The sequence below is a fragment of the Archocentrus centrarchus genome, chromosome 19 (assembly GCF_007364275.1).
Source record: "Archocentrus centrarchus isolate MPI-CPG fArcCen1 chromosome 19, fArcCen1, whole genome shotgun sequence".
Classification (NCBI taxonomy): domain Eukaryota; kingdom Metazoa; phylum Chordata; class Actinopteri; order Cichliformes; family Cichlidae; genus Archocentrus; species Archocentrus centrarchus.
The window spans coordinates 9,402,536-9,543,661 of record NC_044364.1 but is presented as its reverse complement, the minus strand read 5'-3'; the positions used below and the strand labels follow the sequence as shown (position 1 = coordinate 9,543,661).

At 40.9% G+C, this 141,126-nt stretch overlaps 8 protein-coding genes across 20 annotated transcripts; 3 read left to right on the top strand and 5 right to left on the bottom strand.

Annotated features, from left to right (window-relative positions):
* Window positions 1-3,377: 3,377 nt before the first annotated feature.
* On the bottom strand, window positions 3,378-10,342 carry LOC115798390 (carbonic anhydrase 4-like). The gene is made up of 8 exons (XM_030755226.1): window positions 10,240-10,342; window positions 9,176-9,346; window positions 8,801-8,949; window positions 8,604-8,699; window positions 8,302-8,380; window positions 8,046-8,209; window positions 7,767-7,949; window positions 3,378-3,401 (listed from the first exon to the last, which is right to left on the bottom strand). The coding sequence occupies exons 1-8, from the start codon at window positions 10,340-10,342 to the stop codon at window positions 3,378-3,380; spliced, it is 969 nt and encodes a 322-aa protein (XP_030611086.1).
* A 22,342-nt stretch (window positions 10,343-32,684) lies between these two features.
* On the bottom strand, window positions 32,685-37,309 carry LOC115798724 (sarcoplasmic reticulum histidine-rich calcium-binding protein-like). Its single transcript, XM_030755672.1, has 6 exons — window positions 36,481-37,309; window positions 34,511-34,629; window positions 34,243-34,314; window positions 34,079-34,133; window positions 33,962-33,998; window positions 32,685-33,866 (listed from the first exon to the last, which is right to left on the bottom strand). The coding sequence occupies exons 1-6, from the start codon at window positions 37,085-37,087 to the stop codon at window positions 33,845-33,847; spliced, it is 912 nt and encodes a 303-aa protein (XP_030611532.1). The 5' UTR covers window positions 37,088-37,309; the 3' UTR covers window positions 32,685-33,844.
* A 2,494-nt stretch (window positions 37,310-39,803) lies between these two features.
* LOC115798647 (transient receptor potential cation channel subfamily M member 4-like) lies at window positions 39,804-55,848 on the bottom strand. The gene is made up of 28 exons (XM_030755566.1): window positions 55,534-55,848; window positions 54,634-54,695; window positions 54,349-54,526; window positions 52,642-52,822; window positions 51,437-51,606; window positions 49,656-49,839; window positions 49,151-49,215; window positions 48,810-49,043; window positions 48,170-48,272; window positions 47,956-48,077; window positions 47,479-47,778; window positions 47,255-47,356; window positions 45,793-45,921; window positions 44,727-44,856; window positions 44,424-44,569; window positions 44,233-44,345; window positions 44,011-44,112; window positions 43,839-43,879; window positions 43,516-43,754; window positions 42,987-43,099; window positions 42,650-42,782; window positions 42,383-42,557; window positions 42,053-42,218; window positions 41,785-41,966; window positions 41,334-41,466; window positions 41,168-41,240; window positions 40,375-40,468; window positions 39,804-40,186 (listed from the first exon to the last, which is right to left on the bottom strand). Exons 1-28 carry the CDS (start codon window positions 55,621-55,623, stop codon window positions 40,155-40,157), a joined length of 3,792 nt encoding a protein of 1,263 aa, XP_030611426.1. The 5' UTR covers window positions 55,624-55,848; the 3' UTR covers window positions 39,804-40,154.
* Window positions 55,849-65,512: 9,664 nt separating this feature from the next.
* LOC115797815 (synembryn-A) lies at window positions 65,513-73,375 on the top strand. Of its 3 annotated transcripts, none has more exons than XM_030754330.1 (14): window positions 65,513-65,753; window positions 66,105-66,199; window positions 66,290-66,337; window positions 66,830-66,920; window positions 67,013-67,102; window positions 67,210-67,817; window positions 68,099-68,234; window positions 68,314-68,502; window positions 68,724-68,818; window positions 69,567-69,717; window positions 69,896-69,991; window positions 71,379-71,523; window positions 71,985-72,264; window positions 72,885-73,375. In XM_030754330.1, exons 3-14 carry the CDS (start codon window positions 66,291-66,293, stop codon window positions 73,024-73,026), a joined length of 2,070 nt encoding a protein of 689 aa, XP_030610190.1. In that variant the 5' UTR covers window positions 65,513-65,753; window positions 66,105-66,199; window position 66,290; the 3' UTR covers window positions 73,027-73,375. The 3 variants fall into 3 exon arrangements, with proteins under 3 accessions (XP_030610190.1, XP_030610191.1, XP_030610189.1); XM_030754331.1 differs by having other exon boundaries at window positions 65,514-65,753; window positions 66,908-66,920; XM_030754329.1 differs by having other exon boundaries at window positions 65,515-65,753; window positions 66,903-66,920.
* Window positions 73,376-73,438: 63 nt separating this feature from the next.
* On the bottom strand, window positions 73,439-79,667 carry irf3 (interferon regulatory factor 3). Of its 2 annotated transcripts, none has more exons than XM_030754332.1 (11): window positions 79,469-79,667; window positions 77,789-77,955; window positions 77,470-77,641; window positions 77,003-77,076; window positions 76,831-76,891; window positions 76,645-76,713; window positions 76,285-76,530; window positions 75,992-76,082; window positions 74,939-75,228; window positions 74,729-74,853; window positions 73,439-74,227 (listed from the first exon to the last, which is right to left on the bottom strand). In XM_030754332.1, exons 2-11 carry the CDS (start codon window positions 77,951-77,953, stop codon window positions 74,114-74,116), a joined length of 1,407 nt encoding a protein of 468 aa, XP_030610192.1. In that variant the 5' UTR covers window positions 77,954-77,955; window positions 79,469-79,667; the 3' UTR covers window positions 73,439-74,113. The 2 variants fall into 2 exon arrangements, with proteins under 2 accessions (XP_030610192.1, XP_030610193.1); XM_030754333.1 differs by having other exon boundaries at window positions 76,645-76,710.
* Window positions 79,668-80,152: 485 nt separating this feature from the next.
* LOC115798547 (proline-rich protein 12-like) lies at window positions 80,153-104,182 on the bottom strand. 2 transcript variants are annotated; one of them, XM_030755424.1, is made up of 15 exons: window positions 104,098-104,182; window positions 93,167-93,324; window positions 92,595-92,756; window positions 87,538-92,306; window positions 86,763-86,990; window positions 85,891-86,593; window positions 85,220-85,737; window positions 84,893-85,009; window positions 84,567-84,700; window positions 83,852-84,315; window positions 83,625-83,744; window positions 83,031-83,128; window positions 82,140-82,271; window positions 81,679-81,774; window positions 80,153-81,563 (listed from the first exon to the last, which is right to left on the bottom strand). In XM_030755424.1, exons 3-15 carry the CDS (start codon window positions 92,689-92,691, stop codon window positions 81,429-81,431), a joined length of 7,611 nt encoding a protein of 2,536 aa, XP_030611284.1. In that variant the 5' UTR covers window positions 92,692-92,756; window positions 93,167-93,324; window positions 104,098-104,182; the 3' UTR covers window positions 80,153-81,428. The 2 variants fall into 2 exon arrangements, with proteins under 2 accessions (XP_030611284.1, XP_030611283.1); XM_030755423.1 differs by lacking the exon at window positions 104,098-104,182 and adding an exon at window positions 95,181-96,213.
* Window positions 103,257-115,718, top strand: brsk1a (BR serine/threonine kinase 1a). Of its 8 annotated transcripts, none has more exons than XM_030755432.1 (19): window positions 103,257-104,593; window positions 104,717-104,811; window positions 105,053-105,138; window positions 105,870-106,010; window positions 106,271-106,387; window positions 106,596-106,629; window positions 107,054-107,122; window positions 107,289-107,435; window positions 107,990-108,021; window positions 108,129-108,293; window positions 108,569-108,666; window positions 109,248-109,398; window positions 109,531-109,591; window positions 110,952-111,228; window positions 111,462-111,510; window positions 111,631-111,754; window positions 112,072-112,282; window positions 112,778-112,867; window positions 113,166-115,718. In XM_030755432.1, exons 1-19 carry the CDS (start codon window positions 104,509-104,511, stop codon window positions 113,363-113,365), a joined length of 2,232 nt encoding a protein of 743 aa, XP_030611292.1. In that variant the 5' UTR covers window positions 103,257-104,508; the 3' UTR covers window positions 113,366-115,718. The 8 variants fall into 8 exon arrangements, with proteins under 8 accessions (XP_030611292.1, XP_030611291.1, XP_030611286.1 ...); XM_030755431.1 differs by having other exon boundaries at window positions 113,154-115,718; XM_030755426.1 differs by having other exon boundaries at window positions 110,598-111,228; window positions 113,154-115,718.
* An 821-nt stretch (window positions 115,719-116,539) lies between these two features.
* On the top strand, window positions 116,540-133,259 carry LOC115797927 (carnitine O-palmitoyltransferase 1, liver isoform). 2 transcript variants are annotated; one of them, XM_030754510.1, is made up of 19 exons: window positions 116,540-116,667; window positions 121,314-121,474; window positions 122,233-122,372; window positions 123,461-123,632; window positions 123,881-123,982; window positions 124,256-124,393; window positions 124,555-124,632; window positions 126,091-126,198; window positions 127,327-127,411; window positions 128,359-128,554; window positions 128,629-128,817; window positions 128,927-129,032; window positions 129,113-129,229; window positions 129,863-130,027; window positions 130,931-131,059; window positions 131,164-131,319; window positions 131,407-131,520; window positions 131,759-131,851; window positions 132,038-133,259. In XM_030754510.1, exons 2-19 carry the CDS (start codon window positions 121,334-121,336, stop codon window positions 132,161-132,163), a joined length of 2,355 nt encoding a protein of 784 aa, XP_030610370.1. In that variant the 5' UTR covers window positions 116,540-116,667; window positions 121,314-121,333; the 3' UTR covers window positions 132,164-133,259. The 2 variants fall into 2 exon arrangements, with proteins under 2 accessions (XP_030610370.1, XP_030610369.1); XM_030754509.1 differs by lacking the exon at window positions 127,327-127,411 and adding an exon at window positions 126,705-126,792.
* The last annotated feature ends 7,867 nt before the right edge of the window (window positions 133,260-141,126 follow it).

Here is a 141,126-nt window from a genome sequence, read left to right as displayed (position 1 = left end):
CAGGAAACTGCAAGTTGACAGAGCAAGTCTCTGTTGGCAGCACTGGTCAGCTGGTGAAGTTGCTGCTGGATCTCCCACCGTAGGTCGTGTAGAGTCGCCATCGGTGGATTGCTGGAGTCAGTTGCTTTGGTTGCTAGCTCTGTTAATCAGAGGGATGTGACTCCCACAGTTCTTGGCTGATTAGCACCCGTCCACCAGGGGGCGCTAATCCCGGACGAGCCCCCAAATTTGTTGCCTCCCTAGGTTTGTCGTCTGAGGGGCAACTGGCTTCCTGTGCCAACGTGTGGTGCTGTGGTAGAGAATAGCAAAAGGCACACACGTTGAGCTATCGTAGCTTCATAACAGGAAGTTTTATTCTTCACCAGAAAATCTATAAACATACCTCAAGTGTTACTAAACTGAATATAAACCAATGGCCTTTCACTTTAGTCTCTTTTACAAAACATGGCCATTGTGCTCCTGAGTCAAGACAATATGAATCACAAAACATTTCCACAACTTCATAAAACTATTCAGTAGAGTCTCTTTGAGTCCATCAACAAATTATAATCACAATGTACAACAAGAACTCATTCATTTTAAAGATAAACACATAACACACTCATACTGCTGTTCTTAACTCGATCCTTTTAACTACATGTGTAACAGACAGTAACACATTTGCTTTTAACCATTGAAACACCTATTACAGCATTAAGTGCCTGAATGAACTATATTTTTACATACCTTTAGCTGTTGTTCCATTTTGTTTACACAATTAATTAGCTTTGTTCATAAAACAAACACATCTAATGCTATAATGCAAACTATCAGCTATATAAAATGCAATGCTCCTTTAATGGCGCTTCTCTCTCATCAAGAGTCATTCATCGACAGTCGCCATTACTCACTAAGTCACCTTACCAAATTACATTAATGGTTTCGGTATTAAACCACCAAAACTGTACTTTAACTAAACATCATAACCAGAAGAATAACATATGACTGTTCATAGAGTGCACATGAGTAAAAGTTCACATGTGAGTCCAGCAGTTTCTCATTTAGTTTTGGTTAGCTTCCCCACTCTACTCCACATTAGCCAAGTCCGCTAGCATTAGCATCGCTTAGCATACATCAATAAGCCACGATTTACACACCAATCGCTTCACAAACGGCTTCTTTTGCCGGCCTGTACAAGTCTCTCATAACAACCTTCTCTACACATATGGTCTGTATTGCACAGTCATTGTAAGGTGTTTTTACTGACCTGTGGTAGAGAATAGCAAAAGGCACACACGTTGAGCTATCGTAGCTTCATAACAGGAAGTTTTATTCTTCCTCTGTGCCCCAAAGCTACTCCATACCCCGAGCGCGATACGCCCTCTAGCGTCTTGCTGTGGGATGGCACCATATTACGTGAAACTGCACAGGACTCACAACAGTGCTTAAATGACAGTCAAATTTACAAATGTAACAAAACAAAAAAACTTTAGGGGTGACTGTTTTTATCTTTATCACCGTTTGATACTTAATCTCAGAAGTGAGATCATTTCAACCCTCTACACATAAATCCTTTTATAACCTTGGCCAGATCTGTGCCTTGTCACAATTCTGTCTCTGAGCTCCTTGGGCAGTTCCTTTGACCTCATGATTCTCATTTGCTCTGACATGCACTGTGAGCTGTGAGGTCTTACATAGACAGGTGTGTGCCTTTCCTAATCAAGTCCAATCAGTTTAATTAAACACAGCTGGACTCCAGTGAAGGAGTAGCACCATCTCAAGGAGGATCAGAAGAAATGGACAGCATGTGAGTTAAATATGAGAGTCACAGCAAAGGGTCTGAATACTTAAGACCATGTGATATTTCAGTTTTTCTTTTTTTAATACATTTGCAAAAATTTCTACATCTTCTGTTTTTTTCTGTCAAGATGGGGTGCTGAGTGTATTGTGACCCTCTTGTTCCAGTTAAAGCATGTGAAAGGTCCCCTACATCACCTACATCAGCTTTGAAAATTGTATTAATGAAGTTATGAGGGCTTGGAAAAATGCAAGGTGGCCCCTATTTTATCTGTTTTTAGCTCCTGTAACTCTGCCTTCATACTATGAAATTTTCCAAAGTTTTTCATAGGTTTATTAAATATACTAAAGCTATTGTAGCAAAAAAAAAAATCACTGATTCTGCGGAAGGTGGAAGGCATCCACTGATCTTCATCTAATCACCCACCTGTTAAGATAAGATAAAACTTTAATGATCCCACAATGGGGAAATTTGCGAAAATAAGTCGCATGAATTATTATTCCATGAAGTGTGTTTCATTGTACTACTACCGCTATTCATATGATGTAATGTAATGGATACGGTGTGGCGTTTTATTGTGCACAAACCTTTATTCATTCATCTGAGCTGAGTATCAGTGTAAAATGTTATGTAAAACTTCTTATCGCAACATTAGTCAGCTCTCCTTTCAGTGAGCCATTCGTACGAGTGTCTTGGGTGTACCATCTAATGAAAGTTATCACCCAAAATAACTTCTCTGTTGTTTTGTGTATTTATCTAATACAGAAGTACACAATGAATTTTGCCAAGGGCTTACATGAGAAACTGGAGCTGTTCTGGAGGGCGACGCCAACAAGAACATGAGTTCAATAAAGAGCCACATGAGAAGCTTCTTATGTGGTCCCTTGGGAAAATTAATTGCTCACCCCTGATGTAGAGCCAGAAGTCTTCACATATTTATGCATTTGAACACAATGTTACCGCCTCTCCAGCTTATGATACCCTCCATGCCTTCCCATAGACTGTTTTCCCGTGGGTATGGCTGGGTCTGGTTGCATGGTCACCTACCCATCCTTACTGTTTTCATCAAACCTCCAAAATTCCCCTCTGCTGAAGAGATACAGTACCAGTCAAAAGTCGAGCAAAAGTCGACCCTAAACACAATGGTCTGTGTACTTTTTTGTCATTCTTTTTTCATTTTAAAAGCAGATATTAATAAATGAAAAAATGGATGGTTATTTGATTTTTCATTTCATACTTCAAATCCATTTAATGTAAAACATTTTTTTTCTTTTTTCCTTTGAAATCAAAACTTAAATTAGCAAAGAATAAGAAACAGAAAAATGGCACATCTTTTATTTACTAGTTTGTTTAAATGTGTTGTATGCAATTAAACTGTTAAAAGCACCACTTTATAAAATTTAAAACTAATAAGCAGTTCATTTTAAAAGACCTGATTTTTCCTCTTTTGAATATTTATTATTGTTCATTAACAAGACAAAAGTTGTTTTTTCATATCTGAACAGTTGTTGGAATAGAATCAATAGAATATGTGATTACAAAATAATTAATAGCTGCAGTCCTACACTTATCACTGACCTATGAATTATTCAGCTCTAAGTCAAGGGTTGAACCAGTGCTGTGTCTACATGAATAACACAGCAAAGAACCAGTTTTAGACTGTATCTTTAGACGTTTCCCATTTTCCTAGCAAAATATAATGAAATGACTCAAGATTTTTGCACAATCTTTTATTTCACACATTGGTCACACAAGGTCTCATACTTCTTCCTTATTTTGTCACCATCTTACTTAAGTTCAGTATGCCATCCAGTATGTAACAATCTTCTCTTCCACACCTGGAAATACTCAAACTCATGTCTAAAACACAATGCTCTCCCTGACATTGTCACGATGAGGGGCTGTGTGTGGAGGGAGAGGACCCAATTGCAGGACTGACGCAGACTTAAACTAAATGTTTTATTTCCAAACTTGGATAATACTGAATACAAAATCTCAACCAAGGCCTAAAAACAACTGGAAGCCTGGGAGAAAAGAAAAACAAAACTGAGCAAACAAAACACACAGCTAATGGGAAAACTCGGGGAAACAATGACGACGACGCAACAATGAACAAAGGAAGACTCAGGGCTTAAATACACACAAGGGAATTAGGGCAAGTGGAAACAACAGGGGATGACAGGTGAACCAAATGAGACTAATGACAAAGGGGAAGCAAAACTAAACACAAAGCACAAGGAACACAAGACTGTCAAAATAAAACAGGAACTGACCTAACCAAAAACATGCTGACTTAACAGACTGACAAAGGGAGTGAGAACATGACCAACTAAACCAGACCTGGGACAAAGGAGAGACACTAAGAAACAGAACTAAACCAAAGGGAACCTAAATACAAGAGGGTCATGACTTACACACACACACACGGGAGTATAGGGAAAACCAGAACATGAAAAACAGAAAACAAAGAAACTAAGATTCAAATACTAAACTATAACCAAAACTAGAAATAGAACAGAACTTCACAAATAGAAACCAAAACACTGGGCCACCGGCCCAGGACCATGACCAGCCCTGTATCCCCTATCACTACCAGCAAATAAAAAGCTGAACTTTAGTCATACCTGCTTCCGAGTCCTGCATTTTGGGTCAATGTTACACAGAGCTCCTTGACAGAGTGAGGCAAAGTACCACATTAGCTTCACCCAAAACCACTGATTGGATGTGATTATGTACATGACCAATAGTGAGTCAATGAACACCTCCAGCTGACAACCGCCGCTGGGGTTCAAATACCTGGGACTCTACACCATTTGATTTTAGAACTGAAGAAGCCCTTCAGGTCACCATACATACCATACACATGTGCTTTAGTGGTTTTAGTAAAGTGGGGCTCTACAAGCTGCACATGTAAAATATATTCTCCCAGCAGAGAATCTAAACTGCACTTTAAACATGCTGTAAATAAAAGACTCAGTGAAAATGTGGCACTCCCTGCTGATTTTAAACTGACAGAACATAACCTTCTCCTGACAGTTTTAGTTTTTATTCTTTCAGCTTCAGACTCTGTGCTGTTTAAGGGCTTGAGTAGCAAGATTAAATACAAAAACAGGATTCAAGTACAGTGTAGGGGTCCTGTTTTAGGATCAGGGCATCCTAGTCAGATGCCCAAACTACCTCAACTGGCTTCTTTCGATGTGGAGGAGTAGTAGTTCCACTTTGAGCTCCTCCTGAATGGCTACACTCCTCACCCTATGTTTAAGGGAGAGGCCAGCCACCCTCATTTCTGCTCCTTGTATTCTCAATCTCATTCTTTAGGTCACAACCCAAAGCTCATGACCATAGGTGAGGGTATGGATGTAGATTGACCAGTAAATTGACAGCTTCACTTTCATACTCAGCTCAATCTTCATCACGACAGACCACTACAGCGTCCGCATCAATACAGACACAGCCCCAATCCGTCTGCCAATCTCCCCAAGATACTTAAACTTCTCCTCCTGGGGCAGCAACTTGTCCCTGACCCAGAGTGGGCACACCACCCTTTTCCAACTGAGGACTTAGAGGTAATAATTCTCATGCCAGCCGCTTTACACTCAGCTGTGAAATATTCCACTGTGAGCTGGAGGCCACCACCTGATGAAGCCACCAGGACTGCATTATTCACAAAAAGCAGAGATGAGATTCTGAGGCCACCAAGGCGGAAGCCTTCTGCCACTTGGCTACGCCAAGAAATTCTGTCCATAATAATTATGAACAGAATCACTGACAAAGGGCAGCCCTCACAAAGTCCAACACACACAGGAAACGAGTCCGTTTTATTCCTGGCAATATCTATGTTTTTTAGGGTCCTGATCTTGTTGGCATGTAAATATTTACATTTGTGCATAGCTCATGTACTTAAACTGTGGTGGTTAGGATACTGGGCTGCACCATCTCCTGTCAGGGTGTCTCAAACAGTTACCCCATGCATATGGAATATGTAACAAAGTGGAGCGATAAAGAATAATTCGTTAAATTGTTCAGTTCAGTTCCTTTTTTTGTATGAACATTGTCCTGATGTCCACTACAGTGCACATGCTGAAAAATTTTATTTAAAAATAAATTTGAAAAAGTCTAAACTGTGAGATGTTTCTTTGACCCCAAGGATGTGAGAAATTAGAAAGAAGTGCAAATTTGATGACACTTATTTTTCTCTGTTCCCAGGAGGATATAGACCAAGCACTCACCGTGGTTGTAAAGGGACACTCCATACTCCTGCAGGTGGTGGGCCTACAGGAGGCTGCAGTATACATTTTGTAAAATCTATATGAAAAAAATCTCAGGTGAGACCCTTTCTAAAAGATGAGAAAATATTAAAGTATCCTAATGTTGAATTTCTTTGCCACAAAGATTATATTTTGGGTGGCATTTGCATGTATGTGTCTATCTGTTATTCTCTCTCTAAAAATGATAGCTCAAAAAGTTTGGAGTGAAATCTGATAAAACATTATTGGTGTGTAAAGTGGGTGGCAACATTTAGGAAACATTTAAGAAATGATACCGGTAAATGGGAATTCTAAATGTCACATTATAATTTGCATCCATATATCACGCCACATGATACAGTGGCTTTATAGGGAACACCTCACCTCATTTTGCGGTGGCCTGTTCATCTCAGTGACATCAAATATGGGTGTTACAAAAGAACAAAATGATAATGATGTCAGTCTTTTGTGTTTGCCCCCTCTGATGGCTTCAAATGAGGAAATGTAGCTCCAATTTTGGCTTTTTAAAAAAAGTGATGGCTGAGAGAAAATTCTCTTGAAAGTATTTAAAATGCTTCATGTAGTTAAAATCAAATTAACTGAAACCCTGACATTAAACATTGTGCATGTTTCTGTCAAATAAATGTCAAATAATGTCAAATGTCAAAGCTTTGTAAGTAACTGATTTGGGTCATGTAGGGTTAAAACCATTGTGGAGAAAAACTGGCAGCTTCATGGGTTTTAGTTATAAAGAAACTGGGGAATTTTGTTATAAAGTACATTGTTTAAGCACATTTTCTGAACTATAAAAGCAAGTTATCAAAAGCTCAGCTTAACCACATTAAGTATAAGAAATACAGTTACATAACACCCCAGACAAGCTCAATATCATTTCAAAATTTCCCATATCCTCCAATAGAAATCTTTAAAAAATAAAAATAAAAAAGTGTAAGACTGCAGAAACAGTGAAAAGTAATTTTAATTACTATTTTATAAGCTCAGGAGGTCATCGTTGTTAGATGTTCAAGCAGTACAATACAGTATTAAATGCAATGTGCATCACTATTAAACGATTTGTTCATTTGAAAAAGTAACAGCAAAGCATTCATAATACCAATTTAAAGACACAGCGTGCTTTTTCATTTTGTAGGTTTAGCTCCCAGCGCATTTCACCTGCTGCAGTAGCTGCTCTAACAAAAGCAAAATAAGTTACAAAACCTTATTTACTTTTAAGTACAAAAAAATTACCATATCCTTCAATCATATATTGGTAAACTAAACTGGACACACATCCCAACATCAATCAATCTTAATGGCACCAGATAGTGATACATTCTTACAATGCTGGATTAAAAACTACCAGAACTACACTGTAAATGGTGCAAGTGCATCCCTTTCTCATTCATGCATAGCTTTGGTGGCTTAGTACAAATGTGCCTCACTTGTTCATACATAGCTTCGCAAAATCAAAACTTGTGCGTGTCATGCAAAAGATAAATAAAAATGAATGTATGCAAAAAGAAGTGCAAGCATGTCTAAAGACTAACATCTGACAACAGACAAGTGCTTAGTAACTGCCAGGCATAATCATGAGATATCCAGTTTCACATTAGAGCAGAGGTAGCCTTCACCATAATAGCATTTTTTTCACACTTTCCATGATTATATCAAATACGAAGAACTACATTAGAAAGCAGCAGAGGTAAGTTTTATTTAGATGGGAAAAAACTGTATGTGCATACTAAACTTCCCAGTGCAAGACTGAGTAGCAGGCCCAGTGAGAAACATGCTGTGGAGGCGGAGTTGGTGGTGACGCTGTTATTCTGTGTTGAGACTGGCTGCGCTGGCTGCAGATTTCTGTAGACATTTGTCATGTGTTTTGATGCACTGCCATTGATGCGCACTGTGGTGCTGAAGAGGTCAATCTGGTGATATGTTTCCAGTTAGTTGCATGAACCATTAACAGTACATAAATGCTTGCTGCGAGGGCAATTAACACAAGAAAGAAAGAACGAACTTACCAGATCTCTGCTGACTTTAATCGGTTCCTTAAAAACAGTCCAGACCACTGCCTCATTACAAGACGGGGTGGTCAAGGACCCAAGGTAGCGGTAATACTTAGAGCGATCCACCCCAACGAGCAGATCGTTCAGTGAAAACCCAGCTGCAATTGGAACTGACTGGCCTGAGGGCAGAAACAAGACTTATGAAAAGACTGTAGATGACATAACTGAGTCACAAACAGGAGAGGAAATTTTCCACACACAAAAAAAGTACCTTTTGTTGTGATGTTGGCCAAGTAAGAGGTCAAATTGTACCAGCTTTCAGGCTTGCCAGATGAGTTGCCTGGCATTACCTGAAAAAAAGAAAGAAAAAATGTTTTTTTTTTAAGTCAGTGCATTGTTTTTACCATCCCAGAGGAGGAAACAAACCAACAAGGGAAGATACCGGCAAGCTGCAGTGAGGTTGCACAGAGGAAAAGAAAATCTGAAAGCCTTTGAAAAAAGCACCAAATACCATTGTCTGATACATGAAGTATACAGCAGGCATCACAAAAGCTCGTTTGCTGCTTCTCTCACCTCAATGAAGAAACCAAGAGCAGCAAGTCCGGTGGAGTCTTTAATGGCTTGAGTTGTATTCCCTTTGTAGGATGACTTGCTGTTCACAATATGCAGCTGGGAAAATTAAGTCATTATTTTTTTCAGTTTTAGTATGAATACACTGAAGAGATACAACAAAATCTATCCATTATTTCATCCATCCACAAAATCTGTACCTCCATAGGATAGCGCACTCCATCCACTGTATGCTCTGAGCCAGGGACAGAGGAGCCGTTGCCCCAGTGCAAGTGGAACTGCAGACTGTCGTAGTTCTCGGATAGGTCCCCTCCTGAAATCTGGACTCCACTGTTAAAGGTCACTTTAACTGGAACAAAAAACAAACAAACAAGATGCATCATTTAGTTACACCTACCTGCTGAGGAGTGAGAGAAAATGCTCAGATGTCAGAAAATTCCACTGAGATCATTTTTTAGTTGGTAAAGTAAGTCCATATCTTGCTAGGCTGCCTTGTTTGGCAAAGAAAAAACAATTGAGGGAAGAACACTTTTGTAACCAGTACTTCCTTATAAAGCCATAAAAGTATTTCTCACCTGTGTTGCCAGTATTTTGTATGGATTTCATCGCAGATTTGCTGTCATAATTTACAAAAGTGAATTCAGTCAGGTTGGCGTTCAGTGTGGCAGACGCTGAGACTATGTTAATGGGTGATTGTCGGGTGCCGTTGCAATACTGGGGAGAAATTTTTGGCCAGGTGGAGTCATCTATAAACAGAAAGGAGACTCATGTCACTAAAGAGGATTAGCCCAGTGGGTAGTATATATAACAGATAATGGATAATGGTTCTTCTCAGTGGTAGAGTTCTGTTCCTTTTTTGGCTCATTTACTTCCCTTTTCTGTCGATCTGATATCAAGGCAAGCACACTTTACACCTGAAATTCTCAACCTGCAGAATGTTGTGTTGACATGGGGTATTGTTTTTTTTTGTTTTCTTGGCTTGGCTCCTTTGTGCATCACATTTAGTGATCAGATGGACCAAACTGTTGCCTGCAGTTTTGTGTACCATTTTAATGCATCCCCACCACCACTGTTTTCTAACCATGCTGTTACCTGTTGTAATGTTATAAAAATACAAATGTGGTACGCACAGTTTCCATATCAGCGTCCGGATCCACTTGATACAGCACAGACTCTTGATTTTTTTTCACCATTCCGAGCAGTAACAGTGTTTCAAAGGTTGCATCTTTGTTTGCATTTGACCCATCAGTAACTTGAAGACTGTTGAATTGCCAGTAACTTGTCTCTTCATTTACAACCCTTTCACACTTGTGACTTCAGCTTTAAACCTAGAAAATTACAGGGGGCAATTGCCCATTAACTAATGAAGAGCTGTAATATTTTACTTTTAGCCTGGTCATGGACTAGAGGGTATGCCAGTTCAACAAGACATTTGTTTTTGCTGATTTCACACAGATTTGTGATATAATTTTGTGTAATGTGTATACATAAACATGTAGGTGCTGTTATATGTGGTACATATTGTAAAAAACAGTGCAAATCCATTGGGATGTCGATGAACAATAATGATTCTGACATTAAAGGTAAAAGTAAAATGTTTTTTAAAAAAAAACAGATAATGGAAATATTGGGTACTTACTGCAGGATGGGAGGTTATAACACCAGACTGAAGAAGAGGAGGCACAGTGCGCAGTGGGTGTGAGGACACACATAGCAAAGGCAGCTGCTACAAACCACTTCATCTGAAACAAGCAAAAAGCCACATAATGCTTATATGATTATGATTATATGGATAAGTGGAAGAAAAAAATATAGGCTAGTGCATGAAATCAATTTGCCTATATAAAAACTTTGAACATTACCTTAACCAATAACTAATGCCAGATTTTTAAATGTTACAATCAGCTGTTAAAATGTCAAAAAGTTATGTTTCAGAGTATAACCTAATTCTTGCTTCTGTCCAGTTCACCCGAGCAGCAGAATATCTTACCTTTGAAGCACCTGTGCCTGATAATAGATGCAGTTCACTCCACCCTCTCTTTTTATTCCCTCAGCCCATCCTGCAGTTGGCCTGAAACTGCCTCCACGTGACATGATTGGACCTGTGTTTCCCTTTTTTTGGAATAAACTTCAGTCCTTTTCAGCCGTTCCTGGTCGCATTCCTCCACAAGCATCTATTGTTGGTCTCCTGCCTAATATTTAGGTCTGATTCTCTGATTTTATTTCTACCAACAGGACAACATCACAGATTCACAAATAATTCTGATAAAATGCTAAAACCTAGAATATAGACTACTTTTGGCTACCAGGTACAAAGGATGCAAGCTGACACGACACTGAGTTTATCACTTTTTAAGTTAATTTTCTTCCCAACAGTTTATTTATATTTCCAGCCATTTGCAGCACTTTTTGCAACAAGTCATCTAGCCTTCATGAGCATTTACTCTTTCCTATCTTGCTCTGGATGAAATGAGGAATGCTGTTGTTTAACTTGTGCTGACGTACAGTATATTGGTGTGTGTGTGGGTATGGCAAGGTGCGGCAAGGTGAATGTGACCTGAGGACACTGATCCAGCCACTGTCCTGTGCTTTTATTGTCACCCTCATTAACTTCGTCTCATTACTCCGATTAATTCTTGCTGATTATTGGTTCATTGCTGCATGATTATAAACCCAGAGAGGGCAGAGCATGGAGTTTCAGGAACATTGGTTCTTCTCTCCTCCTACCTGTTCTCCATCAGCATCAGCATACTCATCATAATGAGCACCATGGCCCCAGACTCACCACCCAGACCCCAGAAGAGAAGTAGTTTCAAGTCTCTAAGGCCCATTTGGAACATCGTTTGTCCTCTATAGTGTGTTCTATTTTACCTAAAAGCAGCCTGTCATTTTTTAAATATGTAAACTGCTTAAATAGGCAAGCAACTTCTTGTGGATTTACAAGAAAGAGATAATTCTCTCTTAGCAGCAAATGCTTGAATAATCCTAGGAAGTAGATTTAGCATACATAGCTTTGACAGTTATTTCATATGATTTGTACATAGACAGGTGATAAACACAATGATAGACCTAGTGCACTGTCATCTAACCAAGTCAATGATCATCAGTGTCTCATAAAGCATGACAGCAGCTCATAAAGAATTGCTGTCATTCAAATGGCATGTTCTTTCTGTTTTTCAAGTTTTCCAAAACCAGTTTCAATGAACACAATCCTTGTGTGTGTGTTTCTTTGGGCTAGGACCCACAGTAGGCTGCAAGTAAAAGCTTCATCCTTCTGTAAACGTCACATAACACTTGACATTAGAGGTGGGAAGTTGTCAGAAAAAGAAAATAAAGTACAGATACTTGAAAATTCTACTTAAGCACAGAAATGGAATATTTAGACTTAGGGTTCCCCCACCGGCTGAATCCCACTTTAACCCCTGACTCTATTTTTTTCTATGTTTAGCTGTGGAGGCAAAGAAAAAGGAGTTTGTATTCTCATGCTTTAATATTATTTTATCATTATATGAAAACAGCATGCAAAGTAGCTGAAAGAAATGCTCGCAAAGCAATTTACTCCATGACCTCTGAAGGTGGCCTAGTGTATTGGACAGTAATTTTCTAGCAGCAGATGTTTTAAGTCCTTTCAGCTATAAGGTATATTCTCCATGGATTGGGCTTGAATGGATATGGGGAGAATTTGAAGGTCAAATCAACAGCTTGAAATGCTGTAACGTAGGTAGTGCGTGTCAAAGTATCATTCAGAAGTGTTACTCCCTATATGAACAAATGCAATGTCATCTTCAATGGTTATCCCAACTAAAGCCTGACGTTTCTGGAACATCTTGTTTCTGGGTGTGTTTCTTTGTGATATAATGACTTTTTGTGTGACTTTTTGTGTGTGCCAAGTTTGCTGGGATAAAACACTGTGTAGCTTTGCCAAGTTTCATCCAGGGCCTGACATCATCCCCTGTCACCAGAAAGAAGGGAGGCATCATGAGTACACTATCAGACACTAAGTTCCACACTATCAGACACTAAGATGCTAGCAGCATAGCCTCTTAGCTGTGTGCTGTGATCTCCATAGATTCTACTTGGTCAGATCTCAGGAATTTAAATATGAAGGCCAAATCAACACTTATAACACTTACAAATGATTGCTTTTATTACTTTTTAAGTCCAACTGGGAGGAATATCCTGCAGAAAGATACCACTGCCACTAGAGAATACCATTTCCATACTATTGCCATACATGGTCTGCAGCAACCCAGGTGGTATGTGTCAAAGTAACAATGACTAGAGAACATTGATCAAAACATCACCCTGCCTCCATCTTACCATCTTCCTATCATGCATCCTGATGCTATCTCTCCCCAGATGAATGACCAACATGGCTGGCTGTGGGCAGGATATAAAGGGAAACCTGATTCTTTAGATCAACAATTCTTCCATTGTGCTATGGTCCAGACCAGACACTCGTATCAACCAGCTTTTCATGGAGGCATGTAGCCAGCACATTAGATTAAGAATTAATGCAAATGGGTTAGCAACTCTGATGTCATCTGTAATGGGTTATTCCAAGGCTTATTGTGACTTGTTTCTGGTACATCTGCTTTCTGGGTGTGTTTTTTTTAAATATTATAACATTTTCCATCCAAGCTGTCCACTTTAATGGCATGAAACACAGTGTGGCTTCTCTCTGCTTTTGTGGGATTAAACATGTTTCTTTTTTTTTTTTTATTTTTTTTTAGCCTGTCATGTCTGGCAGTTTTCGCAATCGGAATATGATCCGAATGCGCTGGTGTTCCAAACATATTTGCTTTCCCAAGAATAGCTCTGTAAGTTTTACAATAGGCTACTCTTGTTAGTATGTATTTAGTTAGTTTGTATTTTAATTTAATTTAATTTATTTACACCAGGCCTGACAGGCAGAAAGGAAAGGGTAGGAAAAGGAGTAAGAAAGAGAAAAGAAAAAAAAAAGGAAAAGAAAAAAAAAATACAAAAAAAAAAAAAAAAAAAAAAAAAAAAAAAGGAGAAAAAAAAAAAAAAAAACAAAAAAAAACAAACAAAACAAAGGTGAGAAAAGAATAATCAAAGAATGATATCCACACATATACATACACATCCACATATCTACACATGCACATACGTACACACACATGCGCACACACACACACACACACACACACACACACACACACACACACACACACACACACAAAATCCTGCTGTTGCTTGCATACAAATGTGTATGTGCCTCTGTCATGGAACGTACTCACCAATGGGGGCAAGAAACTGCAATCGCCCCCCGTGATCCAAAGGCGAACAGGGAAGGACCCAGGGGACGCGGCCTATCCACGGCCCACCAGGACATCAGAAGACGAGAGGCCACACATCCTGATGGTAACTGCGCACACACCCCAGAGGAGGAAGGAGGGAGACCCCAGATGGACCCCCTCACGGCCAAACGGCAGGAGTCCAGACAGCCAGAGGCAATGAGCAGCCAAGGTTACCGGCATCCCCAGCACGAGCCGCGAATGCGGCCCCAAGGCCCCAGGTGCCCGAGAACAGCCCGACACCCAGCAGAGCCCCCCCCACGCCAAAGAGGTCCGAGCCACCCCCAGGCCACAACGCCAAGGGAGCGGGTCAAGAGCCACGCCAAGACATCCGGCCATGAACCCCGGGGACCCACGGGCACCCGACACCCCAGGGGCGGCAGTGGCAACCAGCAGGAAGCAGCAGGAAGCGGTAGGGAGTGATAGGGAGGGGTGACTCCCACCCTCCGCAACCATGTCCCACAGGTGCCAAGGGTCAGCAAGCCACAGGCCCAGGCCCTGCTGTCCACACACACACACGCACACACCCATACACAAGCACACACACGCACACACAAATCATATACTCATACTCACACATATGACTGTCACACATTCATGCGCACAGACACAGAACTTACATGGACACCAAGTGTGGGCGAGCGGGTACCAGCACAGAGCCAGCGGCACCCAGACGAAGCAGCTGACCAGGCCCCAAACCACTAGCCAGTCCCTACCCCAGGCAGGGTGCATGAAACTGGGGTGTGGAAGACCCGCCCTCCCCCTCCTTCCACTCAACGTGTTTGGAGTGATATGTTGGGTGTATGTGAGTGTATGGAGTGGGAAGAATATGTATATGTGTGTGAAAGCTACAGTGCTATTAAAATTGGAGGGACAGATGTAATGAGCACTGAGCAACAGCGCCCATCCACACCACCCCCCAAGGCCCTCACTGTCTAAGATGTAAATAAAATTGAGGAGCAGGCAGCAGTGAACAGAAGTGGGGCCACCTCAGCGGCTCCACACACTGACCACTGTGTGACACACCTGCCCCCCAAGGCCCTGACGTGTTGTGAGCTGTATAATGTAATTAAAAAGGGAGAGTGGGACATCACGCAACATAGTGAGCAGAGCAGATTAAACATGTTTCAACCTGGGCTGGAAATCATGATCTGTTACATATGTACTGAAGAACCAAATACATGCGTGCACTTATTAAACCTACTTTTTCTGACTATTTGAAGTCTCTAGTATATTCAGTATTTTTAAATGAAGCAGCAGCTGTCGATGGTACAGCAACTTATGGCAGCATATCATGAATGCTGACTCCTCAAATGCTTGACAGATTAATTCACTGTAATCTATTAACCCCTCAATTTTAATAACTCAGAGGTTTTTCAGGACTATTTCTGCTTACATTCAAAACTTTTTATGCATGCCAAATATATCATGTTTCTGTTTCAGGATGCCTTTGAGGATCTTACACATCTGTTATGTAAATAAATTGATTGTCACACAAACAGGTTGTCTTTGTGAGGTTTTAATTTGACTTTGCTAAGAGATCAAACAACAACAAAGAGCACAACAGTTGGTTGGTTGTCAGGTTAAGGTGATGTTAACCAGATCATGAATTTGGGACAACAGAGTATAAAAGGTTTAGCAATATCTCAAAGTGTTCCTTTCACATTGTGAATAGTAGATTTTCGTACATCAAAATGTTCTGTACAAGTGTGATTATAGTCTGTGTGCTATCATGTGTGTGCTGTAGGTGTGGTACTCTCCACTTCAAGCGTCAACTCAATGGTAGCGCTGTACAACGGCTGCATGACCGCAGACACCTGTCTCAAGATTTTGGATGGGTGTTCTTTAACGGCAATTTTTGTTGTATACTTGTGTACAATGACAATAAAGTTCAATCAGTCAATCAAAACATCGGAATAGGTGCACGCTTCTGTGCTTCCCCCACAGCCTTAGTCTTCTACTTCTTGTTAACCATCACTATGACTGGTTGGTTGGCCAGCAGCTGTCTGTCGTCCTGGCAGCTGCTGACCCTTAGTCTTGTTGTTTTCAACCACTTTCAACTGGTGTTTCTCATTGGGAATTGAGGACTTCTAATCCATACACAGTACAAATGTTCTTGTACAGTGGCAACAGGTTGGGGTTTGAATCCCAGTCGGGGCATAACCAGAAAGGGTACCCAGGCTAGACCCCAGTGCTGCCTAAAGTCCACCTTTAGGCAGAGGCATGAAACTAAAGCCATACCAGTTCAGATGCCTTCTAGCTCAACATGGCCTGCATCAGTTGTTGGGGGAACCAGGATATATTGATGAGAAATGGGCTACTGGAATATGGCAAAACTGGACAAGGACTGAGAACATACACTGCTCAAAAAGATGTAAAGAACAATTTTTAATCAGAGTCTAGCATCAAGTCAATTCAACTTGGATATTAATCTGGTCAGTTAAGTAGCAGAGGGGGTTGTTAATTGGTTTCAGCTACTTTGGTGTTAATGAAATTAACAACAGATACACTAAAGCGGGACAACAATGAGACAACTCCTGTGCTGTCCTCACAACATGTGAGCCAGTATGCTGCTAGACAGCCAGCGAACAAAATGAAGATAGCTCCACACAAGGCTTGCTTTTCTTGTAACTAATGGAGGTTCTCTTTTAATATCTTTCTTTTTTCTTTCTTTCTTTCTTCATGTTTTTGTAACTAAAAATACAGAAATAAGAAGAACAATGAATTACAAACTGTTACAAATATATACTGTGCTACATTCGGAAACACTTCATAAACTAAAAACACACATAGAAATTCCATTTTATAATTATTTTGGCATATAAACTTAAATTGATGTGCTAAAACATTCACGAATACTCACAAAGACAAACGTTTTCCAAGGAACAAGCGTAAAGAGCACATTTAACACAAAGTCAGAGATTTGCCATTTCTCAGCCAAGAAAGCTGGCTTGACTTTTTACCGTTGGAGAAAAGACGTTAAAGATGTACTATTGTAATGAGAGCACCACTCCTACTCCAACAGTCACCACAAAGAAAAAGCAACATACAGATATCTCACTCTGATAATTTCTCAGAACACTTCTTAAAACTGATTTACAATGAATTAAACCTATTTATTAATTAACTATGAACTGATTTCTTAACTTAATAATGTCTTTACATTAAAGACATCACAACTCCCAAAATAGGAATGGTTTTACAGGGGGAGGCAAATGACATCATCTTTTTTGACTTTTTTTTTCACTAGTGTTGCATTTGGCCAGGGTCAGTGTCACTACTGGTACTTTGAGGTGATACCTGGACACTGCAAAGGCTGCACAGGTAGTCCAACTCCTCCAGGATGTCACATCAATACGTGCCATTGACAAAAGGTTAGCTATGTCTCCCAGCACAGTCTCAAAAGTATGGAGGGATTCGAGGAGATTTGCTGTCCTGATGGCTCATGATTGCCTAACACTTCTGTGTCTTCATCCAGATAAACCACAAATATTCAGTCTAAGAAATACACCAAGAAGTCTTCCTCCATTACCACACCTGGCATACCTGACTGTCTACTCCACCTACCACTCACCTTTCGCCCTAAGAAGCGCTCGAAAAGACAGGGGAAATGGGGCAACATCCAGGTACTCAGAAATCTGTAGGACTGACAAATCATCATACTGTTACAGATGTATTGCCATCTTTTCTTGTGCTCTGGCATTGGCCAAGATTCAGATCTCAGCACTGGATCCAGCCTGTTGTACCTTGTTTTCTTCTCAACCGGCCGGAGGGGCTTCCTCCTGTCTGGTAGTGAATCACGGTAACCTTCGCCTGCTGGGACGCACACCTGTTGAAACTTGGCTTCGACCCTCTGAGTGGTCTTCTTTCTCAGAACTCCTTCCCTCTAACTGCTCATTTTTAAGCTCTCCTAAGACCACTGACAAAGGTGATGGGTTAGCATCAGCATTTAAATCCAGTTTTCGCTGTCAGCAACTCTCACCCGTCTTCTACCCCAGCTTTGAGGTGCAGCTTTTGAAGCAAACTCCTTTCCCTCAGTCCCCTGTGCACTGTTGTATCATCCACCTAAATGCCTTAAGGAATTTATTCAGGACTTTGGTGACTTACTGGGGAATCTCATGTTAAAATAGACCATGTTTTAATCATTGGTGATTTTTTTTTCATGTTTCTTGTGAGTCTGGACCACTGGTAAAGGATTTCCTCACCCTTACTGATTCTTTTAATCTAACTCAGTGGGTGAGTGATCCAACTCATGAAAAAGGACACACATTTGATCTGGTGCTGTCATATGGTCTGGACGTCTCTATCATTGAAATCAAGGACTGTGGGACATCAGACCATTTTCCTGTAATTTTTAGTTTGTGCATGATAAACCCCGTGACTGCTGTTCACTTTTCCTCTGCTTTTACTAATTCTGTCCTTCGTGATGTCACCCTTTGTGCTGTCCTGCAAATTGATGAGTTAATTAGTCGTTTAAATCAACATGTTCAGGTAGCCTGGATTGTCTTGCTCCTGTCAGAGAAAACATACCAAATCAGCACATCAGCCCTGGCTGAATGAAACTACCCGTGTTCTCACACGCGAATGTCTGTGTGTTGAGAGAAGGTGGAAGGAAGACAAACTCCAGGTGTCTTTAGGGATCGTGTGTGATTGTTTATCAGAATTTCAGAGGACTGATAAAGCTGCCAAATTGGCTTTTCTGTCTAACCTGATTTCCAGGAAGAATCACAAACCTTTTTAATATTTTTAACTCTGTTATTGACTCCTGTGACACTGTACCTATGGAGGCTTCTTCCGCACTTTGTGAGCATTTCTTAAAACACTTTATTGATAAAATCTCCTCTTTACGGTCCCCACACTCACAGGCTGTTTTAGATCAAGATTCGTCTTTGAAATGCCCAGCTGTTTGAGACAGTATCTTTTTCAGTTTTAAAAAAGTGGTCTATAAAAAAAAAAAAAATAAAAAAAATAAATAAAATAAAATAAATTAAAATAAAAAAAAAAATTAAAAAAAATTAAAAAAAAAAAAAAAAAAAAAAGTGGTCTAGCATTCAAGACCTTCTAATTTCTCCCAAGATATCCTCCCACCTTGTTTGCTCAATGAAATTCTTCACATCACTGGGCCTAGTGTTTTGTTTATATTGAATGCCTCACTGTCATCAGGCTGTGTACCAGCTGCTGTTATGCAGCCTATTACTAAAAAGAAAAATCATGAGACAAATCTTTGTTTAGATACAGGTCGATTTCTAAACTACCTTTTATGTCCAAAATATTGGAAAAGTTTGTACCTAATCAACTTCAAACCTTTTTTTTTTACTACAAATGGTGTCTGTGAAGAGTCTCAGTGGCGTTGCCAGTGAGATATGTGACGAAGTTAAAATAAAGAGATGTAACTCCTGTCAGGATATACCAGTGGATTTATTAACAAACCAACAGACACAACAACTTAAACATGTTGTGGTTCTTAAAGGAACAGTCTTGTTGTGATTTAAGTCTTATTTGTTTGAGAGGTCTTCTTCAATAGCCCTGGGGAAAAACTACTCTTCCGCAGCACCTGTTTGTTGTGTTGTACCTCAGGGGTCCAGTTTGGGTCCTTACTGTTCCTCGAGTGTTAGAAATCTTGCAGTGTACATTGATAGTTCTTTTAAACTTGAGAAGCAAGTGAACACAGTTGTAAAGACCAGTTTTTTAGCTATTACTAATTGCCAAAGCAAAATCCTACCTTTCTCTAAAGAACTTTGAAAAACGTATTCATGCTTTGATCACCTCTAGATTGGACAACTGTAATCCTCTATTCAGGTGTGCAATTAGTTCAAAATGCTGCTGCACGTCTTTTGACAGGTACTAGAAAGCATGATCACACCACTCTAAGTTTAGCAGGTTTACATTGGCTCCCCATCCAGTTTTGCATTGATTTTAAGATTCTTTTACTTACTTTTAAAGTTTTAAATGGAATGGCACCCAGCTACCTAGCTAAACTGCTTAATCTATATAACCCTAAAGAGCACTGAGATCAGCTAGCCAGATGCTCTTAGTGCAGCCGATGTCTAGTTTTAAACATAGAGGGGATTGGACTTTTGCAGTCACAGCCCCTAGACTCTGTAATAATCTGCCATTATATATTCATACTGCAGAGTCTATACAGTCATTTAAATCCTCTCTAAAAACTTACCTTTTTACCTTGGCTTTTAACTCAAGCTCAGTTTGAGTCCCATCAGGTTTTATGTTGCATTGTTTATTTTGCTCTATTTATTTTATTGAGTTATAAGATGTCACAATCCTTGGCCATTGGCCCGGTGCCTTGTGTTCTTTTTGGTTATGTTTTGTTATCTCTGATTATGTTTAGTTTTCTTTCGCATAGGTCTTCAGTTTGTTATGGTTTTGAGTTTAGTCTGGGTTTTGTATCCTGTTGTCTTCCCACGTCTTGGTATTTCAGTGTCTGTTAGTTCCTGGTCTCTTGTCTATTTTCTTCCTCATGTTGTCTGCGTTTGTGTCTGGTTTGTTTACTTCCTGTTTTAGTTTGACAGTCCTGTGTTCCCTGTGTGTTGTGTTAAGTTTTGCTTCCTGTGTTTTCATTAGTAGGATTTAGACCACCTGTTCTCTCCAGCTGTCATATCCCTAGTCATTCCCTGTGTATATACCATCTGCCTTTCCCACTGTTCTCTGTTGTGTCCTCCCTTATGGAGGTGTGGGTTTTTGTTCCAGTTTTCCTGTTTGCTAATCAGTTTAGTTTTGTTAAAGTACTCCCTGCCTTTGTATTTATATTTTTTGGTTATTGAGTTATAAACCACAATCAACCTTCCATCCTGTTTTGGAGTCTGCTTTTGGGTCCACTCTGCTTGCCACACTGCTCATACATGACAATAGATCAGGGGTGTCAAACTCAGCCACAGGACGGATCAAATTTGAAGACAGTCTGAGTCACGAGTGGAACAGGCCAAATGAGAATATTTCAAGCTAATGGAAATTTGCAAATTTTTCAGGTTAAAACTGTCATGTGAATTTCTGCACTTCACAGTCAGAAAAACGTGCATAAACTGCACAGTGTATCCAGTGTATCAGCAACGAGCATGACTGCAAACACAGCGGTGGAGACACGTGTAATCATGCGGTCCTGTCCCCGAAGCTGCAGGGACTTATTAAGATGCTTCATGAGAGAAGCTGACTCACAAAGCCACCTTTCACCCCAGAACCCTGCTGAGTCTTTTACTTTACTTTTCATGAACTTGACAGATTTCCTCAGGTAGCTCATCACACTTGTATGATAAGTGTCACCAAATTTAGAAGCTATTTCCTCCAGAAAAGACTGAAATTGCTGGTGATTTAAATCTTTGTATGCTTTGAAAAATGTTGATAATTGTGAATGATCCCTAAAAGGTGTTCCTCCTTCCCGTCACTGTTATACAGTGACAAGTACACTACATTGCCAAAAGTATTCACTTTTCTGTCTTCACACACAAATGAACTTAAGTGCCATCCAATCCTTATTCAATAGATTTTAATATGATGTCAACCCATTCTTTCCCGCTCACTCTTTGCCACTTTGCATAGCTTCAACTCTTCTGTGAAGGCTTTCCACAAGGTTTAGGAGTGTGTTTATGGGAATTTTTGACCATTCTCCCAGATGAGCATTTATGAGGTCAGACACTGATGTTGGACAAGAAGAACTGGCTCACAGTCACTGCTCTAATTTATCCCAAAGATGTTCTGTCAGGTTGAAGTCAGGACTCTGTGCAGGTGCTGTGTCTTTCCTTGGTGTGGGTGTTCAGAAAGAATCCCTTGTGACAAAGTTTTAATTCATATATGAAGTCTACCGCAAAACAGACAGTGTCAAACAGACGCCTGTGGAGCCGTCTGGGAGAGGCAAAGTCGTTCTTACTCCCAGAGCATCAGAAAGTTTCAGCTAATATACCATCAAACATCCTGTTTTCTGTTCCCCATGTTCCTGACATGTGTTTCCTGATGCACATGATTTCCCCTATAGGACTGGCTGACGCCCCAACACACAGAAAAACTTATCTATACATATTATCCTTAGCTTTTGGAACTGGACATACAATCAGGAAACTTCTGGCCCTAGGCCTTGTGACCCAGGAGAGACTCCTTATACCTAAATGTCCTTTCTTAGCAAAAACACACAGAAATTACATACATATTGTGCACCAGATACCACACAGGCCAGTCAAGTTCTTGCACACCAAACTTGCTCATCCATGTCTTTATGGACCTTACTTGGTTAGCTGGTGTGAAGTCATGTTGGAACAGGAACTGGCCAAGCCCAAACTGTTAGGACAAAGTTGGGAGTATGAAATTGTCCAAAATGACTTGGTATGCTGAAGCATTAAGAGTTCCTTTCACTGGAACTAAGGAGGCAAGCCCAACTCCTGAAAGACAACCCCACACCATAAAGCCCCCTCCACCAGTCTCTGGACTAGGTACAGTGTAGTTAGACAAGTACAGGTATAGGGATACTGGCAATTGCCAAATCTAGACTCGTCCATCAGATTGCCAGATGAAGAAGCAGAATTTTTCACTCCAGAGAACATGTCTCCACTGCTTTAGACTCCAGTGGTGGCATGCTTTACACCACTGTATCCAAGGCTTTGCATTGCACTTGGTAATGTAAGGCTTGGATGTAGCTGCTCGACCATGGAACCCCATTCCACAAAGCTCTCTACACACTGTTCTTGAGCAAATCTGTGGCTATTGACTGTGCAGAAAGTTGGTGTCATTCCCAAATGCTTCCACTTTGTTATAATACCACTAACAGCTGATTGTGGACTATTTAGTTGCAAGGAAATTTTATGACTGGACCTTTTGCACAGGTGGCATTCTGGTGGTACCATGCTGGAATTCACTGAGCTCTTTAGAGTGACCCCATCATTCACAAATGTTTGTAGAAGCACTCTGCATGCCTAGGTGCTTGATTTTATTCACCTGTGGCCATGGAAGCAATTGGAACACCTAAATTCAATGATTTGGATGGGTGAGTAAATATCTTTGGCAATATTTCAGCTTCTCGCCATGTAACAAATGATTACATAAGCACACATTGTGCACGTGTACAGTGTGGCACACACTGTGTTTATTTCTACTTCAAAACTTACAGAGTTAAAAATAGGACATGTTGTTATTAGAGCAACCAATCGAGTGAAAGAATATGTCATACCATAGATAAACATTTTCATGCTTCTTTGCTCAGAGTTGCAGTCGGAATTTTTTTTTTTTTTGCCACTCCCAAGCTGGGACTCACTGCTAATATGTTCTCATGTCCAGGAGGTTGTTGTACTAGGAAGCTTTGTGAATACAGACCAAAATATGAAATCTGTATTTGATTTAAGGTGAACATTTGTAGGCACGCTGTCTACAGAATACCCATCCTGGGCTTTGGGGGGGGGTTATGAAGTTAAAATAGAACAAAACATAATTTTAATTTGGAAACATTTCAGGAAAAGAAAACTTCTCCAACTGGCAGATGTGTGTTTTAGGCTTGTATGGCTTATCCAGGGCTGGGTTGCGGAGGCAGAAGCCTAAGCAGAGAAGCCCAGACTTCCTTCTCCCCAGCCAACTCCACCAGCTCAACCAGAGGGATCCCAAGGTGTTCCCAGGCCAGCCAAGAGATATAATCTCTCCAGCGTGTCCTGCGTCTGCCCTGGGCACTCCTCCCGGCAGGACATGCTCGGAACACCTCGCCCAAGAGGCTCCCGGGAGGCTTTTGATGTCAAGGAGCAGCAGCACGACTCGGAGCCAATCCCAAATGGTGGCACTCCTCACCCTATCTCTAAGAGAGAGGCCAGCCACCCTTCAGTAGAAGCTCATTTCTGCCACTTGTATTCACGATCTTATTCTTTCGGTCACTACCCAAAGCTTGTGACCATAGGTGAGGGTAGGAATGTAAATTAACTGGAAAATAAACAGCTTTGCTTTTATGATCTGCTCCGTCTTCACCACAACAGACCAGTACAGCGTCTGCATCACTGCAGAAGGAGCCCCAATTTGTCTATTGATCTACCGCCCTCTTCTCCCAACACTCATGAACAAGACCCCTAGATATTTAAACACCTCCACCTGGGGCAGGAAGTCAACTAGCAATTACTCATGGAAGCAATCATCACACTGCACAAAAAGTTGAAAATGCCTTCTACAACAGGAAAACAGTTCTAAAGACACCTCAAAATCCATATAGACTAAAAGGAATATAATACTTCCCATCATACTCAATTTTAAAAGAAATGCAGTTGAATACATCTGTGCATACAGATTTTCTGTATGCACAGATGTTGATCAGCTGTGGTATTTTGTCCCCTTAGAATTATAAGGTTCTATCTGCATTCTGACCAGTTTTGAGATAATAAATAATAGAACCTTATAATACCAAGATAAAACTTGATTTTGCAGATAGAACCTTTTTGTTTTGTGAATGAAATGGTTAAGTTGTATATAACTGAAAAAAAAAACTCTTACATGTTGTTAATTAGCTGTCAACGAATATGACAATAAGTCAGTTTCTTCAAAAATGTCAGATAAAACCTTATAGTTCGAAAAGAGACAATTTCTTGACGTGAAACTCAAACAGACAATAAACACCACTCCCCTGTCAGTTCCTTTTGTCTGACATAGGCAACTTGCTGTTGCTAAAAGAAACATCAGCCTGAACTTTAGTAGCAGTCATGCAGGTATGTATTTACCCTTGATAGAAAAATGATTAATCATCATTGTTAACAGATACCTCCATGACAACATCTCATAATAAAGAACTTCTTCCTGTGTTTGTTCATCCTGAAAAAGCAGCTTAAGGTCAGTCAGATTTGCAGGATGATTCTGAAGCTATGAGCAAGAAACTGAGGTTGTCTGATCTGATGAGTCTTGATTTCTGCTGTGCCATTTGGATGGTACCAGAATTTGGCATGAACAACATGAAAGCATGGATACATCCTGCCTTGTATCAACACTTCAAGCTGATGGTGGTGTAATGGCGTGGAGTAATTTTTCTTGCCATGCTTTGGGCCCCTTAGTACCAACAGAGCATCATTTAAATGCCACAGCCTACCTGAGTATTCTTGCTGACCATGGCCATCCCTTTATGACCATAGTGTACCCACCTGCAGATACAGTAATTGGGAAACATTCTGGGGAAAACCTGGTCTTGTTAGCAGAGACAGCATTCATCCCACTTTGGATGGAGCAGCTCTTATTTCTAGAAATCTGGCCAAATTTACTAACCCTCTTAAAACCTGACTACCCAGGGTTGAGACCCAGGGTTGAGACCAGGAAGCAGAGCCTCTCTGCATGTCCTCCTGCCATCCCCCCAAAACCCCATCCCTATAGAGATGGTCCCTGCTCCCAGACCACCAAAAAACAAACCTAAAATCAGCAAAAAAAAAAATATTTAAGCATAAAAATTCAAAAACAATCAATAATATAGCTTCATCAACTGCACCAAAGAATAAAACAGTTATCCACAAATGTGGATTATTAAATATTAGGCCTCTCTCTTCCAAGTCCCTATTAGTAAATGATTTAATAATTGATCAACATATTGACTTATTCTGCCTACTCTGGATGGCATTACCTTGGCCTCCAGTGACACTGTGAGAAATCTTGGAGTCGTTTTTGACCAGGATGTCCTTCAATGCATGGATTAAACAAATATGTAGGACCGCTTTTTTGCATTTGCGCAATATTTCTAAAATTAAAAACATCCTGTCTCAGAGTGATGCTGAAAAGCTAATTCATGCATTTATTACTTCTAGACGGGACTATTGTAATTTGTTATTTTCAGGTTGTCCTAAAAGCTCCCTGAAAAGCCTTCAGCTGATTCAAAATGCTGCAGCTAGAGTTCTGACAGGGACTAGAAAGAGAGAGCAGATTTCTCCTATATTGGCTTCTCTTCATTGGCTCTTCATTAAATCTAGAATAAAATTTAAAATCCTTCTCCTCACATACAAGGTCCCATTTTATCATAAAGACCTCATAGTACCATATTGCTCTAATAGAGCACTTAGCTCTCTTACTTGTGGTTCCTAGATACTTAAGAGTAGGATGGGAGGCAGAGCCATCAGCTTTCAGGCCCCTCTGGAACCAGCTCCCAATTTGGATTTAGGAGACAGACACCCTTTCTATTTTTAAGATTAGGCTTAAAACTTTCCTTTTCAATCAAGCTTTTAGTTAGGGCTGGATCAGGTGACCCTGAACCATCCCTTGGTTATGCAGCTATAGGCTTAGTCTGCTAGGGGTTTCTTTTTATTCACCCTTTTTTTTACCCTGTTTATACTATCATTAGTTATTATTAATCTCTGTCTCTCTTCCCACAGAATGCGTTTTTTGTCCTGTCTCCCTCCCCTCAGCTCGGTCGTGGCAAATGACAGCTCCTCCCTGAGCCTGGTTCTGCTGGAGGTTTCTTCCTGTTAAAAGGGAGTTTTTCCTCCCCACTGTCAGCAAATTTCACTGTACTCAAATAGCCTCCACAGCCACCAGATCTTAATCCAAAAAAACTGCCATTGGGATTTGGTGGAATAGAAGATTCTTAGTGTCGATGTGAAGCAACTGTGTTCCATAAGTAGCATTTCAGGTCAACCTAAAGTGATTTAATGAAAGGAATTGTAAAATTATATACTAACATATCACCAATGATACATCACTTTCAAAGTTAACAGGTAAAGAAAATCATAAGTGCAATACAGTATATATTGTTCACAACATTTCTTCACAAATTACATAAAACAGGCTCAGGGGCATGCAGCAGCACGAACCAAAGGATGCATCCAGAGGCACTGGGTGTGGATTCGGTATTCCTGTGCTCACTGGATTCAGATCTGGTCAGCCCATGGGTGAACTGTAGACTGTTCTGTTATGACCAGGCTGGATGGGCCAATACACATTGGGATAGCCCGTGTGACTGGGAAACATATTCATCTGGTGGATTTAAAGAAAAAAATACTTTATGACATCTTTTCCATTCACTTGAAACAAACAAAAAAAAAAGGTCACATGTCTATTTGATGCCTTTTGTCCTGTCTCCTTCCCCTCTACACTGTAAAAAAAAATGCTATAAATTTTACAGAATTTTCTTGGTATCTTTAAATAAAAAAAGCGAATTAACATGTCTAATGTAAGAAAACATAAAAAACATGTATCTCTGAATAAACATGATTTTTTTTTTTAATGGAAAATACATCTTTTTTGCATACAAAAGAACTGTAAAAATGCAGTTATGAGTTTACATAATCTCAGAAAAATTTCATGTTTATTTAAAAGATAGTCTATTGCTATAAAGAAAATTCTAAAATCTGGTGCATTGAGTGAAAAATATTTAGGCCCGAGCCTCCCGAAGGGATCGGCGAGGAGCCTATTGTATTCGCTCGCGCGAAAAACGAAAAAGGGTCAAAGTCGAGCGCGAAGCGCTCGACGGACCCTCAAACAAGGTAGGTCAGGTCGAACGCTTCTCGAAAACGTATATATGGGGGTGAATGGAACAGCCCATAATTGAAATCGTTAGCGTCATCAGCTAGCTTGCGCGACAAAAGTGGGTCAATGACGAGCGCGTTGCGCTCGTCATTGACCATGGACCTCGCGACAACGTGGGTCGTGTCGAGACATTTCCGAAAACGTATATATGAAGGTGACTGGATTGGCGCATTATTGGAATCGTTGGCGACGTTCATTATTCTTCTTCTTATTATTATTATTATTATTCTTTCTGAGTAAACGATCGCTAATTTGACCCCCTGAACATATACGAAAAGTCACCAATTTTTGCATGGAAGCCAGGTCTGGTGAAACATTTTGTTTTTTATTGGCGCCATTAAAAAACTCAAAAAAGTGGCGAAACAGCGCCCCCTACAAATTTCAAATTTTGTATTCCTATGGGAGGGGCAAAAAAAAAGTTGCCCGTAGAACCACCAAATTCGAGTCAGAAAAACACCATATGAAGCCCGACAAAAAATTACATTATGGAGTTGCCGCCTGACAAACAGGAAGTCGGCCATCTTGGACTGAACTTTGACCTTTGCAGATTCAGCATTTTTGCACACCTCGTACTTTAATTAACTTGTCCTAGGGCGTTTAACCGACTGCACGAAAATCGCTCAGGATCATCTACACAAGTGGGGCATCAAAAGTTCTGCGAGGTTTTATAGAATATTTAACGGTGTTGCCATGACAACGCCATAAATTTGGCCTTCGTTTTTTTGTCTCGATGCAAATTTGTTTTGCCAATCGTTCACACAGTCTTTGGCCGATCAGCCTCAAAATTTTATCACTTATGTACTGAACCAGCCTGAACCCACAATTAGGGAATCAGGTTTCTAGGTGCAATAGCGCCCCCTACAGAAGCAAACAAAAATTTGTATGGAGGTCCAGAATTTTAGTTTCACTGAAATGCATGAAAATTTGTGTCAACATTCTTGACGTCATCCTGATCAAAAAAGCCAATCACACCCATAGTCTATTTTCTACCACGTTGCCATGGCGGAGCCCGAAATGCCCCATTTATTCTAATGGGAAAAAGCGAAAAATCCCCCATACTAAAGTTTCTGCTTAGTTTGCCCGAAATAAATGAAATTTGGTACACAGATTGCTGATGTCAGCCTGATCAAAAAAGTCAATCACACCTATGTCATAATTTGGACGCTGTTCCCATGACGATGCCAAAACTGCCCCATTTTATCCCTATGGGAAAAAATGCGAAATTTCTTCGATAGAAAAATGACCATATCTTTTTCAAAAATGCATAGACATGCCTGAAATTTGGTACACACATTCTTCACATCACCCTGAACAAAAAACCTACAGGTGAAAAAGATGTAATATGTAAGACGTTGCCATGGCAAAGTCCGGAAAATGGCATCTTTTTCCTTGAGTTAGCCAATTCATCCATTTCAAAATTTCACATGTAGCGTGCCAAAAAAACGGCTAAAACTGGCACGGCCGGAAAAGCACGGTTGGGCGGCGGCCGGCGAGGGCCTATTATCGCTGCTTGCAGCTTTAATTTTATTATAGAACTTATAATTTTCCTTTTTGATAAAGCTTGTAGTTGAATCAGGTGACCCTGACTTCCCCTAGTTATGCTGCAATAGGCCTAGGCTGCTGGGGGCTTCCCATGATCCACTGAGTGTTTCTTCTTCATTCACCTCTTTTCACTCTCTGTTTTTTTAACACCACTCTGAATTTAATCTACGGAGTTATTATTGATCTTTGGCTCTCTTCCAAAGCATGTCTTGTCCTGTCTCATGTCAAGTGCTTCTCAAAACAAAGAGGATAACTCACCTATGGTAGTTAGATTACATCATGACCATGGGTGAGACATTATAAAAGATTGTGTTAAAGACACTTGGTCACATGTTTTGCTCTTCCTGATTAGATCAGTTGATTTCACAGATAAATTAAGTTTCATTCAAAGCAGTGAAATTGAGCAGGCAATCATTTCCTATTTACAAGACCAGAACCAAAAGCGTATTGATCTTATTTGAGTGTTGTCTGTCATAGCTTGTTGTGCTGTGATGTAGATTTTTGTCATGTACCATTAATAAATATCATTGCACCTCCTCATTTTGCATTATTAAAACGAACATAGGGACACATTTCTAAGCTGATTACAAATACACTGGTGTTCAATTTAAAAAAAAAATGCATCTGTTTGGCAAACGCTGAAATATTCCACAGTTCTTAGGAATTATTCTGCTTTCAAGGCGGTATTGAGAGTTGTTTTGTTTTTGATTATAGAAATATAGACTGCTACAGAATATGCATTCATACTTTCTCATACAGCAAAAACAAAATATCTTAACATAGTGTGCAGTGTCTTTCAGGAAACTGGACAGTGAAGGACAAAAACGATGTGGCAGGCCTAAAAAAACTATCTACAGCAGATGAACAGAATTCATCTGCTGTCAACTAAACCTCATCAGAAATGGTCTCAATGGAAGGGTTTGTGTCAAGAAGACATTAAGAATGGGAAACAGGGAGAACTGGCTGCATTCTTAAGCTTGACACTCCAAGCGTGACTCATTTAACTATTAAAAAAAAAAATTATAGACTACATGTTTAGAAATGTCAGTTGAAATTTCATCAAACTGCCCATCTGTTTTATTTGCTTTACTGTGTCTTATCTGTGAAATCAACTGCTCTAATCATGAAGACAAAAAAACTTGTGACTGTCTTCCACAGTTCAACATAATCTTTCCCAATCTCACCGCCATGGCCATGATGTAACCTTTCTATGGTAGGTGATTTATTCTCTTTGTAAACCCTCATGAAAAGCACATGACCTATGTCAACATTAAGTAGGTTATGCAACAGGTTATAGTTGTGAGGGAATCATGCTGTTTAAAAAAAATCTGTTAAAAAAAAGAAAGAGAGAAATATTCAAGATGCTGGGGTGCCAAAAAAATACCATTTAAAAAAAAAGGAAAATTTTCTGTTCTGTTTTTAAAAAGTGATGAATCCAACAGAATGAAGAGGTACTAATCAACCTATTAACTTTGTAATCAGTAGGTGACCTGCTTTACCTCCTGAAATATAGCCAGCCCAAACGGGACCTGGTATTCCCAAGTGATCCCCCATCACGGCCCAAACCCTGCTTAGCTTCTGAGATAGAAGAGTGGCTGGCCTCTCCCCTAGAGATAGATATGGCTGGAGAGATGGAGACCTGGATGGATGCATCCATGGAATTTAATTGGAATTTAACTGCTTTATCTTTTACATAAACGTGACATACCCCATGTAGGACTAATAGGTATTCATTCATTCATACAGTGGGAAAAATAAAGTATTTGACACACTGCCAATCTTGCAAGTTTTCCCACCTACAAAGAATGGACAGGTCTGCAATTTTTATTGTAGGTACACTTCAACTGTGAGAGACAGAATCTAATATATATATATATATATATATATATATATATATATGTGTGTGTGTGTGTGTGTGTGTGTGTGTGTGTGTGTGTGTGTGTGTGTGATTTTAAAATAATTATTTTGCATTTTATTGCATGAAATAAGAATTCTGGCTCTCACAGACCTGTTAGTTTTTCTTTAAGAAGCCCTTCTATACTGCACTAATTACCTGTGTTAATTGCACCTGTTCGAAAACTTGTAAACTCTGCAGTGTATCAAATATTTATATTCTCCATTATATTCGTGAAATTGTGTTGAGATCTGTATACTTTTTGGTTTTCACAGATATTTGTTACTAGATTGCCTTCTTCAATAAATAAATTAACAAGTTTAATTGGATTCCTTCTACTTTTTGATTTGTGTGAAATTCGTGATCATTATCAGCCACTAGTATGAACTACACCGTAAATCAGATAATTCCAAGAATGGCATGTATGGTGGTTGTATTCAGTGACTGTGGTTACATAACTTTCTTTGCACGGCTGGTTGACATGGAAGCTGTTTTGTTTCACTTTAGAAAATGTAGCAAGGGCTGGCACCTGTTGGTCACTGAAAATTATGCTGACAGTTCAGTCTGAAACCAGATAAGTTATGCAAGTAGAAACTATTGTAACCTGTAAACACAAGCCAAACAAAAACAAACAAAAAAAAAAGTATTTCAGCAGCATCAAACTAGACCTGATGTAATTATCATTTTTAAAAAGCATCTTTTGGCATTTTAAACTGTAATAATTAATATATCATCTCCTTATTCTTGAAGTGGATACCACAGTAATTATAGGTATGTAAGACTAAACAAATGCATTTTAAAAATAAATTTAAAAAAATATATACTTTTGAAAAACAAAAACTGATTCATCAATATTGTGTACTTACATTTTTTTTTAATTCAAATAGAAATAAAATAACATTTTAGTCAACTATGTAACCACAAAGCCTAATGAGGCTTTGGTGCATCGGTTAGAGAATGAATTGCCTTATTTACATTGCGATACATACTTTGAACTTAACCCTAAATTATGCCCCTGACAAATACCCTTAATATTATGATCAGCACATCCATTCAGGAAATTTACTGAACTACATACAGTGAATCATTTCATTACACCTTTCAAATCCAGGCTCATTAGGTGCTTTGTAATTTTTCTATGTCTGTAAGTGTTCTTTTTTAAGAAACTTATAGAATGACTGTGCAGTTATCAGAGAGTCAGGCACCTTGTGAGCTGCAAGACGTGTATGAGTGCCATGCGCCTGACTGTCTGCAGAGAGCCGATTCCTATCAGGTAGATAAGATATAGAAAAAGCTGTCATTCTGCTACAATCAGATGATTCAAAATTATCTATTTACCTCACAAAGTCACATGCAGCTGCCCAGCATTTTTACTTGACAGTACAGTCAGCAAAAAATAAATGCATCTTTTGAAGGAAGAAAAAAGCCTGGTTATCAAACACAGTGATCAAAGCAGGCACCAGCATGTCCCATCAGTTGTCAGTGGTATCTCCTGATGCTTTGCTGCTTGTTTAAGAGTCTGCCTCTGCAGTTGTTTGTGATTCCAACACAGACAGGATAACAGAAGTCACGTTTACTTGTTGGGCTACTCTTTATGACTAAGTGATGAATTAACTGATATCTAATCCAGATTAAATAACAGACAAAGCTTTTTCTTCAGCATTTTTCCAAACAGCTTGATGTTAATTTGGTTAGATTTGTAATTGAGGTACAGTAAAATGCATCAAAGGCAGAGAGAGCGAATTTCACTTATATTATTAAACATATCCCACTCTGAAGAAGATTTACCAGATCTATTCAATTTTATTTATATAGCACCAAATTACAACAAATAGTCACCTCAAGGCGACTCAATTAGCACTCATTAAAATTGTCCACATGACTGCTTCATTGCAGCTTATCTTCATATTTTATATTTATTCCTGGATAAAATATTTCAGGTTTGAATTCTGGTTAAGAGAAAACATCAGTACAAGAGTGGGGAGATACATCTTCAAGGGGAACTGCTGAAAGTCTGACAGATCAAACCTTTACTCTCCAGAATTCAGGTCTCTAAGGCTTGAAAAGTGATGCATTGGTTTGAAGTGTCACATTAAAAACTTGTTTCCATTTAGTCCATCAGTGAGGAAAGGGCGACAAACTGCCTCAGTATGTTTCACGTTAGTAATATAGACTATGGTAAGCAATGGGAGGGGGCCTTCTGTGTATACAACAATAAACCAGCATGGGGGAGACACAGAACATGGGTTCAGGCCTTTTTTCAGAACATAGTAATCACTCAGGTGGATATACAGCACTGGTTTAATATAAGGGTGAAATAATTTAGCCTAATTTAACATCAATGCTTACAAGTTAAATAAAAAAGGAAAAACATTTCATAGATGGCTGCAACCTTGCACAGATTCAGTTCCTGTATCCAGATGGAGATCTGGATCCAGATTAGTTGGGATATTTTCTTGAAATCGGGTTAATGTTCTCATTTTTTTTTTTTTTTTTCCAATTTGAAATCTAATTGGAAATGTAAATATACAATTTTGCCCTACCTCACAATGGAAAATAATTCTTCAAAAAATATATTTCTTAGATCAAGATCCAGACCTACTCCAAAAGTGAATTACTTTTACCCACTTCTAAAATTTAAATACTAATCTGTTCATATTTTATTGAGTAATTTTGCTACCAAACAGACAGGCAAACACACAAACTTGAACCAATCACAGAATCTCTTTGGCAGAGGTAAAAATATCACCTTATGGAATTTTGGGGACTTTAGTAGAAATGCTAATACACATACACATACACACACACACACACACACACACACACACACTAAGAAACAAGACAACAAACAAATTATGAACGGAAAACCTGTGCAATCTAAGTTCTTCTTACAAGACTAGTTAAAGATTTATTTAAGTGAGATTTAAAAACATAAATACATTTCTGCTTTTGTTTGCATAATTCATGACAACCTCCTAGGAACCACATCCTGATTGACCAAATGGACACAGTTTGCAGGGAGCTTAGAGGAGTGAGGCAACAGTCCTGCAAAAACAAAAACCAGAGCTCGAGTAAACCCAGTAGTACAGCAAAACCATATCTATGAATGATACTGTGTTGTGAAATGTGAAGAGTCTTACTGAAAAAGGGACCCGGTTAGCTCATCAACAAGGCCACCTGAAGAAAAATACAAACCAAAGTTAATAAAATCTGGAAATACAAAGTAGTACACCCACATAATCATAACCAGCATTTACCAGGTGTGCACACTGTGTCACAAAGAATGGGACAAATGTAGCAGGATGAGCAGTCCTGGAAAATGAAGCAAACAAAAAAGAGAAAATAATGAACACAAAGAGGATAAATGAAGGGTTGTGTATTTTTACAGCAGTTATAATCTTTTTGAAATCAACATGCTTACTTGGCAGTGTGCACAGTGATCTGACTCATCTCCTTCTTCACAAGGGCACTTGGCACAATTATCAGAGCAATGCTACAAGATGGGAAGGGACCCACAACGTAGAGCTATTAGCCATGAATGCAGTATATTGTCAGGACATATGCCACAAAGCAGGACTTCCTAATATGTGTAGTAGGTTATTTAAATTATGTGAAACACAAGTGTAGCTTTCCTTTTGATTACAGGGCAGATACACAGATAAAGTGTGTTTCCCTCGTGTCGTTTTTACCTCACAGATGGAGCAGACACTACACAAAGACCCAGAGTGGAACTGTGGTGTGGCAGCAATGGCCTCCTTTTCGTCGGAGTCACCCTGGTTCTCATTTGTGTCTTTACTTTCAGACTCATCTATAAAAGGTCCACAGAATTAGGAAAGTATCTTTATCAGAGCAACATACACATATGTAGCTGATGTATCAATGCTTCAAGGCCAGCAAACTTTAAAATGTCTAAAGGATGGTCTCTTCTCTCACAGTGCTACAGCGCTCACGGTTTAAAACAGTGGACACTCACAGGTAAATATTTATAACGAAAGCAGGATGAAAGGTCAAAATGTCTATTACTCTTCATTTGGTCTCCCATGTAATCATATCCAAATTTAGCAAAGACACTCACCGGCCACTTCATGAGGTGCACCTGTTCAGCTGCTCTGCAAATATCTAATCAATCAGCCACATGGTGGCAACTGGATGGTCAAAATTGTTAGCTGTTGGAGTTCAAATTAAGCATTGGAACAGCAAAGAAAGGCGAGTTGTGACTTGGATGTAGCATGACTGTTGGTGCCAGAGGGGAGCACTGCTCGACTGAAATTTTCCCAAATAACCATCTCTAGGGTTTACAGATAATAATCCAAAAAAGAGAAAATATCCAGTGAGTGGCGGTTCTCTAAGCAAAATGCCTTGTTGATATCAGAGGTTAAAGGAGAATGGTCAGACTGCTTCAAGCTGATAGGAAAGCAACAGTAACTCAAATAACTGCTCATTACAAAAAAGGAATGCAGAAGAGCATCACTGAATGCACAGCAAATTGAACCTTGAAGCAAATAGCTACAGTAGCAGAAGACCACATTGGGTGCCGCGCTTGTCAGCTAAGAACAGGAAACTGTGGCTACAGTCCATGCACAATGACTAAATAATAATAATAAAAGAAAACATTCAGATGGTAGGCTCAGAATTTGGCATTAATAACATAAAAGTATGCTGCATATCAAAGCTTCAGGCTGGGAGTGGAGGAGTAATAGTGGGGGGATTTTTCTTGACACATTTTTGGGTCCTTTAATGGCCACAGTATACCTATCTTCTGATGGGTGCTTCCAGCAGGATCACACCCCATGTCACAAAGCTCAAATCATCTCAAACACTGTACATTGTACACACTGAGTCAGCAGATTTCAGGCTAATAGAGTACATTTAGATTGTGGTGGAGGGGGGAGATTGGCATCATGGATGTGCAGCTGACTGCGTGACAATATCACGTCAATATGGACCAAAATCTCTGTTGTTTTCGGCACCTTGCTAAAGCTATTCCACAAACAATTAAGGCAGCTCTGAAAGAAAAAGGGGATCCAACCCAGTAATAGCAAGGTGTATCTAATAAAGTGGCCTGTGAGTATAAGTTGAAACTTTTTATAACTTCAGTATTCAGAGAGGTATTTTAGCTACAGTGCTTGTGCTGGCATTAGTGAACTAATGTAATTGAACTAGTAGTTTAAATACATTTTGCAGTAATTTGCACACTTGTTGAACTACAGCATCATTTCCAAAGTATTTTAATTACCTTTTCCCTTTTATGTAGATAAATACTTAAACAAGAAGCAAATTTGGGCCATAAAAGTTTTTTGTATCCTAGATTTTTTATTTGCTGTAATTCTTTTTCTAGTATGAAGTAAGTCAATGTTTGGTGCTTGCTTATGGTCTCAAAAGCCACATTGATTCAACAAATGGAATAGATGGTTTATATACTGTTGGGTTCCAGCTACCACACAGATAAACCAGTCTATTTTAGGAGTGATATGTATGACAGTGTTCCTAAAGTAGCTCCAGTACACCTAACAATGTCAGCGAGCTACTGTAGAGCACAGATTCACTCAGAGGGTTATTTGTTGTAACTTGTATTTAAATACTGCACTGTTTGGTACATTGCTAAACCATAAATATGTTGCAAAATGTGTTTTGTTTTGTTTTTAAAAAGTGGATTCACCATCTTCATCCTCGGCGTCATCCTCAGGTGTATCCTCTTCAGCACCGTCAGCCTCCTCTTCCTCCTCTCCATGAGTTGCTTCATTCTCCTCTTCTTCCTCATTATCAGCTTCGGCCTCCTCATGAGCCTCCTCGACATCCTTCTCATCGGCATCTTCATCCTCGTCCTCCTCGTCTGCTGCATATTCTTCCTCATCATCCTCGTTTTCTCCATCAGCAGCCTCATTTTCATCTTCTTCCTCTTCCTCCTCCTCTTCCTCATCATCAGCATTGACCTCTTCCTCTGCTGTCTCCTCATCATCATCATCATCCTCATCCTCCTCAGCCTTCTGTTCTTCATCTGCTGCAACCTGTTCATCAGCCCCTACTTCATTATCTGATTCTTCATCATCTTTCTCCTCTGCAAACTGTTCATCATCTTCCTCAGTGCCATCATCACCCTCAGCTGTTTCTCCCTCTTCAGCCACAGCCTCCTCAGCATTTCTAGCATGGAGGCTTTCCTCCAATTCACTCAAGTCTTGGGCACTTACTACAGCAGAGAAAGGGACCTGGGATGGGCACAGGAGCACAAGCAGGAGTCCTGCCACCCAAAATTTCACAGGTGCCATCTTGGACGAAATGCAGCTTTGGAAATGGAAGACTGCCTTACTCTTTTCACTCTATCCTTCCACCAAAAACCAAAAACTTTCGATGGAGGTAAAGAAAAGCTGCTAAAGCTGCAGACAATTTAGGATTAGTGTTGAGGTCTTTTTTCCAGGCTGTCAAGAGACAGGGAGAGCAGGGCTGTGTTCACAGAGAGCAGCGTGCCAGCCTTGTGCTGAGAGCACAGAGGACACAGTGGAAACATAACTGTGTGTGGGGTTTAGTTGTGCAGCTGCATGTACGTGAGTGACAGAGGCACATGTCGAGGAAGAATGCTCCTGAAGCCCTTAACACCGAGCATCAGAGAGGTGGGCGTATGCATTTGGTAGACTAGGGAGGGGGCTACTGGACTGCAGGGGGGTGGGAAAAAGTGTGAGCTCAATTTTTTTTTTTTTTAACTTTGGCACCAGTAGGTGGTGAACACTTAGATTTAGGATTATTATAAACTTTTTTAAATTCTCCCACACAGTGCCACAGTCAACTACTGTAGATCAAAGAGCAGCAAGGCTGAAAGTGATGACACTGCCTCTCAGTTTGAGCTGCTGCTCCTGCAATTGACAGGTGGCCCAGCTAACTATTTACAGTGAAGGCTCCTTCAATAGCTTGCTCCACTATGTGACCTTCAATAGAGCCATGGTATACTGAAACTCAGCACCAGCATGCTCCTTTAACATTATCCACACTTACAGTGGCTTGCAAAAGTATTCATAGCCCTTGAACTTTTCCATATTTTGTCACATTACAACCACAAACATAAATATATTTCACTGGAATTTAATGTGAAAGACCAACACAAAGTGGTATACAATTGTGAAGTGGAACGAAAATTATACATGATTCAAAACATTTTTTACAAATAAAAAACTGAAAAGTGCAGTGTGCAAAAGTATTCAGCCCCCTTTTTTCTGAGTGCAACCAACTGCATTCAGAAGTTGCCTGATGACTGCTAATGACTAAAAAGAGTCCACCTGTGTGTAATCTAATCTCAGTACAAATACAGCTGCTCCGTGACAGCCTCAGAGGTTGGTTAAGAGAATATTGAGGAGTAAACAGCATCATGAAGTATGGAAAAGTTCAAGGGGTATGAATACTTTTGCAATCCAGTGTATCTGCACAGTAGATTGAGCTATCACACTCCCATGTTCTGTAACCAATTCTAATATATTTATTCATGGCGAATGGTCAAGTTTCTTTCAAGTTTATTTTAATGACCCCATTCAAAACATTTTTTTCATTATCTTTAATTTATCCAAGAAAGGCCTGGTCAAGAGAGCAGCTGAAGTTACACCAAATAGAACACGTACCAATATAACAACTAAAGAGACAAATACGACTGATTCAGTACAGACAAGTGAACGCATACATGCGAATCATGAGCAATAACAGAGCATAACAAGACCAAAATTAAAAGCAATCACACCAAAAGAGCCATTCTTGGCAACCTTTCCAAACAAGCCACACTTGTTCAGTCTTTTTCTAATTGTACTGTCATGAATTTTAACATTTAACATGCAAATGAGGCCCTTAACAGCTGAAATGCAGCAATTGTATGCAATTTCTCTTGCTGGGACATCGACTCCTGGAAATAGTGTGGCCTTCTGCTGAAACATACGCTCCTGCAGATTTGGTCATACTTGCTGTGATTTACTCTGTTTATTCATACAGAAGCAGTAAGGGTGGACTTAGTTTTTCCGTGCAACTCTTCAAGATTATTTCGTTTTTGTTAAATAATAATGAAATGGTCCAATATGTCATGTTTTGCTGTTTCACTCGAGGTTATTTACCCAATTACCACTTGCTACAGAACACGTGACTTTTTTTCTTTGCCCCCCCCAATCAAATTCCATCTTGGGACACTTTAAAATGTAAACAAATCAGAATGCAATGATTTGCAAAACACAAACCCATATTTTTGTCACAATAGAACACAGAAAACATATCAGCTGTTTAAACAGACATTTTACTATTTCATGACAAATATTGGCTCAATTTGAATTGATGACTCAAATGTATGGACAGCCTTTGGACAGAGCCATGTTTACAATTGTGTAGCAGTTCTTTTAACATCAGTCTGTAAAGTTCTGAGAACTGAGGAGAGCAGCTGCTGGACCTCTAGGAGATGAACGGCGTCCCATTTTGGCCTTACGTATGATGCTAGCTAATCAAGTCTTCTTTGTCATATTTTTTCATTTTATGATGTTTCAAAAGTTTTCAACTGGTGAAACCAGACTGATCTAGACTGCTGACAGGCCAGTTCATCACAGATTCTTCTACAATAAAGAGTAGAAGCTGCAGTATGCACTTATGCATCCCTGTACCATCAGAGATGCAGGTTTTGAACTGAGAGCTGATACCAAGACAGATGGTCCCTCTCCTCTTTAAACCAGAGAACACAGCATCATTAGCATGTTGCTAATTAGTTAATTAGACTAACTGTAATGCAGGAGCCAGAAGCCATTAGCTTAGAATAAAGCTAGAAACAGAAATAAACAGCTACCTCAAAAAGAACAAAATCTGCCTCTCAGCAAATAAAATGTTACATCTGTAGCCAGTCTTGTTGTTTAGCTAAGCTTGGCTAACTTCTCACCTAACTGTCAGCACCAAAAAAGTAAATAATTAAATATTTACATTGTTGAACAACTGTTATTCTTTTGTTCTTTTGTACTAGTAAGAATGAAATTATACTGTATGAAAACTTTATTCAAAAGAACAATAACCCAGATATACAAATATGGCATATATTTATGGTGTAAATGAACAATTGTAAATACAAGCTCTTAATATAACCACTTTGTAGACACCATTACAGAAAATCAGACTAAAAATTAAAAAAAAAAAAAAAAAAAACAGCAATAAAAATGTCATGTACTTTGCTAGTAACTAATGTAAATTATAAATGCATTGACTTCTTTTTTCAGTTTGGTGCTTAGAACTGAGCCAATTGAGGTTCTTGGTGGTTGATTGCATAGAAGTTCTCAAAAAAGCGTGCTCCATTTTTGTTTTTGCCTGAACCTGAGTGAAGCAAAGATTAAATCAAGTTGAGTTAGAAGAGGAGGGGGCCGCATCTGTACAGAAGAACAGAGTAAGATAAGTGAGAATACAAATTTTAATTTATTATAAAAAGGTTTATAAAAGGCTAAAAGCAACAAATATTTGGATAAATCAAGCTGGGTGAAAGCAATATGCAAACTTCTAACTTGCAGGTTCATTTAGAAGCACATAACTGATTTCATAATGGTAAATAAGTAAGTACCTCGTAATGTAGGTGGGGGACGAGGAGGTTTGAATGTGCTTCCTTCTGCTAAAGTATCCACAACCCAGCTGAGAGCATTTGAGCAATATTCCATCTGAGAAGAAAGAGCAGAAGAGCATAAAGCTGTATATTAGAAAAGATGAATTCTCACATTTTTTTTCTGTTCATTGCCACATTTCTATAACAATTCAAGAAACAGAATCTTTACTCTCAGATAAATACTACGCAGTCCCATTTGAATATCTGCTTAAAGTAATATTTTGACATTTTGAAAACAGTGAGAATAAGATTATGCCCATGGTAACAGTTAAGATTAGTTTTTGATCTCCGATAAGAGAAAATCATCTTAAATCAGGAAGTAGCTGCATCAAAAAAAAAAAAGGGTTTGATACCACTCATATCTGGCTGTTAAACATGAGACCAGCACCAGTTACTGCAAGCAGAGCAAATACAGCTAGTCGGGCTCCATCTAGTGGCCAAAAAGTAAATCCACCTACCAGCAAACACCCAATAAAAGACAACAATGTACCATACCAAGTGTTGACTGATGTGCAGGAAGCCCAGAAAGTTAACTTTATGAGGTTTAAGCACTGTTGACCAAAAATATATTTCTGTCTAGTTTTCCCTGTGTTCCACCATCCTGTTATTATGCCAATCAAAACTAATCTGCTGAGCGGTGCTTTAACCTTTACATAGAACAGTTTGAGTGAGCAGACATGCTCTTCCACAGCAGTTCCACATATGTATCAAAAGTGACTCAAAGGGTAAAAAATAATGAGAGCTTCAGTGTTACCTGATTCTCCAGAGCCCGTAGCCTGTGTTCAAAGCCTCTGCTTTCACTCACATGTTTAAGCACACCATCTACCCTATACAAAACCAAAGATGAACTTACTTCAATATGATGGAGCCAGAAAGTTATTTAATTTGCTGATACAGTAGTGTGAGGAAGGTGTTCTCACTTTGCAGACATTCGTTTGAGCCTTTCTGAGTCACTGTTTTTCTGCATCTTGTTTCGAGTGGCCAGGAAGTCTTCCTTCTGAACCGTTTCCCACGTTGTTAATCGGTTAGCCGTCTTTGCATCTAACTCCAACACTGTCAGAAAAGGCAAAAGTTAGAAGTCATTAACTTTCAACTCATCCTGTGTGTTTCCTGAACAACTCAGGAAGGATCCCAGGAGTCAGTGTGCAAGTAAACAAAGAGTCCATTCTTTTATTAACCATTAGATGTCACCAATTTGAGTGAGAAAGTGATAAAAAGGCAGCCACTAATTTAAAAAAAAAAAGTACCAACAAGAAGACATTTAAGAAATTACCCAGTTCCAATAAGCTGTTGGTTCATTATTCAGCATTTGATGTACATTTGGACAATAACTTCATTAATAAAGCACAAGACTCCTGATCAAATACTGACCAAAGTGTTGGATCTTTACAGAAGGCACTTTGCGAATGTTCCTCCTGATAAAGAGGTTGATGTGTGAGAGGATAATGAAAGGAGGAGCCAAGGAAGGACGAGAGTGGTACTCAACAATCAGGTTGTAACGCTGGAACTTCCAGTAGATGTCACTGTGTTCCTGCACTTTACTGAAAGTGTAGCTGTGTGGACACAAGCAGATCAGAAGCAGTTGAATTGAGCAGAACTACTTTGTATGTGAAAGCAGCCACAGAGACTTGTTCTTTACCTAATCATGGCAATGAGCAGGTTGATAAGCAGGATGTTGGTGACCAGGAGATATGTGACTAGCAAAATCACTACCAGCCAGTTACTATCCTCAGTTCTGCACGGCTCTTCACCTTTGTCAATCAAAGTCATGTCGTCTGTGCAGTTTACATCCCACCCCTTGCCCACTGTCACAAAGCAGAAATTAGAGGAGGAAAGAAAAGAAATGGTTACAATTACAACACTCAGTTTTGAATTGTTGTGCGGGGGGGGGGGGCAGCATTTTTAAACAGTTTTCACATAGTGACAAAATTTTTCTCTATTTTTATGCCACTTGCACAAACACTTGTACCATCCAGCTCTTCCACGGGGATCTGTCCATAGATGTGCAAGTATGGCCTGTAGAAAACTCTCCGAAAAATGCGATTTGGGTTTGGGTCGTAGGAGTAGATCAGAGCCTGATGGGCAACTCCGTATGCCAGGAGCCACACACCCAGGAAGAAGAGGAAGAAGAACACATCCTTCATCTGAGCGAGAGAAAATTGTCACGTTGTCAATATATATGTAAACATAAAAAGTGTACCAGTGGTACAATGTCAGCTGATGGCAACGCTCTCACCATCTTTCCCACAATTATGATTTTTGGCCCAAGCTGCTTATGAATGACAAAAATGTGAATGAGGCGAAGGGTGAAAACCATGTAGTCCAAACAAAGGATGTCCCGGCCAAACTCATGGGACCAGTGGAACATCCTGAAACACACAGTAATGTCACATCAGTGTGGTAACAGCACCACCCAGTGGCACACCCATAAATTAACCTATGACAACACAAAATCCTTTCAGAAATGTTATAATTTTGCAATGACCAGTTGTCATTAAAATACCGTGGAATTTTTAAAAATTTGTTTTGATTGATTGATCCAGGTTTAAAATCCATCATGTTTATGTCCATACCTGCAGATTAGTCCTATAATGAACAGGCTGACAGCAGTCATGTCACATTTATTCCACACATCCTGAATGTAAAGTCTGAACCTTTGACACCAAGTCGTCCCTAAAAAATAGGTCTTGAAGAAAAAGACAATAATAAACTTTTTTTTAAAAGTCATTAGAACCATAAAAGAAAACTTTGTATTATTATTATTTATTTTTTTTAATTTGCAAAATGGAGAGTCCTAGTTGTTTCAAAATCCTCCAATGTGGCTGAATTAATGACCAGAGCAGTGGGCCAAAATTGCCAGTTAAATAGCTCACTGCTCTTTTTACACCCAAGTCATGTTATTTTTTTATTTTTAACATATTACATAAATTTTGTTGCAAGAGTTCTAACATTTTTAAACTGTGGTGCTGGTATATATTTTTCCAAAAGCAATACAGTCGTCATCATCTTTGTATTGTTTCCAATTAAATAAAAAGCTTCAAATTATTTCAGCTTTTTCTGTACATTTCATGTAGCTACTAACCATTTTTAGGGAAAACTCACCTGTCGAATCTCCTCACAAACAATGGTAAATACCCAGAAGTACAGCACATATTCGCTGTTGGCTGGGCCTAAGGGTGGCGGGGGCTTGAAATCCACCAACAGCACGTAAGCAAAAAGCATGAGAAACAGGAAGTACATCAGGACATTGCCCAAAAATGAGGTGACCGGTGCAAACCAGAACTGACGCCAGCGTGACACTATGAATGGACGCTTTGGTGGTCTGTATGGCTTAGAAGTGTCTGTAATTAAAATTAATAAACACAGATGAGCAGGTGACTATAATGACAGAATGTGCTAAATGTGGCTCCTTAAACAGGACTCACCTTTTATGACAATAAACTTTTGACCTTCTGATTCCCCATCACTGTTATTACAAAACATTTTTATGTAAATCAGTACATTTTAGCTAATGCAAGGCAATGACATAAAATATTGGGGGGGGGGGGGGGGAATATTACTGCTTGACAAACTGATGCGTGCAAATAAAAATATTACTTTTCGCTGATGTCAGAGAAAGACAAGACAGTGGTCCCATAGAGGCTGTCTGTGTCCTGACCCAGCTCATCCTCACCCTCCTCAAGCTGATTTTCTTTTTTCCTATAAAAAAGTGGAATGTATAGTAAACATTTAAAAATGTCATCAAAGTAAAATTACAAACCTTTCATTTTGTGGATGCCAATGGCAAAAAAAAAAAAAACACAAAACAAAACATTTTACTTGAAGGTGATGAGGTTGGTGTAGCAGAGGACGGGGCAGATGAAAGTGAGCAAGAGCTTCCAAACCTCTGTGTTCCTCTTCATATCACCCCACCAGATCTGGGACAGTAAAGACTGGAACAGGAGAGAAAATGTAATGCCCATGTGCTATTCACAATGATGCCAATCACACGAATGAAAAATGTGTCACACCTGTACTCCATCATTACTGAAGAAAAGCCGAGCATCAGCACTCATGCCCATCTGCAGGCAGGTGGTGCCACCCCAGATGGGAGACTTTCTAATCAGCAAGGTGAAGGAGCGGTTTTCATTACTCCGATAGCAAGAGTTGAAGACATCTAAGGTACAGTGTACACAAGATGTGATAAAGAGTTAGATAGGTTTTATAACTACTGTGTTACATCAGGTGGTGAAAGGAAACTTCAAAGTTCAGTTGATGAAAAGGTTAAAAAAAAAAAAAAAAGAACATGAACAGCAGAGGGAAACTGTATTTACCATGTGCCAGGTTCTCAAATTTCTGAGCCAGCTCTTTCATGGAGTGTTTGGTATCAGTCTCTTCCTCCAGTTTGGACAGCTCTCTGAGCATATTACAGCCACTGAGAGCACTCAGTACTGCCTCACCTGCCTGCAAAGGAAATGAAGCAAAGACGTGGGGCAAAAAATTCACTGTATCTGATACTGGCTGTTGCATCAAAGCTAATCATCTGGGCTCTGAAAATTGTTGCACTATGTCAATTCTCTCTTTTGAATGAGTCTGCTACCACAGATAAAGATCACTGTGAACACATTTGCTTAGTATTGTGCTGCAGTAAATGTAAACTGGGGATACTTAACGGTGCTATTTATATGAGTATTACATATTTAAATCTATTGCAAGCTGGATGAACATTTAAACTAAAATCCAAACCAATTGGTGCACTAGTTCACATCCCACTACACTAAATATGCAGGTCAGAACAGGGATTATCACTGCTAGCTGTAGTCCAGGAAATTGTCAGTGGGAGAAAATTTCCACTAGAGACGGAGTGACATTGAAAACCTCCACACCAACCATCTGCCAAGCCCACAGGTAAGGGTTTGGCAGGTGGTTGGTGTGGAGGTTAACGGCACAGGGCTAGCTTGTTAACAGCAACTTAAAATTAAAATGCTTAAACACACCACACTAATTTGCACCATCACTCATGATAGTTTTTTTTTTTTTTTCAAAAACAATTTACTTTCAGATTAAGACTTAACATTATTATTTTCCATAATCAGGACTTAGGATCATAAGACAGTATTAATTTATTGTAATTAACACCAACAACTTTAATGTGACAAACAGCATCCAGTCATGGCACATTCTCACAGATGCCCACTGTAGAGTAATTTTAACTGAAAACTTTAAATTTTTATTCATTTTCTTCTCCTGTTAATTACCAGATAACCTCCTCATCGCCTGACCCTTTGGAAAAGCACCACTCCTAAACTGGTAACAGCATCGAAACTGAGCAATGGGGGTTTCAAACCAACTGAATACCAGTAAGACACACTTTCTGCAAGTTGTCTCAGAGATTTTTACCATCTCCCAGAAGAAAAGGGCCATTTCATGGCGATTCTGCAGTATGGCCCAGATGAAAAGCGAAGCCCAGGGATCCCGGCATCGCATCTTCCGATACATGGAATCTCCACGCACAACCTTACTGGCACGCTGGTGATGAATAAAAAAATATATATATTTATTATCAGTTCAACCATTAAAAAAAACAAAAACAAAAAAAAAATGATCTCACCACAAGTACAGGGGTTGGACAATGAAACTGAAACACCTGGTTTTAGACCACAATAATTTATTAGTATGGTGTAGGGCCTGCACAGTGGTCAGAGGGATTTTAAGCCATTCTTCTTGCAGGATAGTGGCCAGGTCACGACATGATGCTGGTGGAGGAAAACGTTTCCTGACTCGCTCCTCCAAAACACCCCAAAGTGGCTCAATAATATTTAGATCTGGTGACTGTGCAGGCCATTGGAGATGTTCAACTTCACTTTCATGTTCATCAAACCAATCTTTCACCAGTCTTTCTGTGTGTATTGGTGCACTGTCATCCTGATACACGGCACCGCCTTCAGGATACAATGTTTGAACCATTGGATGCACATGGTCCTCCAGAATGGTTCGGTAGTCCTTGGCAGTGACGCGCCCATCTAGCAAAAGTATTGGGCCAAGGGAATGCCATGATATGGCAGCCCAAACCATCACTGATCCACCCCCATGCTTCACTCTGGGCATGCAACAATCTGGGTGGTACGTTTCTTTGGGGCTTCTCCACACCGTAACTCTCCCGGATGTGGGGAAAACAGTAAAGGTGGATTCATCAGAGAACAATACATGTTTCACATTGTTCACAGCCCAAGATTTGCACTCCTTGCACCATTGAAACCAAAGTTTGGCATTGGCACGAGTGACCAAAGGTTTGGCTATAGCAGCCCGGCCATGTATATTGACCCTGTGGAGCTCCCGACGGACAGTTTTGGTGGAAACAGGAGAGTTGAGGTGCACATTTAATTCTGCCGTTATTTGGGCAGCTGTGGTTTTATGTTTTTTGGATACAATCCGGGTTAGCACCCAAACATCCCTTTCAGACAGCTTCCTCTTGCGTCCACAGTTAATCCTGTTGGATGTGGTTCGTCCTTCTTGGTGGTATGCTGACATTACCCTGGATACCGTGGCTCTTGATACATCACAAAGACTTGCTGTCTTGGTCACAGATGCGCCAGCAAGACGTGCACCAACAATTTGTCCTCTTTTGAACTCTGGTATGTCACGCATAATGTTGTGTGCATTGCAATATTTTGAGCAAAACTGTGCTCTTACGCTGATATTTGAACCTTAACACTCTGCTCTTACTGGTGCAATGTGCAATTAATGAAGATTGGCCACCAGGCTGGTCCAATTTCGCCATGAATCCTCCCACACTAAAATGACAGGTGTTTCAGTTTCATTGTCCAACCCCTGTATATAATTCACTCATTCTGAAAAGTACCCTTAGAGTTTTTTTTTTGGATGAACCGAACTGTAAACCCAAAGCTTGGTAGTAGAAAGGCTGGCAGATATCACCCAATAACATTTTCAGGACCCCTGACACCTGAGAAAACAGTGTGTGGGACAATAAGCACAAGTCAATCAGCTTTTCTTTGCATTCTTTATGAAAATACTTGATATATATCTTGTGAAAAGGACGTAATCAATTTGATTAGAAAAATTTACCTCAAAAAGGGTGACCTCTTTCACTAATCCTCTCTGATAGTTATCTGCCGCCGCTTTTGTGGCTGATTCCAGTTGGTCCGATGATGGGGATACAGATGCTGCACTCCCCAGCCGCTCCGCTAGGCGGCCCTGGAGTAGCTGGTAGAGCAGCGTTCCACCAGGCACAGCGCGATAGAGGCTTTCCAGCCTGCCATACGTTAGGTAGCTCAGAATGTTCAAACCATTCTCAGCAAAAAGCCTAACAAACTGAGGCTTGTCATTGATCAGGGCATCTGTCATTGAGTCTTCCAAATCTTCATACTGTTTGATTGGAGGAAGACAATCATTTGTTTTAAGACAGGTCAATATTTTTGATGCCAAATATTCTTCCTTAAATCAGAGGTAAAGTGTTTTATCTCTCAAAAGTGGTACAATACACTTCACATCACTAATTTTCTTTTAGTATAACATCTGTGTGATGTCTTTTCCCGGCCTCACCCTCCAGTGGATAGATCCGTTGAATAGTTCACTCTTGGCAATGTCATCCCTGTTCCATGTGACTGCTAGCTTCAGCTCATCAATGTAAGGGTTTTCCTCAACTGTTGCACGCTGCTTGCTTGCTGAAAAACAAACGCATGTCACAAAAATCTAAATAAGGACAAAAAGCTTATGTTGCTGCAACGCTGCAAAATTACTGACTACTTCTACGTACCTTTCACAAGTGTTTTAAGTAGAACTATGTCAAAGTCATTTGGACTCTCCTGCTCTCCATGGTAGATTGTAATCAACTCCCTGTTCTGGTAAATGCTCAAAGTCTGGAGGCAAAAAAAAAAAAAAAATGAGACAAAAGGAACAAGAATGTTGGACACATGACCGCACACACTACACTAATGCATTTATTTATTTTAAACCCAACTTTTCAAGACTATTAGATGAAAGTTGCACAAATAATAGTATTCCTATCAGGGATCTAGCCAGAAAAAAAAAATTCACAGCACAGTGCTATCGGAGGATCGATCGACTGCTTTCCAATTATGGTAATGGCAAACAGCTCCGATAGCAAACCATTGAAGTTCTCAGCCCAGTGCAGCACCAGGTGATCAACCACTAGCTAGAACTCTGCTTATATAGGAGCTGTTTGGTGAGCTGATCAGTCTGTTCTCATATGCATTAGATTTTGATTTTCATCCAGTGCTATTGGACAATTGCATATATGCAGTTTTGTTTCTATAAAAGCAACTTAACAAAAGCATGCAGTTACTGTGTTGCAGCAGAAATAGTAGCTAACAAATATGCAGTCTTTAAAACACGAAGTCTTTCTGCCAGCTTTCACCCATTTGACTTTCACTCACCTGTTCAACTATTTTGTCTGTCTTTGCTTCTGAAGGAAAATACTTTTTAAACAGTTCTGACACTCTCTCTGTAAGATCCACACTGGGAGCTGCCTCACTGTTGCCTTCGACAGAAGACTGCACAGCTGGAGGTCGAGACAAGTTCTCCAAGACATCACTGAGGAAATCAGCCAAGCCTCCTGAACCAGCAAGCACCAGCCAGGGAATGGACTTTTTCAAAGAGAGTTCCATTCTCTGACAGGCATTACAAAAACAATCAAAGAAACATTTCCAGAATCTGAATATCAAGTCACAATATTTTTGAGGGGATAATCAGTCAACATAAAAAGCGGGGACTGTACCTTCAGCATGTTTGTCTCCCCTGATATCAGCATGCAAATGACAGGGATGTCAATGCTGCCACTTCCTTTAAAAAGATACAAGAACAAGCATGATTATAATCAAGTCTGCAACAGTTGACACCTTGTCTTTTTTTTTTGCTTGACTAAACATGTTGAGTTCTGTTTAAAATGCATGCAATGGCATGCACTGGCTTCTTTCCAATTGATCCAAAAAAAGAAAATTATCAAACCATAATGCAAAGGATCACGACAAGAGGTCAAATAGCAGGAAATCAAGCTCAACTTTCAAAGAACAATTAACAAATAAAAATATTATGGAAACAATCTAATTTGAGTCTAATTTAAACACAATGAGTGGAAGATAATGTGTTTATAATGTGGCATCAGTATTCAAGCGTAGGTTCCCCTTTTACCTAGAGGCCTTAAATGATCTACCGCTGCTAAACAATATCTTATAATTGTGAATATTATATTGCATTTAACAGCTTATGGTGCCATTTCTCACCCCATATGCCTGTGCGCTGCTGGGAGATATATTCCTCCAGTCTGGCTCTGAAATCCGTCTCTCCACCTATGCGGCCCACACTCCCATCGTCCACCAACAAGAAGGCCTGGTAGTTGTTGTCCAGGGAGCAAGAGGAGTCCTGACTTGAGGAATTGAAGACAAAGTACTTTGCAGGAAAGCTCCCCTACAAAAGAAGAAAACCAGTTATTCCAGTCTCTCTTTACTTAGGATCAATTTCAACAGTGTACTAGAGACATGCAATTGGTGGATACTCTTGGCGTGTTAATAACAGGGGAACTGAGTGATCAGACTGTTAGAGAGTCAAAAGTTGCCTCATATATTTACCTATCCAGATCATATCTCAATCAAATGTTATATTTGTTACAAGTCCACGGACGACAGTGATCTGCCTTTTACTGCAGCAAATGAGGATGCTGTGTCTTTTTTCAGCTGAGATACAGCCAAAAATACCAGTTATGTGGAGTTTCCTATGTTAAATTCAAGTAGCCTGCAAGTATAGAATCTGGATCACATCCAGATCATGTTCAGTTTGGCACTAGTTTGTGGCCCTCCACAACTGTGTACAGAATATCAGATGAATGTGATAGATTTTGACGGAGATATGATTTTTTTTTTGTTTTTTTTTTGTCCTATATGGAGTCTAGGGTATAACTGGCTGTTTTTGAATTTTAACTTTTACCTTTATATTTCACTTTAAAAATGGTTTACCTTGCCTTGTTTGGTCTCATTTTCTTTTTAGGACAACCTCACACGTGTGAGTGTAGAGTTATTTTTTTCAATTTTGACATAAGGTACTAACACATTGAACCTAAAAATTACACAAAACAGATAAAATCCAAGCAGAAATGTATTTTTTTTTTACTGTTTTAACCACAAACATGTTTAACAAACTATTATTTAGAACCTGAATAGAAGCTGTCATTTCAAAAAAATATGCACAAATTTAACAAAGTTATATAAAAATATTTACACTAAAATGCAGACAGAACAATCAGGTGTCACAATAAGATGCCACACAAATTATTTGTGACGCTCCAAAAAAAACAGTTCCTTTCTTCCACAAGACAGAGGGGCACATCACAGGCCTGACACTTCCAGCGTTTACATTTGAGTCTGCCTTTGGTGGCTTTTAGCTATCATCTGCCTTGTCCATGACTACACAACACACTAAACGTAACATTTTTTTTGGTTGGTTGATGTGATGCACTTTTCCACCAGTAAGAAAGGAGAGATGGATAGAGAGATATAGAGATAGATATGCATCTCTCTCATATGTATATTTTTTTGCTCACCAGCCCTTTCTGCTAGCAAATATCCCTTTTTACCATTTATTTCTGCACTAAATGTGCACCACGTGGCAACAATATACAGGAAAAAGCATGGCATAAATTATTGATCATAACTCTGGTTTTACTATCAACACTACGTTATTTGAAGTTCACAGTTTCAATGCAAGTTGAAATGGAGTCCTGATGCTGAATAAATAGTACATTTGGATTCACCCATAGACTACAGAGGGCCAAAGATTTTTCTTTTTTCAATTTTTCTGGGTTTTTTGTTTGTTTGTTTTTTGTTTGTTTTTTTAATGTTTGACTTAATTATGGCAAAAGTTTAATCCACTGATCTAGGGGGTCACTGGCCATCTTTCAGTATGAATCAGACTGCTAGTTTTGCTGTAATATTATTAAACACACACACACAATTCAAAAATCTACTTTTCAGTGCTTTGAGAAATGAGTAAATACGAGTGCCTGTACTACCTGAGGCTTGACCAGCTGTTCTCGGTTTAACACGAAACCCCACGGAGCGATGCCCAACGCTACCACCTTGTTGAGAGATACCGAAGACGCTGCAGTTGCATGATCTCTCACAGCTTGACCAACACACCTGCCAACACCTTCGCGCAGACCTGTAGTGAGGATCCATGCACCTGGGAGGAATAGATGAAAATCAGTGCGAGAAAGCATCAGACAGCACCTACAGGGTCGTGTTGTAGTAAGGAAAAAAAATGTTTGGTATTTTCTTTCTTTGTTTTTTCCTTTGGGGGGGGTTGATAGCTACAATTTCCTATGTCTGATCTATGAGTGCTGTTTCAGTTCCCCTCAACCTCTATAATAAGTATACTAAACCGCAGACATCCATTTGTTATTTGTAAACATGTTTTAACAATTCTAAAGCACAAAAGCAACATGTGTGCTCTCACGGCTCCACCCTATCAAACAAACATGTTTAGTTAGCCTGAGCCATGTAGTCATTTGTGTCTTTGTGTGCAGGTTTTTTTAGTGCATTTTGGACTGGATTTATTTTGCAAAAACAGTGAGTGACCTAGATTAAGGGAGATCAGTATCGCCATGTGCCACCTGCACTTGGTACAGTAGCCAAGGAGGAAATGGCCATTGTAGCACAAAAATAGGACAAAACCCCAGGGAGTATTATAGTGCACTAAGATCACATTTTGTAACAGCTGTATTCTTCCCGCTAAAAACCACCATGCGCGAAGCGTCTTCCAAGAAGGAGCTGACGGCATAATTTGTCATAGCCTTGGCACCAGCGTCTGTTCCACAAAAACTTTAAAGTTGACCCTAACTCAGCAACGATGTGACCTAGGGTGTTCAAATTCACATTGCAAATGCATAGACCCATCAAACTTCACACGCTTATTCACTGACTTTACTATAACAGCACTTTGACCCCCACTCCCCCATTCCTTCCCCGGTTACGAATCCAAAAAAGCCAAGCGTTGACACCCACTCAGTGTTCCTGTTTTATATGGCATAGGGTACTGTCTGGAAAATTATGACAGCATCTGCTGAGCAAGGATAAACCACCTCAACAAAGAGGAACAGAAATTACATGCTGAAATCTCAGATATTACAGACACCCTGTGAACATCATACATGAATTTGACACGCTATTGTAGCAGCACTTGAAGGAGTGCTTTTCACTCCAGTTGCATAATGTTTACCTGTGCTTTGTGAGGCTTTTACCAGCCCCTGCCTGAGGACCTCCCGTACCCAGGTCTTCACTTGTGTCTTGTGTTCTCCACCCACAACAGAAACAACCAGGTTGGGTGCAGGAAGACCCCAGTGGACTGTCAATATGGTGTATACCATAGAAGGCTCAGTGCTCCATGACAGACGTAGGAACTGAGATTAGACATTTGATGGATTAAAAGAAACAAACATGTGTCAACAACGTGCAAAGATTTCAAAAGTAACAAACTTTGATCATACTAGTATTAAAGCTAAAATGGCAAATTGGTTGTTTCAACCTGTAAACTGTCATAAAAATTATGGAAAAAAAAAATGGAAAAAGGGAGCTTGTCATTTGATCTGTACTGCCTTTGTTTACTTAGGTGGAGGAGGAGTAGGTTGAAGGTCAGGAAAATTATAAGTACTGACTACTACAGCTCAGGGTTTATCTGACTCTTTATTTAACTCACCTTTCTTTTTAAACCATGCTCAAAAACTCTGAGCTAAATCCAAGGGCGTAACTTTGGGTCCAACATTGGGGGGGGTTAAGCTCTCTGCCTATTTATTTATTTATTACATCATTTACTTTTCTAAAAGGATTCAGGAGATTTTGGGTTAATTAGAAATGTATTAGAAATACATTGTAATGCTTTTACTATGTATTTATTTAACTTTATTTGTATTTACTCTGCACCTTCAACAATTAAGGAAAGGCTTACATTTTTCACATTTCTTCCAACAGTAACAAGTATCTTTCATGAACCTGTTTTGTTTTACTACTAATTTTGCAGCCCCTCATTCCACTTTTAAAGAAACTGTTTTAATTTGGCCTGCCAAATATAATAAATAAAATATTTTACATCAGTCTGTTCTCCACTGAGCATGTGAGAGTTTAATGCAATCTTTACTATTAAACACGTTCTGTAGAGAAAAAGGTTTTAACTTGATGTGTTTAAAATATAACGAGTCTCATCCTGGACCTTTCTGGGACTCTCATCTTCAGTCCTGTTATCAGTACTAATATTAGTCATTACTAACTAAATACATAAAATGTTATGTGTGTGTTCACTTGAGTAAAACTATATACTTGTTTAATGAGTTTAGTTTATTACATATTACAGGTATTGTACTGTGCCGCATGTGTGCAAATAACCACTTTTATCTTCTTTTTCTTTGACTCATTGTCAGATTAGGAGGAGCAGGTCTAACGGAGCTAAAATACCTGAACCGGTATTCATAGTGTGTCTGATACACAGCGGCATAGTTATTAAATCATCAGCTAACAATACATTTACCTCATTTTTATTTTTCCGCTTTTTTCACAAGGAGTGTTGTGCTCTTCATTTTTTCAAACTACACCCGCTGCCCAGCAGCTGCTTCCACAAGCGAAAGCTGCTGCTTGGTAGAGAAAGCGGGTTGGGTGATACCAAGTTTTTGTGGGGAGAGGGGGGGGTTACACTACCAAATGATTAAACATGCTAGTAGTTTACCCCAAATTGATAATGAATAAAGAAAAATAACATGTTATTCATGTAAGATGTTTTTTGTAAATCAAAATGATGTGACTTTATGGGGGGGGGGGGGGGGGGGTTATAGTGATTGGATCAGATTATTGGGGGGGTCATAACCCCCCCTATCCCCCCCCCAAATTACGCGCATGGCTAAATCATTCAAACATTTAAAATAAGAAAGGCACCCACATAGCTATGCCTCTTGCTGGCTCCAACAAACTGCATTTCTCCAAAGGCATCAGTCGGCTGTTCAGAGGTGTGCTTTGCACTTTCCCACTGGTTCACAATGGCAGTGCTGAAGTAGTCACCAAGATCCATAGAGGCATGAGCATCTCTCTCACCCCCACATTGACACACACTACCGTTTCTGAGAAAGGTGGAGGGGGGGGGGGGGGGGGACAAAAAAAAAACATCACCATAAAAGCCTGTTCCAAATACAGACATGTCCTCATCAACAGGCGTTGGTCACAGTACCTGGAAGAATCTTCTACAAAGGTGCTGCACACTCTTTTCTTGATGATTTTAGGGATCCAACTCTGAAAGCATTTTCAACAGTTAATAGTACTTTACAGTAATTTATACAGAAGCTATTTAAATTCTAATCCTAAAATCCTATGCATGTGGCAGCAAGGTGCAGAAAACTGTTCACTTGTTGACTCTGTCTCAGATGAGGGTTTGCATGTGCTGCAGGAGTATAAATCCCACAAGTCAAATGAAGGAGTCTTGTAAACTAAACGTTTAAATTGGCCTTACATTTTCATCAGGGTATTCATTGCTAATCGCTGCCATGTTATTAACCAAGCGGTATTGTATTGTGCGCGCAATTTCCTCCACAGGCCTTTTTACTGAAAAAGCTGCAAATGGCCCCGTTCCATTTATCTGAGCCAGCGGCGGACACCGGAGTAAAGACCACCGCAACTGGCGCATCTAAACGGAACGGAACGCAGCCACTCTTAATTTCGCCACTCCACGGGACTCGGTGCTTAATTAATTAACTGCTAATTAGTTAATTAATTAGCTTCTGGCTGTTAAGATGTTGGATGTACTAGATATTACCTAGTCTCTTATGTGTTTTTTTCACTTCTTGGGTTAAGTGTCGTGTTAGAACCTGTTTTCAGTTATAAAGCTAGATTTAACGGCCACCGGTTAGACCGGTTTTGCGTCAAGAGAAGACTACGGAAGCTAGCTAGTTCTGTATGTAGTACTTTGTTAACTCGCATGTTTGCATTGCTGTTTTGCACGACGTATGTTATCTCCCATATGTTATCTGTGGGCAGCTCACGGCCGTTACTCGGAACTTCACTTATTTGTTGGTCAAAGCGCCACCGTGATATCACAACAGCAGCACAAGTATTTCAGTCAAACCTGACCCACCTGGTCCTTCTCATTTTTGCAGATATCGTCTCTGCTGCCCCCGCCTCCTTCTCCTAGTCTTCCATCTTCTTCAGGTCCTGAGTTTTCCATGTTTCCTTTTCCGTCGTTCTCAGTGAGAAATTTGTGTGAAAGGACTAAAACGGCTTATTTCTGACCATTTTTCACCGAATACCCTACTGTTGAAATCCCACTCCTTGCTACTGCCGTTTCAAGGCGTGCACAAAAGAGTAGGTGCAGCCACAGGTGAGGGTGTGGTTTCACAGGAGAAACACTTTGGAAACAGGAAGGGCCAGAAAGCCACAAACTATTCTTACACTGTGAGCCGGGCTGCACCGACTGTGGTCGTTCCGCATTACTGTCACTCATCTGATATGGTGAAATTGAATACCTTAAGTGACGCACATGTAGACGCCTTATTCTTGTGCTCTCCAGTTATCTGTTGTTACGGGAGCCTAAATATAGCCCACATTTCCAGCAGAGCAAATTAGTTAGGTGTCTCCGTGAGGGTGTTTTTCAAAGCCAAATTTCTGTTAGAAAGTTGTCTTACTCAGCTGAAATTCAGTGCATTGTGTCAGTGGCTTCACCTTGGTCAGCGGTAACTTCTAAAATTTAATAGTTTAAGGCAGCTGTTTCATATCTGTCTGTACCATTTAAAGGGTTAATGATTTATGAACGGTGTACATGTAGCAGGCTTTAAACCTCCAGGATTCCTTTATGCTTCCCCAGCAGGTTCATAAGAGTGAACAGAAACTTCACACTTTTGATCATCTTAAATATTTATTGTATATTATATATATATATATATATATATATATATATATATATATATATATATATATATATATATATAAATAATTTTTTTTTTTAAATATTGACACTTAATAATATAAAAAGATTGAATAATGTGCCTAACCATTTCATACAACATACAAACATCAACATTATGTACCAGTCAGAGCAGATGTAGAGATAATTGGTTCTCAATAGATGGGAACCATGTGAAGAACTTTCCACCCCTTCAGTCCTTGATTGCTACGATTCCTTTTGACTCTATCTCCCATATCCCTGTGGGTCTTTGGCCCTCTTTGACTCCTCTTTTCCACTTATGTTGCTGAAGTGGTATAAAGTGTTTGCTAGGTTGTGAAGCTGGCATGTCCCAAGCTGGCATCCACGCTGAAGTGCACGCCACGGTCGTAGCTTCACTGCCGTGCTGTCAGTGATGAAGATGAGAAAAAGAGAAGGATGAACATTCAAAGCATCGCGTATACATATTTTAAAAAAAGAGTTCTGAATTAAGTTACAAAATGTAAAAATTGTGTTTTTCTGACATCAAATCATAATATTTATTCTAATAGATGACAGATAGTGACTACAGATGGCACCACATGTTAATGCTATGAGACTCGGGCTCTTTCCTATTTACAGCCACTCACAGCATGTTTTCATTCCCTTTGTACCTGTGTTTCAGAGCCTCCAGGTCCAGATGGTTGTCCTCTGAGTTGAATGGGATGATCCTCACTAATGGAGCATGGAACCCCTGTGTTTCCTCTGACCTTTGAACCCCTACTGCTTGGACCGCTGCTCCTGGGAGGACAATATCTCTGTCTGACCTGTGGTTTCAACAGAGTACAGTATTGATTATGTTACCCTTAATTTTACAGTAATGTAAAATAGAGACACACTAATATGAAGCTCTGCTTTCCAACTTAAAAAAAAAAAAAAAAAAAAATTACAACAAATTTGAGCCAAACATGCTTTGATGCTATGTTTCCTACTACCAGATAGGGAGTAGTACTTCACTATGGGTACTGTCAGTGTTTGTGTTGTGCTGTGAGCTGTGTTTTTTTCCACTCACCTTTGAGGTCGTCTCAGTGGGGAGGCAGCAGTCAAAGGCACAGTCAGCAGCAGCAGAACAGCTATCTCCATACCGCACTCACCTATGAGTTAATAAAATCAATAAATAAGAGTGATGCTGAGGAAAAGTTCTGACTCACCTTGATAAAGTAGCAAAAAATAATTTAGCTGTATATGTAAAATAAGATAATAATTATGTGCTCAGAAAGCTTTTAGAATAAATGCTTTCTGGAATAGATGCAAAAGATGCTTACCGCTGAAGGAGAGCAAGAATCCTGCTGTGGCTTGTTGAGTGAACCAGCTGCGATCTCTTGTTGATTGTTGGGTGCCCAACTCTGTTATCCAGTCCTACCTCTGGTCCTTTATAGTGTGATGGAGAGATGAGGGGGTGTGTCTAACACTGTGACTATACCGCCATATCAACACACACACACACACACACACACACAGTTTTATTCCCTATTTATGAGAGCTGTGATGTCAGCACAAACAATCTTTACACAACAGCATCCAAACAAAACTTAAACTTAGAGTGACCTTCTGTGATGTTTACATTGATTCTCATGTTCGCCTGTTGCTCCAAACCCCTACCCCCCCCCACCCCACTCTGTCATATCCTCCTCCATCTCTCTCCTCCCTCGCTTCACTTGCTGCTGAGCAATTGTTCCAGAAATCTTTCTTTCATTTCCATCACCTGCAGGAAGCTCGCCGAGCCCAAAATAACACCAGGTCTCCTCCAGGCTTTTCTTTATCGCCCCATTTTTCCTGTGCCTTTTTCCCTTGAGTCACTTTGGCCGTCACTGTGTTTATTTCTGCAGTGTCCTTCACTCATAATCACCTCCCCACATACACAGCGTCAAAAACAACTCCTTGATCTTAGTGTTTTCCATAAGATGAAGCTGATGAAATAAGACATATTTGGATAAGATTTCACTTTCAGGATTGTTTAGCCCATTTAAAATGGTCACAGAAACAAGATAGAAGCTTTTCAAAGTTGACACATGGCCTCATACTAACATATCTCTAGGAAATTATCCCATAATTCATAGTCTTTTAATAATACAATGAATCCATGGGAAGCTAGTGTCACATTTAATGTTTTTTAATCCTCCGCGCTGTATCTCACCCCGGCTCTTTTCTCTTTGATTCACAGCTTCCCCTCTAGAGTCCATTGTGCACCTTTCCTGTAACTACCATCTGGGCAGTTTGTATTGTTGTGCGCACTGAGTCATCGCTGGTGCGCGTGCACTCAAGAGCATTAGCACTCAAATGATTATGAACTCACATATGATTAAGCGTGGATTACGACAAGTGTTGATCAGACAACAGGTGATGACGTGAGGGACTGCCTGTCAGAAAAAAAAAAAAAAAAAAAATGCAGCGTCCTGGTTAAACACTCCCTTCACAAGAATCACTACTCCTCCCTAGAGTATTGAGTATTGGTCAGGTCTCAGTGAAAGTTGCACCCAATGACCACCCAAAGGGGCTTTATTCAAATTGTGCTTGTGGTCAAGGTTATGTTGGTCATTTTATGGGCATTTTTCCCATTTTCACAGGAATTGCTACTCTTCCTGGATTACTGGTCAGATTTTAGAGAAATAAGAGTAACTTGTCCTGGATATGACTTGTCACTGGTTTTTAAATCTAATTACTTTATGCGTCAGAGCTGACCAGTGACAATAAAACATATATATTTTTGTCTGTTCTTCACATATTACCATAATCTGTGAATTATGATAGATCATGAGCCGAATGATCTACTAAGTGATTGATGTTGTGGTTTATGATGTACGCTCACTGGCCACTTCATTACGTAGGTACACCTTGCTAGTACTGGGTTGGATAAAGTTGCCTTCAGAACTGCCTATCTCAGCTGTTATAAGGCAAGAGGGCACACCCTGTACAGGTCCCCAGCCTGTCGCAGAGCTAACACAGAAAGACAGACAACCGTCCTCACACCTGTAGGCAATTTAGAATCACCAATTAACCTAACCCCAGTAACTGCATGTCTTTGGATCATGGGAGGAAACCGAAGTAAACCCACACAAACACAGGGAGAACATGTAAACTCTACACAAAAAGGCACCAGCCAAGCTGGAATCAAGGCAGCAATGCTAACCACCATGCCGCTGTTGCAGTTTATGCCAGTATCTGACCCTACCATCGAATGTGGCAGCAGAACTTGACTGAGACTCATCATACCAGACAACATTTCTCCAGTCTTTTGTTGACAATTTTGGTTAGCCGTGTGAATTGTAGCCCTAGTTTCCTGTTCTTGGCTGACCTGAGTAGCACCCGTTGTAGCCCATCTGCTTCAAGGTTTGACATGTTGTGCATTCACAGATGGTCTTCTGCATATTTTGTCATGGTCCTTGTTCTGTGACTCAGCATTTTGTGCTGGTGCTGTAAAATTCTGTTTAATATCTCTCTGTGATTCTTAGTTTCTTATGGGGTTTTGCAGTTTTGTGTCTTGCACCTTTTTATTGTTGTTCCTAGCTGTGCTTTGTTTGTATCCTCAGGCTTTCATAGTTATGTGAGTTCTGTTCTCGGTTATGGGTGATTAGTAATTAGTTCCTTGTTCACCTGTTTTCCGTGTCAAGCCTGTGTTTCTTTGGCATTCAGCCATTTCCTGTTTTATTTTGTCAGTCTCTTTTCTCTAGTGTATTGTGTTTAGTTTTACTTCTTTGCCTCATCCTTTGTAATTTAGTTTAGCTGTGTGAATCCCCACGTGTCTCCACTACCTCTAATCACCTTCCTGTGTATTTATTGTCTCAATCTCCTCTCGTCCATTATCTGTCCTGGGGCCTATTCCAGGAAGCATGTTCATCAAACTCTGAGTTTAAAAACATACTCTGAGTTGACCAACTCTGAGATCAGCAACTCTGAGTTTCCTGTTCCAGAACAGCTGATGAAAGTTAGTTCAGTCAACTTTGAGTATGTTCACCCTGATTCAGCGCGTGTGGGAGTAAGCAAAGAAAGCCGTCATCAATGGAGCTCTGATACCAGGATTCACCAATAGATGGATGGAGGATCGCACGTGTCAGTGTGGAGCATGTCGAGTCACTTTAATCAGCCTGACCCACTCTGACATCATCATAGCCAGAATAAAAGTTTGTTATAAAATATATCATTTCTTTTATAATGTCTGCTGTCATCATTTACACAACTTCATCAGATGAAGCTGAATCCAAATTTCACATTTAATTTATAAAATCTAGTTATTCAGCCTGACGGACAAACTGCAGGAGACAGAAAGTGAAGATAAAAATGTGGAGAAACAGCTCAGACTGAGTTTACTGACCGACCTGTGTGTTAGAGACTGAGACAGCAGCAGACACCGGGGGTGGAGCTGACCTCAGGTCAGTTTGTTACTCAATAAAAACTCTTTTTAGCTGCAGTTTATGACAGTTCAGTTTATGGTTATTTGTTTAAATAATTATACAATAAAAATGGAATCTATTGATGGAATAGCAACCTCACTTCATTTTTTTAATTGAAAATTTCATTATTTCTGCCGTTACTGGATAAAGATGAGAAATGAGATTTACAGAAAAACTGCTTTAATGTTTCCAGTTTAACCATTTTAATCTGATCTAAGATCAGCTGATCTTGATCAGCGTCACTGATAGATGATGGCTCTCTGACAGCCACAGCAGAGAATGTTTCACTGAGCTACTGTAAAAGGTCAGAGGTCAATCGTGGTTTCATATTTAGCTGAAAACATTCAGAGCAGTTTTCCAAGTCTGTAATGAATGTAAAGTTTTACCAGTAAAGGCAAACATGATAAATTCCTCAGCTTTATACGTTTTAAATATTTCAGTGCATTTTGGGAGTGTGAGGCATTTTAATTAAAGAATGCAGATCGTCTCGGGAAAATGAAACCATTATGAACAGATCCAGACTGGATGAGCTGGAAAATAACTGGAGCCTGAACTGGATCTGGGCCTTTTCGGGTCTGAATCCGTGATCCTGATCCATTTGGATCCTCCTGCAGCGCAGGTGGACTCGGACACGGTTTGCAGATCCGTTATAGAGCCGATGATCACAGATTTAGGTGATTTTCAGTGGAAAATATGTGGAAATTCATACTCTGAATTTGACACCATAACTTTCAAAATGACATAATTTAAGTCACTTTAAATCCATTTAGTTCAGTTTTCAAGTCTTCAAATCATTTCAGCCTCATCTTCGCTCAAACCTTCACATCTTCTGAAACAGATAATTTTTCAAAGTGTGTTCTGTGTCTAAAGCTTCATCCAGATCAGTGTGATGTAACAGTGATGCTGCAGTAACTACAGTAAATATTTCAGAGGAACTGACTGACAGTTTGGCAGCTGCAGCTGCCTCATAAATCTGTGACATCATCGCTGTCTCCGTCCTTACAGCCTGTTCTTCCGGGGATTGATTGTACCGGCGGTGCCCGTAGTGGCAGCGGCTGCAGACATGTTAGTCTTGTCTGTTCTCCTCTGGATGGTTGTTCTGAAAGGAATTTTGTTGTATGTATAATGACAATAAAGTTCTATTCTATTCTATTCCATTCTGTTCTATTCTATTCTGTTGATGAGTGAACGACTGTAAAAGCTTCATGTTACGTACAAAAATAACAAACTAATGTCTAACCGGGATTTCAGTGCTTGTAGAAACATAAACATCTGCAGATGAATTCGCTCCTCTGATCGCTTTGTAGTGTCTTTATGAAGGAGGAAATGAATGGGAGTGTCAGACAGGTGGTTCAGGTGCAGCAGGAGTGGAGGAGTCAGAGAGATACTCAGAGTTTGTTGGATAAAATCTGCCAGCGAACAGGTGAGGTTCACAGAGTCTGTTACCCCGGTAAATGACTCATAGTTGGAGTTAGCTCTCTTTCTGGAACTGGAAACCCAAGTTTCTCTCATTTTAGGGTTAACAAACTCAGAGTTATTAGCAAAACCTGCTTTCTGGAATAGGCCCCTGGTGTTTAGCTTTTCCAGCTTTTGGAATTTTCCCCAGTCTTATGTTCAGTTATTTAGATTCCTCAATTTTCTTTTGTGTTACGTTTGCACTGAATTGATTTTTTCAGAGATCAATAAAATAGCTTTCTTTAAGCTTCCATACTCAGCCTCCGCCTCCTGCTACAGCTACTGCTGACTGTAATATACTTTGATTATAATGCAGGATTATTTGAATTCCTGTTCCCTTCCTGTCTCATTGAAGCAGTCTGGCCATTCCACTCTGACCTCCATCATCAACAAGGCATTTTCACCCAGAGAACTGCTGCTCACTGGATATTTTCTTTTTGGACCATTGTTTATAATCCCCATCTGGCATTGAGTATCACTTAAATCACCTTTCTTCCCCATTCTGACACTTTGCCATCAGCAAGCAGTTGAACAGGTTTAACTAACAAAGAGGCTACTGAGTGTAAATCTGGATGTGGAAGCATTTTCAATCTAAATAAGTGCATTTGGTAGACAGTAGCATATAATAGTATTCATTCAATGTTATGCATTTCTATGGCCTCAAAAGAATTTATACTGTCGATTACCCTACATTTTTTTCTTTATCTGCTCTTAACAATAAAAAAGGATCCAGATGAAATTTTAGTGAAGCAAAGGTCAGCACCATAGCATCAGCAAATTCTTGTTTACATAAATCATATTTGTTTGAACTAGTTTCCCCTCTATGTTTTTCCCATGATCATTCACGCCTCCCTAATGCTGCGGCTCTACGCCCCACTAGGGGAGCAGCCCCACAGTTTGAGATCCACTGGATTAAAGTAAGTAAAAGTATTTGAAAATTGTTGTTTTCATCACATTTAGAAGGAATCAGGGTCTGCTGTTGTTCAATACAGAGCAATTTAGAGATCAAAGTATCTGTCTTACTTGGCACAATGTGCAATATTCAAGGTCTGACTCTGTGTTTATTCCAGTCATACTTGATGAGCAGAAGCTTTTCTATGAGCCTCTGTGAATTTTCAGCCTCACCCACTCTTCTGATCGGTGGGGTCGCTTATGGGTCAAATGTTGATCTTTTTTTTAATATCTGTTTTCTTTAATATCTATTTCAGTCTGAGTATGGCATCAATTTTCTCTGTTATGTAGATGATAACCCTTTTACTAACTACTGAAGTTCAACTCCCAGCAGTCTCTGTTTCACTGCCTGTTAAATTTCCTAAATTTTAGAAGCAGTAAAACCAGTGTTATATTATTTGGTCATCCAGGCACATGCTCAAGCCTTAGATGTTCCATGCTGGCCTGCGGTTGTCCTCAGGCTATACACTACCAACTTCATCTAAACAAAGACAGCGCAAGGCAACGCAAAAGAAATTTTGCACGAAAGTTTGCACGAAAGTTTTGTGGGAATCCTGTTCTTCCAATGGTTAGGTTCACCGTGCAGGAAGAACATTCAGGAATCATAAAGGTCTTAGAGAGAAACATTTACTGCAGGAAGAATATACACATAAAGCCATCATCCATTCTGATAACCAGTGCAGGTTTTTCTCCTAATGGTTGAAAAGAGGAGTTCTGTAGGTCCTTTAATGAAAGATGCTGAGTCATTAAATGTTTACATGTATACTCTAAGGCACCATCAGTGAGTGACTCTTATAAATGACCACGGAAAGACCCCACAGAGTGGCCTCTAATGACCCTACCTAAGGGAAGATTTCTCTGACGTGTTGGTTATATATGTGCATATGTTCCCGTCATCTACCAACCACTTTGCAGATGGCTGCCCCTTCCTGAGCCTGGTTGTGCCATAGCTCTTTTCCTGTATAAAGGAAGTTTGTCCTTCCCACCATCACTTCACCCATGCTTGTTCATAGGGGATTTTCTTTTCTTGGGATGCTTGGGATCTATTGATTTAATTGGAATTGAGATAACTGCCCCCCCCCCCCCCCCCCCCCCCCCAAAAAAGAAAGAAATCTGTGGCTACTGACAGCCAGTGTGTAGGTTCCTTTTTTGTTTATTGCGAAAATGTTATTCAGCACTGTGGTCAATGAGACAGTTCTGAATTGATGTGGCAAAAGAAATTCAAGTGAAATGACCCTTCAAGCCGCAGCATGTAGCAGTCAGTTGAGTTTAGACTATATGCATGTATTGCTAAAAAGGTGCGGAAAAAGATGGCCACCATGTTAGTCTGTGTCAGGATGATTTAAGCCTGCCATCCTGGTTTGCGTTAGTGATGGCTGTTTTCTCATCCGTCTGTTGTAGCTTTGCATTGTTGATATCCTACTTGTAATTCATCTTGAAGAAATATGCTTTGACTTCCTACTTGTGAGGACTCCTCTGACTTTTCTCCCACTGTTTCTGACGTAGAGTGCATCCTGTTGTTGTAAGGCTGAAGCCACCAGTTGCTCACTCTAGCGTACAGAGCATGTTTCCTCTACCCAATGAGTGCAAGAGTATGCATCCTGGCAGGAAAGCCTGTCATTCACTCATGCATCATTGTCTCACAGTTTTCATCTGTCAAGGCACTCACGATACTTGGCTGCAAGTTTTCCAAGACACCAGGTGTGTTTGAAGCTTGTTATTTAAGCTAAAAAACAAACACAGTGTAGTTACTGAAATAAAACAATGTTTCAGTGCAGACTGATTTCTACTGCAGGTCCTTTGGTATGGATTATCACCATCTGTGGCTTATGGCTAAGGTAAAATGCTAAAGTTTACTTTCAATAGAAACCTTGTATAATACACATTTGTACACATAATGTGTGCCTGAGTGAGCTGACTCAACCTTGAAAATTGTGCCATCTTGTGGAAGTAGACAGAAACAACACTATAATAAACTGTGCACAAAAATATAAGTATGGTACATGTAATCGGGGTGCATTTAATTTAGGGATCGTTCAAATATTTTGCTTAAAAATACAAATCTTTAAGCTTAAACTGTCAATACTGTATAAACAGTGACTTCGCTGATGCATTTCTAACAGTGTTTTAGCCATGAGTAGCTCCAGCATGGCTATGCAATAGCAAATTCTTACAGCTTATTTTAGAGTCTGTTAACAGATGTGAAGAAAAGTGTGTTAAAGCTTGACAGAAAGCGAGAGGGCTGTGCAGCACAAGTCTGGCAAACCCATAAAAGGTTAGAGGGTCAACACTGAGAGATATAAGCTTAGAGTCCATTAGTGGATTATAACCATAAACACTCCATGTCTCCTGCATCTCTCTTGGATTAAAACGAGAGACAGAGTGAGAGAGCTAGGCTGAGTGAATGAGAGTGGCTGGTGAGTGATTGAATTCAGCAAATTCAAAGCTGAACAACAACAGCGCACGGCACATACGTGGAGAAATAAACGCGTCAACCTGAAGCAAAGTTGGAGTGGTGATTTGCTTGACATATTTAAAGTATACACTACATCACCTGACTACTAAACTGAACTGTGCAAGGTAAGTTTAGTCAGACATGGTTATGTCTCTGCAGACTTTTTTATGTGTGCATAGCTTTCATGTCAGTAACTGCTATATAAAAGATACAGATTCAGTTTAATTACTAAGAAAACATTATCATTGATCAATTTTATGTGGTAGCAGTGAGGATGAAATGGAAAGATGAGCAGCTAACTACTTTTATGTTTATATTCTGGATGAACAATAGACCAAATATTTCTTTCATACTGTGTATTTATGGTTTCTATCTGTGTGGCAATAGATAACCTCTGCCCTGACTATCCTCATTGTTGTGTAACTTTAATTTTGTTATGGCCTAAATGATCTGTGTGTGCGTGCATGTGTGTTTAGGAAGCATGAACGTGGACATAGAGGGGATAATCCAGTGCATCAAGCAGGGGGATGAGAATGGTGTTCAGATAAAGCTGCAGGAGTTCAACAAAGAGGTGACACCACACAGAAGCTCATATATTATAATACAAGTTGCAATGCTGCTCATGACTTGACTTTTTTTGTCGTTGTTTCTCTTCCTGTAGTATGCCCAGTGCTTCTTCTTTGATGCAGAGGAGAGGGAAAAACGCAGAGTAAGTCTGTTTATACTGCTGCACAGGAGGGCAAGTTTACAGTCGCAACCCACGTCCTCATGGCGCTGCTTAAAACGCCACCTTATTCTCTCTCACAACACACCTCCGACTCATCCACCCTTCCCCGCCCTCACACCAGAGTCTGTGATTAGTAATTCTGCTGTATCAGTTGTCCCTGATCCTCTCTCCTTGCGTGCTCAAGCAGATTGAGTCCAGGCAGAGTGACTGAATAAACCAATGGGCCCTAATTGTCTGAGTTAGAAGAAACTCACTTCTAAATGAAAAAATATGTTATGATCACATTCACCATTACCAACAGGTCACCTGTTGACAGGTCACTCCAGAAAATACTGAATTAATTTTGAAACATGATGTCATTCCTAGCAAGGATGCCATTCTTTTGGCTTGGAAATGACCTCATTCCATCAGTAAATTGCTCCTCGGCTTTGTAAATAGGTTTTTTAGAGAAAATGCTGTGCTTTCAATTCATAGAAGGACTTTTAAAATCCACCATTTCCTGTCTCTTCTGCTACATTACTCTCTGACGGATGGTCCATCTCTTAAGCAAAGAAGACTAGAAGAGGTACAGTTCTGTCACACTTTATAAATAAATAAACTTCACACATGAAAAATGCCTTAAAGTAATCCAATAATCTTTTTGCACTGTTGTACCAGTTCAGAAAGAATAAAGTGAGGGACTACACTGATTCTGACTCCGACTTGGATGAGTACGACCAGGAGGATCGAGGGCTTATTCTCAGACAGGTGATCTGATGCTGTCACTATGCTTGCCTAGAGGTGATATCATTAGCTCCTTTCAAAGTCAGTGTTATAATAAATGTCTGTAAACATGTTTCTGTTCCTGTCCTCAGAATTTAGCTGTGGTCCTTGTGAGGTTCATAAGAACAGAAGTCAAATGTCTTCTGTTGAGAGTATGTCTACGCACCCTGAGGATTCTTTCCCGGGACAAAAAGGTCCTGGGCCCTTTGGTGACCGACAGCGCTCTCCTGACTCTGGCCAAACTAGCTGGGCTGACCACAAGCGATGTCAGTGATGAAGTCAACGACCCCGACTCTGATTTCTACGATAACATCATTACATCTCTCACAGAGGCCAAAGTGCTGCAGGGTCACACTAATGAGGACGAAGGTGAAGCTGAAACTAATGATCAAAATGAAGAACAGCCGGCTTTTGATGAGGATGCCAAGAGCGACATCAGCAACACCTACAGCGGCGATGTGGACAGCATCAGCTGGTTTGGGAGCCACAGGACCAGCATCAACGAACTGCACAGAGGTGGGATGCATCACAAGGTGCTGGAGAGAGGGCGGAGGGACCGCAGAGAGAGCAAGATGGATGTGGAAGAAGAGGTGGAGGAAATGGAGTCAGGAGAGGAGGCAAAGAGAAAAGAGGCCATGAAGGTCTTGTGTAATGTGGTGTACAACAGTGCCTGGGCACAGGAAAGATTCAGTGGTCTCAGGTAGGATTCTTGACAGCACGCAGACATGAACACAATCTCATCACTTTCCATAAACCTCAAAATTCTGGTTAGGCTCTCTGTTTTCCAGCAGCTTTTAGCAATCACAAAGCAAATATATTCACTTATTTCTACTGTGAAAGCAACAAATCCATGCCCGGTTGTAAATTAAGTACAGGGAACTGAAACAATTCCTAATCCCAGGGACAGTGTCATTCTCACTTGCCATATCTTGCATTTGCCTTCACCCAGAAAGTTAACCTCTTTCTACATTTTCCCATCAGGCTCATGTGTGGTCTTATAGAGCGTGTATCCTCCAGTGTCAGCTGCTCAAATCCCTCTAGTGCTCAGTTCTATGAACTACGCTTCATGTTCCTCATGACTGCACTCAGGCCAGAGCTCAGCACCCAGCTTAAACAGGTCACATTATCTGATATACTCCACAGTTATTCCTGTTGTACACCTTGCAACTGCCCTCACATTCATTATTCTCTTCCAGGAGGGAGGGGTTTCCATCCTCACAGCAGCCTTGGAGAGCTGCCTGGAGGTGCAGTGGAAAGACCAGTATGAGTGCATACTGGACTCACAGGGACAACCTATCTCTCTGGAAACCTCTCAGCGTGTCACAGAGATCCTCAAAATTCTCTTCAATATTACCTACAGCACCCACAAGCAGGAGCCAAGTGAGGTCTGTGTAATGACCCTTTAAGCCTTTTTAGGCATAACAGAACATTAAGTGTCTGTATTCAGTTTAACCAGCTCAAATGTTCAAAACCTTTTCTTTCACATTTACTTTTTACAGCTGATAAACAGAAGTGCTAATAAGAGGCTGTTATCAGTCAAATATGCAATCATATAAAAGCCAAATGTGTTTTGACCCCCCCCCCCCGCCCTCCCCCAAAAAATTAGGATGATGCAGCTCTGTACCGACACCTGGTGGCGATCCTGCGTCTCTGCCTGATGAGGAAGTGCGTACTGTCAGAAGACACAGATGAACTGCAGGGGTGAGCACAATGTGACAAAAGGAAAACGCAGATGCAAAAGTCACAGGTGTCAGAATTTTGCTTAATAATAAGTAAAATAATCATAAGCAAACTCATAATATTATAACATGCAATTATAACGCATACTATGCAGTTGCAGTTGGTTTAAACAGTAGACTATAAAATGAAATATTGGTAAATATGAAGCTTCAGAAATCCTTTTGGGGTTGCAAAAATCAGCATAACTCCTAAAATATCACTTTCATCCAGAAGCGCTGTTTTTAATGTGATTTGAAACAATGAAGATGAGAATGTAATTATGAGTTTAATAATGCACATCCTCTTCTGGCTTGCTTATTTGAGACTTCTAGATAGACTAAATCTCCAGCAAAGCTGATTAAAATCTATCTATAAAAATAAATGTATTTTTCATTAGGTCTAGATTCTCACTGCATAGTCACATAAAAAGAATTTTTTTAAAATATAATTCTAATAACTGCTAGTGTATTTTAGTATCTTTTTTATATCTTTGGATGAAATACTTTATAATCCATCCTGCCAAATGACACCAAATATTTAAACAGGATCTATTCCATTCATTTTCGGTTCCTTTTTAATTTTCAGGCTCTACTGGAATAACTTTTCATGATTCGCTGTTCAAAAATAATCCTTATCTGTCTCAACAAGGAAAACCAGAATATGGAATAGGTTTCCCACCCTTTTCTATCAAAACACACTATGTTGCTGTGACCTTCTCTCACTCCTGCAGTCACACAGTGAACCTGCTGTCAGCGCTTCCTCTGCAATGTCTTGATGTGTTGCTGATGGTGCCTCTGGAGCCAGATTCAGAGCAGTGTGAGGGGGTCAATATGGACTGTGTCCACACGCTGCTGATGTTCATGGAGAGACGCCTGGAGGCGGTGAGGGTGTAGAAAGAGCTATGTTTCTGGCAATCCTTTTGGATCCATTTGTGTTTTGTTTTGCTTTTTTTTTTTTTTTTCATCATTTGTTCTTAAAGTTTACATTTTGCAGTATGCAAACGGGAGCATCTGGTATTACTGAAATAACTGGAGAGGGTTTGTTTTATGTGCTTTTCAGGGAGATAAGATCAAAGAGAAGCTGACACCAATCCTCATTCTGCTGACGGAGAGCTGCAGGGCTCACAGAGAAACACGGCACTACATCAGAAAATATGTAATATATTACACCTCAGAGATGCTCCCATCGCCGTTGCTTTTTAATGTTTGAATTGCACTGATGAGCCAGAACATTATGAGCACTTAATGTCCAGGTCATTTGCATGTAACCAAAGCATTTCTGATCTGCAAAGGCACAGATTCTATAAGAATTAGCATGTCTCGCAGTATGTACAGTAAAAGTGCAAAAGTCTTGAACCACCCATCATTTCTTTATATTTTGCTAAGAAAATGTACATACAATGAAATACAGTATAAAGTGTTTGCACAATCTTAAAAAGCTTGAAAGTCAGTATTTACAATTCCAACCTTTATTCTTCAGCACAGCCTGAACTCTCTGAGGCAGCTTTCTTGTATTTTCTTCAGGAATAATTCTCCAGGCTCCTTGAAGGACATTCAAAGCAATTCTTTAGATGTTGGTTGCCTTTTGTTCTGTTGTCTGTCAAGATCATCCCACACTGCTTCAATAATGTTGAGGTCTGGGCTCTGGGAGGCCAATACATGACTAATGCTGTTGCATTGTCTCTTTTCTATCCAGGTATGCTTTTACTGCACTGGCAGTGTGTTTGGGGTTATTGTTATACTGAAAAATGAAGCTGTTGCCATTCAGGTGGTTCCCAGCTATTATTGCATGTTGGATTAAAGTCTAATGGTACTTTTTTGCATTCATAATTCCATCAATGTTAACAAACTCTCCAACACCACTGGCTGAAATGCAGCTCCAAACCATGACAGAGCCTCCACTGTGTTTCACAGATGGCTGTGAAACAACTCACTGTTGTTCCTCTCTCCTGACCGCCTTTGTACATACTGACCACAGTCTGAACCAATTTGGATTCATAACTCCATAAGACCTGTTGCCACTGATTTTCAGTCCAGTTCTTGTGAAATTTTGCATAATGCAGTCTTAACAAACAAAACAAAAAAAAATCCACTGAAAAGGTTTAGGCACAAGGACTGGATTGAAAGTGAGTGAAAAAGCAGCCAATGTCCAAAGAAAAACAGACTTTCAGAAAGCCTGGTGAACTATTGCCCAAGACCACTTAAAAAACAAAGCATAAAGAAATGAGGGGTCACTCAAGACTTTAGCGCAGTACTGTAGCACAAAGATTTTAGCTGCAGATCCTTTAATTCCAGGAAGATGTGAGTTGGAGCTGTCACAAATCAAACTTGTTCCAGCTCATCCCTAAACATCCTTCTCCTGCTTCCAGCACACTATGAGAAATGATTTTTCACTTTATATTTGATTTGTCTTGGACCTTCAAATGCACCGTTATGAAGTAAACAGCATATTTTACTTCATTTGTGAGTGGTCAAAATGGTATTGCTCATTTTAAAAAAAACTGTTAAAGAACATTGAAGCTATAATCTGCCCTCCTCATTAGATCCTGCCTCCTCTGAGAGACGTATCACAGAGGCCAGAAGAAGGCACCACAGTGAAGAACCGTCTGATTCGCCTCATGACTCATTTGGACACCGACCTCAAACACTGCGCTGCTGACCTCATCTTTGTCCTCTGCAAGGAAAATGGTAAGAAGAATAAAAAAAGAGTGAAGTTACAGTCTGACGATAAAATAGAATATTGCATATTGAAATTATCAGATAATATTAAAACAAAGGATGTGTTAGCTTTTTTTTATGATTAAGGTATTTGTTTGTGCATTATTATTTGCCAAGCCAATTTATTTATAGAGCACTTTAAAACAGCAAGCACTGACCAAAGTGCTGAACAAGGAAGAATAAAAACAACAAAAGACAAACATAAAAGTCAACACCCAAAAATAAGAGCATCAATAAAATATAACAATAAATAAGAGCATCAGTGACATATAAAAATAAAAGAGCATATTTATATAGTCTTGATATTCTTGTTTTCAGGATCCACTGAATATATATATATTATATATATATATTATTCAGTGGTGTTGAAATGTTTTGTCTGTATTTTCTCTTTCATGTCTGATTTAAATTACCGATGGTTCTTTTCCCAGTGAGGCGTTTTGTGAAGTACACAGGTTACGGTAACGCAGCAGGTCTGTTGGCCACCAGGGGCCTGCTGGGGGGCCAGGGGCCCAGGGCCTCCTTCTCAGATACCCAGTATTCCAGCGACTCAGATTCAGACACAGAGGAGTACCGGCAGGTCAAAGACCGCATCAACCCGGTGACGGGACGGGTGGAGGCAGATCAGCCAGACCCTATGGAGGGCATGACAGAGGAGGAGAAGGAGGAGGAGGCCAAGAGGCTGATCATGCTCTTCAACAAGCTGTCCAGGTCAGCAAAAGGACAAACAGCTACAGACATGCAAGATACAGGAAAGTCTTCCGAGACAAGGATTTACAGTAAACTCCCACAGGAAACAATCTAAGGGGTAACAGTTTCAAAATATGAAATAAAAATGAATGAACATGAACTGCTGTCCACCACAATAAAAGTTCAGTTTAATTTAGAAAGGTACAAATACAGAAAAAACAGAGTTGCAAAAAACAGTGTCCAATGTACCGTAGATCTATAAATAACTAAAGCTAATTCCAGTGTTTCCTCTGCAGTGTCATAGTGTGTTGCTGCAGAGGAAGTTCCTTGATGAGTATTAATGGGTCAAGCAGTCATTAAATTTGTGAAATGTTAAGAAATACCAAGAGATGTAAAAGTCGGATTTTGGTCTTGTACGATACAGCTGAGTGAATGTAAATGAAATTGTATAACATTATTGAAAAAAAAACCAAAATCAAATCTGTTAAAGCTAAATTAGGATCTGTAAACTCAAAAGTTTGCCACCAAACTTCACTGCATATGTATCAGAACTATTCTCCTAAGTTACAGCAGTTAATTACCAGGATGAGAACTATGTTACTGCTGATGATTTAATTGTCTGCATCCCATTTACTTTGCAGAGACAACATCATCCAGCCGATGGGAGTGGATGAAGAGGGGAAGCTCGTCCCGATGTCAGGACTAAAGGAAAACCCTCTCTCTGAGGAGGCGAAGTCTGAGTCAGAGAATGAGGGAGAAACAGACGAAGGCAACAAGGACTGATTTCAGATCATCAGTTTCATTCACTTTATCGTTATTATTTTCTAAACATTTTACTTGTAAAGGTTATCAGTGGGAAAGGTGTGTTGTGTCTGCATGGATGACATGAAAAGAGAGGGATGTAGTTCTCAACTAAACCCAGCTATGCTGAGCGTGAATACATTTAAGAAAGGTTTTTAAAAAAAAAAGATAATTTCATATATTTTCTCCTTTTGATTGATACTGATAACATACAGCAGCAGCAATATGGTCACGTGTAAGATCATAATGGTGAGAATGCAATTCTGAATATGTAGTAGATCCTGAGAAGGAATAATACACATTAATGTTTCAATAAAGTGTTAAAATCTAATTATCTGACATTGCGTATTTAGATGTTTGCAGTAATATCATCTATTCTTCACTAGAACATTGCCTCTGAGGAAATGCCTAATGGGCTGCAGCTAATATCTGCACAGTATGCTGAGGTGTATGTTCCTCATACTGGGCTAAAAATGTCAAAAAATCCTTACACTGGCTCCTGAAGCCCCGGCCACATCTACAGTGTTAAAATCAGCTTGAACTTTATATCAGTTTATAACTTTATATCAGCAGTGTCTCTGACTCAACAACTCAGAAGTTGAGTTCAAGGCATTAATGTAATTTTCACTTCACTGTATTACATTTTGCCTGTTGGCACATTAATTCCACAACATTAGCCCGATTATTGTAACAAATAAGTTCATCAGCAGGAAGGCTGATGGCTTCTGGGTGGGCCGTTTCACTTTGAGTAACATTAGGTCAATTTAGGGGAAAAAAACAAAGCTGAGAGAGAGGAGTGCACCGAATGTAGATTTTCAGTTAGATTAGCACCAAAGATCCTATCAAATAATTCCTGACTGTGTTCCTGTGACTAAAAAATAAGTGCATACTTGAATCCAAGAGGGTACAAGTTGCACCATTTGATCCCCTGTGAAGTACCAGCTAATAAGTCACCAGTGTAATTATGAACCATCATCACATGATATAATCTTTTTGGTGCAGAACTGAGATGTTTTAAGATATTAAGACTGAAGATCTTGAATGGGTAAACAGTGACTGCTTCCAAGTCTCAGGACTCCATCATCATCTCTTCGAGGGACATCTGCAGCTCCACGGACTTCAGGGAGGAGGCGCCGTTTTCAACAGCAATATTCTTCAGTAGCTCCATCGAAATCAGGACCACCTGAGAGGAGGAAATAAATTAGGAGCAGGAGTCAGAGGCAAGGGCGAGAGTGACGGGAGCAAGGCGGCACATTTGAGCTTGACAGCAGCCGTGAAATCAGAGAAAGGTCGAGCAATGAGACACGTCAAGCTGGTTTCTTTGAGAAACTTTTTGTAAAAAGCTTTTGATTTCTCAGCATGCCGTCCTGTGTGGAGGCTGAGGAGCGGAAAAAAAAGAAACCTTTTACACCTGAAGGATCAGCTGTCAGCACCGGTATTCAGGCTCTGTTCCCTTTGTGCTGCTAATCAATACTGAGACAAAATTGCCTCTTGAAAAGTGCTGCTGAGTACAGCTCCCTCCTCTTGAGAGGGCAATTTTAGAGGTTGATCACTCATGAAATTTAATACAAGTTTGTGCAGCAGAATGGGGAAAAAAAATATATTTGCCTATCTGAAATACTGCTTGAGATCTGTGAGAGCACAACAGTGTTTGCATGTTTTAAATATTTCAAAGTTTCCTCACCTCCACCATGATGAGTTTTCTCTCCCAAGGCCTGTTGTCTAGGTCAGGCCACTTCTCTCCAATACAGAAGAACAGGGAGCAGGGAGGGCACTCTGACGCTTTCTCCTCAATGAAGTCCTTTATTCCTAAGGAGAAATGAGACAATACCTAAGAAACTGTGCCTAAATTCACTAAACTCACAAAAGCTGAAGAATTATTCCTTTCGCCCACCTCGAACAAAATCCCTGAACATGTAAAGGGGCTGAGGATGCAGTTTGGAAATCTCTCGGGGCTGTCTGGTCTGGTCATATTTGGAGAAGCTCCAGAAAGCTTTGCTTTCCCCCCGTCGCTGGCCGTAGACCACTTGGCCCGACACCCCGACTTCCAAGCCATCACCCAGCATGTTCAGAATCCGCTGGGTGAGGTTGGCTTGGGTTTGATCCAGCATGGCTCCAGGACTTGGCAGAGAGACTATAGACAGCCCTGTCTTATGATCCAAAACTGTCCCACTGAGATCAGTCCTGATGTGAAGACAACCATTTTTATTTTCAGATCTCTGAGAATATTGCTTAGATTAAAACAAGAATTTTGATATTACTCTTGTGTCTATACTGGAAATGGCTTTGCACTACAAATTGGGAAACTGTACAATGAAACCAGCATTTTCTAGTTTACTAGTACCCAAAGAGGTACTTTAGAGTACTAATATTTAAACTATAATTAGTTCAATAAAAGATGCAAGTCCAATAAACCACATTTTACATTCATTATTCCTGTTTTCACTGCAGTTGTTGCACTGATGCTTAAAGTGCTGCAATATGGTTACAGAAGTAAAAGTGATGGACTTATTTGTGTGATGCCTCCTTTTTTTCTTCTTCATAATTACTGATCGTATTAAGCAAAGATTGTGATCACATTTTCAGTGTAATGTCAACCTTATTCTAAGCTTTTTTTCTCCCCCTCAAAATATTTTGCCTGGTGAAGGCGTACTTACTAAGTAAATACATTCATTATTTAGTCACTGTTTTATTATTAAAATAAAACAGAGAGTTACAAAAGATATGAGCTTTAGATTTTTTTTTCCCTTCAGAAAAAGATGGTAGTCATGCTTTCACACCAACTTAAGCTTCTGACCTCAGCTATACATTTCCCCAGACAGAAACAAGAGTAGCATCTAGCACAGTTCATCACTCTAGGCAAGAAAATAAGTAAGCATATTTAACTCAGTGTGTATCAGTATATTTGAACTGGAAATGCTGAGCATCTGTCAGATGTTTCCTTTACCTATAAACCAAGTGGACTCCAGCTTCATTCTCAACCACCTGCTCAGAGACCTTCACTCCTCTGTAGTACACTGATATCCTGAAATGAGTCCCTATGGATTCAGAAACAGGGAAAGTGTATGAGGAAAGATGCTTTCAGTTCCACTCTGTCCCTGTTATTCACATAGGCAGGGCACACTGCATTTAATGGCCCTGTTAAACATATTCCATTTGAATACTGTGTGATGGATGTCATTTCAGTGTGTCTGTGTAAAATTCCCATTTGTCTGATACAGCAGCACCCCCCCAACTTACTGAAATTATCTCCATCTCTGGTCTTGTTCATTGTCTGTAGGAACTGTGCCGCCAACTGCTCATCATAGGCCCCTCCCTCTGCTCCCCCAATTGGATGTGCTGGTTGCTCAGGCAACCCAGCTTCACTAACTGCACCCTCATACATTACTGGATACTGCTGTTGCCCAGGCAACGGGTGTCCACCAATCGCAACCTGATTCTGCAGCTGTTGTTGCTCGGGAGGAGGCTCAAAGCCTGCGGTGCCCTCTGTGGAAAAGTTGGAGAAACTGAACTAGCTTGTAGGAAAGTACCTCGGATACTCTTTGTTTTCTGCTCATACTGCAGCAGTGAGGAAATGATAAGCAGAGCTGATAAGCCTACCTGTTTCAGGGCCAATGTTCATTCCTTTCAGACACTCCTGGAGAATATCCGGGCTTGCTGCAGATTCTGCTGGCAGATACGGACCAGTTCGGACACATTCAGAGGATGATTGTCATTAATAAGTGCCAGATTAATGTTTCCCTTCTAAGGCACGAAAAATTCAATAAAAAAGGCAATCACTCTCACCCGTAAACACAGCGTCTTCTGGAAGCAAGAGACATTCTTCAAAACATGGAATGACCTGGCTCTGGGATGTCACAGATACACATCTTTACACTTATATCATTACCCAATATTTAAATAATATTTGCCTTTTGCTACCAGTCTCTTCTTACAGTAACCCAATGCAGGGTCTTACCTCTTGAGAGGGTAAGCCCAAATCAGCAAACAAATCAGTGTCATCCTGTTCCTGGGATCCAGCATTGGACTTAGCTTTAGGAGTGGAAGCAAAGAGCACTGCTTGGTATCTTTTCAGCATTTCTTATTTTATCAGAAATATGTCAGAGATATGGAGACATAAGTGTATGCAAGCTGTAAATGTGCTGCACGAACTCACAGACAGGTGAAAACCATGCATAGGAACTGAACATATGGTGCACAACTGCTTTACCAGATTGAATTTGCAAATACAATATGAAATTGATCAATTACAGTTATAAAAAGAGTGTAAAGCACAACATCTGAATTTTTTTTTTTTTTTGGGGGGGGGGGGGGGGGGGGGGGTTGTCCTGTGCATGAAATAAGAAAACAGCTTCTTTTTACATGGCTTGTTATCCACTACAACAAAGATCCAAATGCTCAGTCTGTATCGCAGTGGATCCTCACCTTTTGACGCTGACTCCTCCGGCCAGTGAAAGATTTTATGGGGGTTAGCAGCATCATTCTTGTTGTCGTCCACCAATTTGAAGCCTTTAGCTCGGAGGGCACTGCGGAAGTTCCTCTTCCAGACTGAGGGGTCTCCATGTGCCCGGCCGTTGCCGCTCACCTCTGCCCAGGCCTGTGAAGCAGAACCAGGTTGAAAACTGGAAGAAAGACTTGATGTGAACAGACTAAGACTAATGAAGAATGGATTTGTGAACAAAGAACTGGTTAAGAAGATAAATGGATGGACGGATGTCATATCATGTCTTTCCCTGACAATCACCTTAAAGATGAGACTGTCAGTGTCAGAGGAGTCCTGTCTCAAAGCGTGTTTCCATGGAATGCAGAACTTTGTTCGCTCCGGGTTTGTCCAGTGGACACCAGGATACCTGCCGCTGTTAATCTGTTCCCGCAGCCACGGGATGAGCAATGGTTTTGTATGAGACATTTCTGCAACAAGACAAAATATAATGTGAGCGGTGTCATCAAGGTCTGATGTACCATCACTGATTCTTTCTAACTGTACCAATTTGCTATCATATGAACTTTCACAGTATAGTCACTGTAAACACGAAATGTAAGGAAATTTGTGTTTGGTCAGTTATTTCTATTATTGCCACTGGCTGCAGAATCTCATCTCTATATCTCTCTGCACTGAGATTCCCTCCAATGATGACAAGCCTGATTGTCAACACCTGGGGTACAAGAAGCTTAAAACAAGACTCAATAGCCGAATAAGCTTTTTGGCACTGGCAGAGAAGATTTGTTGAGTTTTTAATGGGCACAACCCACATACCTCTGCTGATCAACCCACAAATGCATTTTCCTTACAAATGTGGCTCCATTTAAGGGGAAAAAAACTGGCTTTCCAGTGCTATAAGATTTACTGCCAAGAAGCATTGTTACAACAAAGAAATAATCAAGCAAACACAAATTTACTAGACCATCTGTCATAAAAACAAGAAAACCCAAATATTTTAGAAATCCGTCAAAAACTATAAACTATATTGTTATTGATCAGGCAAATAAACTGAACTTGTGTTTTTATACCCGACCAGTAAACCAGTAAAAATTAATTTGAAAATTCATGATAGCAACAGTTATATGTGAGCATTAAAAATATTTTGATTAGAGTGCTTCTGCACAGTGGTGCATTAACCATTACAGAAACATATAAAATGATTTTAGTGGATTAGAATACTGTTAATTTAAGGCAGCTATGGCATAAGCCTTAAACTGTGTGGTCTAATAAAATTGCTAAGCACTTATATATTTATATTTCAAATTTCTCTGTTATGCATTCATTTGAATTTTAATTCCATGCTTGTCTACAGATGGCGCTGTTTAGACACACGCCAGGCAAAAAAAATAAAAAAATCTATTTCTTAGTTTTAGTGCGTTAATGGCAAAAGCCAGCCAACTTCAACTGAGTTTTCCATTAGATTTTTAAATTTCCATTAGATTATCAAAAGGCTTTTTTTTTTTTTCTTTTTAAGTGTCTGATAAGCAGCAATCAGGTGTCAGGGAAACTGGGGTCCAGCTGGGACAACTATAGGCCTTTAATGCCAGTTCTGAATTGCATGAAGGAGGAAGCGGGCAAATAGATAACAGCTGTTCAGCAATTCAAACAACAGAAATGCTGCAGCATTAAAAAAAAAAAAGAGATGTATTTATAATAGTATTTATTATAGTTATAGCTGCCAACCCTATATGGTGATAATTTCAGTAAGCTGGGGTGTAGGTGCGTGTAATGCCGATTTAGACTAGTCTTGCAGTTCAACTGCGTTTAAAGTAGAGAATAAATAGTCTGTACAGCTACCTGAAGAAATTATTTTCATGTGCAACCACTCCAGTACTGAAACTGAATGCAGTGTTTGAATAGTACTGTAGTCATAGTAGTAACCAATGTATTCCTCTCACTCGTGCTCGGGAATGACAGCTCTAATAAGGAAAACTCGCCCACCTTGAGTAATGACGTTTCAGTCGGTGCAAGTGAGTATTGGCTTCAAAGCGCGAGACGTTTCCCGGGTGGAAAAAGATTAGAAAAATGGCTGTAGATGTTCGTCGTGCCACCTCAAGCTGAGCTCCAAACTGTCACAGCCCGGCCCAGCTGCAGAGTCTTTAAATGCTGCCGGGGCGTGGGGCCGCTTTGCGATTAGAAAGTCTTTCTCAGGAAACTCCGAGTTCACGGTTTCGTTTTCCAGATGTGACGTCAGCGAGGTTTCATACCAGCTGGGCCCGCTAGGAGGGGTCTCACACACACTCACGCACGCACACACACACACACACACACTTCAGTGATTCTGAGTATCTTCATTGGCATAATGCACACCCAGCCTTTTGAGGTAAACCATCAAATAATTCCCAGGCTTTAAGACATAAAACACAAGCAGGGACATACCCTGCTTGTGTTTTTGATGGGGTGGTCCCCAAAAAAACAAAAATCTTTAAAAAGCACATTTAAAATGAGAAAATTTTTTACCTGGGTGAGAAGCACGTTTTTGTATAAACTGCACCTTTGTGATTTTGACATAAGAGCCAGCCAAACCATCCTTCCTCTTTAGGAGCTCAATGAGCTGAAATGCCCTCACTAAGACACAAAACCACACACACACACACACACACACACAGAGTAGGAAACGAAACCTTTTGTTCTTTGCAGCTTTTATTTGTTTCTCAAATACAGGAGAGTTAATGTACAGAAGGACAAAGAATTTCATCAAGAACTGTACAATATTTACACCTTTTTTTTCCTTTTTTTATGGAAAATTAGATTGTTTTCAAAATAAGTCATAGTATGCACAAACATCAAAATGATAAAAATGAAATGCCTATCTCATGTTTAAATATTCCTCGTTTATACTCCTCCTTCCCATGTGGGAGATGGATAGTTTACTTCTTTTTCTCTGCACCTGCATGAATGATGATTGAACTGAAGCACAACAATGTAAAGAGTCAAATAGATTTTGCCATTCTTTTTTTTTCTCCATTTCTTCCTTTTTTTTTTGTTATTTTACACCCACTGTATTTGATACAATATGTCTGCCTCAATGTCTGGTCTTTTGGATAGAGGGGGAAGACGACTTGAATATGTGGGTTATGATTGTATACTGAACCTGTGGAAAACTATTTTTAAAAAAAAAAGTATTTAAGGGCAGCAAACCAGCACTTGTGAGAGCTTAAGTTAAAAACCTCCTCATATAAATAATAAAAATGTGTTTATATATTATCACACAGCTGACTGGTGCTGCCCTTCACATAGCACAGAATGAGAGATAGAGAGAGAGAGAGAGCGCATTTATTAACACATTTCCTGTTTCTATCCGCCGACGAGTCCCCGATCACTCAGCTTGCGGCACACGCAGTTTTAAAAAGCATTTTCACACTCCTCTACTCTTTTCGAAAGCCAACAGCTGATGTTAGTCTTTTCAAAAAAATAATTTATGTAAAAACTAAGCAGTAATAGTTTCTCTTTGAGCTATTGTCTTTATGACACAGTTGACAGGATGTCAGTGGCTCCTCCGTCGACTTGGCGATCCTCCTCTTTGTCCTTCCACCATGCTTCGCTCCCTTTTCACCAACAATCAATTCCCTCCAGTGCCCCCAAAACCAGGGGTGGGGGTCCCCTTCTCACAAAGTAAGACATTTTAGTCATTGATCAACAACAATAAAAAACACAAAAAAAAAAAAAAAAACAAACAAAATTTAAAAAAAACAAACAAACAAAAAAAACAGGCCAGTGTCCGAGGTCGCGTCAACAGACCCTCTCGTGTTCATCAAGGGCCTTAGAGATTTGAAGAGGGTCAGGGTGGGGGTGGGGGAGGGGCTGTACAGTAGGATCCATCTCTTTCCATTTTTGTATTTTCTTTTTGTTTTCAAATACTCTCACTTTAATTCACTGTCTGTGCCTTTATGCAGCTGAATCAGGCTTTGGTGCTGAGTGTGAGCAGCTCGATGAAGGAGCTGAAGAGGCTGTCCAGCCAGTTCTGGTTGGCCATGCACTGCTGCACCACTTCCTCTTGGCCTGGGTCTTCCGCTGCCTGCTCAATGGTGTTGGTCTGGAAGAGCGGGATGGAAGCACAGACAGTTGTGACCAATCCAATATGTGCCGAGCCAAAGAGAAAACAAGGCAACACAAGCTTCGAAATGACCAGAAATGACATGGCTTCCTACCTCTTTCTTGCACTGTAAGAAGGTGTGGTATTTATAGTGATGCAGGGAGTGGTAGAGACTGTAGATCCGATAAGACTCGGCTGACAGTTTAAGGTCCTATTAAGAAGAATTTGGATTATTACTAGGGTCAGTTTTATTAAAATTACTAAGGGAAAAAAAAAAAACAGTAATGTGAAAATAAGCATTACACAAAAGTGCAGCAGGTTTGGAAACTTGCAACAGGTGTTTGTGTCTGCCTTCCACCCTTTACAGAAATGGTTAATTTTGTCAGCTTGTGGTTTCAGTGTCTATTGTGGTTCGAGGCTTTTCTGCAGTCCACAAAAGTCAGTCGCTCGTTCATGTGTTCAAAATTTCACAAAACTGTGCACAGATGTACCACCGTATGCTGGGATTTGTAAATACTTAGATTTCAGCAAATATAACAAATATAAAGAGGGTATGACACGCTCACGCACGCTTACCTGTGGTTTAGGTAGGGTCTTCTTGACTCTGTTGAGGGTCTTGCGGTTGTAAGCGTCGCCGCTTAGCCGCACCCTAACCACTCCTGAATCCAGGGGGTCTACAATGATCTGTGGGTAAGCATGCAGGACCTCCTGTAGAGAAAGAGGGGCAGTCAGAAAGAGCCACGCAAAGAAACCCACGTGTCCTTGAGTCTGAGTGATTATCATTTAGTAAATAAAACCGTTTAAAAAAAGGTTGTAAACAGAAATGCTGTTACAGGGTGTCTACAAGTATAAACTAGTTAAAATTATGACATTTTTAATACAGCTTTAAAGAGGATTTAAGACCAAACTTGCAGTGGAAATGCTTATCCAAACTAAAAACATTTATTACAAATAAACACCTTGATGTCAGTTCAAAATTCACAATTAGGCCAAGTTAAGTATTTGGTTGAGTTTGATATCCATCCACCAGTTTTAACCACCTGGGGGTAATTGTTATTCTTAAAGGCATTTGTCATTAAATTTGCATCCTACCATTTCAATAAACTAACAAGGCTTTCCTCCTCATCATCAACTAATCTTTTGGTACTTTATGGCAATCTTCTGCATTTGAGCACAAATATAAGTCTGGAGAGTTACAAAAATAGCTCAGCCTTAACAATCTAGTGGAACTCAGCCATCCAGATGTGCAGAGGGAGCTGAAATAACACCACTGTAAGCTGGAAACCCTCTTACTAGGTGACTAATAATATGTAAGAACCATCCAGATTGAATTTTAAGACAATGAAATATAATATAATACAAGTATCAGCATATTTTACAGAAAAAAAAAAAAGTAGCATGATTTAAATGAAGGAAACAGAGCGATGTAGGAACGGAGAGATAAGCAGTACTTTATGGGCAGATTACCTGGTGTTGAGAGCTCATGCTGACTCTCCTCAACAACCTCCTCTTCTGTTCGCTAAGGATGCTGTCAATCTTCCTCATCGGGGGGAGGTAGAGCTCATCTGATGGCCAATCAAGGTAAAAGAAGTTTCATTAGTCATCATTCATGTAGCTGCCAATCATTTTAATGCCAGGAGCAAACTGAAAGCAGCTCTCTGGCTGCGGATCTTTATGCACTCCCAGGGCTTCCCCCTAACCTGTCATAACTTGTTTATCTAGACTGCTCAGAAACTCATAATGTGGGGGCTGTTTGTCCAACCGAAGGCTTCAACCGAAAACCTGGCAGTCGATACTTGACAGAAATGGTGATGTTTCTCAACCTGCCCAAACTTCCTGCTTATGAAAATGCTCCCATCCAGTTGTTTCACTGCAGATATTTAAGCTACAGAAAGCATGCTACCAGAGAGGCTGGTCTGGTTAGGGCAGAGTTTTTCTCACTTAATTGCATCTGATCTTTATTTTTTTTTTTTTAAATTGGTCAGCCTCCTGTGAGCCAGCAAATTTTAAAGGAAGGTTAACTGGTAATTATGTTGAGCAGAATGTGTGCGTAGTTCTCACCGTCTGTATCCTCCAGGGCTTGGATCATGTCGGGGTCCAGGGCTGTGCTCACCAGCATCTCCACGTAGCTCCTGAACATTTCCCTCATGGCACGGTTGTTCACTCCTCCTTTCACTGGCACTGAGTGGGTGAGAACAAGTTTTAAACTGAGCCCTCTAATTAAAATGTGAAAAGAAATTGACTTCTAAAGTAAATCTGGACGTGCAAAGAATAAAATAAGGTCTCACTTTCATTTTCACTAGCTGCTTCATCTGATGAGTCTGAGTCAGATGATGAAGGTACTTCCTTCAGCCACTTCTTCCTCTTCTTGGGCGGCGGCTCTGCCTTCACCTTGGCTGGCTTGGACTTGGGTGGTCGCTCAGCCTTTTCCTTCTTCTCCACCACTTTCCTGTCTTCCTTCGTTCTACCTCGCTCTGCAGCACGTTTTTCTACTTTCTCCTGCTGTGGCTGCACCCGCTTCTCCTTTTCCCTCTCTTTCTCCGAGTCCCTGTTTTTCTCCTTCTCCTCAGCTTTAGGAACAGCAGCTGTAAGCTCCTTCTTTTCTCGTTGTTCTTTTGTTGTCGTGGTCGCTGTTCTGGTTTTCTCCCTCTGTTCACGCTGGACTGGTGGAGCCACTCTCTCCTCTTTCTCCACTACTCTTGATGGCACCTGGGTGGCGGGAGGGGATGCCATTCTCGGGAGGGACTGACGTCTGTAGGATATAAAGAAATCAGTCTTATTTACCACAACACAGGATAACTTCATCTTATCTGCACTTATTAAGTCCTCAAAATGGTGATGATTCAACTATGAAGAGCCTACTTCTGTAGCTGCAGCTTAGTTGCAGAGGTTCCATATCATTTCATATTTTTGGAGGGTAGTAATATCATGCTCAGCAGGGATCTATTCTAGTTCATTTTAATTTAATATGGGCATGTGTTTCGGGATGAAAAACAGTCTCACCTGAGTGCAGGTGTGGCTCTGCGCCACGGTCTCCTGGAGCACACTCTGACATAGTCCTTTTTGTTGACATTCTCTAGAAACTTGACATATATTCGCTGATAGCGCCTCTTAGCATCTCCAAAGTATCCAAGATACTGAGTCACAAAAGGAAAAACAACTTTTAGTCTCATTAATTGATTATGTGACAATATAGTTTGGAGGATAATGCTAGCCATATAACATAAACAACATTATTTTTATTATGTTATGGCTGGAACTCTAAAAAGCATATAAATTAACTTGTGTGCAGGTGTGGTTAGATTAGTGAGCGCGTGGGGTGAACTCACGTTGCTTGTGGCGCAGAACTGTCTCTGCCCGTCTTTAATCTCTGGGCTGAACTTCTGCAGCAGGGCTTTCTGCACCCTCCAGATGGGTGGAGGCTCACGGCCTGTCTGCAAGGCCAGCTGTATCCACACACATAACACACAGTTACGCATATAATGTCTGTATTCCAGCTTTAATTTAAATAATCTTTTTTTTTTTTTTTTTTAAAGTACTGAGTGATTTTATTGGCTTTAACAATATTTTACTGCATTTTAAACTGTACTGACACCCATGTAGCTGCATAAAGATTAATATACTGGTTTAATAAAAATAATCACAGATTCAAATACCTTGAGTGTCCGAATGTCTTCCACACGCACCACAAACTCATCCCTCTCTCTAAAGATGCCCTCCCCTCCACTCTCGCTCTCATCCTCCTCACTCTCTCCAACAATGGCAGCATCTTCTTGCTTTTGGGCAAGATGCAGCGATGTGATCTTAGGAGCTGGGGGTTCTTCTGGAGAGGCGGGGGACTCTGGAGATGGCATGGGAGAATCCTTCTGAGCGGAAGATGGGGGAGGAGGGGAGGGTGGGGCAGGAGGAGGAGGAGGAGGAGGCGGCGGAGGAGTGGCAGGCTGCTGGATAGTAGCCAGTGTAGGAGGAGCAGGTGGGGGGGAAGGAGATGTGGGTGCGACAGGGCTCGGAGGCTGGGAGTCCTCCTGTTGTTGTTCTTCTGGTGGAGGCAGGGGTGAGGGGCGCGAGAGAGGAGGGAGGGGAGAGTGAGAAGGAGATGAGGATGAGGCAGGAGATGGGGGGACAGAGGGAGGTTCAGGAGTTGTGGGTTCTGGAGGAATCTCAGGAAGAGGAGCTGGAAGGAAGGTGGGAAAAAAAATTCAACTAAATTAAATTTATTTTTACAAACGCATTAAAGGAATTTTTAAACTAAGCTATAGAAAATGTGCTATGATTTAAAAAAAAAAAAAAAAAAAAAAAAAAAAAAAAAAAACACTTCCACTCTTACCATCAAGCTTTGGTGCACCTAGAGTTTCCAGCTGTGGTTCCTCTGTCATATCACTCTCTTCATCTCCTCCTATGCTTCTTTCCTCTTCATTCTCTTCCTCTTCCTCCTCCTCCTCCTTGTTCTCATTAATGTCTCCATCTTCTGGCTGAAGGACATCTGGTTCATTTGATTGGGGCTGGGCATGGGGGGTGTGCATGGCAGGCTGTGGGCTAAGCGTCGGTGGCTGCATTGTGGGTGTAAGAGGGGCCTGACTCAGTTGATTTTGAGACTGGGGAGGCGGAGGAGGTAACGGGGGCTGGATGTTCGAGGTCAGCTGAGGAGTGTCATACAGAGCAGAAATGGCTGAGGAGATGCTCTTCTGGAGGTCCTGGTTCTTTCCAACTGAGTCCTCCTCATCAGAGGAGAATGAAGGCAAAGTCTCCAGATTCCTCTTTAATTCATCTTCTAAGCGCTTGGGGCTGGGGCAGTTGCCCAGAGCCAGACCCCCATTCCCTTCACCATCCCCAAATGGAGGCGGTGGCGGCGGCGGAGGAGGTGCAGGAGACAGTGAGCGCAGACCTCCTGATTTACAGGGTGAAGCTTCGCCATTGTCAGGTTCCATTCCTGGTGAGATGTCCAAGCCTGGATGTCTCTTCCCTGTTTTGAGGAAATCCAGGAATGAAGCAACAAAACCAGCCTTAGACTCAGAGTCCTTCTCATCCCCCTAAAAGAAAGACAAAAGAGAGCCTCTGATTCAGATCAAATACTGACACTGAAGTCATTATCTTCAACTATGGAGCCACATACTTGAATTATGTTCAAAATTGCTTAGGCTGAATTTAAATGAACATTTTCTGCTTAGCATAGCAAAGATGAAATCCTGTAGCAGTTACCCTTTCCTCCAGCCCCTCTTCATCCACTCCTTCACCCATCATCTGGCTTTTCTGTTTGATCTTGTCCTGACTTCTGGTGCTTTCAGTGCTGCAGGGGGGTCCGGGACTTAAACCGAGTGAGGGAGCAGAGCCAACTGAGCCGTCTGACAAAGCAGGGTCCGTGCCAGACAAAGAATCTGTCCTCAGCAAAGCATCAGAGGATGACAAGCTACCAATGGGTAACTTGATCTGGAAAGGAAGAGAAAAGAAAAAAAAAAAAAAAGTCATTAAATGTTTTTGCATGAATGTAAAAGGTATAGTCAGCAAAAACTAGAAACCCAAGATTAACTCATTTTAAATTACTAGCATTTAAATAAGACATCAGTTATAATAACTTGTAATAATGATTGATAATAAAACAGAAACAGAGAAAGAAAAACAAAACAAAAAATCCTCAGCTGGCTCACGGCACCAATAAGCATCCACACACAGGTCACACAAACCACAAAAGCTGCATGTCTGACTCTCCCTTTTGTCCCACAGGCAGATCTACATTATTTAAAGAAAGGGTTCACATGTGAACCACTTCTTTTATCTGTGTTTTTACAGTTCTTAGTCTTAATCTTAGTTCTTAGTCTTAGTCTATTCTAAAAAAAAAACAAAAACTCCAATCTCATTGTACATCCTGTATAATGACAATAAAGGCATTCTATTCTATTCTAAATAACTAGTGTTTGTTTTTTTTTACTTTAATTAGCATCAAATCTCTGCCTCTTCCTGGCAGAATCTCACTGACCTTGAGAGGTGGAATTGGCTCATGCTGCTGCTGGGGCTGGTGATGGAGCTGCTGTGGTGGCTGCTGCTGCTGCTGATGGAGATGATGGTGGTGCATCTGATCCTGCTCCTTCCCACTCATTTCTATGTACATATCCTCCCTCCTTCCTCCTCTACCTCGGCTTCCGCGGCCTCTACCCCTCCCTCGTCCCTCTACACTGAATCCCCCTCCTACTGTCATTCCACCCATTTCTCCCATCATCCCTCTTGGAGTGTAGGGCTCAGGCATAGGGCGGATGCGGGGTCTCCCTCTTGGTCTTGGAGGACCCTCTCTTTTGGGCCTAGTAGGCTTTCGGCCTCTCTTTTTGGGTCCTTCTGGAGGCAGAAGAGCATGTGAACCCATAGATGAGTAGCCAGAAGAGTGGTAGAAATCAATGTCACCCATTAAAGGGCTGAGAGATCCGCTTCCTCCTCCTCCTCCCTTTCTGCAGCTGGACACCAAATCTGGCAATAGGTCTGGAAGCCTTCGGCTATTCAACCGGATGTCAGCTGGCTGGTCAGCTTTATCCTCATCATCTTCAAACTCATATTCTTGAGCGTAACTTTTCTTAGGCAGTGTGTTAGGGTCCCTGCGCTCCTTTAAAAGGTGGAAAGAGCTAGATTTAAGGAGCTTTTTGGGACGAGATGAGCAAAAAATTGGAGACTGGAGACCTCCAGACCCAGCTCCTGAGCTAGTTCCTCCAGGTCCTGAAGACAGTTTAGGTCCAGAGTTGTTGGGACCAGCTGTATTGGAGCTCATACCCATCGCTGGGGCCTGCGACTGTATCAAACCTAGCTGCTCAGTGTTGACAGTTGAAGGCAGCTCATGTGTTTTAAGGGAGTCTAAATCCAGGGTCATGGTATTGTTGGTAGGTTCTTCAAGGCCATGACAGTAAGGTTCATAACCCTGGTCTCCACCGTGATGACCCATTATGTCATAGCTCGCTCCACTGCTTCCCCCTGCTCCACCTGAACTCTGTCCTGCTTTTAGTGAATCCATTCCTTCTTGCCCAGTGTGGCTTTCATTCATCTCTTCCTGCCCTGGTCCTGCACCACCAGCACAGCTAGACTTGTAGTCGTCTGCACAAAACATGTCCTCCATTCCTGGAAAAAAGGAGCGGTCCTCATCCTGAAGGAGGGAGTCTGGGAAGCAGATAGAAGTTAAGGGTACAAAGCGGTTACTTTGCTGATTCTGGTCTGCTTTCTCCACAGGGCTGACTGTGTCAAACTGGTGCTGTTCTGAGCGCTGCTGGTCAAGCTGGCTCTGCTGCGGGGTGAGCTGGGCTGAGAGTGGCTGCTGTGGGTCAGGCTGAGGCTGGGAGTGTGTGGAGGAAGGTGGCGGTATATGGTGAGGGGGCTGCTGCTGAGGGTGGGGTTGGGTGTGAGGGTGGTGAGAGTGGGTTTGTTGGTGTTGTGAGGATGGGTGCGGCTGCTGTTGCTGCTGCGCATGGTGCTGGGAAAGATGGTGCATGTGAGACGGGGTGGATAAGCCAATGTCAGGCTCAGTAAGGAAGGAGTGGAGTTCAGAGGCTGAGTGTTGCTGCGAATGATGGGTTGGGGGCGGCGGATGGAGGGGCGTATGCTGTCTCTGTTGCTCCTGCTGCTGCTGTCGGTGGCGTTCACTGCCACCGCCGCTCCTTCCCGCGCTGCCTGGTCCACCACGTCTGTCTTCTGCAACAGCAACGTCTGTGCTGGAGGTTTGAGAAAGGGAACGCTCCAGCATGTCCAAGGAAGAGACCACTGAGCTTTGTTTAACCTGGCTCTGCTCATGCTGATGTGGAGGGGGCCCATGGTTGTAGTGAGCCGCTGCTACCTCCAAAGCTTGGGACTGCAGCTGAAGCTGGAGCTGGGTGGCTTGGGACTGAGACTGAGGCTGGTGTTTACTCGAGCCAAGTCTCCCACCAGCACTTTCCATTACAGCTTGTTGTTGGCTAATAGTATGCTGCTGCTGTTGGGGATGAGAATCCATTTTATGGTGCTGCTGATGTTGTGAATGAGAGTCAATTTTGTGATGCTGCTGATGTGGATGGGAGTCCATCTTCTGGTGCTGTTGGTGCTGAGGATGGGAGTCCATTTTGGGGTGCTGCTGATGCGATGGGTGGGAGTCCATTTTGTGGTGCTGTTGGTGTTGCCGATGAGAGTCCATCTTGTGATGCTGCGGATGAGGCTCCAGTTTGTTGCGGGTGGTGTGGGACAGCACTGACTGGAGCAGATGTGGTGGCTGACGGGACTGATCGGTGGGAGAGTCCATAAGGGACGCGGCAGCTTGTGACTGAGAATGCTGTTGTTGGATCTCAGGTGTTTTCCGTGGATAAGGGATTTCTGCACGCTCCTGTGGCTTCTTCTGGAGCTCCATTTGGGTGTGTGGTGGTATCTGTGAGTGTGAGGACACATGCTGGGTGTGTGAGGAGTGTTGAGTAGCAAGGGAGTGCTGGGTGTACGGGTCACCCCGGCCATAGTGGACAACAGAGCCCAGGTTATCGTGGTGATGGAGGTGGGAGTGCACTTGTTCAGCACTGCCTCTCCCACCACTGCTCCTGCTGCTTGCAACAGACCTCTCGTTCCTTTGCTGCTGCTGTTGATGATGGTGTTGCTGATGTTGCTGTTGTTTCTTCAGTGACATCTCCAGCTGGCTGTCCAGCCCTGAGATAGACCCTCCAGAACCTGCATTTCCTACTCCAGCAGTGGTTGTGGCACTGTGGGTACGTATGACACTCTGTGGGTGGTATCTCTCCTCAGAAGTCTTACTCATGTCATAGCTCATCCCTTTGCCTGAATCAGTGGTTGGGGGTACTGACTGGGGCTGAGGCTGTGTTTGCTGAGATGTCTGCTGGGGCTGTTGTTGAGGATGATGATGAGCAGCCTGTGGCGCAGGACTCGCCTGGGCTTGCAGGAGATGCTGGATCAAGAATTCATCATCATCATCTACTTCTTCTTGGGATCTCTGAGAGCCCACTCCTAGCATAGAAGTGTCTGCCTTCGTTTTGGAGGTGGTGGAATGATATGACTGAGGTTGGGAGCTGGGGCCTCTGGTGTCAGGGAAGCCTTGTGGGGAGGCTAGGAAAGTTGGGGAGAGAACTGAGGAAATGTATTTATTTGAGCCTGCCCCTCCTGGAGATTGAGTGGGGCAGGTTGGTACTGGGGAGTGCAACCCTGGACGGATGATGCCAGAGTTGCCTGATGGAGAGGGGCTAGAGTCTGCAATATGGTAAGGTGCACCACCACTACCTCCTCCACCTCTCTCATTGGTGAGACCATTTCCTGCTCCTCCCCCTGAACCAGAGTTTCCACTTCCTGTGCCGCTGCTGCTTCCTGCCCCAGATGCGCCACTGCCTGACGAACCACTTGATCTTAGAAGGGCAGGTGAGTGACCTGGGGCTCCATAGCCTAGTGATGGGCTTCCAGCACCACCCAGAGAAGATGGAAGCGATCCATAAGCAGAGTCAGTTCCATATATATCAGTGGAATAAGACTGGCTTCTCCCTCCCAGACTCCCATAGCCTTTCCCTCCAGTACCTGAGCTCAAGTCTTGGGCTTGTGGTGAACTGAAGCCTCCATAGGACTGAGCCAGGTGAGATGTAGGGGGCTGATTAGGGGAATATGACTGTGTTTGTTGCTGGGGTGGGGTCTGACCAGTAAGAGCAGATGTGGGGGTCTTCACTGGGGGGACAGGAGAACCATAGCCTGAGAGACAGGATTTTGGGAGAGACTGTGGGGCAGATGTAGAGGTGGCAGGGGGCTGCTGCTGCTGCTGAGGGGCTGGAGGAGGCGGAGCTGGCTGAGGGGGTGGCTGCTGCCTGGAAGGGGCTGCACTGGAAGTGGAGGTGGGAATTGAGTTGGAAGGATGAGCACCAGAGGTAGCAGAAGAAGAGGAGGATGAAGAGGAGGTGGATGAAGCTGAAGGGGGAGTATGAGGAGTTCTCGAAGATGATGCAGAACTGCCAGAAGAATAACCACTGCTGGAGCTACTTTTAGTACCTTTCCCAGCTGAGGAGGAAGATGAGGAAGAGGAAGAGGAGGAATAGGGAGGTTGATTGATTGGCCGATACTGCTCAGTGCGGGAGGTGGGCTTGTGGTCAGATGAGGGGCTCTGGTCTCCCAATGGACTGCAAGAAAGTCCGGCATGCCTGTGATGGGTGGCAATCTGCTGGTACCCAGGCCCTCCACAGCTGAGGTAGTGCTGAAGAGAGTGGGCAGCAGAGGACGAGAGCTGCGACTGAGCTGGCGTGGGGCGCTGGTAGTGTTTGATAACGCTGTCCTGCCGAGGTACGGCCCGCTCCTGAGCCGAGTTAGACTGGGACTGAGACTGAGGCTGGGGCTGGGCTGAGGAAAAGACTGACGGATTATACAGCTGGGAGGACTGATCCTGTAGCTGTGATGACAGCAAGTTGAACTGGTGTGACTGCAGGTGCCTGGCAGAGGATGCCTGGGCTGATGTGGCACCTGTGGGATCCTGGCTGCCCCTGTAGGCAGCTGCAGCAGCACCCTGTGAGGACAGGAGTCTATCAAATCCAAGACTTGACTGAGATGGGGCTTTTATGTGTATTAGGGGGTCGTGTGGGGAGAGCAGACCATTGGATGTGGGACTGAAAGTGGGTGTATCTTGGAGGGAAAGTGAGGCAGCAGGGAATGAACGGCTGGAGAAGGATGCTGGATGCTGATAGGCTGATAGAGCTGAAGAGGAGGGGAAGGAGCCAGAGCCAGGAAGGGCTCCAGAGATGAACAATTCAGGAGGAGCAGGCGTGTGCATCGCTGTTAGGAAAAGGAAGACATTGCAAAATTACTCAGTAACTTTCAAGCCATTATTTAAATCTGGCATACATTAATTAGTAAAACAAGAAAGAGCATTTAAAATTAATCAAGTCAAAGGGAAGCCTATGAACAAGTACAATAAAATCCTTAAATATTTGATAAGAAAGCACACAGTCACACAGTCAGAATAATAATGCAGATAAACATTGGAAGATTTTTTAAATGTCACATTGACTGTGGGGCCTGTTTGAATGTCAACACATCAGGGAAGATCTAACATAGCCCCACCTGTCTGCCAGGATGGCGTGCGGAACTGGGATAGTAGGGAGGAGGCAGAGGGCGGAGGCTGGGGACCCCGGGACTCCAGAGCTGAGATCAGATTCATGACAGAGGCATCAGGGGCAGAAGGGCTGGCGTGGTGCAGGCCAGTATCGAACAGCCCCGACAAACCTTTAGAAAGGAAAGACGGAACAATGAAAAATGAACTAATTGATTAAGAATGCAAATTTTAAACACAACCAGTTACCCAGATATACACAAAGTAAGAAAATTAGGTTTAAGCTTCTTGAAAGGTTTATTTGGTAAGCCTGCTGTAAAGCAAAGAATGTGAAACAGGATGTTAGAAGTTCCAGCTGCATCTAAAAAAAAAAATAAAATAAAAAATATGTAATTCATAAGATTTTGGCAAAAATGTATGAGAATGAACACAAGCTTTAACATCTAAGACTTTGACTCATCTCAGCTATAATGTGCACATTTTTCAATGACAATAATCTACCAGGGCCTGCATGGACAGACACAATAATTCATTGCCAGGGCCCCTTATGGCGGTGACATGGAAGGTATGACATTTATCTTACCCAAACTCCGTCCAGCTGCTCCCCAAGCTCCGCCTTGGCCAGAGCTCCCTGGGTGGTGATTGGTGGCATAGCCCTGCAGAGGGTGTGGGGTGGCGTAGGCTTGCCGGTGAAGGAGCTCAGAGTCAGGGTGGGATGATCTGGAACTCCCATATACAAGACTAGGAAGGAATGGGAGGAAAGGGGAGGGGAGGGGAGAGGACAGGGTTGTGAACAGTCAGTAATTTCACTCACGTGCATTTATGAAAACCAAATCTGTTCCCACAGTGTGACCCATGAGGGAACAGTTTCTAATATAGGGTCACCTATGTTAAAAAAAAAAACAAACAAACAAAAACTACAAAACACATTTGATATGCAGGTAAATTTTTCCCCATTCAATAAATTATGTTAAATCCCGCCGGTTCATTAGGAGTTCTTCCTTAGTATCTCAAAGCTTCTTGGCAGTTGTCTACAGGTGTAAAGCAAATCTCTGATGAGTGTGATTTACTGCTGGATTACAAACTCGGTGATTACACCCAAGTGTATTACACCAGATGCAAATCTTTAAAACCAGCTGCATACCTGCCATGCAAAAATTAAAGAACAGCTAATTTGCAATGATTGTACTGGAAGCAGAAGACACCCTGATTGCATTATTTGCAATTATACCAAGTAAATAAACTCCCTGTTCAAATCTTAACAGCTTCCCCTGACAGAACTTGTGCTTTACAAATGCCAGATGAAATGCGTGGCTGCCTGGCTAACCAGATGACATGCTAACATTTGTGCTGCTGTTAGCACCGCCTAGCAGAGCACAGCAGCTATGGTAGAAATGCAGATACTAGGCCCAAACTGCAAGGCCAGCCTTACATTTAAATAAAGCATGGGTAACCAACTTGCAGAAGTGAGCCGAGTGAAAAATACCGCTTCCTTAGTGTATACTAAAGATAACTGATTAATATGCCTGTATGCACTGATTATGATGATGGAGCTAACAGCTGGATGGTGCAAGCCGACGCAAATGCATGCTAAGCTGCATGCAAACACCAGCAACTAGCTAGGTTTGTTTAATCAAATATCATTTCCACCCCCACCCCCCAGAGTGAGCATAGTGGCTTTCGAGTATGATCTGGCTGTTAAATCTGCGTTTTAATATCGCACATGTGCAGCTATATAAGGGGCAATGACGTTTGCATTCACAGGCCTCAATAGACATCCCTGCAACAGAGCGCTAGCTCGCAGGGCTAACCAAAGCTAAAAAAAAAAAGACAGAGGTATCTTGCAGAGTCCAGGCGATTTTCACGACCACCAAATGCATTCACCAATGGCCTAATTTTATTGAAATTCATGCAAACGGTAAGATGCATGTTTGACGCAAGAGTGGATGTGGGACAATTTATTATGCAAATGAACCCAAATCATCCAAAAAAGGAAGAAAAAAAAATCTGGCTCATGCTTGGCCAAAACACATCCAAAACCTCAATTATGACAGTGTTGCGTTAGCCCCATGTGAATAATTCCCTCCCCCATTTTTTTTTCATTATTATGTGGTTATTTAAGAAATGTTTAATTAAATGCATCCTCTCGTTAATATGCATCAGTTCATCTTCTTCAGGTCTGTTCGGGGGTGCTGCTGGAATGGGTTTGCTGCGTCTGCACTCCTTCCCAGATCCTATCAATCCAATGCATTTCTATCTATCGGGGGTTTGTGTCCAGGCCTGCACACAGGGAACAATAATTCCTATGGATACTCCAGACACCCCCCCACCCTGCCAGGTCTACCTAAAACCCACGTCTGTCAATCACATTCAGTTCATTTCCCCTACCTTTCCTTTCTCCACCCCGCCCACCCCCACGACACACACTCATCCATTCCTGTTTATAATATTATTACTATGCAACTGTTTGGATGACAATGCATTACACATAATAGCAAAGGCATGGGACTATACGTGAATGGCGACAATTTGTTTACATGGGTCACACCGTGCAAAGTAGCACTAATGCATGCACATTGTCTGAATCCAAAGCATACCTTGCTTTTGCCGTTCTCTCGTAACTCCATCCTGCTCCTGCGCCCAAATCACCAAATCCTGTTCCCGGGTAATTTCTATCCATTTATGTGTTGTACAGTATGTGCGATGAGGATGAAAGCAACGAGAACGTCGCAGGGCAGGTTACGGGAAAAAAAATCCAGTCTTTCACGTTCTCGTTTTCAGACTATTTTCCCCGGTTTCATAAGCAAGTCCTCAGGAGTGGAAAACAGCATATTGAAAGAGAAATGGAGGGGAGGAGGAGAAAGCTGGATGAAAAAAAGAGGGGGGTCTACGGGGTTATAATCCAACCACCTCCAAAAAAAGCCAGTCTTTCTCCTTTTCCTACGCCTTTCACATTTATCATTTCCACGAATGCAGATTTAGTCTGAAACCAGTCACGGTCATGATGAAGATGCCGCGGATTTGGCCGGTGATGGGCGAATTGCTGATAAACATTTGACTTGAATGCGTCCTTTTTCACCGTCTCTCCTCCCCTTTTCTTTCGGCTAGTTTTGGCTAGGCTGCTAGCACGAGAAAAGATTGCAATCGACAAGCCACGTTGGTAGCAATCTGCCCCAGTAGACGAGCAAAGAAATCCCCAATTTGAAAATCTCTCTCGTTTTTCTCTCCCTTGCATGCAAATCGTTCCCACCCCCCCTCCGGAGCAGAGCCGTACAGCTAGCAGCAGATGCTAGCTGTCAGTAACGACGCATCAAAATAAAACGGGACTGCTTTTATTTCCCCAAATGTTCGCTCCCCATATTTCTTTTTTGGGTCGTTCAAGTAAAAGCGACGACGATGTTACTCAAAATATGGAAAAAAAAAAATCAACTAGAGCACGAAAAATATTAAAGCCCAAACGAGGAAGTGTGCAGAAAGCAGGCCGCGTTTTAATATTTTTTACTCATTTTCCTCCGGAGACGCCATTTTTGAAGGCGGCTGGCCGCTGTCCGTCCTCCCTCTCCCCCTTTCTGTGTCTCCGCCGAGACTCACTCACTGTCTGCGGTGACCTCCATTCACGCTTTTCAGTTTGCCAGCTAGCCCTGCTTGCTTTTCCAGATTTAAAAAAAAAAAAAAAAAAACCTAACTGAAGCTTTGAGTATTAAGTTACACAAAAATAGTCACCTGTTCGCCCTGAACGCTGCGATTTGCTCAGACGCGTTCGAGTGCAACAAAAAAATCCCTGTAATTATCAGATTTACGGGCCTCCATCACTCACTTCACAAATTCGCATCCAAATTGTGCAGCTACTTTGAGAGACAGAGGCATTTCCTGCTTCCAAGGAGATCCTTCATGAAATAATTTAATTAAGCTGCAGTTTGCCTCTAATCATTTAAACACTAAGTACCGTCTTCCTTCCATAATCTTCTACATGCCAAGATCTGTTTAGATCTTTTTTTTTTTTTATTTTTTTTTTTTGCTAATCTTATTATTTGGAGAACCTGTCTGCCAGACCCCACAATGCACATAATTTTTTACGCCAGCAGATGGCACACTGGATTCTGTAGTCATTATAAAGTAGGAGGGTTCAGTGGTGCTGAGACACAAGTCCACGCTCTTGATCACGGCTTCGTGAGATACTTTAATTGGCTTGATTATCATAATAACATGCAATTGCTCCAACTGCTGCCCACGTCCACCGAGATACAACCAAGATTAGGTATTAGGGAAGTTATACAAAAGGTGAACGGGCTTCTAAATGAGTCATTGCTGAATGTAGATGTGGACCCCTTTGTGTGCTCATGATGCACACGCTCTGGAGGCCTATTTGTGCAGATTATTATTCACATTATTGTGTGAATATAGATGTTTGTTGCCCTCTAGCGGCCAAGTTAAATATAGCTACATACAGTAAATGCTACTTTTTTAACATTTGCTCTGGTTTTTTTTATATCTCCAATGTTTTTTTTTATACCTTCCTTTATTTGTAACATGCAAAGTAGACACATCATGCTGGTACTTCTTGTGTTATGTATGTAATTTTGGCACCTCTAGATCAGTTAACCACTTTATCATGTGTCATTGTGAATAAGCTGTAACACTAAAGGGTTACAGATTTTTTTTCTGATTTAATAAGAGGCACCATAATCAATGATTACTGGCCTGTGCGGTCCAATAACATATTAATAAAGTGTGTTTATCAACATTTTATCTCATCTGACAAATACTCTTAAGAGTGTTTTGCTCCCTTGTGCTAATGTGTGTGCTAATGGCACAAAATAAAACCTTTTCTCAGCAAAGGCTAGTACATAGGATGTAGGATGTGCTTCTGAAGTCCTGTATAGTTTCTAATAAATATTATTTTAGTCCAAATGTACATAGTTTTTCAATGTGTCTTTTATCTTTAAAAGTAGTCTATTTCAAGAATTTTTGTTGCATCTTTTTTACAGGCTTTTTTTTTGGTTAAACTGTCAGCTCAAACCCCTTAAGCTAACAAAACAATTTAAAACAAAGTCAGGAACCCTGGCACCTTTTAAGGAAAACACCCCCTGTTGTGAGTGTTTTGGATGCATTGGGAGGGCTTTGTAATGCTCAATGGTTGATTTAAAAGGTCAGTTAGCTGCATATTCAATAGTGAGACAGTGAAACAAAAGAATGGATGGAGGAATTCTAAGAATGGGCTACTTAATATACACCGATGTAAATAAACTGGGCAAATGAAAGGAGCAGGAGTGGCACAGAACTTACTTGAACACAATGGGAACGTCTTCAAGGGAAAAAAAAAAGAAGTCCAGTCACCCTTTTTCAAGCTCCAGAGACTGGGGAAAATAGTATTAAAATTCAAGTTGCTTCCTAAAATTCCTTGTGATTGCTTCCCGACATATCCCTCTCTTAAGCTTCTCACACACCGTCACTGTCACCCCCCCTTGTGTGTCTCTCCATCCCTTTTAAAGCATAACCATATTTGACTGCAGGTCCTGCAGCAGCACACCTCCACAAACTCCACGCGCTCTCCTGTCAAAATGCCAGACTGTACCGATGCTGTGCCAGCACCATACCAGGTTATCAAAGAGACATTGACAAATGGTGAGTTCAGACAGGAATAAAGTGTAATTTCAGATGCTTTTTGTTCATGCTTGCATTCAAAGTCATAAAATTAATCAGTGGGTTTTGCTTCCAGTTTCTAGACGGTGTGGCAATGCATAAATAAAATATCATTGTATGATGCGCTCTCAAGTAAGATTTATTAACTGTGTTTGGATTTGGGTTAAATACTGGTAACTTTACTGTTGTATTATGCACAATAGCCACTGCTTACTTTGAGAGTTCATCTAGTTTAAGAGTGTCTGTTGGGAGATCGCTGGGTCCAGTTGGAGTTAATGCTAGTTTTCAATTGATTGCATCACAAGACTAAGCGTAATGACATTCTCATGGGTCGTGTATTGTAACAACAATGCCCTGAGAAGCATAAATACATATGGGGTTTAAAACAGACTCCCTATAGAGGAGGGCAGGTACATTCCAGCTGGCTGGTTTGTGTTATGTGCATGCAAGAAGATATTTGGTCTGCGTCCACGTGCAGCAGCGATTACTGTCAGTACAGCTGCTCTGCAGATTACTCACTCATGCTCTCGTACTTCACCAAAGACAGATAAAAGCCGCAGTGGAGGTTGAGTTGAAATATATTATTATCAGGCAAGACTTGAATAATCCCTTTGATCTGGATTATATTTAGATATATTTCTCTGTAGTGTATTTGTTTTACACGTCTCCATATTTGCACAAGTTAAAATTAAGGTCCTAAAGAGAAGGGTCTGATCTCAAATCTGACTTTGTGTTTCAGTGTCAGAAAGAAGGGGATGGAGAACTGTAAAGATCTGATGGATGCCTTCCAGGCCTGTATAAAAACATTACTGTAGAAATTCTAGCATGCGTATTGCAGGGTGAATATTACTTTGAAGGTAGTTTATCCAAATATTTTTTTAATTACATATTACATTTTCCTGCCTCATAACTTTTTCCATCTGGGTTTATTTTGCAGTCACACCTTTACCTCAGGTTCTTCACTGTCCCATCCCTTTTTGCAGTGAAGAGGGGTTGTTGCTAATTAATTTCTATATACTTCTACTTATTATGTTATAGTTGTTGTAATTATGGACTATAAAACTAATTAGCTCTCTATGCATAGCAGTTTTGTATGATACCTTACAATAAATATAAAAACTTGTCTTTTTACAATGCACAGTATATTGTTTTTCTTTGTAATCACTGATGTAATTATATCAGCACCTTTTCTATTTTCTTCAATTATTACATGACTGGCTGCTGGAGCCTCTTCACTGGTGGACCTGTATAGACAAGTTAATAGAATTAAGAAGAGCTTGTTAATCTCTGCTTAATCCCACTTTAGTACCTACACAGAGCAGTCTAATGTCACTTTTGTAGTCTAAGTGTGGGGATTGGTGAAATGCACTAAGATCAGACTGGAGAAAGACCCTGGAAAAGACGAGAGCGACAGAATTAACACAGAGTATTTTTGCAGGTTTATGCAAAAAAGCAAACATCATTCACAGCCTGATAAGTCTTGTCCCCCCTACCAGCCGCCCACCCCACCCCCCCAGGTTTGCTTCTTCAAATCCCACAAAATAATGATTTTTACAACGTATCTGGCCTCAGCATAGAATATGTAAGGATTGGAAGACTTCATTCAATTGCTCCTGCAGGGCCCTCGTGTAAGCCTACTTACATTCTTTCTTTTTTTTCTATCAGTAGCAGGATGACTATCTTTTTCTGTTCCATTTCTGCACAGTGGTTAGAGACAAATCCTCATGACTGCGTGAAAATCAACCAGCTAGACGCAGATGAAGATGGGCTTTGGGGAATTATCCACCCACACACAACATTTCAATTTGAGATTTTAGAGATTTTTGAAGGCACTTTATGGATGATATATTCAAATGTCCTACTTTATTTATTTATTTAAATAAAGCTGTCATCTCTGAGTGATTCACTCAAAGTAGCACCCAATGCTTCTCTTCAGCCGTCCAGATCTGCAGACCAGGCCATTTGTTGTCTGGCCTTCTTTAAAGGGTTCTGCTCTTTGTAAAATAAATCTTTTTTTTTGTGGGTGTCAGTGAAGTTTAAATTTCCCATGGTAAGCACAGTCAGTTCAATCTATAAAGAGTGTTTTTATATTGTGTGAAAACTGACTGCAAAGGTGAAGAGAAAAACACTAAATGGGATATTTAAAAAATTGGATTTTGCAGTGGTGCAATGTAAAAATGACAATTAGTGCATTCAGGCTAACTAACAGACCTTCTTTCACAGCAGACATTTTGACTTGAAATAGGAAGAATGCAGGTGTTACTATCATTAAGCGCAGATCTGGTCCATCCAAGTGTCTTAGTAAGCAATGACAGTGTACCAAGGAGCCAGCGTGTGGAATTTTATTTAACCTTTATCAGGAAAATCCCAGTGACTGTAACCGCTGAGAAGATACATGCATGTAGATACTTGTTCAATGTGAATACCTTGAAAAGTGGTGATTCCTGGATGAACAGATGACTTAGCCTTTGAATTAGAGAACAACACCAGCTTGGATTTATTACTTTACTCGTTACTATTGTGTTCATCCTACTTTGTCATGTCTTCAGTTACAACAGCCTATAACTATCAGCAATGATTATAGTGTAATGAAAAACAATAAAGAAAGATCCAGCATTATCCGTTTAAAAGTAACATTTACATTAAACAAGTACTGTCCTAAAGTAAAATTCTGAGGTATCATATTGCTATATTACATTTCTAAATAGGTTCATTTGGATTTGGTATATGTGTAATACCTGAGGGATATCACACTGAAGTTGGATGATTTTTTTTTTTTTTTGTCATATTCGAGCTTTAATATCTGTGAAACCATTCACCTGATTTGGGCAGTTTTCAAGAATATGATGTGCCTTGTGCACAAGAAGCTGTAAATAAAATATCAGTCCTCTATCCTACCCGCAGAACTGTGGTTTCTACAGGCCTTCAAAATATGCTGTCAGAGATCGGACAACCAATTATTTTAGGGATTCAGGCATCCATCATTCTATGTTAGCTTGAGTTACACTCCTGACAGCCCATATGCATAGAGCTGTACTACTAGGTATTTATTCTAACAAAAATGAGGGATCTAACTTAAGCAGTTTTCTAGATAATAACATTTTAGCAAGGCCCCTCAAAAACAATGCTAGAAAAACGTATAAAAACACCTTCATTCTTTTTGTTTGCTTGTTTTTTCTTGAGAAAACTATTGACAGTAGCAACTTTTCTAATAATGTGATATGAATTAATATGGTGGTGGGGGTCTTCATTAGTAGGGGAAAATGGGGGCAACTGTAACACACTGAATTCCAAAAAAGCAGAAAGAAACTTACTCTGCACATGCTCTCTCTGAATGCTCTCTCTGCCTGTGGAAGAAGTGCAGAGTTACTTCTGCACAAAATGATTTTGATGTACTAAAGTAAGTTTTTGGATGTGTAGTATTTTTCTTCTGCTGTCTAAAGTTTAGATGATCATGGATTTAGACTTATATGAATTTTATCTCTGGGTTATCTGTTAAAATTTAACATGAACGATCCATAACAGGTGCTGCTTGCTAGAATACAAGATTGTAACATTGGTGCCATATCGGGGGGGGGGGGGGGGGGGGGGGGGGTTAGAAAATGGATCCATTTCACTAGATTTTAATTTAAAATGACATTTAAAAATCTTTTTTGTGTAAAATTGTGCCTACATGTTGACAGAAAGTGTGAAGGAGCTGTCAGTTTGTAGGTATAATCTATGTATCATGCATTATATCACAAATAAATATTTCATACATTTCACTTGATACATTTCACATGATCTCATTGCATTGTTCTGTTAGGATCTGTTATGTTATCTGGTAATATCTTAACACTGAATGTGATCAAAAGTTCAGTTAAAAACTGTTTTTGACTCATCAGATCATCTATGTATTTGAGTAAAATCTACTCAAGTTATAGAATTAAAATACAGTTGTCTGTAAAATTGTTTCTAAGTTTCTGTGCCTTGAATGCACAGCTTTCAATGCCCCAACAGCTAAACAAAATTAAATGTATATAGGCTAAACATTTCTTTAAGTTACATAATTAGACAGAACTACAATAAGGTGGATACAGTGAAGATTGCTTCAGTTTGAGATATAATAGATTAATATGTTTTTTCTGTGTTAAAATTGCCCTGACCTACTGTTACAATTGCCCCCACTCTTGGATTAAAATGAATATTGGAGTCTTGTCATGATTATTGAAGAGTCATCACTTGTATGATTAGTTAGTGCACATATTCATGTTCCTTTTCTCAAAGATGAGTGTATTTCACGTACTCTGTGAGTTATGAAGGAAAATGTAAAAAAATGTTACAACTGCCCCTGATCCCCTCCTCCATTGTGCTGGTAATCATATTATAATGAGCGAAGCATATGTATGTATCCTACGTTTCCTACCTCCTCCTGGGTGAGTGGACCGTTCTTGATCAAACTTGCATAAACATTGTCTAAGGGCACTGTCAGTGCCAGCATCTACACGGCATATGCAAATATTTTATACAAATCCTACAGTTGTATATATTTGTGCATTTGACCGTTCAACTGAGCATAGAATCGAAAGTCAGGTTAATTTTTTTTCTCTTTTTTTAAATTCAGTCCAACGAAAGTGATTCATAGCGACTGTTAAATGTTAATTTTTAATTAAATTATCCACGTTACACCACTAAGTTGTGCTACACCTCAAATTTGACACCTCGTACGAATAAATAATAAAACAAAATAGGACCCTGCAGCATCCCCTAACGAGCTGCGTCCCATCCGCTGCCAGTGTCCATGTGTACAAATGCCTTTGATTTAAAAACAAAACAAAACAAAAAACAGTAAGGGAGGTGTCCTCTGCAGCTCCCCGGGGCCCACGGCGTGCCCTGTGCTGCTGAGGTGAATGCAGAGATAAGCGTATTTTGAGGAAGATGATCGGGAGGAGGAGGAGGAGGATGAGGCTGAGGAGGAGGGCGGGGGAGGAGAGGAGAGGAGAGAGGATGGAGAGGGAATGAGACCCGGATGCTGATGCGAGTGAGGCGAAGGAAGGAAGAGGGGAGAGAAAATATCGGTTTACGGCAAGAAAACCGAAGGGAGTGTAATTCAAGGGGGCCTTTTACCCTGCATGAACTGTCATCAGAAGTGAGGAGGGGGATACAGCAGCTGGTTATCGCGCACCTATACCCGCGGATATCTGTGTTTTTCTTGTTTTTTGTTTTTATTTTTTTGCACCTGTGTATCCGCCGGTGAGGGGAGGAGGACACGCCAAAGGAGAGAGGAGAAGATGCTGTGATCCGCTACTTGCAGGGGATGTAGAGAGGGAGAGTCAGGGAGGTGGGGGGGGAGAGGAGGACGGCGCTACGCTAAAAAGATGCTTGTTTTGCGGGGAATACGCGTTTCACCTCGAAATATTGCGAGAATGCGGCGGCCGTGTAATAAATCGTACCATTTGGCGAAGCCTACAAACTTCAGGCGGTGTCGGTTTTTTTGACAGGCGGCGCGAAGCGAGACGGCCGTCGGTGAAGGCGTTGAAGCTAAAGCTAGCCTCGCTGCTGTGTGGGAGAGCGGCGGCGAGGCTAAAATAGCATGTTGTCGGACCTGTAAAATAGGCCTGGCACAGAGGAGGAAAAAACAGTGATATCATTTTCAGTGCAAACACACACTTGACGTATTGGAGGTTTTGTCCGTATACTCAAATAAAACAAATAAATAAATAATACATAAATATTTGAGGCAGACCTGAAAACCTGATTGTTTTAATTAAGGCTATATAACGGTAAGGTTTTCTCATTACCAGTCACATACAGTTAACGTCATACACGTAACAAGGTGCGAGTTATAGAAATAAGCTAATGTACATAAATAAGACTCGTTAGTTTGCCTACCTTGTCACGTTTATCTGTAGGGTAGTGGTCGGTATTTTAACGCAGAAAACACCCTAGCAACTTAAGGCCATGTCAGTTCCCCTGCTTTATTCTACCAATAGCAAGCTGTTTTGTTGAAAAGAAAAAAAAAAAAAAACATGTTTACCGTGCTTCAGAAGAAACATTTATCTCGGTTTCGATGAAAAATGTCCACCCAGGTGTTGTAAATCAGCTGCAGTTTCACTTGTGCGTTTTTTACATGTTCATTAAGTGATTTCAGAGTTAGCAGTGTTACCACTGACATAAAAGGCAGACCTTCTTTGTTGAGCATCGTCTTGTACTCCACAGCAACTTCTGCATAAGCCGTACAATATCACAGTAATTGCAATAACCACAGTGCAGTAAATAGTAATCATTGTGTGTAAGAGCAGTATGAGTAAGGAACTGTCTCTAAGTCAGTCAGCTCAATATGTTGGGCCCTATCGACTGGAAAAGACTCTGGGGAAGGGACAGACAGGTGAGTATGCCAAACTGTTCCTGAAATTAAAACTAATACTTTGTGTACTGTTAAAACTGTTCGCCATGTCCCCTTTCTATCTCCCATGCGTGTTTGTGACTTATCTCTTATTCCATTTTTCAGGACTGGTCAAACTGGGGATCCACTGTATTACAGGTCAGAAGGTAGCCATCAAAATAGTCAACAGAGAGAAGCTGTCTGAGTCAGTCCTGATGAAGGTACAGTGTGACGCTGTTGAAGTTGCTCACAGTGACGATAATGATGACAAATTCATATATACATATATATGTATAGCATGGTGTGTTAAGATATTAACAAAATGTTCCATATTCTCTATATTTATCTTCTATACTAGATAACAATTAACCTCAGTTCAGATGTGTGAGAAACAACTCTGGCTGGCTCATGAGCTCTGCTTCAAAATCTTTCTCTTTCGATCCTTCCCTTCTTTCTAACCAGGTTGAAAGGGAGATTGCCATTCTGAAACTGATTGAGCATCCGCATGTTTTGAAGCTGCATGATGTTTACGAGAATAACAAATATCTGTGAGTTCCCTCTGCATTCAGAAAAGCCTTGCTCTTTGGCTCAGTCTGCATGCTTTCTAGCTGAATACTAATCTTTGGTGTGGGATGAGTATAGATATTACAAGAAGAACAGTAATAATCTGCTGTCATTACTGTAATATTTACTTTTCCTTCATCCCCAACTTTTTTTTCTCAAAAATATGTCTTAATGAAGAATATATCTTAATTCCTTTAATACCTTTACAAAACAACTATTGGAGTAGACATACGGGTTGGCTGAAAGTGAGTACAGTCGCAACATTGCAGTCCTAGAATCCAACATCATAAGCTTATTATATCAACCCATTTGAAGTATCTAAGTTGAAATAGTTTTTCTTGTACACTTGTCCACTTCCTGTCACTTACACCACTTTTCCACCGATGTGGTGCCAAACCAAGAACCTCACATTTTGTTCCCCCTCATTTTCACCAAAATTGCAATCTCTAACATCCTTTTCTATGGGATGGGCTACATCAGAATGACTGGCAGAAATAGCCCACAGATTGCATCCGATATGATGATATGAATGTTTTCCCATGAAAACAACACCAACCTTTGCAGTGTTTGGTTCTCAAACACGTCAAAATGTCGGCTGGTTCTCAAAAAGTACCGGAGCAGAACTGGCTCTGCACTTACGCCAGCACCGCGTCAGTGGAAAAGAGGTATCAAAAGTGTAAGTTCAAATTACACTGTTGTCCCTGTTTGCCAACAGGTACCTGGTGTTAGAGCATGTGTCAGGAGGAGAGCTTTTTGACTACCTGGTGAAGAAGGGTCGGCTAACTCCGAAAGAGGCCAGGAAGTTCTTCAGGCAGATCATCTCTGCTTTGGATTTCTGCCACAGTCATTCCATCTGGTTGGTTTTTGCACAGAGCTATGATAACCATATTTTAGTCAAGTTCATATGTAGGATGGTGAGTTAGGGCTCCTCTGCTAATTTGCAAAGCTATTTTGAGCTTTTCTCTTTAAACAATAAAAAACTGTTGACTGATGTAATAAATGAGTGAAGCACAGTATAATTCTGTGGACACATTTTCAAACCCATACAGTTATACTTGCACTAAAGTGCTATGTTAACTGACATTAAGTCTAATAGTATCTGTTGCATTTGTGCAGTCACAGAGACCTGAAGCCTGAAAACTTGCTCCTGGATGAAAAGAACAACATTCGTATTGCTGACTTTGGCATGGCCTCCCTGCAGGTGGGAGACAGTCTGTTAGAAACCAGCTGTGGGTGAGTACCAGCCCTTGTGTTTGAGCTTCATGAATGATGTGTACATATGTAAATGGGTCATATAATCAATTTCAACCACTTGATGTAAATGTATATTAGAGCCACAGAAGCTAAAGTCATCACATTGACAACAGGAAACATACAGTATATAAAACACAAATCGAATTTTTTTTATACTGCTTTAATTTGACTTTCTCTTTGATTTCAGGTCACCACATTATGCTTGCCCTGAAGTTATACGGGTATGTATCCTACTCTGATTCAATGTCTTTGTCAAATGTTCTCATCTGTAATGTAAATAAGATATTAAGTTGTTTTATTTTTTGTTTTTTTAAAATTGTGATAAATAGCTCCAAAGCTACATGATCTAAACTAACCGGTAACATCAAACTTTTAATGGAAAGTTCAGTCTGTCTCTTGAGTTGTTTTTATGAATGCTCATACCTTTATTGTGAATAAATCTTTAGCATTTAAAAGATTGTCCAGTTTTATCGATATTGGAGTTTTAGACTGAGATTGACTAAATGGATTTCAGTGTTTCTTTCAGTGTTTTTCAGCCTTAAATCAGCTGAAATCATCTCAATGATGGGTGCCAAATGTTGTGAATCATTTTTGTATTGAAATAGTCCGTGATGAATAAATTGAGAGGGATTGTGTCTTTGGCAGGGGGAGAAATATGATGGGAGGAGAGCAGATGTGTGGAGCTGTGGGGTCATCCTGTTTGCCCTACTGGTGGTAAGTCTTTTACTAATGTTTTCACAGTGTGCTTTAGTCTTTTTTTAAAATCCCTTGCTCATATGCTTTTGCAGTTCTTTCTTGCCAGGTTTTGCCTTTTTTTTTTTTTTTTTTTCATCCAGTCTGTTTTTCTGTCCTTTCTTGTTCCTCTCGCTCTGCCCTACAGGGGGCCCTTCCTTTTGACCATGACAATTTACGTCAGCTCCTGGAAAAGGTAAAGAGCGGGGTGTTCCACATGCCTCACTTCATCCCCCCGGACTGTCAGTCCCTGCTGAAGGGAATGATTGAGGTCAACCCTGAAAAGAGGCTCACGGTATGAGACTGTTCACATTAGTCCAAACTTCAGATGCACCTGTGTTAAATCACCTACCTTGAACTGGGATTGCCTCTCCTTCTATCCTTTTAACTCTAAAGTGATTGAACAGTGCTGTTCCTTATCTTTGCTTTTACCCTTTTTTTTGCTGGATCTGTGCTCTCGTACTTGGAAAGATAATAGCTAATATATATTAGAGGCACAGTTGCATTTCGTAATTTCGTACGTGTTTTATTGGTGCATTGTGCAATAATTTTCAGTCAGGAAGATGCTTTGTAGTGGCAGGTGCTGAAGCCTGTTTGCAGAACATGACTGAGACATTTAGAACTAGTTCAGTAATATTTCTAAGACACGCAGAAGTGATTTTCTGTTAAACCTTAGAAAGCAAAGTTGAAAATTTACATTTTAATGGCTAATAATCCAAAAATCACAAGATTTGCGGATGTATGAAAAAAAGATCTGATGTGAACTGTTTACACGGCACGGCTCTGTGGCCATCTGGCTGTTAAGACTGTAGAAACTAATGGCCCCATCTGCCCTGTCACCCCTTACAGCTAGAGGCCATCCAGAAGCATTCCTGGTATCTGTGAGTATACGTTCATTTTCTCGTACGTGACTGCTGTAGTAATCGCATTTAACCATGCACTGTACATCTGTGTCCTTCCTGTTTGTTTCATTTTGTGTGGCTCCTAGGGGTGGTCGTAATGAGCCGTGTCCCGAGCAGCCTCCTCCGAGGCGAGTGTGTGTGAGGCGAATCTTGTCCCTGACTGAGCTGGACCCAGATGTGCTGGACAGCATGCACTCGCTCGGTTGTTTCCGAGACAGAGTCAAGCTCACACGTGACTTACAATGTGAAGAGTAAGTTTTTTTGTTTTTGTGGCTTATTTTTTTTTAGGTAATTTCTAGTGAACATGATCAGTTAAAAAGATTGATTGTGTCATGAAATCCATGTTTGTGCAGCTGCATGAGCAGCCTGTTCAAAGCCAATCCCTTAGCTGTGTGAGATCTACACAGATTTTATATGGAGTTCTCTAACTTAATCACATATTGTTCTTTTTTAAATCATTCCTATGATATTTTAGACATTTCATCTCATCCAGTGAATGTTTTTCTCTTTTTTTTTTTTCCCACAGAGAAAACCAGGAGAAAATGATCTATTACCTTCTGTTAGACAGGAAAGAGCGGTACCCCAGCTATGAGGATGAGGACTTACCTCCACGCAATGATGTAGGTCAGTCATTAGGGGGCAGGAGGGATCCACTCAAGGAAGGATGCTACAGTTATCAGGCTAAGTTCCTGAGAAATCATTTTACCACCTTTTGCGAGTCTGGTGTCATTCCTGTATGATCAGTTCTCCTGCCAGTGAACTGGGATTACTTGAGATTATGCTTTAAACATTGTTAAGTTATTAGAGTCTTATTACTTAATAAAATATTGCACTGACCAGCTTTACCATTAGAGATCAACCATAAAGCAGTATGTCCCCTCTTGCCCTTGTGTTGTATTTTTAGCATGTTTAGATGTTTCTATACTATAAGTTGTCATTGGCTTTTACTGTGATTGTACCAGCCTTTGCAGGACATCTGCAAGCTTTCTCTATGAGATAAAACTGGAAGGGACAGTGATTCTGCAAGTGCAAATGAAGCTAAGTTTATCACAGTCACAGATGGCGCAGTGAGCAAAAGGCCTGTGATAGAATTGCTTTGAACATGATCAGAATTTTCAGAAGAAATTTCTGAAGCGTGAAAAACAACACAAATTCTAAAATGAAAATCAAATTTGTAACGAGTTTGCGATGGCGTTCCTCAGCAGACCCTCCTCGAAAGCGCGTCGACTCTCCTATGCTGACGCGCCACGGACGTTGTCGTCCCGAGAGGAAGAGCCTGGAGGTCCTGAGTGTTACTGAACAAGGGTCTCCTACCCCACCTCGCAGGGCCCTGGACACAGCTGCGCACAGCCAGAGGTATGGCTTATTATTCATACACATATACAGTAAATACACACCTTACTCAGTATTTTTAGAGTGCGAGAATGCATTCTCACATACTTTCATGTTTTTTTTAACAACCTGTTAACGTTTGGGTCTCTTTGTCAGATCTCGCTCAGTCAGTGGAGCATCAACTGGTCTCTCCTCCAGCCCTCTCAGTAGTCCCAGGGTAAGGGTCTGTTAACTGACTTGTACATACTTTTACTGCATTATTTTTGAATACTATACATAATAAAATACTTGATTTCTGACAATCTGAATTTATATTATTTAACTCTCCCATATTAGCACTATAGCTTTAAGTCCAGTCTCAAATTTGTGTCCTGCAGTTAGGGCAGCTGTCAGTGTCAGCAGGGTACTGTGTAGATTTTAGGCTGATTGGGTAATAATAGCACTGTAAACAATCATGGTTTGGGACTTTGAGATATTGTTGACAGGCTGGGCAGTAATTTATTTTGCTTCAATTCACATTTACTTTGACTAGTTCTTTTGCCAACTATTGTTTTCCGTATTCTGTGATAATAATAAAAGTGCATTGGTTTTGTTGTTTTTTGGGGTTTTTTTGCTGATGTCCATCTCTACATTAAACTGCTTTAAAAAAATCACTCCTTACAACCCCCTAAAATATCTATGTAACAGTCTCCTCAGTCATTTTTTAAACGTCTCACCCAACAGGAGGTTTGCATTTGTTTTCTGTCTTCATGTCACTTTTTGTCCCCCTCATGCATGAACTAGTTTAATAGATGATAGTTTGCACAATTTAACAGCTTATTTAGATACTTTATTGGATAGTTAATGGTTTGATTGTGTTTAAAACTGGATGAAAGCTGTCCCTAAATGGTCAAACAAAGAAACCTTAATTGTCAGCAATTACTCTAAAGTAACACCTTCACTGCCACTGTCCTCTGTCACTGCATTTTTAACCTTGCCACTACCACAACTGTCACTAAATGCTCACTTTCATTAGATTTAAATGGCACTTACTAAACACTGAAAGGGACCATATGAAAGATTTTGTAGTCAGCACTTGTAGAATTGCATTCAGCACTTTCACTCCTCACAAGATGCACTCTTCTGTCATTAAGCATGATATTCATTTCCATCCTTTCTCCATTTTCCATCCCTTCTCTTTCTTGTTTTCCATGCCCCCCCTCCCTTACAAACCCACACCCCAGTCCTATCAGAGCCCCGTCTTTACTTTCAGTCAATCAGATGTCACCTCTGCCACCGCTTCCCCCCTCACAAAGGAGTCCAAACAGGGAAGCACCACCACTTCTCGCTCAACACGGGCTCATGACAAGCCCAAAGCTCCTCCCAACCCAAAGACCCAGACCTTGCCCACCAAGGGACCTGCTGACCGACCCCACCTGCAGCCCATCAAATCCTTGCCTCTGCAAAACCCATCCTCCCACTCGCCTTCCCCTTCCCCACTTCTGTCACCCATCCCCCGTTTCTTCTTCCCTTCCTCCTCTGTCCTAAAGTCAGTGACTAAGAGCTTCTACCCAAACTCTGCCCACTCTGTGCCGCAGGTCACTCCCCAGGGCTCTCCGTTGCCCACACCCTTGGGCACCCCTGTTCACCACCCTCACCACCCCTCCTCCACCCCGCCTTCCTCTTCCTCGTCCTCATCCTCCTCGCGGGCGGAGGGAGGGGGAGGGGTGGGCTCACTGTCGCTGACCCCACCTTCCAGCCCAGGCGGGGGAAGTGGCATGGCTGCCAGCAGCTCTGCCCACTGGAGGACTCGCCTCAATTCTTTCAAGAACAACCTACTGGGCTCACCACGCTTCCATCGACGTAAATTGCAAGGTCAGTTCTGTATGTTTACTCTAATATTTTGTGGGAGTTATGCTTTTAGTGCACAGGGTTATAGCTTTAAAAGATTTAATTCTTTCTAATGCACTGATTTCAGTTTTCAGCTTAGAGTATTCTGGACTTCTGTAATGGCTGAGGATTATTTATCAAGTATTTTTTCTTTGGCTCCCATCTGTCAAACATTGATTACGCACAAATTTTTATTTTTTGTGTTTTGTCTCTGTCAGTTCCTACATCAGAGGATATGTCCAGTCTAACGCCAGAATCCAGCCCTGAGTGAGTCACAGCTCTATGAGATAAATATTTGTTGAGGTGTAATGTTCTCACGATATAAAGCTGTTTATTTGTGCTGTCTGTATCTGCTCATGCTGTGTATGTCTTTTGTCTGGCTACCAGGCTAGCTAAGAAATCGTGGTTTGGGAATTTCATCGGCTTGGAGAAAGAGGAGCAGATCTTTGTGGTGATCAGAGACAAACCGCTAAGTTCTGTCAAGGCCGACATCGTCCACGCCTTCCTGTCTGTGAGTATTTGACGTGGTCTGTCCTTCACGCCTCTCGCTATCAAAGCATGGCTCTGGCTGGAATTGACTTGCATTCTCATACTGTACACACTCCATTTCTCCCATTATTTCAGTTTTCTCTTTATTTAATCTTTATTTAATCTTGCTCACTCGTGGCATGTAGATGGATCACTTTGCTTTCACCAATGGCTCACTCTTTCTCTCTCCTCTCCTCACCCTCACCCTTTGTCTCCCTATACTCACGTTTGCCCCCATACCTCTCCCGCCTCGTAAGTCTGTCGGTCTCTCTGCTTCTTCTCTGTCTCCCCACCACACAGATCCCATCTCTCAGTCACAGCGTCCTCTCACAGACCAGCTTCCGAGCCGAATACAAATCCTCCGGCGGTCCCTCCGTCTTCCAGAAGCCCGTCAAGTTCCAGGTGGACATTGCCTTTTCCGAGGGCGAGAGGGAGCGGGACAGGGAGAGAAACGAGAGGGAGGGCAGGAGGGAGACAGGAATTTACAGCGTGACATTCACCCTCATATCAGGCAAGTAGAGCAGATGCTAAACCCCTTGAATTGTGGACTGAATTAAAGGTCATATATATTAACCTTTCTGATAAATTTATGTAAAAAAAAAATCATTTTTGGAAATCTGCTCAATTGCTTCCTGGTGTGAAAAGTTATACGAAAGAATCAATGATGGCAGTAAGTATAGCTATAGCTAGAAGATGGTTGGCTAAGCTAAGAAAAAGTCAACCTATAAATATAATTAACCTTCTTGTTAAAATACTCCTGACTTCTTGAAGTAAATTGTGTTTTAGGGCAGTAGTTCTGCATTGAAACTGGGGACTGATTTATGTGAGGCGTTTGGTCTGTTTTCATCAAATTAAGGGTTTTTCAAAAAATAACTTCAAGCATAGAAAAAGTAATTTGAAAATATAATTGATTTGGTTGTATATTGAAAATCTGGTAACATTAATATCATATTATTTTAGAGCAATAACTACCCTAAGTTAAATGTGTGTCGTGGCTCATCTTCAGGTCCGAGTCGCAGGTTCAGACGAGTGGTGGAAACGATTCAAGCTCAGCTTCTCAGCTCCCATGATCACCCACTGGTGTCAGCCCTATCTGGTGAGATTGCTTAAGCATAAAATACTTTTCCACACGCTACACTAGAAATTCACTTTTTTCACCTTTACTCTTTATAGCTAATTTCCAGCTCCATATCTGTTCTTGGACTTTACTAGAATAGCTTTCCATGATTCACAGTTCCAAGAATATAGTGGTGAAGGCAGAGGATAGAACAATAGCTGCCACCTCTATCAGCTTCTTTCATTCACACCTGCATTTGTAGCATTGACCTGTGGAGCCTGTGGATTGTAAACATTCGGAGTTACTTTCCTATTCCCTTCTCCTGATCCCTTCCCAGATGAGAAGAACGGCAGGCCCCACGGGACCCCCACCCGCCAAAACTCGAGGCGTTCCGAGGGTGGGGGCGACAGGTGCGAGTGGGGTGACCGAGCAGATGGTGGAGGCATAGGAGGCAGCGGGGGAGTTCTGCAGCGCAGAGGCTCGGCCAAAGAGAGAACCCGACTGCTGTCCTCCAACGGAACCCAGTCCCAACCGTAGGATAGAAAGTTAGACCGCACAGCAGGATGCCTGAACTACACCAGAAAGAAGACAGTATAATTTCATCTCCAGTTATCCCTGCAAGCCATGAGCTACTCCTAATCTTCCTTGTCTAAGTTACTGCAGGTACTTGACCATGGAGCAAGGATTGAGCCTTTTCCCCCCATCGTGCATATTTTTCCAACTTGAGATTCTACCGATCTTATGATCACCAGGATTCCTACCCTTAAATGAGAAAGAAATATTAACAAACCACCCTTTAATGAAAAAATAGGTGAATGAGCAGTTTGGTATCCACCATAGATACAGCTTCACAGATCAAACTAGGAATTTTGAAGTACTAATGTGCATGCCAGTTAGCAAATCAGCCTGCTAAAGGATGCTGATACGATCAGATAGGCTAGTCTGCCATATCATTGTAATAAAGTATCAAACACCACAAAAAGAAACAAGTCTTGTGATGGTTCTCAAGATTACTCCTAAAATTAATCAGCGCGCTCATATCACTATCAAGCAACATGTAAACCCACCCGTGCTAAAAGAAATAATGCATCTCAGCAGAAGAATCCTAAAGAGTTAGCACCCTGCTGCCACCCTAGTGAGTGGTGATGAGCTCAATGACGGTCCTGTTTTTCTCCAGCAGTGTCTCCTCCTAAGGTAAAGAAAACCAACAAAGTAAGCTAAGTAAGTGAATGTGAAAAAAATATTTTTTTATTTAGTTTTTATTTACGTTTACATGTTTCTTTTTGAGGATGTCAGTAGCACAGTGATCGCAGTAAAGACAGCAGCTGAAACACTCCACAGTGTTCGACAGTGGAAGCTCTTTTTCGACAGGCATTCATTTAAAGTTAAACGTTTCGATTCTTTTGTATTTGCTTTTTACTCAGAGACAATATAAAACAATGCTTCTAAGATTTTTGCATTGGACCCTCGTTGCTCTGAAGAAAAGCGTTTGAACAGAAATATGGACGGTAATATATGAAAGCTTTTTTTTGTCACTATGCGTGAATAGTTTCATGAACCTCATCACAGCTGTTTGTGCCCAGATTGAATGAGAAGTACATTCCCGGCCTGTGGATCAAATGGAAACCTTTCTCGTCAAGCTTGTCTCCTGTTGCCATAGTATTCACATACTGACTTGTGTCAAAGCAAACGAACAAACAAACAAACAAAAAAAAGAGATACACACTAAGGAAATTCATCAATGGACGTATTCATGATGCTGGACTTTTAAAGGCTTGCGGCATCAGCTCCTTGTTGAACAGGACTTCCTAACCCCACGCTCGTCATTTCAATGTCCACCGACAAGCCAAGTATCCATTGCTGCACCCTTGCTCATCACTGAGAGTCGCCATTCTGCAAGCAGACGTAGCAACTCGGGACAGTCACATATTACTCCAGTACTCAGACTAGTCGATGTTCATCACAGTCTTCCATACAGTGCAATATGCAACAAGAGTGCAGAATGATTTCAGAGAGATACACAGTGCTACACTTTATTATTTTAAAGTCATTCTTTTTTTCTTTCTATCTCTCTATCATTTATGTATTTATTTATTTCTATTTATTTGGTTGTCATGTGTTTGTTTACAAACTAGATTTCATGCCAACAAAAATGTGTGAATAACAAACCGATATCTGTTCTGTTCATTTTATTTAATATTTTTTCTTTAGATGCAAAAGAACGACTTTGATAGCAGCAGTTGCTCTCATCTTACGTCCCCACTGAGCTTTGTCTGTATCTCACGTCTCTGTGACTCACGCTTATCTCCGGTAACTGGAATCTGTGTGTGAGACGGGTGGATGGTGACTGAATGAAAGTGAGCTGAGCACCTTGCAGCGGATGCATTTTGAGGTAGTTACATGTGGATCTTCCGACTGACCCAGTGATATTAAACTAACCAACACAGCCAAACCCTATCAGGCATTTATTTTCTCTCTCACAAACACACACATTGAATGCTTGCTCGTTGGCTTCATGTCTTGTCCTTTTGACCTGTATGTCCGCTTTCTCACCTCTGTTGTGTTTCCATCATCACAAGAGAAATTGTATGGAGTTGTTTGCCTCACAGTCCTTAACACACTTCCTGATTACTCACCGTCATCGGTTTCATCTTTCACGTGACCTTCACGTTTCATTGACCCAACTCTGGCTAAGATTGTAAACTATTCTCCATACATAAGGGTCAGTAGAATAAGGTGTTTAAAAAAAGAAATGTCTGTATCATAATTTAAATATAAAAAGTGCACTATTATAACTATTGCCTGTGATTAAAAAAAAAAAAAAGAACAATTATGATTGAATTGATGGTCAAAATAAAGAGAGAGCCACCTTATTGTTATGGTTACAGTAATAAACCCTAAATTCATATGTGTGTCTGTTCCTGTGTTAAAAAGTGTCTATTACTTTTATCTGGCTGTTTCTTTCACCTTGCACTTACAATGAAAACCTATTAATGGCCATTATTCTCAAACAAGATAATAACATTTAAAGTTCATGTGACCTGAAGTTAAAGTAGATTAGAAAACAAAAATTCTAAAGGTAAGTGTGACGGCACTTTAAATTAGTTGTTTTTTCTATTCAGTAAAAAAAAAATTATGTTTTTTTCTAATACATTCATTGGTATCCTGGTGGTTAGCACTGTTGCCTCACAGCAAGAAGGTCCTGGTTCGACTCCACCTTGGCCAAGACCTTTGTGTGGCGTCTGCATGTTCTCCCCGCATTTGTGCGCTTTCCTCCCACAGTCTAAAGACATGCAATTGTGGGATTGGGTTAATCGATTATTCTAAATTGCCTAGGGCAATTTGTCTTAGGCCGGTGAACTGTCCAGGGTGTACCCTGCCTCTCCCCCTATAGGTAGATAGGCTCCAGAAAAATTTAATCAACAGACGTCTTTCAGCCCCCTAAATGCATACAAGAATACCTCACTGACTTACGCAAACGCAGCTTAAAAAAAGCTGCGCCAAGTGATTCAAAATATTCCACAAGCACCTGCTAATGTTAACGAGAGAATGTTAAATTTTCACGAAAATTCATGCACGCTAAATTTTTTAGACCGTGGCCAAAGGTTTCCACATCTTTGTCTTGTTGCTCAGGCAGTCTGGGCGTTACTACATAAATTTACCACAGTCCCTGAAGGTAGCATCAGCATCAGTGTAGTACACCCGCGCGAAGAGGAGGAGGAGGTTCGGCCGACGTTACAGCGGCAGTCACCGGGTGCCTGTACGACGTCGGAAGTTAGCTGTCCGTTCCTGCTTTCTCTGAGAAATCTGGAATTTTTTACAACCGTTAACAGGAACAGGTATGCTAACAAGCATTTGGCAGTGTTTTAATGTGTTGCAATAAAGAGATAAACGGCACTGTTACATTGTTACAACATGCACTATCAGCAGCCGTTCGTGTGTCCACAACTCCATGAAGGGCTGGGTGCACTGCTAGCAGGCATTAGCAACGGCTAATGTTAATTTTCAAACCTGCTGCAGTTGGGCAAAACGCAAGCTGGCTCTAACCGTCACCACCTGCCTTACTGCGGTTATAGCTAATACTAACGGAAAGCTTTTAGGAATAAATTCAATAATTAAAGACGCATAATGGTTATTTTTACTGTTACTGCTGCTAAATTGGATTTTACTTTGTGTTTAAACAGGACGTGTCTTTTTGTTATTGTCATGCTTATTTAAAGTGTTAGGCAGCTTTAATAACGCAATTTCCGATCCTTCTCTGCGCCAGATTGTTATCGCAAAAGTTATTCGCTTCATTTGTTAACTTGTTATCGTGAAAATATATCACACATCTATGGCAGAGTGTTTTTATGTTCCCATACCGAGTTTGAAAACGAGCTGCTTCCAGTCTTAAGTTTTCTGCTTGTCACGCACGCATCTGCTCAGTCATATCTGGAAACCGCAGTGGCTCTGATGAACTTAGGGTCAAGTTCATAATCTGAATTTAACAATTATGCGCCCTCACATTTCCTCCTTTGTGGATGACATTATAGTTACAAAACAAAGATGTAGTTTTTAGTAGTTTTTCCAGTGAGTTATTCTACAGGTAATAAAAAATTTGTCCTCCAACTAAATTTAACACACGTCACAATCTAAAGCTAAAATTTTATTTTTGTTCAGCATGATTTTTCTAAAACTCTGAGCTTCAGTATCATGGGATTTATCATTGTTTCCAGTAGCAAAGCTCCACCAATTTAATTTCTGTGACATAAAGTAACAGAAACAATTATTGGTACCCTGGATGCTTTATCTGTATTCTTATAGTTCACTGGAGTAAACAACAAAAACTGCATTTTGGGCAAACTTTTTTAAGTGTCCCACCTTTACCTTCATTTTGATACCAGGCTCATCTTCTAGTCATGTCATATATTTCATGGCCTCATTAAATATACTAAAGCCATTGTACAAGTGAAAGGAGCTGATTCTGAGGGGCTCAGGTGGGAGGCACTGATTGATTTTTTTTTTTTTTTTTTTGTGGATTCACTCATGAATCCCATCTGATCTCAGAGCACCAAACCATTTAAAAGATGACTGGTTTCTCTTGGCTGGGGACGTCAGGCTTGTGAGAGACTACTGTTAATGCAACAAGAATAGAATAGAATAGAATGCCTTTATATTGTCATTATACAGGATGTACAATGAGATTGGAGGGCCACTCCTGTTCAGTGCCATGCAAAAGAAGCCCTTAGTTTTATGAAATGCATGTGCACATGTCTCTAACATGAGTGATAATTGAGCTGGATTACGTTGGTCCCTTTAACAGTGTCAGACTTTATATCCAGATCAGCTCTGTTTGATTTAATAATGTCTAAATGAGCATGTGAGCACATCCAGCACAGAACCTTGGCTGATTGGCTCTGCTGGATATTTGTGTACCTCTATACAAATTTGTAGTGCTATTCCTCAACAATGTGCACGTAGTGATGATTACATTTTAATTTTAATTTTCACCTCATGTAGTCACTATACAAATACACCAAGATTAAAGCCAACATGGCATGCTGTCATGTTCATTAGTGGTGACGAGTGGTGTAACGTACAGTTATTTCTCGTTACTCATCAAATAGACAGGAAATGTTTAGTCAAGATAATCTGAGATAAGAGACGCTTGCTGAAACACTGAGAATCCAGGGACTCTTCTAGTTGTTCTCAGAGCACAAGTTTGCCACTGTGCTCAAAGTTAATGAGCAACTGGAGCAACAACCTTCATTTTTGCAACTTGAAATATGTGTCTCAGGTCTGTGCAATGGGGATTCCTAAGCTTATACAAGCGTAATGCATTTTGCTTCCACGTTGTTGCTGTGTAAATGCCTCAGGGGTGTTGACCTTTTACCTAATTTTCACTAGGCCTGCCTACTTCTGCTTTTTCTGTCTTTTCTTCCTGCTGTGTCTAATGCTGATCTGCAGGTTTTCTGCCTGGTATCTTTACAAATGTCTATTCTTTTTTTTTGGTTTAGTTCATAGATAAATCAAGCTATCTTATCGTAGCTCATTATTCCCCTGATCTGTTATTTGTATAAATGATACCATATCTTTAAGTTGATCAAAATATCATTGTTAAGCTGCATCAGCATCTGATAGTAGGAATTGAAAGCATTACTGCACACCTGAGTACAGATTAAGCTCTCAAAACTTTTAGTCTAGTTAAAGAGCTATAGATTTTCAAATTTCAAATCTAAAGGGACCTGCATTTCATAAAGAGGCTCCTTTATTCCATATGCCTTAGACGTGACCCCGGCAGGTGTGCTGTGCCTTTGTTGGCACTGTCAAAAGGGACCTGAAATAACAAGGGTGCACATCTGCTTCACAGTGTTTGACAGTCTGGCAGATATTCCAGATGTGACATAAAGATCATTACCTCACTGGGGCCTAGTGATGGTGAGAAAATCACGTGTTCCCATTTTTTTTCAGACACAGTAGGCGTAGCTTCCACAGGGGTGCATCCCAGTGTCACAGTCAGTATACCTCAGGGCATTATCCATAGCCTTTTTGTGGAGGAAAATCAATTCCCTTTGTGAAGAGAATCAGTAATTGCTTTAAAAATATCCAGTAGCATCAGCAGCCAGTCAGTGCTTCCCCATCAAACATCAAATCAATTTCAAGCTAACTTTGCATTTGAAAGGAGTTATTTTGAACATCTCTTAAAAATGCTTAAATGCACATGATGGATGTGTTCAGCTGGGCATAAATGCACACATTTTGCAACTTATCTTCAGTTTGATGAATCATCTTCACTTCATTCGCTACCACCTTTAGGGCCTAGCAGCTGCTGTAACCAAGTTACACATAAGAAATATAATCACAGTTCATGCCGTATAAAGGATACTGCTGCAGTCTCTTTTCATTTTTTTGTGTTAAGTGGGTCGGTTCATGTTAAAGAAAGAAGCAGTGGAGATGTGCTTATAAATGTCTTCTTTGCTGTAATCTGCCCTTGGATAGCTAAATCTCATAGTCAAGGACCTGTCATCAGTTGATCTAATATTTATCTGGCAGAAAATGTAATTTGTTACTGTTAACAAAGATAATGCCTCATTTAGGTCTTTTAACCTGGCTAGATGAGCTTGGTAATGCTGAACAGCATCTGTTCAGAGTTGTGGATTAAAATTTTCAGAAAAAGTGCCACATTTTCATACATTCTCCTAGTGATATTCATTATGCATGTAGAATTTCTATAATAGTGTAGTGGTTTACACTCACCTTACCTAACAAGTGAAAAGTCTTGGTTCAATTCCAGGAGGATCCTTTGGGGGTTGCTTCAGGAAGAGCATGCACTGTAGAAATGTGCCAAACCAAACATGCAGCACTACCTGCTGTGGTCACTCCCTTGTCAATAAGGGAGCAGTGGTTTTTATTCACTATGAGTGTATTTTCGTGCAAATCCATAAGGTGATAATGTCAACGATCAAAGCTGTGCAGTAAAGTGGTAAAATATGTTATGTTTATTTGCAAATTAGCATGATTAGCCAGACTATTTTCTTCCAGCGTGTCACTCTTGCCTTACTTGCAGCACCAATGTTGCTTTTTCTTGTGATAAAATTTTAATATAATTCATAATCCTCCATGACCTCGTTCTCATGTGCTAAGTCGTTGGCACTCAGTCAGTCTATTTTGTGCATTATATGCCCTCTTTTATGGGTGAGCCCCTGAGCCCAAGGAAGAAAACCTGGATTAGCAAAGGAAGATGAGAACCACCTTAGTTATAACTGTTATCTGTAGCTGGATTTGATTATTTCTGAGGTGTGTAATATGTCAGTGTTGTTTCTCAGCCTAACCTTGTACATCGAGTTGATTAACAGAAAACCCAGGGTCAGAAAAGTCGATGAGACTTTTTGTAATCAACTCTGAGGATGTTTACTCTGAATTAGGCTGCCAGAAAACGTCATCAATAGAGTTCTAATACCAGGAGTCCCCATTGCATTACAGAGCTGGGAGCCCTCATTTGAATTTAGTGGCGCAAAAATATGAATACATGTGTGGACCATGACCTTTACCTTAAAAAAAAAAAAAGTAGTAAAATGAGTCACAAAGTTTGCACTATTGCTTTTCTTGCATTGATAATTTGGACTCATTCACACATTCGCATAATCACCAGCACTATATGCTGACTATGATAGGCATTTCTATTAGTGCAGTTTTTAGTTGGCTCTCTCTGAAATGGAAAAGCACATCATCCCAGAGTTAACAGAAAGTTTCACTGAACCTGCTTATCTGGAAATCTCCAATATTTGAACAGGTTTGTGTTCTGTGTGGCCAGTTTTTGAAGTTGGCACTAAGAGTGTTGAATACTTGTGCCTGATTTCTGCTTTCGCCTGAGGTCAGTAATTTTCCAAATGTATTATTGCGTCTAAACAATCAGTTCCCACATGCCTTTTGGTGGATGGATGACTTTCCTAAGTTGCTGTTTAAGGAAAACCTTTCTCTCTCTTTTGCTCTGTCCTCACTTCAGGTTCATTGTGCACAGTAATCATGGCAGAAGCCCACCAGGCAGTAGCTTTTCAGTTCACTGTTACCCCAGATGGCATTGATCTGCAGCTGTCCCACCAGGCTCTCACTGAGATCTACCTCTCTGGCGTGCGCTCTTGGAAGAAGCGTATCATCAGAGTTAAGGTATCGTGACTCTCTCTTGTTTGTTGCCCGTATAACATTTTTAGTGTTGGTCTTCGTCTTTTGGTATTACAGCTCTTCCTTGTATCAATATGGTAGCACATGCATCTGAGCCACAGCCAAATGTTAAAGTGGCTTTCAGATCTCCAAACATGCCTTTTTTGGGGAAATGTTCCTTTAAAACTAACCTTTAAATCAGTTTTCCTGTACTGTTACAAAATTACAAATAAAATAACTTTAACTGGCATAGACTGAATGCAACACATGTAGTAACTAATAGTTTTAATTTTTATCTTCAAGGTATATTTTTTAAATTGTTGAAAATTGTGAATGATCATAACTAATATATTTATTGTTAGTATAATAGTTATTTTTAGTTTTCCTCTGAGTGAGGGTTTTTTTTTTTGTGTTGGCTTTATTGTCAGCAATGACTGCAACACATTACTGCACACACTTCATAATTTGGTGTTTAACGCTTAATCTTCACTTTGATCATTCTTTTTCAGAAGCACTATGAATAATTATTAAAGTCACGTTTGATGTGTTAGCATTTCACACTGTGTTGGGCACCCACCTTCTTCAGACTTAAATTACTGGTAATTTGTTCAGTAAATCAGGTCTGAAACTGAGGTGGCTGTAATTTAGCCATTCAGAGTTGAACATTTATATAATCTAATACCTTAATTATAAATGAATTTTTGTCGTGCATGCCAGTGAACTGATTGCAAATGAAGAATAACATTTTTCTCTCACTTTTCCAGAACAGTGTGATAACAGGGGTATACCCTGCTAGTCCTTCATCCTGGCTTTTTGTGGTCATAGCAATCCTGGCTACTATGTACACTCGCTCTGACCCATCCATGGGACTCATAGCCAAGATACAGGAGCACCTGCCAGTCAGGTACATCTCATGACTCCTTTTAAACAGTGAGAGATCCAAATGAACATTTTGATTCACCAGACACTCTCTGTTTTCTTTCCCTGGCACTCACAAAGAGATCAGTTTACTTATTTGTTGTTGAATAGGCAGCACAAATGCTTTACTTTTACTGTGATTTGATTAAAAAATGACAACCAGATATGGCACACTTGCTTTTATACATTTGAAAAAATCGTGCACATGAATAAAAGTATAAATTTGAGACTATTCTGTTTATGTCATGACATGGCACAGCCAAAAACCCAAATTTAGTTTTTTTTTATGGCCCAGAATGAACCTTTGGTGAGGTCACTACACAACTAAGTGCGATTTGTCTGCGTATAATTAAGGTAATGAGATTGCGTCACCTTACTTAACAGAAAGTCTATGCATTTTCTGAACAAAAATGTATTTTATGCTAATTCAAGTTAAACCCCACTTAAACAGTGGTTAAAACAATTGGTGGAACCTGTAGCCAGGAAAAACACTGAAAGACATCAATATGAGATCTTAGTGTGAATGAAATAGTCGAGACCTGGTTTCAACACATTTTTGCTGCCAGTATCATTATTCTCCACATTCGTATGTTGCACAGTGTAGCTTTGCCAGATCTCCAAAGTCAATTATTTTGAAATCAAAATTAACTTCTTGAAACCTTCCTCCAGCACACTGAATGCACAGGACTTCTAATGTGTGCTCTGAGTAGTTATTACCCCTTCCAGTTCTTCCTACCCCACTTTCTCTTGTAATAACTTTTTTCTCCATTTGTTTTTTCCCATCTTGATAGTCTTCCCTCTTTTATTTCCCTGCTTTTCTCTCCAGAAATATCACATTTTTGTACTCTTTAAAGTGTAGGACTGATTTGGAAGGACAGAAATGGGACAAATTAGTTTGTTTCGAGGTAGTTTGATGTTCTAAACCAGCTAGCTTTTGTCTTTAATATCAAACATCTCTGTCTTCTTTCATCATTGCAGCATCTGAAGATTTTGTATTATCTATTACCCCAGTCTTGTTCATCCATCTTCTGTTTGTCTTATTTTATCTTTTTTCTGTTCTCACATCATTTCCAGCCAGTCCATGAGTACACAGTGCCAGGCAGTGGTGTCAGCAGTGCTTTTCAGCACCATGCTATGGTTAATGCTCATCTTCACTATGCGCCTGTGCCTCAAGCAGCTCCTCTCCTACCACCGCTGGATGTTTGAGCAGCATGGCAAGATGTCCACCACCACCAAAATCTGGGTGGTCAGTGTTTTTTTTCTCACCTTATCCAATTTCCAGTGTGACATAACTACCTTCCATTGTCCACCTGGTTGTGGATCTTGTAAAACCTCAGGTGTTCCTCAATCATAACGTGGTTATATGCAGTTTTTTATGCATTAGAATCCAAAACTTTTGCTATTTACAGCTTTGCTTAGAGTTTATAGGTGTTTCTTATAGGTGTGATGTGCTTTCACATTTCAAGTGTGTCTCTGCTTGTGTGTCTATGCCAGGCACTGGTGCGAATCTTTTCTGGCAGAAAGCCTCTGCTCTACAGCTATCAGGGTTCATTGCCAAATCTCCCTGTGCCCACCATCAAGGATACAGTCAAGAGGGTGAGATGTCACATGAAGCAGAGGAAATGGCAACATGCTGATCACTGACCATAAAACAGATGGATCTTTTATCACATTCATCATGTGTTTTCGTTTTTTTAGCTAGTTGAGAATTTAGTAAAAATACAAGGCCTTTATTAATCCACACTGAGCGAAGGGAGATGGAAGAATGAAAAAATAATTTTGTATCAACAGAATTAGATGTGATTGTAATGACTGAAGATATGTTCACATCACCTTTTTTTTTTTTATTGCTTTACCTCATTTATTTAGTACTTGGAATCAGTACGCCCGCTGATGGATGATAAAGACTATGAACGCATGACCAAGCTGGCCGCAGAGTTTGAGAGCAGCCTTGGTAACCGTCTGCAGTGGTACCTCAAGCTCAAAGCTCTCTGGGCTTCAAACTATGTAAGTGGTTGGTCGTAATGCTCTGGTGAGGTGTGGCTAAAGCAAAGCTGTTTTAAAGGAAATTTCAAATTCCATTAACAATGTATATCCTATTGAGGCTTTCTAGTTTTAATTATTTAGCTTGTGTGAATATGCAGAGACTTTTTTAAATGTCCTTTTAGGTTAGTGACTGGTGGGAGGAATACGTCTACCTACGGGGTCGAGGCCCAATCATGGTCAACAGTAACTACTATGGCATGGTAAGAAAATCTTTCTGTATTCTGTGTTCTCTGAGATATTTCTGGTTCACCAGAGGGTAATCTAACTATGGATTTAATGCAAGTTGGCACTTTAAGCATGCCAACAGAGTTGATTTAAAATTTTCTGGGCCTTTTAAGGTATTTAAGGATACTAGCAAAAATCTGCCCTACAGTCGGTTTTTGCCAGGCCTGTGCGGAACTTCTTTGCATGGCTCATGCATGAAAACACAGACGTGTATATTAAATTATCATGTAAGAGGACAAAAACAGTTGTTCATGAACACTAAACAAATGAATAATAAAAACATATTTGTTGTTCTTACTTATTTACAGATATGCATGACAACACAGTCCAGGGACCCCCCCCCCAAAGTCCCACAGCACTAAAAATTGTTTAGCAAAATGTATTTACTATGTAAATGTACTCGTAATGCATACATAAGGTCAACAATGTACACATAACACATACATAATATCGCAGTTCAGTTAAATAAAGATGAGCACTCTTTGTTTAAATGTAAACAATATGTTAAGTAAGTACTGGGTCACCTACACATTACACCTACAGGATCTGCTTGGCCATGGAAACCCACACCATGAGGCTCCCGGTGCACGATTTTTGTGCTGATATTAATGCCAGAGTAGGTTTGGAACTCTGCAGATATTGAGTCAGAGGCAGACTTTCCTGCACTCGGGGACCCTGCCGCTGCTTTGTGGCTGAGTTGTTCTGGTTCCCAAACGCTTGCACTTTGCAGTAATACCACTTACAGCTGTCATCCTATTACAGTGAACTTAGTGAGCTTCCTAAAATGACCAATTCTTTCACAAGTGTTTCTAAAGGAAGACTTCATGGCTAGGTGCTTGATTTTATTCATCTCAACAAAACTTGTACAGCTGGTCACCTACATGGATTTGTAGGAGCTACTCAGTAAAATGTGATTTTTCTGCTTTTCTCTTAACTATGTCTTTTGGGAAAGGACACAGTATCTGGTATTTACTCTAGTAGCCTTGTATGACAGTTTAGCAGTGTCACTTTTTAGGATGATAGTACAAAAGATTGATGCACTCAATGTGATATCACTGCTTTGTGGAATCTTGTTTTGAAGCATCACAATGAGCATTTTGACTGGCGCCATCTTGGTGTTTTGAAACTGCGAATGACCACAAGTCTTTTTGCCACCACAGGTATTACCTGCTGGAGGCCGTGTTGGTGTCACGTTTCAGACCTAGAAACTTTTGCCATAAATGGATAGGTTGTATGTGTTTTTTTTAACTATGACTTCAAGTTTGTCCTCATATTTCTCTTTGTTGTCATCAGGGCATGGTGCCAGCAAATCAGTATTTCTAATGTAAACCTCTCCACAAGCTCAAACCTCTGACCTTTTAATCCCAGATTTACTCAGGGATCGTTTTGTTTGGATGATCCTTACTTTCTGTATCTGTTCATTTTCTCCTCAGGACTTCTTGTATGTGACTCCAACTCCCATCCAGGCAGCTAGGGCAGGCAACAACATCCATTCATTCTTCCTTTACCGCCGTAAACTCAACAAAGAAGAGCTTAAACCAGTGAGTTAAGCCAGCAGTCCACCCCTGCTTCTACATATATATGAGAACATTCATTTTTCTTGTCTCTGTGCAAAGGCACCAGATGACTTGTTAATTGGATGTCTCATATTTGAATTTTTTTTTTAACTTCAGTGTATTATAAAATGTGTAGAATACAGTGGACACATGAGGCCATCAGCATGTGGTGTGATTGTGTAGCATTCATTCTTTCATTCATCTATCCATCAGTGCTTGTGTACCTTGTATCTCCATTTATTTTATTTTATATGGTTTTGCAAAGACATTTCCCTTGTGTTCTCATACCATGCTCATTTGTCAATCCTTCCTTTTGTACCCTTTTCAATCTCTCCTTTGCTTGCTTGATTTTTCTTTATTTACCTTCCTGTTTTCCTCTCACTCTTCAAAAAAAAATCCTCCCCTTTTTTCCTTGACCCTGCATTTCTTCCATGGCTTTCTTCTGTTTTTCTCCCCGTGCCCTCGCCTTTGTCTTCTTTCCGTTTTCCCAGAGTCGTATACCAGGCACTGTCATTCCTCTGTGTGCAGCTCAGTGTGAGAGGATATTCAACACTACACGCATTGCTGGAGAGGAGACCGGTAAAGACATTGAGCTGTGCACATGCCAACAGCACTGATGTTTGAAATGTCTGAATGCAAGCAGTTAACGAGAAAACCTGCTTCAGTTTCTGACTTTATAGCAAGCCTTGCTAACACTCCACCCCTTCAGTGATGAGGCATACTGAAGGTGTCTGAAGCCTCCAGAGTTTAAGCACGGAATAGAAAATTGTGTCAGTATGTGTGCGTGTCTGTGTGTGTGGTTCAAGCAAGGCATCTCAGATTCATTGAGTCACTATGTGCCTGCTGAACAGCTCATCCTGTCATCTCTCATCTATCTCCTCTTGCCTTCTGGTTTCATCTCAGGTCTGTCTGGGTTTCTGGAAAGACACTTTCTTAAACTAATGTCTTTTTTCCCCCCCTGTCCACACATTTTGTTTTTGTCATCTTTCCTTTTTCTCTTCACCTGCCTCTTTTTCTACTTCACGCCAACACCTCTTTCTGTCAACCTTTGTTTCCTCTCTTTCTTTCCTGTACTGTTCTTGCTTTGGCCCATACTTCCCTTATCCTGCTCAGTGGTTGCTGAGGTCTGCAGTTCCTTGCTGTTCCTATCAGTTTGAGCGGATGTTTGACACTTGTCGAATCCCTGGAACATTGACAGGTAGTATTTATATTCTTACTCAACTGGCCCCAAATTGTTTTAGGTCTCTAAATTCAGAAAAAATAACGTGTGTAATTAGCAATTCAAATTTTAGATGAATTCCTGTTTCATATGCAGTAATCCCTGCATATGCAACATGCTATATGATGATCACTCTGTCATTTATTTCAAATTACAGATCACACACACACATACACACTGCAACTTCACTCAAGCAATAGAATTTGCCCTCATTTATTCAGGTGTTCTCAGTCACAGCTTAGCCTAGGTTAAATCTAATCAGTGAAGTTGTGCTTTATCCTACACTTGACTTGAATTTAATGTGCCATGTGTGCCTATATTTTAGGACAATATAGAGTGCGGTTAGATGCTTATGGCAACATCCTGGCCTTCTCACACCAGATGCATTTTTTTTACACTGGACAAGTCTTGAATTATTCATAAATTCAGAAGGGTGTGTTGGGTTGTTGTGAATTTATCTATCTTACAGTGTTAGGCAATTTTAATTAAAGAAAAACAGTGTTACAAAACACACACAACTACAGACAAGTGCATGTTGCTGAGCCAGTGTGCTGGCATCTCAACCAAAACTGAATGAAGGGCAGAATTTGTCAAACCAAAACAAGACAAAACAAAAACATGAATACAGTGCTTCACATAAATAAAAGGAATGTGAAAAAAATAACCATAAAATATATAAAATGCATTCATTTTATAAGGGGAAAAAACCCACTCCTATTAACACAAGGCAACATAAGTTAAGTGCATCATCTTATATATATATATTTCCCTGACGTTTTTTATTGCACCTTCCCGCCATCAGCATTCTCACATCCCACCTCATTATCTTCACTAAATTGCACACCATTTCACACCACAAGCATTCAGTTAATAAAACTTGTCCACTTTATCTTTTACCATGTTTTTTTTTTCTTTTACATCCAAAGATACTGTGCAGCATTGGCAGGACAGTGACTATATAGCGGTATACCACAAAGGGCGCTACTTTCGTCTCAAGGTGTACCAGGCAGGCAGACTCCTGTCTCCAAGGGAGATTGAATTCCAGATTCAGAGGATCCTAGATGACCCTTCACCTCCTTCCAAAGGGGAGGCCAAACTTGGGGCCCTGACTGCTGGAGACAGGTCAGTTTGACTGTTTACATCACCTGCAACTTATAGCACACTGTAATGCTAATGTAATCCTCTAAAATCACCAGAATTCCCTGGGCTAAGGCCAGGACGAAGTATTTCAGCAGTGGGGTCAATAAACGTTCTCTGGACTGCATTGAGAGAGCCGCGTTCTTCGTGACCCTTGATGATGAAGAACAGGGCATGTTGGGAGACGACCCGGCATCTAGTTTAGACCGCTACGCCAAGTCCTTGTTGCATGGGAAATGTTATGACAGGTATTTTTACACTAAGAGTCACTGTCTTGTGAACTTGGAATTAAGTTCTGCATTTATTTTGTTGGAATTTTCCCTATAGTGATCAGTAATTAACTTGGTGGTCATGCAGGTGGTTTGACAAGTCCTTCACTGTTATTTACTACAAGAATGGAAAAATGGGCGTCAATGCAGAGCACTCATGGGCTGATGCACCGGTGCTGGCACACGTGTGGGAGGTAAGGAATATGAAAATAAAATTAGAGTGTTGTCATTTCACTCCAAGAAGCTATAACTTCAAATTGTTGTGTGTTTCCAGTACACTCTTGCCACTGACAGTTTCCAGCTGGGTTACAATGCAGAAGGTCACTGTAAAGGAGACGTGGATTCGTCTCTGCCACGACCAGTGAAGCTCAGTTGGGAAATCCCTCCAGAAGTTAGTTATCTATTTAAAGTCAACAAGCAGCTAGCAGTATTATTAGTAATACTATTACTACTAGCAAACTAATAATGTATAACATATTTGTATACGCCACATGTACATCCAGATGCTGACACTCACAGCCCCCAGGCAATGTTTACAAGATCTGTCCACTCGTCTAGGAGGAGAGGGAACAAACATACATACGCTGTGATCATTATAGTGTGATTAGTAGTAATAGCAGTATTTTACATGCAAGCAAAATGTAAGAACAATATGTTACTATTTTACTTTGAATTGGCCAGGAACAGTGACTTTTTGTTTTGCTGGCATACTGATAAAAAACACGTGTGTGTGTGTGTATATATATAATACATATAATACACAACTTGCAATTTACATACACACTTTTTGGCTAAGGTTTAAGTTTTTAAGTACCCCCATTCATTGTACTAACAGGACTTCCTAGTTGCAAATGGGCCCAAGTAAAGGCATTGATTCCATGACACTTTTATTGGTTAAAAAATGGATATTCTTATTTCTGCCTGACCTGTTGCGTTAGTAATACCCCATTTTTATCCACGGTGCAGTGATTATAGATATCTTGATCTTGACTGATGTTTGTTGTTTTCAATGTGTCTGTGCCAGTGTGAAGAGCAGATCACTCAGTCTCTGGCTGTGGCCCGTGCGCTGGCTGATGACGTTGACTTCCATGTTTTCTCCTTCCAAGAATTTGGCAAAGGAAAAGTCAAGAAGTGTCGAGTCAGTCCAGACGCCTTCATTCAAATGGCTCTTCAGTTGGCCTACTTCAGGGTGAGTGTTCCACTGATGCAAAACTGATGTGTACACATGCACTTAGCTAATAACTGGTGTAATTCTATACTGCAATAAGGGCGGCCTCGCTGTTGTTTTGGCTCTGGAACAACCACTTTGGATAGGGGAACAAGAAGTCATTACAAAAGTAAAACAATGACCTTCAGCTGTAGTATAAGAGAATGTACATGCATCATCTACATCAGTCCCAGCTGCTCAAACAAAGTGGATGTGTAACTGTGAAGCTCCAAGGCTGCTTTTAAACTGAGATGTTTTGAATTCTAACATGTAATACATACTTAAAGGTCCCATACCCTGAAAATCCACCGTTATGAGATTTTTATGAACTTTGAGGTGTAAAGTATGAAGTTGCTTACTGCCAGGTCCTTCCAGACCCCTGGCAACATGAAATGGGTATCTCACTGCTCCCTTTAATGCTAAGCTGAGTATGACAGCACGCTGCTCACACAGGTACTAAAAGTACTGCTTTGGACAGTCAACAAAAAAACATGTTTTGGCTAACAAAAGTCTCTATCAGTTCAACTGTAGTCTGTATTTAAAGATGTTTCAGGTTAAGCTGAAATTGAATTGAACTGGGGAATTGAAGCTGCCCTCTTCATCAAAGCCACCAGACTCCTCTGATAGAAAGTAAATGCAAAACATGTAATCTTTTGCTTCCTCATAGGTTGTTTGTTGTGGCTTTTAACATAGACGTAGGGTGGTGCGGGGTGGGGTGGGGGAGTGCTGCAGCCATTCCAATTTAATTTAAAAGTACAGACTCCAAAACATACTGTTAGAAACTGAGCTCAAAACCGGCAACGTGGAACATTTAAATATGTACAATTGTTCGGCTTAATCGGTTGTGCCTGAGTTGGAAATTTTTTTTTCTTTGCGTGGTTGCAGGAGCGGGGGACTTTCTTTTTGACATATGAAGCCTCCATGACCCGTCTGTTCAGGGAGGGCAGGACCGAGACTGTTCGCTCCTGCACCAACGAGAGTACCGCCTTCATCCGAGCGCTGGACGGTGGGGAGGTGAGAACATGAAAAAAACTCCTGATTTGTTTTATGAAACTTAAATTAGATTATCAATACAGGATACGCAACGCAATCATGTCACCGACATCATTCTCCATCAGGCAGCAGATGCCTGCAAACGTTTGTTCCGAGCTGCCACAGAAAAGCACCAGTTACTTTATCGCATGGCTATGACTGGAGCTGGCATCGATAGACATCTCTTCTGCCTCTACGTGGTGTCCAAATACCTCGGAGTGGAGTCTCCTTTCCTGAAAGAGGTTTATTTCTTTATTGTATTTTTGTGTAGTAGACCATAAACTGCAGTGATGTTAACAAACTGATGTGATGGCTTGTGCGTGTTTCAGGTCCTGTCTGAGCCATGGAGGCTATCCACAAGTCAGACTCCAATCCAGCAGGTGGAGCTGTTTGACCTAGTGAACCACCCGGAGTATGTCTCCTGTGGAGGAGGCTTTGGACCAGTCAGTATTGCCTCCAGTGTTTCCAGTGCCTCCAGACTTTAAAGTGTTAAAGTTATAGAACTAAACACAGGAAATAAGCCTACAGTGAACATACTTTTGCTAGATTTGTCTTTATAATTATACATTTATTTTATTCCATGCAGTTACATCTACATTAATGAACAGATGACTTGCACATAGACTAAAGGTTTTTCTGATAAGGCATTTGTGAGAATAAGTATTTTTATGTCTCTTTCAGGTGGCAGATGATGGCTATGGGGTGTCCTACTGTGTTCTGGGAGAGAACATGATTAACTTCCACATCTCGTGCAAACACTCGTGCCCAGACACTGTGAGTTTAATCAGAGTACTTATTCTATGCTGCCTAAAGAACAGTATCAACTTTTTAACATAACATGACATGAAACTTTTTTGGCTGATTTTTTTTTTTTCCTTTTTTTTTTTTCTTGGTATGCAATGCAAATGATTTTTCCCTTCCATGCAGCTCCTTATTCTGTGCTCTTTGTCTCCCATGAAGGATGCCCATAAGTTTGGTGATCGGATCAGACAGGCCCTGCGTGACCTGCTAAAGCTGCTGAGCCCCAGCCAAACAGAGCCCAACAAAACGGAAGAGAGCCGACCCAAGGTCAAGAAAGAACAGTAGATACTCAATCAGAAAAAGTGGTGCATAAAGGGAACATGTGCAGGCATTACAATATGAAGTGAAGAAAAGCAGGTTTTTGTCCCTCATGTATTGGGAGAATTTTATTGCCAGGTAGATGATAGTCAGGAGACAGCTCTAGTGGAAAACTGATAACAATGGAGTTGATGTTTTTACTGAAATGCATATTATTTGTGTCTTTATATTAGCTGTGTGATGGGTGTATGGAGAGAGAAAGGGCCCACTGAGTGTGGTTTATTGGTTTTAATTTAGTTTTAATAGTCCAAAAATTTGAAAAGTCCAAATCTCGAAATGAAAACTATAGTGAGGCCAGTACACGTTGTACCTCTCAATGTTAGGATAGAAGATCCTAACTTCACCTTATTGCAGGGAGTAATTAAATACAAATTTAAAGTAAATATACCACTGTCCTCTGTATTTGGATCTGTTTGGGAAGTTAGTTTGATTTTTTTGGAGTATTGTATGGAGAGAAAACTGGACTGTTGAGGTGTCATTTTTTTACCATCTGAATGCAACACTGCTGTAACAATGACATCAGGTATTTTAAAAATGGTGGAAGTCTGTGACTTCTCAGTGTTCATGTGATGTGTGTAAATCTGCTTTTTACATAAACAATTATAATGCTGTGCTTAGAGTGCCAGGCTGGTTATACATGTAGTGAAAATACATGACTCATTTAAATTCATTTGTTATATCCAGTGCCATATTTTTTCCATGGAGGCTTTGTTTGTATTCACTAAGTTAAACTTACAAAGTTTAAAAAAAAAAAAAAAAGAAGTACATTCTGGTTATTTAACTGCCATAAATGTTTTTTATATTTTATTTTTAACCACTGTTTAAAAGCACCATAACAATGCAAGCTATATTTATGAAAATGATGTGCAATTATACACGCAGCACTGCAGGTCAGATCTGGATTAGATGTAAAGTGTGATACCAGTGACACAGATTGATGTTTTTCTCCACTTACTGTTGCCTTTGGTTTTTACTTCAGATCAGCTTCTCTTATTATATTGTTATTGTGAGCCTTTTTAATGCAATATTACAAGGAGAAATAAAAATATTCTTAAAGAAAAAAGTGCTTTTTGTTGTTTTGAAGCAGTTATCCCTCAGTTTAGCAGTGCACTGATGAAATGTTCAGGCTCACAGGTTTAAAAGCTTTTGAGTTGCACAGAACCTGCCAGGTGTCTGGATGGTTCTGTGCAACTCTCAACACCAGCTCCTGCTCACTTACCTCAAGTAATATCACTAAGAAATTTTATGTTCAAGCAATATTTCTCACATACAGTGTTGTGAAAATGTATTTGTTCCCTTCCTGATTTCTTACTTTTTTGCAGATTTGTCACATTTCCATGTTTCAGATCATCAAACAAATTTTAATATTACACAAAGGTAACCCACGTAAATATAAAATGCTGTTTTAGATTATTTCATTTATTAAGAGGAAAAAAAAGCTATCCAAATCTAGCTGGTGCTGTGTGGAAAAAGTAATTGTCCCGCCCTTGTTAAATCATGAATTAACTGTGATTAATCAAATGCCCTCATCAAAGCTGAGCCACACCCAGGCCTGATTACTGCCAGACCTGCCGAATCAGGACATCACTTAAATAGATGCTGTCTGACAAAGTAAAGTAGGCTAAAAGGTCTGAAAAAGCAACACATCATGCCACGATGTAATTAAGAAACAGCTGAAAAATAGCCAATGACATCTGTTGTGGTCCTGGGTCAGTTTGCCCAGCATTTGAGCGTTTTTGGTCTTCCTAGTGGTGTTGATTGAAATATTCCATGAGATTCCTGGTTTGCTCTGTGCCTACATTGTTTCTTCTATTATGTTCCTCTTAAGTTTATTTATTCTTGTTCTCGGTTCCCAGTACTTTTTTTGTTTAGTTCCTCCCTCGGTGTTCCTTCCTCATGTGACAAGTTCCATTCATGTCTGTGTTTTCTCTGTTGTCACACTTCCTGTTTTATTTTGAAAGTTTGTGTTCTTTGTGTGTTGCCTTGAATTTTGCTTCCCAGGGTTATAGCCAGCAGTTGCTGTGAGATCACAGAGTAATACAACTATAACAATAATTGATTTTTAATAAACATCATTTATCACATGCACCAGTCCCCCTCTATGTCGTATTCTAACAGGGGTCCTTGATTTCCTTCACCTTTTTCTTATGGAAAATTTTGCCATCAGGCTGGACTCTCCATTGAACCTTGGCATCCTGGTACTTTGATTGAATCTGTGTAGGAAAGTAAAAAAAATTGCATTGACAAGTCACACCTTAAATGAGCTAGTTACATCATGTTGCTACTAGAACTGCCTGAGTCCACAAGTACTGAGAAAATGACGTCTTGCAGCAGAGCTTTAAAAAAGTAGAGCAGACAACTTACCTGCTTCAAAATGGCCTCTCTCACTCTGAGATCATTTAAGTCCAAGGATGACTTCATTTCCACGTTCACAAATTTGATGCTTTTCTGCTTGTAGTTGCTTACTGCAGAAGTGAGACATAAAATCAAGTAAGCACTCAGGTTGTTAAATACATCATCAAGTCAATAGAAATGTATCACCTATATGCTTACCATTGTGGCAGATAAATGGTTTAGGGTCAGTACAGCCTCTGTCCATGAATCCTTTGAGAGAGGGATTGTACAATGAACAGACTCCATCATTATTTGGCTGACCACTGGCCCAGGATCTGAAGGAGCTGTTGCTCTGGTCTGACCATTTCCACTCATCTCTGAACAAACCGATCCAGAATAAGGACAGCGAGGTGCGATTGTGAATGTCACTGATCATTTGCTGCAGTGCCAGATTTTCAGTCGGATTCCTCAAGCTGACCAAGTCTTTATTCCTCAGTCGACAGTCACTCTGGGCATCTATCCAATTTTTCTTTGGAAAATCAGCATACAACCAGCTGGAGCCCTCATCTGTGAATATTTTTACATGGAAAAATTCAAATATATGCAGAAAACAACACGCCACTGCTAGTTTTAATGCTGTTGCCTGAACATGAAGATGAATTTGAGGTAATCTTTAGTATTGGACTTTTAATAAAAGTGGAAAACTCACAGGGGAAATCAAAGAAGCAGAGACATGAGATTCTGAATTATAGTTTGTGGTCATTTCTAATATGCTGAAGGTTCTACAGTTCCCAAAATGGAATAATGTCCTTCATGAGATCCAAAACGAAAAAGCCTCAAATACTGCAGTGCTTTTCATCATGCTAAGAAAATGCTCACAATGACAATCACAACAGTCTAACTGTGGTGATGTTTTAATAGGTTACAGCTACAGTGTTAGGACTCAAACATATCAGTATACTTGTGGATTTCATAACCCAAAATACTATATATTTCTGATAAAATAAAAGTTAATATATTCTGATAGAGCACAAATACCTGTCTGTGTTATTTCATGCAAATTAAACTTTCCACAAGTTTATAGAGTTTAGCCTACCTCTAAACAGACGGCAGCATCAAGGGTTAGTTTTTGACTTAAAAATGATCCTTTTTCAGAGGCTGAGTGGCAGGCTGCACCTAAATACAAAACTGCCAGAGGTGGACTGAATGAAATGTGATTTATAAACTGAAAAGCTAAAGAAAAACCAGGACTAACTGTCATGCTCCCGGGGTTTTGAGTTTACATCTATGTTTATTAGTTGGTGTATCCGGTGTTTTTGGTCTTATTGCTGTAGCCTCTCCAATGTCTGTTTGTATCTCTGTGAATTTCCTGATCTTTCCAAATCGTTTTGCTGACTTGTCATTTGCTGTTTTACTTTGTTAGCCAGTGTCCTTTGGTCCTTTTGATTTTTAGTTCCAGTCTATGATTGCCTCAATTCCATTCATGTCTGTCTTGTTCCCCAGCTTTGTCCACTTTCCCTGATTAACCCTCTGTTTGTGCGTGTGCGAGAATGAGCAGTACAACCTCTGTCCACGAACGCTTTGAGAGAGTGATTGTACAATATACAAAGTCCATCGTTATTTGTCTGACCAATGGCCCAGTATACACTGGGATTTGCGTGTCTCCTTGTGCTTGTTCATCTATTTCAAAAATTTATACCTCCCCATGTTGTTTCATGGAAATGTTGTAAAGTTTATAGCAGTATTTCACTCTTTTTTTTTTTTTTTTTTTTTTTTTAAGCCTGTCATGTCTGGTAGATCTTGCAAGCAGAACTGTGATCTGAATGCGTTGTTGTGCCAAACATATTTGCTATTTCAAGATGAGCTCTATAGGTTCTCAATAGGCTCTTCTTGTTGATGTTTTAACCCTTTATTTTATTTATCTGAGTTATTTTTCCACATACTATGTAACAGCCAGAGCTGACAGGCTGAAGAAGAGGAAAATAAAGAGAAGAAAAAGGGAGAGAGAAAGGGAGCAAAAAAAAAAAAAAAGGGGAAAGAGCACAAGTCTATTAATCAGATACTTCATCACTTTAACATATAAAAAAATACTATCAATACTTGCAAAAATAAATTTGTGTGTGAAAAACAAAACTAACAAAGCATGTTACGCACACCAACAATTTTGTTGAGTTGTGATTGAGTGGGCGTTTGTGTCTGTGTCATGTTTGTGTCTGTGTCATGGAACGTACTTACCAATGAGGGCAAAACGCTGCAGCTCCACCCATCAGAAGCCAGAGGCAGGTACGGAAAGCCCCCGGAACCCCAGGCCACCAGCAGCCCACCAAGAGCCAGGAAGACCCCCGGCCACTCAGTCCAAAGACAACCGCATACCTACCCCAGCAGACGGGAGAGGGTGGTCTCAGACGGAGCCCCCCCAGGCGAGGAGCGAGGGCTCCAGGGAACCCAAGGCGATGAGAAGCCAGCCCCCCCCCAGCGGCCAGCCCCCTGCACTGGCCGGCGGCAGGGCTCCCGGGCCCACGGCACCCAAGGACCGCCCGACCCTCCACAGAGCCCCCCCCCCACGCCGAAGAAGCCAACGCAGCCCCGCTCCGCACCCCCAAGGGGGGCAGGCCAGCACCCACGCCAGAACACCCAGCCCCACCCAGGAACCCCGAGGCACCCCCATCCCAGGGGGGTAGGGGGGAGGAGGCAACCAGCAAGGAGCGGCCAGGAGGCAAGGCACAAGGCCCAGACCCAGGTCCAGCCATACATACAAACACACCCAGACACCCGTGTACACATTTATACACAGATACTCATACATGCCCATACATACTTACCCACACACAGATATGCCATACATACACATTCACTCACCCACCCATACTCACGGAGACGGTGACAAATACACAAAGACACACATTCATCCATAGCTACCCACCCTCTGAAGGCGGGGCAAGTGGAAACCACCCCAGGGCCAACAGCGACCCCAGGACGCCACCAGCCCGGTCCCCAAGGAACCACCCGAGCCCTACCCCAGGCGAGACGCAAGAAATCGGGGTGTAAGATGACCCATCCACCCCTCCTCCTCCCCAACTTGTAGGTCTATGTGTTAATGTTTGTGAGTGAATGAGGTGTATAGGGTGCAGTTAAAATTGAGGGGACAGTTATGCCACAAGCGCCAACTGTTGGTCGTCAGCACTTGCCCACACTGCCCCCCCAAAACCCTCCATGTCTAAAGTGCAAATAAAATTTGGAGACAGACAGTGACGAGGATCCGAGTGGGGCCACCTCAGCGGCCCATCTCATCAACCTCTGAGTAACATGCCTGCCCCAAAGGTCCTATGTGTATCAGGGTGTAAGTGTGTATGTGTTGTGAGTTATAATGACTAAAGTGCAATTAAAACGGAGAGGCAAGTGGTGGTGCAGCTCTCCACGTGGCCTCTCCATCCTACATCTGTGAGTGATGTGTATTCTGTGTGTGTGTGTGTGTGTGTTTGTGTATGGGGAGGGGGAGGGGGGGGGGGGGGGGGCATATGACCAGGAAAAATCCTGGAAGAAGAGAGCCAGCTGTCCGCTGGCTCAATAGGCACCCCGACCTCCCACACCCCAGCACAGGGCAGGGGGAGGTGAGCCCAGGGCCGCGGTGACAGCATCCCGGAGCACTGCAGCACCCGAGGTTGGCGCCCTTGCCCCCACCGCAGAGGGCGGCCCGCTCCTCCTAGATGCCCATTCACTCAACAATAGATACAAACAGGCGACAGGACATACTGGCCTGGGCATGGAAATGCAGTGCCCAGTCCCCCCCAACCACCCCACCGCGGCCCCATCCCCCACCCCACCCCCCCGCAATGCAGGCACCCCAGGGCCCCAAAAGCGTAGACCGGACATCCCGACGTCAGGCCAACCCACCCCACCCGGCGGCGCGGCCGGGACAGCAGAGGCCCCCCCCGCGCCAGGGGGGGCCCACCGGGAGCCGGCGCGGCCCCAGTGCCGGGGCCCCAGACCCCAGCCCCCAAGCCATACAGGGAAGACCAGCCAACCGACCGAGGGCCGGCACCACCCCCCCAAGCACCCCGCCCACACCCCAGGACCGAAGGCAGCACCATCCAAGCCCCCACCACCATCAACCAGGACAGGCACACAGACATCACCAGAAGGTCGCCCCAGGGCCCCAGCCCCAGGAGGCTACCAGCTACCCAGGCCCCCGGAGTCCCCCCCCACCCCCCCACAAAGCACATCAGGAGCAGAGCCCGCAGCCCATCACCCCCACTAAGTAATGGAGCTGAGCAGTGGGAACCAAAGAGAGTCAAATTCCTCCAATTTGTTTTTAGAAGAAGCAGACATTCTCTCTAAACTAACATGATCTACTAATAAATTTCTGTACTGAGTAATACATAGTTTATTTTTTGTCTTCCAGTTCATGAGGATCATCTTCTTAGCGATGCACAAGGCAGTAAGAACTATGTGTGATATATTTAACTCCATAATTAATTCACTGACATCACCTAAGATGCATAGTCTGGGGGAAGTTGGGATATGACAGCTAAACCATGTGGATAGATCTTCACAAATCCTCTGCCAAAATCTCTGAACTGGTACACAAGACCACAGAGCGTGTAGATGATTATCCTCTGAATTGCTTGTACAGTGGGTGCATATGTTTGAGTGTGTAAGGCCCATTTGGAACATCCTTTGTCCAGTGTAGTATGTTCTATGGAGAATCTTATATTGTACAAGTTGTATTTGGGGTCTTTTAGTCATTTTGAAGATATTTAAACATATTTCTGTCCATAAATTTTGATCCAGGTTGACAGAAAGATCACGCTCCCATTTTGTAATTGGGAGGGAAACTGAATTATCAGTTTTTATTAATAATTTATATAATTTTGATAACAATTTTGGGGTACAGAGGTTAAGAAATTCTGTTACCCAAGTAGGCATTTCTAGATTCAATTGATTAAGGTTAAATCTTCCCTGTAGGACGGACTTAACTTGTTGATATTCCAGAAATCTACCGTTGCCAATTCTATATTTTGATATAAGTTCTTGGAACGTGATAAAATTTCCATCTTGGATAATATGTTCTAAGTTATTTATACCCTTATCACGCCATAACGGAAAATTCAGCATTTTCTTTTTCTGACAAATATCTGGATTGTTCCAAATGGGTGTTAGTTTACAGGGGATGAGTGAAGACTTAGTTATTTTTAAAAATTCCCACCAGGCTGTCAGAGAGGTATTTATACTAAGGACTTTATAGCAGTTATGATGTTTAATACTGGAACTAATGAAAGGTAAATCTGAGATTTTTATTTTTCCACAAAACGCCTGTTCTAGATCCAGCCATGGGTTGTCTAATGAATTGGATTTGATCCACTTTGAAATATACTGCAATCTACTGCTTAAGAAATAGTAATAAAAGTTTGGTAATTCTAGACCTCCACTGTGTTTTGGCTTTTGTAAAGTTTTTAAGCTTATTCTTGATGGTTTGTTTTTCCATAAAAATTTTGAGATGTTTGAATCTAGTGACTTAAACCAAGGAAGAGTAGGTTTATTAGGGATCAATGAAAATAGATAATTAATTTTTGGTAAAACCATCATTTTAATGGCAGCAACTCTCCCCATGAGTGATATAGGTAAACTGTTCCAACGTGTGAGATCATCCTCTATTGTTTTTAATAAGGGGATATGATTTAATCGTACCAAGTCTGAGAGCCTGGCGGAAAAATTTATGCCTAAATATCTAATATTTCCTGACTTTAGTGGGGTCCTAGAGGTTCTCTGGAAATTACAATTCAGAGGCAAAACTGTTGATTTACTCCAATTGATAGAGTAATCAGATATAGATGAGAACTTATCTATCAGTGTGATAGTCTTCAAAAGAGAGCCTTGTGAATTCCCAAGGAAAAGTAATACATCATCAGCATAAAGGCTAAGTTTATGGTCCATATTTAGGCCCGAGCCTCACGAAGTGATCGGCGAGGAGCCTATTGTATTCGCTCGCGCGAAAAACGAAAAAAGGTCAAAGTCGAGCGCGAAGCGCTCGACTTTGACAACGGACCCTCAAACAAGGTAAGTCAGGTCGAACGCTTCTCTAAAACTTATATATGGGGGTGAATGGAGCAGCCCATAATTGAAATCGTTAGCGTCATGAGCTAGCTTGCGCGATGAAATTGGGTCAATGACGAGCGCAACGCGCTCGTCATTGACCATGGACCTCACGACAACGTGGGTCGTGTCGAGACGTTTCCGAAAACGTATATATGAAGGTGACTGGAATGGCGCATTATTGGAATCGTTGGCGTTCTCCATTATTATTATTATTATTATTTTTCTTTTCCGCAAATGATCGCAAATTTGACCCCCTGAACATTTACGAAAACGCACCAATTTTTGCACAAAATTCAGGACCGGTGAAAAATTTCGTTTTTTAATATCGCCATTAAAAAACTCAAAAAACCAGTGCAACTGCGCCCCCTGTCAAAATCAAAATACATTGCGCCTATGGGAGGCCTTGCCATGTAAAGTTAGCCCAAGAGTCATGAAATTCGGATCAAATGGAGATCTTGTGAAACCCAACAAAAAAATATATTACACCAACTCCGGACAAC

What these genes read in the sequence shown, in the direction of transcription:
- LOC115798647 (XM_030755566.1), bottom strand. Translation starts at nt 55,623, where the DNA reads ATGGAAAACTCAGGACCTGAAGAAGATGGAAGACTAGGAGAAGGAGGC. An exon ending in CCCCGTGGAAGAGCTGGATG is followed by an intron (nt 42,219 to 42,382) that starts GTACAAGTGTTT and finishes GCTTTGTGACAG; the next exon opens with TGGGCAAGGGGTGGGATGTA. An exon ending in CTCAAACGAATGTCTGCAAA is followed by an intron (nt 41,241 to 41,333) that starts GTGAGAACACCT and finishes GGTTTTGTATAG; the next exon opens with GGTAGATGGTGTGCTTAAAC.
- LOC115798724 (XM_030755672.1), bottom strand. Translation starts at nt 37,087, where the DNA reads ATGGCACCTGTGAAATTTTGGGTGGCAGGACTCCTGCTTGTGCTCCTG. An exon ending in TGACGCCGAGGATGAAGATG is followed by an intron (nt 34,630 to 36,480) that starts GTGAATCCACTT and finishes GACCTTTTATAG; the next exon opens with ATGAGTCTGAAAGTAAAGAC. An exon ending in CTAACCGGGTCCCTTTTTCA is followed by an intron (nt 33,867 to 33,961) that starts GTAAGACTCTTC and finishes TTGTTTTTGCAG; the next exon opens with GACTGTTGCCTCACTCCTCT.
- LOC115797815 (XM_030754329.1), top strand. Translation starts at nt 66,110, where the DNA reads ATGAACGTGGACATAGAGGGGATAATCCAGTGCATCAAGCAGGGGGAT. An exon ending in TGCAGGAGTTCAACAAAGAG is followed by an intron (nt 66,200 to 66,289) that starts GTGACACCACAC and finishes CTCTTCCTGTAG; the next exon opens with TATGCCCAGTGCTTCTTCTT. An exon ending in GAGGGCTTATTCTCAGACAG is followed by an intron (nt 67,103 to 67,209) that starts GTGATCTGATGC and finishes TCCTGTCCTCAG; the next exon opens with AATTTAGCTGTGGTCCTTGT.
- LOC115798547 (XM_030755423.1), bottom strand. Translation starts at nt 95,263, where the DNA reads ATGGATAGAAATTACCCGGGAACAGGATTTGGTGATTTGGGCGCAGGA. An exon ending in AGGTGCACCAAAGCTTGATG is followed by an intron (nt 85,738 to 85,890) that starts GTAAGAGTGGAA and finishes CCTTCCTTCCAG; the next exon opens with CTCCTCTTCCTGAGATTCCT. An exon ending in AGTTCTGCGCCACAAGCAAC is followed by an intron (nt 84,701 to 84,892) that starts GTGAGTTCACCC and finishes TTTGTGACTCAG; the next exon opens with TATCTTGGATACTTTGGAGA.
- irf3 (XM_030754332.1), bottom strand. Translation starts at nt 77,953, where the DNA reads ATGTCTCATACAAAACCATTGCTCATCCCGTGGCTGCGGGAACAGATT. An exon ending in GGAGGAGTCAGCGTCAAAAG is followed by an intron (nt 77,077 to 77,469) that starts GTGAGGATCCAC and finishes CCACTCCTAAAG; the next exon opens with CTAAGTCCAATGCTGGATCC. An exon ending in GAAAACTCATCATGGTGGAG is followed by an intron (nt 74,228 to 74,728) that starts GTGAGGAAACTT and finishes TCCTCCTCTCAG; the next exon opens with GTGGTCCTGATTTCGATGGA.
- LOC115798390 (XM_030755226.1), bottom strand. Translation starts at nt 10,342, where the DNA reads ATGAAGTGGTTTGTAGCAGCTGCCTTTGCTATGTGTGTCCTCACACCC. An exon ending in TTATAACCTCCCATCCTGCA is followed by an intron (nt 9,347 to 10,239) that starts GTAAGTACCCAA and finishes TTCTGTTTATAG; the next exon opens with ATGACTCCACCTGGCCAAAA. An exon ending in TTAAAGTCAGCAGAGATCTG is followed by an intron (nt 7,950 to 8,045) that starts GTAAGTTCGTTC and finishes ACATATCACCAG; the next exon opens with ATTGACCTCTTCAGCACCAC.
- brsk1a (XM_030755425.1), top strand. Translation starts at nt 104,509, where the DNA reads ATGAGTAAGGAACTGTCTCTAAGTCAGTCAGCTCAATATGTTGGGCCC. An exon ending in TCTGGGGAAGGGACAGACAG is followed by an intron (nt 104,594 to 104,716) that starts GTGAGTATGCCA and finishes TCCATTTTTCAG; the next exon opens with GACTGGTCAAACTGGGGATC. An exon ending in TACGAGAATAACAAATATCT is followed by an intron (nt 105,139 to 105,869) that starts GTGAGTTCCCTC and finishes GTTTGCCAACAG; the next exon opens with GTACCTGGTGTTAGAGCATG.
- LOC115797927 (XM_030754509.1), top strand. Translation starts at nt 121,334, where the DNA reads ATGGCAGAAGCCCACCAGGCAGTAGCTTTTCAGTTCACTGTTACCCCA. An exon ending in CATTGCTGGAGAGGAGACCG is followed by an intron (nt 126,793 to 128,358) that starts GTAAAGACATTG and finishes TTACATCCAAAG; the next exon opens with ATACTGTGCAGCATTGGCAG. An exon ending in TGCTGGCACACGTGTGGGAG is followed by an intron (nt 129,033 to 129,112) that starts GTAAGGAATATG and finishes GTGTGTTTCCAG; the next exon opens with TACACTCTTGCCACTGACAG.